Source organism: Pleurodeles waltl, unplaced genomic scaffold, assembly GCF_031143425.1.
Source record: "Pleurodeles waltl isolate 20211129_DDA unplaced genomic scaffold, aPleWal1.hap1.20221129 scaffold_73, whole genome shotgun sequence".
In the NCBI taxonomy this organism is placed as follows: Eukaryota; Metazoa; Chordata; class Amphibia; order Caudata; family Salamandridae; genus Pleurodeles; species Pleurodeles waltl.
The window spans coordinates 598,374-742,552 of NW_027150394.1; the positions used below are offsets into that span (position 1 = coordinate 598,374).

Sequence of the window (144,179 nt, forward strand, 5' to 3'; positions counted from 1 at the left end):
TAAACAGTTAGAAAAATAGTGCAAACTCTATAGAACACAATAGGATGCAATAGGCCTTTGGGGCAACACAAACCATATACTCTGAAAGTGGAATGCGAACCACAAAGAGACCCCAGGCCTAGTGTAGTGTGTAGTGTGTAGATGGTCACTGGGAGTGTAAGAAAACACTAAGGGTGTCCAAGATACCCCACCCCAAGACCCTGAAAAGTAGGAGTAAAGTTACCCTAATACCCCAGAAAGACAGTAAAGTCGAGATAGGGGATTCTGCAAAGACAACAACTGACTGCAAAGCACTGAAGACGGATTCCTGGACCTGAGGACCTGCAAAGGAAGGGGACCAAGTTCAAGAGTCACGCAAGTGTCCAGGGGGGGCAGGAGCCCAATAAACCCCGGATGAAGGTGCAAAAGGGCTGCCTTTGGGTGGAAGAAGCTGAAGATTCTGCAACAACAGAAGGTGCCAGGAACGTCTCCTTTGGTCAGAAGATGACACACAGTGCGCTGGAGGATGCAGAGTTGTTTCCATGCAGAAAGACCGCAAACAAGCCTTGCTAGCTGCAAGAGTCGGGGTTGAAGATAAAGGGTCCTGCCCGGGCCCAGGAAGGATTAGGAGGTCGCCACTTGGATGAGGAGACAGCGGGGGTGCCCAGCAACACAGGGAGCCCAAGCAGAAGCAGGCAGCACCCGCAGAAGCACTTGAACAGGCGTTCAAGAAAACTGAGCATGGCGGTCGACTCAGCAACACAAAAGGGGGTCCCACGAAGCCAGAGGTCAACTCAGCGAGTTGGGCAATGCAGGACGGAGTGCTGGGGACCTGGGCTGTGCTGTGCACAAAGGAATCCTTGCATGAGTGCACAGAAGCCCTAGCAGCTGCAGTTCACACAGTACACAGGATTACTGTCTAGTGTGGGGAGGCAAGGACTTACCTCCACCAAATATGGATAGAAGGACCACTGAACTTGGATCCAGCTCCTGTGTTCCAGGGACCACGTTCGTCGAGATGAGATGGGACCCAGAGGACCGGTGAAGCTGAAATTTGGTGCCTGCGGTAGCAGGGGGAAGACTCCGTCAAGCCACGGGAGATTTCTTCTTGGCTTCCAGTGCAGGGTGAAGGCAGACGGCCCTCAGAGCATGCACCACCAGGAAACAGTCAAGAAAATCGGCAGGAGTAGGCGCTACAATGTCGCTGGTAGTCTTCTGGCTACTTTGTTGCAGTTTTGCAGGCGTCCTGGAGCAGTCAGCGGTCGATCCTTGGCAGAAGTCGAAGAGGGAGATGCAGAGGAACTCTGGTGAGCTCTTGCACTCGTTATCTGAAGAGAAACCCACAGGAGAGACCCTAAATAGCCCTCAGAGGAGGGTTGGCTACAGAGAGAGGTAAGCACCTATCAGGAGCGGCCTCTGACGTCACCTGCTGGCACTGGCCACTCAGAGGGCTCCAGAGTGCCCTCACACCTCTGCATTCAAGATGGCAGAGGTCTGGGACACACTGGAGGAGCTCTGGGCACCACCCCTGGGGTGGTGCTGGACAGGGGAGTGGTCACTCCCCTTTCCTTTGTCCAGTTTCACACCAGAGCAGGGCTGGGGGATCCCTGAACCGGTGTAGACTGGCTTATGCAAAGAGGGCACCATCTGTGCCCTTCAAAGCATTTCCAGAGGCCAGGAGAGGCTACTCCTCTCAGGCCCTTAACACCTATTTCCAAAGGGATAGGGTGTAACACCCTCTCTCAGAGGAAATCCTTTGTTCTGCCTTCCTGGGACTGGGATGCCCAGGCCCCAGGGGGGCAGAAACCTGTTTGAGGGTTGGCAGCAGCTGTAGCTGCAGAGAAAAGCCCAGAGAGCTGGTTTGGCAGTACCCGGGGTCCAGGCTGGAGCTCCAGGGATGCATGGGATTCCCCAATACCAGAATGGTATTGGGGGGACAATTCCATGATCCTAGACATGTTACATGGCCAGGTTCGGAGTTACCACTGTGACGCTACACATAGGTATTGACCTATATGTAGTTCACATGTGTAATGGTGTCCCCGCACTCACAAAGTCCGGGGAAATTGCCCTGAACGATGTGGGGGCATTTGGCTAGTGCCAGGGTGACCTCAGACTTAGTAACTTTGTACCTAACCTTCAATAAGTGAGGGTTAGACATATAGGTGACTTATAAGTTACTTTAGTGCAGTGTAAAATGGCTGTGAAATAACGTGGACGTTATTTCACTCAGGCTGCAGTGGCAGTCCTGTGTAAGAATTGTCTGAGCTCCCTATGGGTGGCAAAAGAAATGCTGCAGCCCATAGGGATCTCCTGGAACCCCAATACCCTGGGTACCTAGGTACCATATACTAGGGAATTATAAGGGTGTTCCAGTGTGCCAATCAGAATTGGTTAAAATGGTCACTAGCCTGCAGGGACAATTTTAAAAGAAGCGAGAGCATAAACACTGAGGTTCTGGTTAGCAGAGCCTCAGTGACACAGTTAGTCACTACACAGGGAACACATTCAGGCCACAAACTATGAGCACTGGGGTCCTGGCTAGCAGGATCCCAGTGAGACTGGCAAAAACAAACTGACATACATGAAAAATGGGGGTAACATGCCAGGCAAGATGGTACTTTCCTAGAGTGACTGTTTGGTGGTGGAGGAAAAATACTCAGTGAGTAACTACTGGGAGGAGGAAGGGAGAATGCGGATAATGAAGAGTAACTGTGAGTAATCTAGACGTTACAATTAAGGTTACAGTCTCACGAGAATCACTTTGTGGTCCCAACAGGCGAGATCTTGGGAAAGGATGTCCTTTGCTAACTCGGCATGAAAACAAACCTTGAGAGTAAAACATCGAGTTGTAGATGAAAAAATATGCTAAGCTCTAGAAGTGATGGATTGAATACTTGAAGTAATCTCAGTCACTGGTAATCACTCCGGGCGCATCTCAGTTCATTATTTTGCCCCGACATGCCACCTCAGGTTGGATCCAGCCATATGCAACCCAGCCTTGGCCCTGCTCCAATGGGAATGGTCCAGCATGTACTGGTGCCAGGTACTCCCTGTACTGGAATAGAAGTACCCAGGACACCTTTCACCCTAGTTATGGGCTCATCAGCCGGGTATAGCTTGCTTCCAGTGACAGTGTGCAGGGGACCCGTCTTTAGTGTACATGAGATAACGACATTGTGCTCAAACCACTGCCCTCAAAATATCTTTCATACCCTGGATGCACAGTGTGGAGAGGCAGATAAATGAATTACTATGTGGAGGAATAATGGTGACAGAGCTTCAGGCAGGTCACTCCCCTGCACCGCTTGCCGGTGTTGCCGCTGCTCCAGGTTCCCTATTTTTTCTCTGCCCTGGTCTCCCCGCCGCTGCGTCCCTGCGGTCCCGCCCCTCTCCCTCCACTTCAATTTCCTTTTTCCCCGCTGCTGCGTCCCTGCGGCCCCGCCCCTCTCCCTCCACTTCAAATTCCTTTTTCCCCACCGCTGTGTCCCTGCGGCCCCGTCCCCCTCCCTCCACTTCAATTTCCTTTTTTCCCACTGCTGTGTCCTCGCGGCCCGCCCCCTGCTCGCCCATTCGCTGCCACCTCCCTCCTCCCTGCTGCCCCTCCCTTACACCTCCCCTTATATGGCAGCGGCTGCGCCGCTGGCACGCTGAGGGTGTGGCTAAGGCAAACCCATCCGCGTCCAGACCGCGCCCAGTGCTGGGACCCCTGGACCCCAAGATCACCACGGCCAGCCAAGCCATTACACCGCCAGCACTCTCCGTGCACTCAACACCGGACGAGCACACGCCTGCTTCCTGGCCTCCCCTAAGCACACCCATGGACCATTCACCTGCCGGAACTGCAGCCTCACCAGCCTCCAAATCGCCAAACCTCCTGCCGAGCCTGACCACAACTACCTCCGATGCAGCCTCCTTAACACCCGCTCCGCACGCAAACACGCCGTCGAACTCTGGGACCTGCTCGACACCTCCACCCCGGACGTTGCCTTCCTGACGGAGACCTGGATGAACGCCTCCTCGGCCTCAGACATCGCCATAGTCCTTCCAGATGGCTACAAGATTGTCAGCATCAGGGCAGTGCGCGCTCTACAGGCGACAAAAATGCAAAAACCTAGCAATTTCAAGCTGACATAATTTATGCATTGTGCTGATATGATGTTGTTTAACCTTTTGCATTGCAGAGTTTAATCTTGAAGACTTATGTTCAGCATGCATATAAATACTGTTCACATGTGATGTACTGCTGCAGTCTTTCAGACTGTGTCAGGGTGTGGTCCCCTTCCAGAGCCTTCTAGAAGTTTTCCCTGCAGCATGCCTGGGTGTGGTTTGTGGGCTGGGCCAAGACTCTATATAAGGGAGCCAGCCCAGCTCCACATGCTCACTATTCAGAGGTCCCGGGCAGAGCAGCAGCATCTTCCTGAGCTCCTTTTCCGGCGGCCTACTTTGATTCCTCCAGGCCTCGCCCTTTTTTCACTTCATTTGGTGATCCTAGATCAGGGCGGTAAGACGGAGGTCGGGCTGGGCCCCCGATTCTGTAATCAAAGACGATTGAGTTCTTGGGCCTAATCTTTGCATGATAAGCGATTTGACTCTTGTGCATGTGAATGTGCGCTTGGTCGTTTCATGGCATTTACATGTGGATACTCAAATCGGCAAGACGCGCAATTCTTTTCTCGTGCTTTAACTCTTGATATTCATTATGCGCTACCATTCCTTGGCAGTTACATGGTGGCCTTCGAATCAGCAAGACGCGCGATTCGTTTTCTTGTACTTTAACCCTTGATATTCATTGCGCGCTACCATTCCTTGGCAGTTACATGATGGCCTTCGAATCGGCAAGACGCGCGATTCGTTTTCTTGTACTTTAACCCTTGATATTCATTGTGCGCTACCATTCCATGGCAGTTACATGGTGGCTTTCGAATCGGCAAGACACGCGATTTGTTTTCTTGTGCTTTAACCTTTGATATTCCTTATGCGTTACCATTCCTAGGCATTTATATGGTGGTTCTCGAATCGGCAAGACGCACGATTCTTTCCCTGTGTGTAATTCATGTTATTCATTGTACGCTACCATTTCCTGACATTCGTTTTGGTGACCTTCGAATCGGCAAGCCGCGCTATTCCTTTTCTGTGTTCAAAAATCACGGTGTTCATTATGCGCTACCATTTTCAGGCATTTACTTGGTGGTTTTCGAGTTGGTAAGTCGCGTGATTTATTTCCCGAGTTTAATTTGTGTTATTCATTGTGCACAAATCATTCAATGATATTTTCTACCTATGTGAAAATCTGCAATGTGCGCAATTCATGTTCCGGCAATTTGAGGGAACAAAAAGACAGAGTTCAAGATGTAATGTTGAGTGTTCCTAATATGTTTTCTCAAAACCTGATTCATATGATGGTTTAGAAATCATTCAGATTGTTTCCTGATCCTCAGGCAAAGGATGGTACTTGAATTTGAAAGTTGCATTTAACTTTTCTTGATTCCCTCACAGGTACCCAGACATCTTGAAGCCTAGTCATTTTAAGTCTATGCTTAGGTTGTCCATGCTTTCAGAATGACAATGTTTAGAGGCATAGTCTATATTGATTCATATGATAAATTTGTGATATTGTTTTAACCTTTTTGCTTCCTACAGGTCTCCTTCTAAGCTGTTCCCTTCCTAATCCCCTTTTCCCCACTTGGACTCTCTTAGACTCTGTGACAATTTTAATCAGAGTATTGGAGCTGTCTTGTGGTGGAAGTGTTGGGAACGTGCACAGACCCCGGGGATCTGGTGACTCTGACAAAGATCACCTGCAGGGATCGCACCAACAGAGTCGGAGTCGGAGGCGGAATCACCATCGTCCACAAGAACACCATCAGGGTCACGACCTGTACCGACGACACCCTCAGCACCGCCGACCACCTGCACTTCCAGATCCACACCAACCCCAACACCACCCTCAGAGGAACCCTCATCTACAGACCCCACGGCCTCAGTTCTGCGACTCCATCGCCGACCTCGTCAGCAGGCAGCACTAGCCTCCGCCGACTACGTCCTCCTCAGCGACCTGAACTTTCACCTGGAGAATAACAACGACCCCAACTCCACCACTAATCGACAACCTTGCCACCCTCGGACTCAGACAACTCGTCACTACCCCAACACACTCCGCTGGCCACACGCCGGACCCCCTCTTCTCCGTTAGCCCTCACGTCACCTTCAGCCACACCACCGAACTCCCATGGACCGAACACCGCTGCATCCACTTCACCTTCCAGAAACCCACCACGCACCACTGCACCCAACAGATCCCCCGCCGCAACTGCAGCAAAATCAGCCAAGACAAGATGAACACCAGCCTCGCCCGAAAACCGCCCACTGAACCCACCAATTCTGAGCTCGCAGCCTGCAACCTCTGGTGCTGGATCGATGACTGCGCCAACACTCTTGCCCCGCTCAATAAACCTTCCAACAAAGGTGCCAACAAGAGAGCCAGCTGGTTCACCTCTGACCTTTGAGCCTCCAAGCAAACCTGGAGGGAAAGTGGCTCCTTGAACAGACACCAGACAACCATGCCGCCTTCAAGAACGCCATCTGCAATCACCATCACCTCATCAGACCTGCCAAGAAAACCTCCTTCAAAGACCGCCTGGACAACAACACACACAACAGCAAAGAGCTCTTCAACATCATGAATGAACTCTCCAACCCCAGCACAAACAACATCCCACCTTCACAAGACCTGTGCAACTCCCTCGCCGCCTTCTTCCACCACAAGATCACAGACATCCATGACAGCTTCAACAGCCAGACCACCCCGCAATCACCGACTCCTCAGACTCTCCACCCACCTTCAACTACGACCCCCTGCTCGTCTGGGCCAACGTGAACGAAGACGACACAATCAAAACCATGGGCACCATCCACTCTGGATCTCCGCCAGACCCAGGCCCGCACCACATCTTTAACAAAGCAAGCGCCACCATCGCACCCTACCTCCGAAAAGTCATCAACATCTCCTTCGAGACTGCGACCTACCCCGAGAGCTGAAAGCATGCTGAGATCAACCCGTGCTCAAGAAACCCATGGCGGACCCGAGAGACCTCAAGAACTTCCGTCCCATCTCCCTGCTCCCATTTCCGGCCCTTGTCATCAAGAAGATCGTCAACAGACAACTGACCCACTACCTCAAAGAAAAGAACATCCTGGACCCAGCCAAGTCAGGGTTCCGCAGCAACCACAGTACCGAAACCGCCCTCATCGCCGCCACCGACGACATCAGGGCCATGCTTGACCGCGGTGAAACCGCGGCCCTCATCCTCCTGGACCTCTTGGCCGCCTTCGACACCGTCTGCCACCGCTTCCTACGCACACGCCTCCACAATGCAGGGATCCAGGACAAAGCTCTGGAGTGGACGACCTCCTTCCTCTCCAGCAGAACCCAGAGCGTCCGCCTCCCCCCTTTCTGCTCCGAAGCCTCCAAGATCATCTGCGGCGTTCCCCAAGGTTCATCTCTCAGCCCTACACTTTTCAACGTCTACATGGCCCCGCTCGCCTGCGTCGCCCGGCTACACAATCTTAATATCATCTCCTACGCCACCCAACTGATCCTCTCCCTCACCAAGGACCCCCTCACCGCCAAATCCAGCCTCCACGAAGGAATGAAGGCCGTCGCCGAATGGATGAGGAACAGCAAACTGAAGTTGAACTCAGATAAGACCGAGGTCCTCATGCTCAGCGCCAACCCCTCAGCCTGGGACGACTCCTGGTGGCCGACCGCTCTGGGAGCAGCCCCAACACCCACCAACCACGCACGCAACCTGGGCATCATCCTCGACTCAACACTCTCCATGACCAAGCAAGTCAGCGCCGTCTCCTCATCCTGCTTCAACACCCTCCGCATGCTCCGCAAGATCTACAGATGGATCCCCACAGAAACAAGAACAGCCACCCAAGCCCTCGTCAGCAGCAAACTTGATTACAGAAATGCCCTCTACGCAGGAGCCCCGGCCAAACTCCTCAAACGACTGCAACGCATACAAAACGCCTCCGCACGCCTGATCCTTGATGCCCACCCCCACAGCCACATCACTCCCCTTCTGAGAGACCTACACTGGCTCCCCGTCAAGAAAAGGATAACCTTCAAGCTCCTCACCCACGCACACAAGGCGCTCCACAACACCGGCCCAGCCTACCTCAACAGACGACTCAACTTCTACACCCCGTCCCGCCACCTCCGCTCAGCCGACCTCGCCACCGTCCCCCACATCCAAAGAGCAACAACCGGAGGAAGATGCTTCTCCCACCTGGCCGCCAAGACCTGGAACACCCTTCCCTTTCCCCTACGACAAAAGACCTGCTGACTTTCAGGAAGTGGCTCAAAACCTGGCTATTTGAGCAGTAGCAGCACCCCTCCCCCCCCTCAGCGCCTTGAGACCCTCACGCGTGGTAGTGCGCTCTACAAATACACTGATTGATTGATTGATTGACAGAGCATGAACCGTGGCGCTCTGTATCACTCATGTTAGAATAAACAGAATGTCTCAGATTCATTGTGCATTAATTACAACCTGGTAAGACAGTTATATGTTTTTATTAAAATCAGCTATATCAAACGGCACGGAGAAGCCTAGAGAGTAAGAAGAGAGAGTTAAAGGGAAAACACAGCAAACTGTCGGTGTAAAAATGTGATGTAAAACATTGATACTAGGCAACAATGGTGTTTGCATAACCAGAAATGTTACCCCCAGGTCACGGGGAGGGCCCCGAGTGAGAGTCTGGTAGCAGTGCAACAGCGCCTTGATGTGAAGTTATTGTTTGTGGTCAGCAAGCGCCGTCGTGAAGTAGCGCTTCGGGTCGAGGGGCTTTCCATCCGAGAAGATGGTGCAATCTTGCCCGGGGAGGGTTCGACTGTGCACGGCTTTAAAGGGCACACTGTCCATCCTCGTGTTAGTGACGTCAGAGCAGCGCTGCTTTCACTTTGAGCCCTGCAGTAGGCGCTACAAACGCAGGGGGCGCTGCTGCCCCACCTCCAGCTCACAGCAGAGGAAGGTGGAAGCTCTGAACCAGGAGTCGGGGCTGCAGGGGGTGGTCTCCAGGCAGCATGGTGACGTCCAGGCTCCCCCCAGCAGCGCTCACCCTCAAACAGGTACTCTGTCTGTCTGGCGGGGGGGGGGGCACGGAAGCCACAGAAGTAGCAGCTGCCACCCTGGCACTGACAGCCCCGGGGCTCCCAGTTTGTAGGGGTCACGGTGGCACCGACAGGAGTAACAAAGGGCCCCAGGCTCCAGTAAACAGACCTCCATGTTGGAGTGATGAGACCTCCGTGTTACTACAGGTTAATGTTAAGTGCCTGTGCATGTTGTAATATATGAACAACACACGAAGGACATCCGTCTCATATGGTACTGTGTCTGTCTGAGCGCTCAGTTCGTAGGGGTCACGATGGCATCAACAGGAGTAACAAAGGGCCCCAGGCTCCAGTAAACAGACCTCCATGTTAAGTGCCTGTTGTAATATTTGAACAACACACGAGGAACATCAGAGCCATGTAAGCTGCGCCTGCGCGGCCCCAGTCCCGTTTTTTTCTGTGAATTCTGGGACTTGTAGTCCTGGTGATGGAACAAAAATTACAAATCCCAGAATTCAAAGGAAAAGGCTGGACTGGAGCCAGAGGGACCAGGCGGTCAGGAAGCAGAGACCACAGCCAGGGCGTTAAGTGCGATGGGGGCTTGGGGGCTTTAAAAGGGGCGTGTCCTGTGTAATTAAGGGCGTGGCTTAAACATGTAAACTAAAGGTCTGTGCTTCCCACAGTGAGCCACCCTATCGTCATTGTATGCTTTATGACATTGCATCCAGATATATAACACAACAACTGATGTACACCTAACTCAACCAGGACAATAATCACACCACACACGGAGCTTGGAAACTTGGCAGGGCTGCTCCCCTGAATGCAGCCAGAGGGGGGACACAGTTGGGAAGCAGAGTGCCACAGCCAGGGCTTTAAAACTGCGATCAAGAACTGGGTGGGAGTGGGCTAGGAGGGTGTGGCCTATGGAATTAAGGGCGTGGCTTAAACAAGTAAACTAAAGGTCTGTGCTTCCCACAGAGTGCCACCCTATCGTCATTGTATGCTTTATGACATTGCATCCAGATATATAACACAACAACTGATGTACACCTAACTCAACCAGGACAATCATCACACCACACACGGAGCTTGGAAACTTGGCAGGGCTGCTCCCCTGAATGCAGCCAGAGGGGGGACACAGTTGGGAAGCAGAGTGCCACAGCCAGGGCTTTAAAACTGCGATCAAGAACTGGGTGGGAGTGGGCTAGGAGGGTGTGGCCTATGGAATTAAGGGCGTGGCTTAAACATGTAAACTAAAGGTCTGTGCTTCCCATAGTTTGCTCTGTGAGTGCATTGTTATGACATCCAGATATATAACACAATAAGTGACGTATACTCAAAACAAACTAGGACTGTTGTCTGTGTCAGTGTTTATTAGCTGTATAAGATAAATGAGTAATAATGTTTTGTAAATAATATTAATTCTGAAACTATGAGAGAATTCAACATTACTGAGGTCTGTGGAAGGGGCAGTGGTCTTCAGAGCGTCTCAATCTCTCCCACAATTCCCTTCACACCACATTCCTCAATAGCTGCCAAGTTTCTCAAGTCCATGCATGATGTGCTGCTACAGGCCATTTTTTTTCTTTGAATTCTGGGACTTGTTGTTCTGTTTTACAATGAAATAAATAGGCCTACAATTCCCAGAATTCAAATACAAAAACTGGACTGGAGCAGCACATCACACAAGCACCTGGGATTTTTGGCAGGACTGTTCCTCTGCATTCTATGGTAGACACTTGTGCCCCTCTTATGTCGAGCATGCACGTGGTTTGACCTGTTGTAAATACTGTGGGGTTTTAACCACACCCATCACTTTGCCTCGTTCATGGGCTTGCCTTTCAAAAATTCCTTGATGTCATTGGTAAATACTTTTACATTTGTTCCGCCTTGGGGTGGTTTTGTCACGCCTTGCAGACTGACTCTGGTACATGAATAATTTTACGATTGGCGATAAACTTAAGCATGGGTGAACTATTTTTTTCTTTTGTATCTCCCCTTCGTGATTTATGGCGGCCATGGCACTCACAGCGCAAACTCCATTGGCGGAATTGGAGCGCTGGTCACATTGTTCACACTGTTACCTAATTAGAGTAATTTCTTTTGGCTCTCCCCTTCACGCTCCATAGCTTTCCCAAAAACACTTATAACTCTTTACTAAAAACCACTGAAATCCACAACAGGTCTCTCCCATCACAGTGGGAAAGCCTATACTTCAATATTCACAGCACTCGGGGAAAAGACCCCCATAATGCTTTGCAAGCATTCTTTTTCAAAAATTTTCGCCCATAACTCAGTCTGTGATGGTCGTAGGACAATGGAACAAACACCAAAACCTTCAGCATGACACACTCTTTCTGTTTAGGTCATCTCTGAATCCCCACACTAGGTTAATGGGGACTCCAAAATAATAACTCCTCCCACCATTCAGTCACTTTCCAAGGTCCCTAATGGCTGGAGCTTCTGTTTTTACAGCTTGGAGTACTTTGTATTCTGAGGGCCTTAGTATTGCAGTAGGCCTGAAAATGTATAAGGCAGTACAATCTCTAGGGGCTAAATATATGGTTGTACCACATTACTTTGTGCTATTTTGTTATCGTGTGGCTATGCCCTATAGGGGCCAACTATATGGTTACCTGACCATGTTTCTTACAAATGATAATTTTATTGTGGTGTCCTCTAGGGGCTGATCTGAGCATTAAAGTCAACACATCACAATATTTGCTGCACTCGGTCGTCCCATAATGCTCTCGTGGCTGGAACTTTTGTTTTACAGCTGAAAGCAGTTTGTGTTTTAGGGGTCTTGTTTGTAGTATCATTGCTGTAGGCCTGCTAGTCCTTAAAATGTGTAATGCACTACGCCCTCTAGGGGCTAAATATATGGTTACACTGTAAGACTTTCAATCATTATCTTTTCATGTGGTTCTTCCTTTTAGGTGCTAACTACATGGTAACATGACCATGTTTCTAACAAATGCTATTTTTATTGTGGTGTTCTGTAGGGGTTGTTCTGAGCTTTACAGTGTAATGCCAAACGTGTATTTCTGCTAAAGGTTGTTATTGGGTTTATGATAATTGTGTGCTTTATTAATCTCTCCTTATTGAAATTATGACCATGATTCGGGCCAATTTAACATCCTTATTACACTCTGGCTGTTTGGACACTCTTGATATGTCTGGGTGACCCCTCTAGTTTATTTCTCTTGTTACTCCTCGATGGCTGTCTTGTTTTAGGAATTGTTAGCCAGATAGTAATTCTGGTGGTGGGTGATGAAAATGGTATTCTATTGGAATTAGCAAGGCAGATTTTAGTTGGGATGCTAAATGGCAACATTTTCATTTTTGGCTGCACATAGAGGAAGAAGGTAAATGGAAGTGCTTTGGTTATATGCAGGGCCACTGGAATTATGTGGCAGGGAAAGACCAAATTATGCGGCAGGGTTGACCAATTTATGTGGCAAGAAAAGTCCAGTTATAAATTTACAATGCAAATAGCTCTAACTCAAGCAAATGTTAGACCCATTACATTGCAAATGCTTGTTCTCTTCACATCTTTCTAAATCCTCCATCTCATATCTCACACCTCAGCTCCCTCCCCTTCGGAACTGTCTTTTCACTCTCCTCTGTATGTCCCTCCTCACTTCTCCTCTGCTTCACCAACCCTCACACTCAATGCACCCACTCGCCTCTAAGCACTGCCTCTTCTATGCCTCCCTCCTTGTCAGAATTTTTCCACTGTTTGTCCTTTTCACACACACAAGATCACAGTTGAAACTTTCAGACATGGCCATTGCTCTGTGCACACGGCAGAGATGGCAAGGATTGGGTGAACATGTGTTCTGTTCTTTTATTTCAAAACTTCTTAGAGAGATTTTGTATGAACAGAAGAAATAAACCACAGTAAATACACCGAGTGGGGATATTGTGACCCAAAGCTAATAATATTGTTAGAATAGTACTACATGGACGCAAACGACTGAAAGGCTATGATTAGTTGGACTAATAGTATGCAATGAGACGTAAATGACAGTAATATATCTTCCGCCAGCAGCATACTTAAAGACGAGGAAGACGGGAAGCCGACTCCCGTAAGCACCTGGCTACGCTCCTAAAGCAAACTGGACCAAGAACGGGAGACACAGGATAGCAAGAGGCGGGAGAAGTGCAAGGAAGAGGGTAAATCGCCGACGTACGAGTAGTCTAGGTCCATGGTTCCCAACCTTTTGACTTCTGTGGACCCCCACTTTATCATTACTGTAATCCGAGGACCCCCACTGAATCATCATTGGAATCTTGGGATCCCCCAGTGAGTCATTACTGGAAGTCAGGGACTCCGGCCTAAACATTGTCGATGATTAGAAATGCAAACCAATACACAAAAAATACAGCAACAAGCAATCATCTAACACATACACAAATGACAACATATTTTAGTTAATTTGAAAACAAATTAAAAAATAATAATTTTAATAGGAAGGGTGGAGCTTTTTTCAAATTCAATTGAAGCCACACATTGTCCGCACTATATTATGTTTGATGCCCCTGCACTGCTCCCATGAATTAATCTGAGGCTACTAATTTAATTTTTAGCCTCCAATTCAAATTTCTCTACATTTACCGTACATATTAAAATTTTCAATTGTACGTTTAATCACTGTACTATATACACTTTATTAGTCTGTTAATATTATACAATTTCCTAAGCACCTGCAGACCCCCTGAGGAGGCTTCACCTGCCCCTAAGGGTCTCCGGACCACCGGAGGGGAGCCCTGGTATAGGTGAGAGAAAATATTTGTGCTGTCGGGTGGTTCAAGGGTAATTGTTTCTCCAGCAGATGTGTTCAGTGGATACTATATGTTGGGGGTCATGACAGTACCAGAATGATGTGGGTTGTGAGAGGCGTGAATACTGCGGATTTATGCCACCCAAGGCCACCATAAATGGAATGGAAGGTGGATAAGCGGTTTCTAAACTAAAAGAATTTGTTTACCCGCAATGGTCAAAGGTACGTCTAAGTGAGCATATTCTGGGAGATTCAGGGAAGGGTCCATAAAGAAGCTCGTGAACCGAGGATCACCGTGGGGAAATATAGGGAAATTTGTTGCATAAAATACTTGAGGGTTGATCCGTCACCGGAATCCAAAAAATTCCTCGATAGCTTACAGTTGTAAAACGTGCTCCAGATCCCCTGATTCTTTGCAATTCCAGCATGTGTTTGATTCACTTAGTTTAAGCTAGACTCCAGCGAGACAGATGCACCAAGAGAAATTTTGTTTGTGCCAAGGAGGGTAGAAATTTGTATGGCAGAATTTTGGATCACATATTGGTCCAAATCCAGTCATGTGGGGTGATCTACGCAGGATTTTTAAGTGTTTTTCCCACTTGGATGGTATGGGAGAACGGCGTTTATTCACAGGGAAATTTCATATATTTTAGAAGCGGTATGCCCGGCAGCCACTTATTTCTGAAGAAGGGGGCTTACGTCCGGACCATGAAGTCGCCAATTTTACCAATCTTTGTCTTTATCTTTAAGAAGGTATAAGAGCCTCAGTTAGATAGCTTTTTGGGGTTTGTATTTCAGCAAATAAAAGGGGTCTAGACTCAGAGTACAGGTCTCTAACCAGTGAAATACCATTTATTTACCATTCAGCCCCATGCACTGGAGGTAGATCGGCTGAGGTCCGTTTGCTGTTCAAGTGAAAAAACGGTAGATTTTGAAAATATGTTAAATCATTTTTTTTAACAATACTTTTTACCATTTTTTATCCACTTGGAGAATGGCCCTGTTGGTGTCCTTTAAGAGGTGGTTTGAGTTAGCTGCATTAAATAGGACATGGATATAAGCTGTTATTTGTAGGGGGAGGCAGGATGCTTTCTGTGGGACACCAGTACGGCTGAGAAGTAGAGCAGTCCAGAAACCCTTGTGCTCCTTGGGAGCCTAGGAATGCGGTTTGGTAATTTATGTGAATAGGGGGTTTACATCCCCCTTCAGAGTAGTGTGATCTGAGGGTCTCATTTAGAGCTTGGCGGGGGGGTTACTCCATCACAAATGTCCCGTCTGCTGCGTTACGAACCCATTGCCTCTCGCCTGCCTCGTGGTCTCGTGCAGCCTTCCTTCATTGTCTATATTGTGATTTTCTGTCATAGTTGCCGGCAGTAGTTCCGTAGCATCAGCAGCGGGTCCGTGTCTTAGTTAGCGTACCACATCAAAGGTTGGGGTCCAGCTGAAACCTTCAGACCAGAATTCTGTTGAAAATGACCTAATAAGTGTGACATATTGATTCTGTCTCACCATCACCCTGGACCTCTATCAATCTGTGCACCATCTCCACTCTCTGACTCATCCCAACCCCATTCTACCACCATCATCTCCAAAATCACCCTTCCTAGACCCTCCCTCCTCTACTCCTCCTGGCTCACCCTAACCTCAGTTTACTACTATGAGCTCCCAAACAGCCCTACTAAATTCTCCCTCATGTATCGCTCCTTCGACCCATCCCTAACTCCATTTTACTACTATGATCTTCCTAATCCCTTTCTACAGACTCTTCCCTCCTCCATCTCTCCTTTACTCATCCCAAACCTCATCTTACTACTATGATCTCCCAACGTACACTTTTGGATTCTTCCCTCTTCTATCCCACCGTTATTCTATTCAATCCAACCTAAAAACTCACATGTCCTCCACTCAACCAACTCATACCTCCCTACACCAATACTATACTCACATTTCCCTAATCCAGCACTAATACATTTAGATTCCAGAGTAGCGTGCTACTCGCTGAAAAGTGCTTTGATGCCTTGTCGGGGGTAGTAAGCTCCATATAAATACAATTACAAAATTATAACAAATGAAGATCGTAATGCGGAGGATGTGCTATCTGGCACGTTTGTGATGGAGTAACCCGTCCGCCGAGGTTCTACAATCAGGCTCTAAGTTTCTTAAGAGAGGTTCTGGCGTCTTTGTTCTACAAAACCGTAGAAATATTTTTATGTAATGAGGAGGAGAAGAAATTATCTGAAAGGCAAATTGGGAGCATGCTCACAATGAAGCCCACAGGGGTGCGATCATCATTGTTATGGACTCTAACCCACCACGAAATGTGTTTGGGTGACCATGAATCTAACAGGTCTTTGATTTTGCCTATAGTTTTATTTTCATGATATCTTACAGAGGATACGAGATTGTTTGAGACCCACACGCCAAGATACTTGAGAAACTTAGGTTGCCAGCGAAGGCCAGAGCCCCCTGGCAGACATTCGTCATTTAGCGGAAGGGCTTCCGTTTTGTCTCTGTTTAAACTGTAACTCGCGATTTTAGAAAAAGACTGTGTGATATTTAAAATTGCCGGGATTACAACCTCAGTGTTTTCTGAGAAAATCAGTATGTTTTCGGCATAGGCAGTAGATTTTCGGGTGGCTGAGCTAAAGTCAATACCTTTTTATGTCTGCAGAATTGTTGACAAGTCTCAATCAAGGATCATTGGCCAACAGGAACAGTAAAGATGAAAGTGGACAACCCTAGCGGGTTTCCTGGTGGAGTGGGAAGGGATCCAAGAGGGAGCCATTGATCCTAACTCTGGCTAGCGGGCGTCATGCAGTGCCATAATCATGTTAATGAAAAGGGAATCAAGATTGTGTTATTGAAGAACCGCTTCTATATAGTGCCAAGATACCTTATCAAAGGCCTTCTCGGCGTCCAGGGTGATAGCGGTCGTGGATGTGGTGATGGACTGGGCCTTTTCAGTAACGTGGCAGGTGTGTGTATTATCTCTAGCAAGTCTGCCTTTTAGAAAGCCTGCTTGGGATTTATGAACCAGTCTAGGGGTAATCGGGTCTGCTGGGATTTTTGCACATTTGTAGCTTTAATTTTAATAAAAGAAATTAGGCGACAGCTCTTTGGCTCTGCGGGATCCATGCCTTTTTTCTGGATCACTACTGTGGTAGACTCTTCGGCCGAACCAGAGCCTTTACCATTTTTTGCAAAATAGCTCAGAGCAGCTTCAGGTGGCTATAAAAGTGTGTTGAGCATAGTTCTGTAGAAGACAGTAGGTAAACCCTCTGGGCCAGGGGCCTTACCAGTCAGGATGGATCTAGTTGCCGTGTAAATCTCCTCTCGTGTAATGGGTCTATTGAGAGTTTCTCTGTCAGATAAGGAAACCGTGTTAGGCGGCGTGTTATCTTTTAAGAAGGATGAGCACTTGTCTTTAGAAGTAGAATCCAAACCCCTGGATTAGGAGGCATAAAAGCTTCTGAAATCATTTAGAGCAGGGGTGGGCGGAACTCCCTGAGTTTTAATCCACAGAGTTCCGCAGAGTTACATAAATCTTCGCGAGATTTCGCAGAGTTCCACCCTCCTAAGACGGCACACTTAATAAGACACAAACTGTTTTGCTGTGTGCCTGCACAGCAGTGGGAATAACTTCTGATCCTATTGCTGTTACAATCTCCTTTGGCTGCTCAAATATAAAGTGTCTCAGGATTATTGAATTCGGCTCTGTGAAAGCAAAGGTCTTCTAGTCGAAACAACCCTCCCTTAGCCAAGCCGCGCATGCAGAAGGGAGCCAAAGGCCGACCACTGACGCGCGCTTTGTCTCAACAGATGCCAGTGGTACTTTGGAACCACCAGCGTGACATCCTTCACCTGTCAATCTCCGCCCACCAGTGGTCAGACATCCCTGATGAATGTCTGCTCCCCAGCGAGCGTGGGTTGCGAGAAGTGGTAAACATTTACTCTTAATGACCGTGTATTTTGAATTGCAATGCTGGATTCACAGTTCTCAAGTTTTATTCTGCAGAGAAAAGAATCCTTTGTGTTGCAACATTCTGCTGGCAAGGGTGAGAACATGAACTCCGTGCCACACCTCCTTTGCAAAGCTGTCTGATGTTGGGCACCTGGCAGGCTCGAGCCACCCACTCTCCTCTGTGGGCAGCACCCTGTGCCCTTTGTTTAACCCCAGCAGCCACAGCGTGTGAGAGTGCCCGGGAGGGACAATGCCAGCCATGTGCGGTCCTGGCACTGTGCCCTGTCACTCCTGTGCCAGTCTGATTCATCAGTGTAGAAATATGCGTACACTCATACACCACACATTCAAACACAGTTAGTACCCACACACAGCACTAACACACATTAACACATACATGGACATAAAACAGCACGTTGTCGGTTCCAGGCACGTTTGTTGGGCCCTGGAAACATCCCACCCCCTCCCCCGCCCAAGTCACGATAGAGCCCCCTGTTGTGTTGTAGCTGTTATAAGAGCTACAACACGACAGGGAGTTAAATGCGCCTGGAGCGGCTCAATGAACTCACGCGACTCCGTTTGACTCTTTGGGTCGGCGTGGTCAGGGGAGGCCGCAGTCCGTGGTGCCGCCGGTAACACGTTGTTCGTGCTGATCTCCGTGCCGCGACTGCCCCCGACCACGCCTCTTTTTATTTTTATAACTCCGGGCCGGAGGCCACGGAGCAAACCACACAACACTAACTCAGAGGGGAAATCCCTCGGAACATCCGGGGACTCCAACACTAACCGTTATGTAACTGTAACACACCCCTCAGGCATTATCGAGTGTCGGCTGGCCGGTTACGTCACCGGCCACAGACACTACATTCCTCCCCAAAATATAAAACGAAAACAAACAGAGAACTTTACATTCAGTCACAGAGATGATCTCGTAGACGGATTGATGGACGAGGGTTATTCCGCAAACCATATCTGGCAGACCCTGCACGTTGAGACAATAACTCAGTGGTGGGTCCCTCTCTCGGTGGCTCATTATGGATCAAACCAGGGACGTCTCGTTGAACCTGACCCGCATCGCACGTGGAACTATCCACAGAGAGGCCTGGGGAGGACGGCATGACATCAACCATACTATCATCCACTTCATCATCATTACTCCTTGAACCGTGAAACTTCTTAAACAGCGATATATTGTGAGTCACAGTGTCAGTGCCACGCTGGGCAACAACAGCAGACCCATTCCTTTGAATGATTTTCCACGGGACAGAATCAAAAGGCATGCGAAATTTGCTGCCAGGTAGGGTTTGTTTAAGCAATACCTGATCACCCACCTTGAGATCGGACACAGTCGCTCGTCGGAAATGGCTCATTCGCTGATTAGACAGCCGTCTCTTTTCCTGCACTAGATCGGGAGCCAGGACAGGGGGACTCCACGAAGAGTGATGAGGAATGGCATCCACAGACGCTCTCCCAAAGGCCAGGTGACTGGGGGCCCGATTAGTGGTAGAATGAGGAGTGTGTCGATAGTTTCCATAGAAATGAGAAAATGGCGTAGTCCACAGCCTGACCCACAGCGATTGCAATTCTAATCACTTTGTTTAAAGTCCGCATAAACCGTTCCACCTCTCCGTTAGCTTGGGGCCAGCGTGGGGTGATTCTGCGATGACGGGTGCCTGTAATCTTGAGATATTCAGCCAGTTCCTTACTTTGAAAAGGGGGTCCGTTGTCTGTTTTTATCTCGGTGATCAGACCATGAGTGGCCATGGTTTTCTCGAGACCTGAAATTACCACTTCCGCAGTGAGGGCAGGGATGATCTCCACTTCTGGATACTTAGAGAAATCATCAATGATGACCATAGTATGGCGCCCATCAGGCAAACTGCCAAAATCCAAACTAGCGGAAACCCAAGGACCTGTAGGAGAAGGCTCAGTTTCAATAGGAACAGGCTTACTTGACTCCCCAGTTGCCTGACACCAACGGCACGACCTCACTAGGGTCTCCACTTGCTCATCCATCAGAGGAAACCACACTTTGGACCTGAAACGGCTCTTGGTCTTGACCATTCCTTGATGGCCATTATGGGCTAACTCCACTGCTTTGGCGGTGAGGGAGGAAGGAATCACTAACCGACTTCCTTTCAAAAGGCATCCCCTATCATCAGTGGTAAGTTCGTCTCGGACATTGTACAGACTTCCAATGACCCTTTGAGAATCATTGTTCAGCAAAGGCAACTGTCCTCTAAGACGGTGCCATTGATTGTTCTGCATTGCCACGAGAACCTTTTGCAAACATTCATCGTTCGAGGTTGCTTGAACAATCTCGTCCATGGTCATTGGCATCAGCCGGGACCGGTCAGTGATATATCGGACATACTCCTCTGTTTCCTGCGCTTCTTCAACTTCTATAGCAGAAGCAACTCTTGGATGCCTTGACAAATAATCTGCCGGATTCTCCGACCCTGGGCGATATTCCATCTGGCACCGATAGTCCTGCAACTGCAACATCCACTTCTCAATTCTCGGAGGCGGCTTGGATGCAGTTCCATTGAACAGAGGAAGTAATGGTTTATGGTCAGTAGTTACCACAAACGGGCGGCCATATACGTAGAGATGAAAGTGCTTGCAGCCCCAGTGCACAGCAATCGCTTCTTTTTCAATCTGGGAATAACGTTGTTCCGTTTCAGTGAGTGACCGACTGGCATATGCAACAGGAGACCACTTGTCTCCGCCCTGATCTTGCAACAACACAGCACCTAGCCCCTTTGGACCAGCGTCCACGGCGATCTTTGTGTTTTTCTTGGGATCGAAATATTTCAGAACCGTTTCACTGGATAAAGCCTCCTTGATACTGTCAAAAGCGGCCTGTTCTGTCGTACCCCACCTCTAAGGCTCAGTAGATTTAGTGAGGCTTCGTAAAGGCTGAGTAAGGTTAGACAAATCCTTCATAAATCATCCACAATAGTTCACCATTCCCAGAAAACTTCTCACCTCTGTGACACTTGTAGGAGGGAGAGCCTTCTTGATGTCATTCACCTTTGCAGGATCAGGGGCTACTCCATTGGCGGAAAGAGTATACCCAAAAAATTGGATTCTATCCTTTAGAAACTCACATTTTTGGCGGTGCAGGGTGAGTCCAGAATCCTGAATTCGCTGGAGGACTTTCTGTAATCTGGAGTGATGCTCAGCAACAGTCGGAGCATGGACAAGAATGTCATCACTCACATTCAGAGTTCCAGGCAAACCAACTAACAGCTCTTGAATAACGTTCTGGAACACTTCCGCAGCACTGGACACCCCAAAACTTAAACGTTTATATCTTCTGAGCCCCACATGTGTGGAGAAGGTTGTGATATAACGGGATTCTTTGGCTAGCACTAACTGGTGGTACCCCGATCGGAGATCCAGCTTCGAAAACCATTTAGAGTCACTGAGCTCCCCCAGTATGTCATCAATCGTAGGGGTCAGATGCCTTTCTCTCTTGATGGCAGCATTCGGGAGGCGCATGTCCACACATATTCGTACCTCACCAGGCTGTTTGGGTTTCCTGGCCACCACAATCGGGGATACCCAGGGAGTAGGCCCTGAGACTTTCTCAATAATTCTCGCTTTCTCCAAACTGTCCAACTCTCTTTCCACTTGGGGTCGAAGGTGAAATGCCACTCGCCGATGGCGTAATGCTACCGGTTGCACAGTTTGGTCAATGTGTAATTTGATCTCTTGGCCTTTTAGACACCCTATTCCTTTGAATACCCCATCATATTGGGCGATCAACTCAGACACCGATTCCTTGTGGATACTCAACGCAAATGTCACAATCTCTCTCTTCCGCAGCCTAACAGCATACCAGTTCCTCCCTCCGTCACATAGACTTTCGCAGGCGTGGACTGTGACCCATGGGTGATGACGGTCTCAAACACGCCTCTCAGAGCTAAAGGTGTGCTTTGCCCATCCATACACCTTGACATTCGCTTTGGTCAGTGCGGGTGTTGGGGACATTCGGCAGTGTTCGTCAGCCGCCAGTAGATTTATGGATGCTCCCGTGTCCACCACTGCGACAATCTCATGCTGACCCATGAGGATCTGGCATTTTGCAAGCTGTGTCTGACGATGGCTGGTAGGCTTGACCGCAAAGAGAGAGTGTACAACATGAATTACTGCTTCGTCATCATCCATATCACTTCCCCGCTCCGACTTCTCTGGAGGGGCTTCTTCTCGGGCCACGTTGATGGATGCACTTCTCATGTTTCTTGACCGACAAACCTTTGCGAAGTGGTTCATCTTTCCGCAGTTAGAACATACTTTTCCTCTCGCTGGGCACTCGGATGCTCTATGTGGTATCCCACCACAGTATCCACATTGCTTTGTTCTTGTCTTCTTACCCATTTGTCGGGGTCAACTAGTAGGTGCTGCGACCGTATTGGCCACCTCTTCCTTGATGGGACGCTGTAGGGCGGCTTCCATGTGTGAGGCTCTAGCTCTCGACAGCTCTTTGGTACGGCCCAACTGTAAAATATCCGGTAAGGACTTTCCAGATTCCTCGAGGATACGTTCCCTAAGCCTAAGGGACGTACACCCTTGGATTATCTGTCCTCGAACCTCTTCAGTCTCATCCGTGAATCTGCATGTACTTGCTAATTCTCTTAGTCTTATGTGAAAAGCATATAGCGATTCTTCAATTTGTTGCCTCGCTTGTCTAAATATGAACCTTTCATAGTCCGTGTTGACCATGGGTTCGAAGTGTCTGCTGAGCGCTGCTATCAGCGTAGCATGTGTTTTGGGTTCATTCTCCACTAGGTTTTTGGATATTTTGCATATGTCTTTGCCTCCTATGTGGATCAGTAATGCACGCTTCTGGTCATCTTCTACTTTGGTAGCCTCAAAAAACAGGAGTACTCTTTCTACCCACTCTTTCCACTTTGGAGCCTGGGCAGACGGTGCCCCTTCTACCACAAACGGTTCAACTGGAGGTATAGCGGACATTGTGACTTGTTGGGCTCAAACCTGCCAGGTAATTACCAGCTGTAAGTGTGCTATGTCTGTGGTGAGCACAATTGTGTCCTTCTGTGGTTCTTATTTTTTGTTTTGAACACAAACAAAAAAAAAATGTCTCTTTTTTTTTTTTTTTTTTTTTTTTTAGAGGAGAGCCCTCCGGTTCTTAGTTATTGTGCCTGTTGACGTAGAGATCCACATCAAATGCTTGGATCTCACCAGTAATCCAAATTAGAGCCGGCACGAGCACCGTGTCATGCACGGCCGCCGCTCTGTATTCTGTTTTTTCTTTAGAACAAATAGAGCAGGCACAGCACCGCGTGTTCAGCGGCCGCCGCTCTATTTGTTTTTTTTTTTTTTTTTAAAGAGAAAGAGCCGCGCCTCCGTCGCACGCGCACCGCGTGTTAGGCGGCCGCAACGGAGCACTGCCCGGGGCGAGGGTTCGCTCACCCTCGTCGCCAATTTGTTGTGTTGTAGCTCTTATAAGAGCTACAACACGACAGGGAGTTAAATGCGCCTGGAGCGGATCAATGAACTCACGCGACTCCGTTTGACTCTTTGGGTCGGCGTGGTCTGGGGAGGCCGCAGTCTGTGGTGCCGCCGGCAACACGTTGTTCGTGCTGATCTCCGTGCCGCGACTGCCCCCGACCACGCCTCTTTTTATTTTTATAACTCCGGGCCGGAGGCCACGGAGCAAACCACACAACACTAACTCAGAGGGGAAATCCCTCGGAACATCCGGGGACTCCAACACTAACCGTTATGTAACCGTAACACACCCCTCAGGCATTATCGAGTGTCGACTGGCCGGTTACGTCACCGGCCACAGACACTACACCCCCCATGCAGGCGACAGAGCTGCGACTTACCCTCAAGCAGAGCTCTTCCTCTGTCTCTGGATGGTTCCTTCAGCACCAGCGCGTCTCCAGCAATGATGCTCCCCCAGATTCTGCGTCCAGCCCGCCAGCAGTTGCCCCAGCAACTGCATCCGAGAAGACATGTTGTCGATACCAGATCGTTCAAAGCAAGAGCTTGGAGCGACACAACTACAAGTCCCACAATGCTTCACTACCCTGCGTTCTCTAATTGGTGCTGCTCTTTCTCGCTTTTTGTTCCCCTGGGATCACAAAACGAGTCTGGAGTGGTCCAAACACCCCCACTTTCTTCGCTCAGGGTCGGATGGATAACTTCACTGCTCGGTCCCTCCTCTTCATGCCATCACCACCCCAGCTGCATCTTTGGCTGACCGAGCCCCCTTGTCCCGCCACCCAGTCCTATGCCTGGGTTACAAGCTTCGTCCTGTCGAGCCTTTCACCAAATAACAGAGCGAGGTTTGAAACGCATGGATGTGTGGGTGCGTGCACCGCCTTTTAGTGATAAAATGCTCTAGTGTCGCGCGAGTGTCATTTATAGAAGGGGCGGGCGCCGGTAAACTCCGCCACGCGGCGGTTGGCAGAGTTTTTGCTGAACTTGAATCGCAAAACTCCGCGAACACCACCTGCGGAGCAGTTTACAGCCCATCCATAATTTAGAATACCTGTATTTTTAGTTTTAATAAAGTCGTTCTTGTCTTTAATATTGGTGATTAGAAATGTGTCGCTTTCTGAGACTGGACCCTTAGATGACCCCGTTTATTGTGATCGTACTTCAAGGGTTTCAGCCTATCCAGGAGCTTGGAATTGTTGGTGTGTCTGTGTTGTGCTTCCAGTGTTTTGGTTTCAGTGCTTAAGGTTGCCTGGGATAGTTTAATGTCTCCATTTCTCTTGGTCATTCTGCTGATAGCTAGGGCTCGAGAGTAGCATTTTAGGGGAGCCCATAGTGTGATTGGGGAAGAGACCAGGGTGTTCTCCACAATAAATAATGTAAACTCTTTGGATAAGAATGCAATCTCTTCAGCATCTTCAAGCACTGTTTAAACACTAAAAAATTTATTTGATCGGGCCTTGAGAATACATGAGTCATTATCACTGCAGCGCGGTCAGAGACGCGTATAGGTGCAGTCGAGGCCTCAGGTACAGACTGTAAGAGAGTAGAGCCTACAAGTAAATAATATATATGCGCAAATAGCTTGAGTGTGGCAGGGACAAGAAAAAGAAATCTACTCTCGGGTTAAGTAATCTCCATATATCATTAAGCTTATGGACATTGCAAAAGCTCTGCGAGGCTTCATGGGCTTTGGGTGGTTTAAATTTAGCCGAAGCGTGTCGGCCATGTATCTGCCCCATAGGGAAGTTAAAATCACCCCACAAATAATGGATGCATTTTGAGGAGTAAGCTCTAGTTTTGAGTTAGAGATGCTCAGAATGTGTGGGGTGTCTTCATTGGGAGCATAGATATTTAAAACAGAGATCTTTTTTGCCATGCTCTTGTCTAGTTAAGAACCTTTGTTGCTTGTTCAAATGAGATGATTGATAAAGCAGGCTTTTTAGAACTGAGATTGACCCTGTTTTTCTTACCCACGGTGCCTTAAGAGGCAATGTCTCCTGCCCAGCCATACCTCACAGAGAGTACATTTTTATTAGCAATTTTAATTTTCTGCAACATAATTATATCACCTTTAAGCTTGTTACAATATTCACAACTTTTCCACCACTTGACCGGTGAATCAGGCCTCTTGCGTTAAATGATATAAACTTAATGGTCATCGTACCTCTTCATTGGTGGATGGTGAATACAATGTCATTTTTAACGGTGTAATGTGAAGAAACGAGCATCCCTTATCAGACTTTGGACTGTTTGCAAGTCAATCAATCAATCATTCAATTAATCAGGATTCTTATAGAGCGCGGGTAATCACCCGTTTGGGTCTCATGGGGGAGGTGGGCTTTCTGCAGCTCAATCAAAGTGCTGAACGGCCGGTACAGTCGAAGAGTCCGGTCTTGAGGTCCTTCCTAAATTGAGCCAGTGAGGGAGGTTGCCTGAGATGAGGGGGAAGAGAGTTCCAGGTCTTAGCTGCGAGGTACGAGAAGGATCTTCCTCCGGCTGTGGTCTTGTGGATCCGTGGGATCATGGCCAGGTGAGTGGAATGGAGTTGGCTGGTGGGCGTGTGGAAATCGGGGCGGTGGTTGAGGTATGCAGGTCTGATGTTGTGGAGGACCTTGTAGTCATTCGTGAGGAGCTTGAAGGTGATTGGTTTGTTCATTGGAGCCAGTGGAGGTCTCTAAGGTGCCCGGACATTAGGCTGCGGTGAGGGATGTCCAGGATAAGTCTAGCCGCGGCGTTCTGGATTCTTTTCCATTTCTTTTGGTGAGGGGCTCCATACAAAGTCCACCCAGTAAAAAACTGAGCAGAATAGAGACAGAGAATAGAAAACCACAGAGGAGAGAGGAAAATAGCAGCCCCAAGACACAACCCACGAAATCCACCGCACCACCAATCCACAGCAGGCCATCTCAAGGAGATGAGGTACTACGAATGGGATAGTGCAGGAGACCCAAACAATGATAAGATAAGGATGCAAGAGGTGTCTAGCTAGTGCATGTGCTAATGAAGACCAGCCGTATGAGGAGACCCAGAAAGTGGATGCAGAAGACGATATGACCTGAGGGTTTGCGAAAGAGAAGGGTCCCTTATGTGAATAAGTGGACTTGTAAATGGGAGCCAAAACACATGTAGTAGTTATTTAAGTGACCATGCCTGATTACGGTGTATGGTTTAGAAATGTTTCCAGATCTGATGGTTAAAAAAAGACCAGAATCTGAAATTTGAAAATAATTCTGAATTTTGAGGGGCCCACAAATGAGTGTGAGATGGACTTTTCAGATAGTCTTTTGCAGAGACCCAGGAAATCCTTTCTTTTAGCTATGGTGTCCCCAACGAAGTCCTGGGAAATGGTGATTCTGGTGTGGTTCCTTATGTGTGTGCAAATGGGTTCTGCACGCTGTTGTGTTAGGAGTTTGAAAATCATAAGTCTGGGAGATGAGGGATTTCTGGGTTTGAAATTTAAGACGCGATGGGCAGGATCAATCTCAAAGTCCCTGGAAAAAGTTATGTTTACTGTTGTGGGTATCCATGATTTGAGGAAGGCAATTGCAGAGAGCGCCTTATCCTCATCACCCTCCGGGAGGCCAAAGGTGCAAAGGTTGCTTAACCTGTTGCAATCTTCCGGTCCGTTATTTCATGCTTAAAAGTATATTTGCTTTGTCCGAACTTTGGCTTGCCTTGGCATGGAGGTTACTCTTGTCTTCCAAGGTGATGATTCTGGATTTTGTGTTAGGAATTATGAAATGTAGGTCTTTTTCAAGTCTTTCCGAATACCGGCAACCTCCACTTGGAGTTGGTCGAAATTTGTTTTGGTCATTTGTTCGATGTCATCCAGTGTATTAGAGTTATCAGGTTTGTGACTCTGCAGATGATCATGCACCTCTGTACCACCCAAATGCCAGTAGCCTTTTGATCACTGTTTATAGAGCCAGGCTGATGAGGCTGTAGGAGAGACCTGAGAGAGAGCGTGCTGAGGGTGTGAGACACCTGCGAAGATAAATGTGGCAGAGTGAACTCATGGCATTCACGGACAGCCGCAGCCAATTTGAGATTAATGAAGATTCCAGGAGTTTGAAGGGGTAGAGCTAAAGATGTCCCAAAATGGCATCCAGTTGGATAAACTTGTCGTGGTCTGTAGATTGCACGTCCTGGCACTGGTGATTAGGGAGCATCATTGCTGCGATTAATAATAAGGAATAGAGCGGAGGGCTCAGCGGGGCTGACACAGAGGCCGCCATCTTGTTCGGGTCCATACCAAGCGCACCCGGTGAACATGGATTCTAAACACCTTTTTAACCCAGTGACAGCCACTCTGAGAAATCACACCTACTTTAGCCTCAATTTCAGAACTCTTAATCGTGGCCTGTTATAAACACGATAGCAACTTATTTCCAAGTATTCACCGTGCAAGAGTGATGTGCTTCACAAAAAAATATAGAAACATAACAACCAATAAATAACAAGCAGTCTTAGGAAATGGAAGATAAAGTTTAAAATGTGAAGTGTAAACAGCTGACTTGGATTACCTTAACATGTTTCACATTCATTATTCTGTGATGTTATTCAGGGTTGAAATGCGTGCAGTGTCACTTCCCCTGCCCATGGCATTTTGAGGCATTGAGGCAGGTGCCGGCCTGGCGGGCAGACGTCCGCACTACAGGAATACACAGGTCTCAGACACAGCCATGCACACGTTTTACAGGCAGACACAGGTCTCACAGCCACAGATTTAGGCAGGCAGACCGAGGCATACATAGGGCCGACATGCACAAAGGTATATTTAGGTCTCACAGGCAAACAGGCATACACTGGTCGCACAGGTGCACACAGGTTTCCCAGACATAGGTATATTTAGGCCTCACAGGAATAGACAGGCAGACACAGGCATTCACGATTCTCCCAGGCACAGGTATATTTAAGTCTCAAAGGCGCAGGATAGACAGGCAGATACAGCCATGCGCAGGTTTCTCAGACACAGGTATATTTAGGTCTCACAGGCATACACAGGTCTCACAGGTATACACAAGCAGTCACAGGCATACACAAGTCTCACAGGATCATGCAGATCTCCCAGACACAGGTGTATATATAGGTCTCACAGGCATACACAGGTCTCACAGGTATACACAAGTAGTCACAGGCATACACAAGTCTCACAGGATCATGCAGATCTCCCAGACACAGGTATATATAGGTCTCACAGGCAGACACAGGCGCACACACTTACACCTCACGGATAGGCACAGGCCTCGCAGATAGACATAGCTGACAAGTGCCCAGGTTTATGTGTGACACTTTGAGCCATCCCAGGTTTTTAGTCAACAGCACCTGCTTTCAATGGATTGTAGCTTCCCTTAACACACTGGATGTTCAGCGTGAGAGCAATTTGATTTGAAGCTGCCCTATATGTAAAGCTCGCAGGAATGAAATAGACTAGGACTGTAGTCATCAATTCTTGGTGACATAATAATAAACCAGTCTCCCTATATTGAGTACTTGCTCTGTGGGACCCGTGGCACAGGGTGCAGGCATACCGTACCTGAGAATCTGGAGCTCCACTGGAACACTGCCTATCGATGGTGTGGGAGCTGAGATGAGCGGTGGGTACATTGTGTTACTACTTGAGCCCAAGAACGGATTTGATTGGGTACATTTGGATCATCTGAAAGAGTTCATGATGTTTACAATGAGTTTCCATCGTTACTTGTCAGGTGTTAGTTAATGCACTTTATTATCCATATTTTCTTTCAGAATTAAATTTATATTTGTCCTTAGTCCGTCTGTTATTCCTTTTGAGTTTCTAACTCTGAGTCCTGATAAACCACATGATTGAGTATTTTGTGCATTTTCCTGCACCGAGAAGTCTATCCGCTGCTTGAAGGTGGTTGATGTGGATGGGGTCCTGGTCTCTGATACTGTGATAAATAATTTTGTTGGATTTTGACTTATGTTTTCTGATTGAGATCACAAAATGTGAGCATTTCTCGGTGAATAACTGGGTAGTAGCCACACAACACTTTACCCTACCATTGCACATTGTACACTGCAGAAAGTGAATGACTCATTGGCTCATCGTGGTCGCCTACCCTAAGCCTGTTATGAAACTTATACTGGAACCTTAAACCAGATTCAATGCTCAGAGCAGCCGGTGCGAGAATCCAGTTATCTAGTTAGCAATGCTGCCAGTTTTAGGTTGAGCCTACACAGTGCTTTCACTGTTTCTTCGAGACATGCTTTATATATTTTGTGGGCTTACATCCCGTCCATTGCCATTTTATTTGTCCTTTCCATTATTTCTTTAAAATGCTTACTTGTTACTGGTGAGTTCTCCTCCTTCTTTGTCCTCCTTTTTGTGTTTTGTTTCTTCCCATAGAACACTGCTGAACTACTAGTATCCTTAGACGTTGGGGTTTAAGTGTTCATTTTTTGGGGACTACTTTTTTCTTTATTTCCTGCTCATGTTTGTGCAAGCTTCGCTTTGATGCTTGCTCCATCCACTAAACACTCCCTCCCCCGTCACTGTTTTAAACCTCTATTGGCCTTTGATGTTCCACAAATCGTTGTGTTTTAAACTGTCCAGCCCACAGGATCCGTTCCAAGTCTCTATGCTGACACGTTCACATAGTCGGAGCAGTTTGATGTTTTTTGCCCTAAAAGACATCATGCTTCTCCCATCTTTAGCTTGCTGTTTGCATTTTATTGCAGCATTCGTCCCTTCCACCTCCTCCATTGTCTCTGCGGTAACCCTTTGAGAGACTTGTGGCGCTTTCACAACAGGATTGTCTCTTATGATATTGAGAACTAAATGTAGCCATGCCTTTCTCGGACCTGAGTGCAGCACTTAGGAAGGACTTTTTAAGCATTCAGTCATGCTTGACTCACCCACTGATAATTAAAACAGGCGCTGGCCATAATTTTGTTTCAACTTGCTGCACATTCGGAGTTTAAAAGAGATTAAAATGAAAAAATACTATGACTTAACATAGCTCTTATGTAAGTTAGTTTCTCTCGATCTATTCCAAAGACCTTATCATAATCTAGGTTTCAAGTGTAGCCAGATCTTCAAAAATGTAACTGTAAACAATTTCAACTTTTAATTATAATAATAGACTACAGTGTTTTGGGCAAGAGACATTTAAAATAGTAGTCACTTGGACAGTAATTTGGGAAGGAGACAGTCACATTTCTATTGAATGTTGCACACAGAGAGATACAACTGTTTGTTGAAAATCACACAGTGCATCATTGGGTGCGCAGTGGCCTGAATCACCAGTGTCTCCATACCCACTCTCCTTTGCTCTCACACGGAGACACGGCCTGCTTCCTAAAAGAGGAAGTAACGCCTGCCTTGAGCGGCCACGCTAAATTTAAACAGCCAGAGCGGCCAACTTTGGAGCTCTGGAACCAGTTTTGAGTCTTGGCGTCTGCTCAACATCCTGTGATTCTGGGCAAATCACTAAATGTCACAGTCCCTACCATACACAAATGTGCCCTTGTGTCATGTAACTAGTACTCATGTAAAGCGCTCTAATACATTTGAGTTGAGTTGGCGCTATATTAAACTGCAAAAACGAAACTGCTTTTCAGTCTCGTCTGCTTCACAAATATGAAAGTAATTAATCCCTCTTTTTCGTTTGTCTGTATCCCTCCCTGCTGAATATTTACTTGTTACAATTACAGCCTAACGATATTTTCCCGAAAAATCCCTGGTTTGTAATTTCTCGACCACACAGTATATTTATACAAAGATATTTGTTTGGAGTAGGTGTACTGGTTTTCAATGGTCTCACCATTTTTCCAACTTAATCCTACATGTTTCTGTTGTTTCTTGAAAAACAAGGTTGATCTGTGCATGTAAATGTTGTTTGTGCAGTTGTGAGTTTGCGGATTGTAGTCGCACAGTGTTGTGTTAACACAATTCATTGAATCAGACTGCATGACCAGTTGTGTAGTAATTGTATAACTATTCAATCCCTGGTGGCACAGCACCCAGGATAATGTGCTGCATATAATGGGCCTGATTCTAACCGCGGCGGGCGGCGGTCGCCGCCCGCCATGCGGTTCCCGCAAAATGACCGCACCGCGGTCACAAGACCGCAGCGGCCATTCTGGCTTTCCCGCTGTGCTGGCGGGCGACCGCCAAAAGGCCGCCCGCCAGCACAGCGGGAAAGACCCAGCAACGATGAAGCCGGCTCCGAATGGAGCCGGCGGAGTTGCTGGAGTGCGACGGGTGCAGTAGCACCCGTCGCGAATTTCAGTGTCTGCTAGGCAGACACTGAAATTCTTTTTGGGGCCCTCTTATGGGGGCCCCTGCAGTGCCCATGCCATTGGCATGGGCACTGCAGGGGCCCCGTGGCACCCCCTACCGCCATCCTGTTCCTGGCGGGAGACCCGCCAGGAACAGGATGGCGGTAGGGGGTGTCAGAATCCCCATGGCGGCGGAGCGTGCTCCGCCGCCATGGAGGATTCTGCAGGGCAGCGGAAAGTCGGCGGTACACCGCCGACTTTCCGTTTCTGGCCGCGGCTGAACCGCCGCGGTCAGAATGCCCAGCGGTGCACCGCCAGCCTGTTAAACGGTGCTACCGCGGTCATTCGCCCTGGCGGTTTTTACCGCCAGGGTTAGAATGACCCCCAATGTCCCCAACATGTGACCTATTGGCTGTGCCAATGCTTGTTTACTTCTGAATCTCTGTTTAAGGCAGGGTCTTTTTCTAAGTCTAAGCTACAATCAGCAAGGATACGCCATATCTCAAAGTATATCCAGCCATGGATGACAGTGGCCATGGCCTACAGTGAAAACGTATGATATAAACTTTTGTGGAGTCTTAACAGCTAAATGTAGTTTTAACTCCTTTTACCCTTTAGATGTTTCCTCAGAAGTATGAATGTGTTGGTGTTGGACAGTATTTGTGATAAGTGGAATTCAGAACTGATTTCTGCTTAAACACAAGAGTACATCCTCCTAAATTGGGAGAAATAAACAATAAGTTATCTAAATAATAATAGGGTAAGGAAGTGGGAAATCAGGGATTTTGTTAACCGCGATGCTGCTCTGTGTTTACATGCTCCTGTGTGAGTGTGGAGTGAATGTAGCTTTAGCCAGCCACAAATTCAAAGAGCAACTTCTGGAACTTATATAAAGGCAAACAATGGCCCCCGATTGTGGGAAACTTCTTCTCCTTGCAGGATAACAATGGTAGTGTCTGACATTCCTGATTTTAGAGACTGAAGAAGGACAAAGTAGGAGGCGTTAATGAAAAACTCTGGGCCAATGAAGAACAGAAAGATGTTTTATAACCATGAAGTCCCTCTTGTAAAGATCGTGTTAGTGTCGAAAACCGCACGTCTTGATTTTAAATAAAGGATTGATAATATTTTAGCACTGTTCTGTAATTTGTCTGCTGGTGGACTGTAATATTGAAGAACATTTAAAAATAGTTGGTGGTCACCGTCCCCACAAGCCTGAGATGTTAAATAAATAGTTGGTATTCACCGTGTCCATAAGACTGAGGTATTAAATAGTTGGTGGTCACTGTGCCCAAAAGCCTGAGATATTAAATAAATAAATAGTTGGTAGTCCCCATGCCCAGAAGACTGAGGAGGTAATTCCAACCCTGGCGGAGCCTGTCAGTCACACCTCTTCCTAGGCGTGCGCTGAACTCAAAATATCGTTTTATACAAGATACCTCAATATTTGGATAGATTTGAAAAGCTTCAAGAATACGGTTTATCTTTGAGAATACTGCCGTCCTTTCACTGGTACCCATAGTATCTCTAACATACTCCCAACAATTGTTCTTTTGAATACCCCTCACCGTGCACAACCACCTAGACCATATTGTATGGTAGTGGACACTGCAGGAGATTTCCAGTAATCTCATTCCCCCGTCCCGTTACCCCGGATCTCAGTCACTCGCACCACGAGCCCACAAACAGTGGAAGTGTGCTTCATTAATCATAAGAGAAGCACGGATTACTCGCTCAGACGTTTCTGGAAGCGTTCAGTTACTTTCTGCAGTAACTATTTCATTGAAAGTGAGAGTGACTCAGGGAACATGTTAACCACCCGTGTGTCATGTTTGTTTGGGGAAACTCGTGACAAAGACCGTGTGGTGTTAACTTTACACCTGCAGCGTATTTTCTCATGTTCTTTCTTTCCAAAACATGTAAGTTCTCGATCACCCGTTGTAAGAAGTTGTCCATCAAACAACACCTTTAAATCTAAAACAGTGACGAGGTTTAGTTTAAAAGGATGAGTGATTGATATGAAATGTCAGTGGAGTGAGATACAGTGATCGGACATGGAGTTTATATCCAATCACCGGGTATCTCTGGTGTGCACAGGCTTTGTACAGAGAAGCAGAAAGCGGCGAGAAGAGGGAGTTTGATATGCCCGGTGCATGTAGCGCCGAGAAACCTTTGAGCGCTTGACAGCCATTGTGCGGGATGGTACCGAAGGAGACTTACACCTCTGGGAGGGGGCGTGAAACAGCGCAGAGAAGCATGTCTGCAGATCACTGAACATGGTTCTCAGGACACCCCGAGAGAAGCCAGCCGCAGAGACTACTGACACTCATGGACCTTCACTAAGGTCTTGGATGCGAGATGTGAGTTTGAGAACTTTACCGAACCCCTTGGTCATCTAGGCCTTCGGGAGCCATCAAGGCGTAATCCATATGGTCCAGACAGGAAGTTCCAACCGCGATTAAAGGACTATGAGATCATCTAATAAACTTCTGACTTCTGTGGACCCCACTCTTAATCATTACTGGGCCCCAGACACCCCCACTGAATGATTATTGGAATCTGGGGGCTCCCAAGGTATTGGTACTGGAAGCCGGGGGGCCCTGGCTAAGCAATTTCGTTGATTTGGCCTGCAAAACAATACATAAAAAAATAGAAAAAAGTATCATTCATCAAACAAACGCACAATTAATAAAACATTTTATTTAATTCACAAACAAATTGAACAAGCATTTGCAATGCATCGGGTCTCGCGTTTGCTCGTGTTAGAGCTGATAGCGTTGTAAACTCATCACCCGACTTTTCACCTATCAGCAAAAGTGCATTTATGCACGTAACCCGAAAAAGTGCAATTAACTATGTAAAGCGCTCGACTTGTGCCAAGCGAGATCGCGCTAGTAAATTAGAGAAAAAGTAGTCCACGATCCGACAGAAAACAGCGGGCCTCGCATGTTTACAGTACTTGGTCCCTGCGCTGGAGGAGGGCTAGCCACCGGTAAAGGCATGACGTGTGCATTCCTTCGACTAATGAAAGCAAGCAGATTTTAATAGGCAAGCCCACGAACCAATGAAAAACACGGACGTGACGTCGACAGGGCTCGAGCCCTTTTCTAAACACTAAAGCGTCTCGCTACAATACGCATGCGCGAACGCATGCAGCGCAGGCTCGACCCTAAAAAGGATTACAATTTTACCTTTAATACGAAGGTTGGAAGTTTTCTCAATTCAATTGAAGCCACATATCTCCCGGAGTTTATCCTGTTTAATGCACATCATTGCTCTGCCTCCCAGTCTCAGGGTACTAGCTTCATTTGTAGCCTCCAAATTTCAAATTCCTTCACATTTAGGGAACGTTTTAAAGTTTCAATTTTACATTTTTCTTCTTTGTTTATGTACACTTTATTAATTAGCTAATATTATTTAATTTTCTAAGCAGTCGCGGCCCTCCTGAGAAGGCTCCAGGGACCCCAGGTTTAGAACCACTGGTGGTGTATTCAGCTCTTAGGCGCCTGCTATGGGATGTTTGTAGTTTATTGTATAAGGTCCTGTGTTTTATGTTAAAGGGAGGTGTGTGATGCCCTCTTGCAGATGCCCTCCTGCTGTTGCTGCCAGTGGATTCTGGGATCGGGGGGGGGGGAACCCGTGAGGTCCCCCGGGGGGTGGGGGGGGGGACAGAAGGCCTCAGTGGTTGGCAGGTGGCTAAGGTGGAGGTGTCATTGTAACTATAGTTATTTCCAATAAACTCCAATTATCCTTCCATTGCCAGAGCGGCTCCTTGTGAAGGGAGTTTCCAGCAGACCCAGTGTTGCAATCTCAGTCACAAAACCGGGCAGGCTGCGCGTCTCATGAACATGACTGCCAAAGAACACGTTATGTGTTTCAAACGGAAACCCCAGGATGCTACGCCCACCGTGCACCAGAGTACACATGGAACCACAGGCCTCAGAGAATGCAAAGGGCTGTTCTATTAAAAGCTGGGACTGGCTGAAACTGTCATGGGTGACATTAATAATACTCCATCAGGATAAGGTACCCACATGCAAAGGGAATGTTAGGACGTATTGTAGGAGGCTGGACTGGCTTGTAGTGAGTACCAAGGGGTACTTGCACCTTGCACCAGGCCCAGTTATCCCTTATTAGTGTATAGGGTGTCTAGCAGCTTAGGCTGATAGATAATGGTAGCTTAGCAGAGCAGCTTAGGCTGAACTAGGAGACGTGTGAAGCTACTACAGTACCACTTAGTGTCATATGCACAATATCATAAGAAAACACAATACACAGTTATACTAAAAATAAAGGTACTTTATTTTTATGACAATATGCCAAAGTATCTTAGAGTGTACCCTCAGTGAGAGGATAGGAAATATACACAAGATATATATACACAATAGCAAAAATATGCAGTATAGTCTTAGAAAACAGTGCAAACAATGTATAGTTACAATAGGATGCAATGGGGAAACATAGGGATAGGGGCAACACAAACCATATACTCCAGAAGTGGAATGCGAACCACGAATGGACCCCAAACCTATGTGACCTTGTAGAGGGTCGCTGGGACTATTAGAAAATAGTGAGAGTTAGAAAAATAACCCTCCCCAAGACCCTGAAAAGTGAGTGCAAAGTGCACTAAAGTTCCCCTAAGGACAAAGAAGTCGTGTTAGAGGAATAATGCAGGAAAGACACAAACCAACAATGCAACAACTGTGGATTTCCAATATAGGGTACCTGTGGAACAAGGGGACCAAGTCCAAAAGTCACAAGCAAGTCGGAGATGGGCAGATGCCCAGGAAATGCCAGCTGCGGGTGCAAAGAAGCTTCTACTGGACAGAAGAAGCTGAGGTTTCTGCAGGAACGAAAAGGGCTAGAGACTTCCCCTTTGGTGGACGGATCCCTCTCGCCGTGGAGAGTCGTGCAGAAGTGTTTTCCCGCCGAAAGAACGCCAACAAGCCTTGCTAGCTGCAAATCGTGCGGTTAGCGTGTTTGGACGCTGCTGAGGCCCAGGAGGGACCAGGAGGTCGCAAATTGGACCAGCAGAGAGAGGGGACGTCGAGCAAGACAAGGAGCCCTCTCTGAAGCCGGTAGCACCCAGAGAAGTGCCAGAAACAGGCACTACGAGGATGCGTGAAACGGTGCTCGCCGAAGTTGCACAAAGGAGTCCCACGTCGCCGGAGACCAACTTAGAAAGTCGTGCAATGCAGGTTAGAGTGCCGTGGACCCAGGCTTGGCTGTGCACAAAGGATTTCCGCCGGAAGTGCACAGGGGCCGGAGTAGCTGCAAAAGTCGCGGTTCCCAGCAATGCAGCCCAGCGAGGTGAGGCAAGAACTTACCTCCACCAAACTTGGACTGAAGAGTCACTGGACTGTGGGGGTCACTTTGACAGAGTCGCTGGATTCGAGGGACCTCGCTCGTTGTGCTGAGAGGAGACCCAAGGGACCGGTAATGCAGCTTTTTGGTGCCTGCGGTTGCAGGGGGAAGATTCAGTCGACCCACGGGAGATTTCTTCGGAGCTTCTGGTGCAGAGAGGAGGCAGACTACCCCCACAGCATGCACAAGCTGGAAAACAGTCGAGAAGGCGGCAGGATCAGCGTTACAGAGTTGCAGTAGTCATCTTTGCTACTATGTTGCAGGTTTGCAGGCTTCCAGCGCGGTCAGCAGTCGATTCCTTATCAGAAGGTGAAGAGAGAGATGCAGAGGAACTCGGCTGAGCTCATGCATTCGTTATCTAAAGTTTCCCCAGAGACAGAGACCCTAAATAGCCAGAAAAGAGGGTTTGGCTACCTAGGAGAGAGGATAGGCTAGCAACACCTGAAGGAGCCTATCACAAGGAGTCTCTGACGTCACCTGGTGGCACTGGCCACTCAGAGCAGTCCAGTGTGCCAGCAGCACCTCTGTTTCCAAGATGGCAGAGGTCTGGAGCACACTGGAGGAGCTCTGGACACCTCCCAGGGGAGGTGCAGGTCAGGGGAGTGGTCACTCCCCTTTCCTTTGTCCAGTTTCGCGCCAGAGCAGGGGCTAAGGGGTCCCTGAACCGGTGTAGACTGGCTTATGCAGAATTGGGCACATCTGTGCCCAACAAAGCATTTCCAGAGGCTGGGGGAGGCTACTCCTCCCCTGCCTTCACACCATTTTCCAAAGGGAGAGGGTGTCACACCCTCTCTCAGAGGAAGTTCTTTGTTCTGCCATCCTGGGCCAGGCCTGGCTGGACCCCAGGAGGGCAGATGCCTGTCTGAGGGGTTGGCAGCAGCAGCAGCAGCTGGAGTGAAACCCCAGGAAGGGCAGTTTGGCAGTACCAGGGTCTGTGCTACAGACCACTGGGATCATGGGATTGTGCCAACCATGCCAGGATGGCATAGAGGGGGCAATTCCATGATCATAGACATGTTACATGGCCATATTCGGAGTTACCATTGTGAAGCTACATATAGGTAGTGACCTATATGTAGTGCACGCGTGTAATGGTGTCCCCGCACTCACAAAGTTCAGGGAATTGGCTCTGAACAATGTGGGGGCACCTTGGCTAGTGCCAGGGTGCCCTCACACTAAGTAACTTTGCACCTAACCTTTACCAGGTAAAGGTTAGACATATAGGTGACTTATAAGTTACTTAAGTGCAGTGTAACGTGGACGTTATTTCACTCAGGCTGCAGTGGCAGGCCTGTGTAAGAATTGTCAGAGCTCCCTATGGGTGGCAAAAGAAATGCTGCAGCCCATAGGGATCTCCTGGAACCCCAATACCCTGGGTACCTCAGTACCATATACTAGGGAATTATAAGGGTGTTCCAGTAAGCCAATGTAAATTGGTAAAATTGGTCACTAGCCTGTTAGTGACAATTTAGAAAGAAATGAGAGAGCATAACCACTGAGGTTCTGGTTAGCAGATCCTCAGTGAGACAGTTAGGCACTACACAGGGAACACACACATATAGGCCACAAACTTATGAGCACTGGGGTCCTGACTAGCAGGGTCCCAGTGACACATAACAAACATACTGAAGACATAGGGTTTTCACTATGAGCACTGGGCCCTGGCTGGCAGGATCCCAGTGAGACAGTGAAAACACCCTGACATACACTCACAAACAGGCCAAAAGTGGGGGTAACAAGGCTAGAAAGAGGCTACTTTCTCACACGTATCCCATACAGTTCCATCACCCTGCAAAAATGGGAAGCTTGAAAGGTTCAATGAGGGACCTTCACCCATGACTTCTTCGTGGCATGCTTCATCATTGCGGCCCTCACTCAGAATGATGGTATATCTGAGTGGGCTCAGTCCGGGTTAGGGAGCCCTTGACATTGCAGGGATCGGACTGTCGAAAAATTATCTAGGCATAACCCAAAGTTAGAATTTATTGTAGGTTAACGATACGATCAAAAGCAGTGGTACGGGTGTAGAACCTGGGTTGACGCTTGGAGTGGATTATAGCCCTTGTGTCATTGGTCTACACATTTCAGCCAGCCACTGTAGGTCTGTGGGCCTTCGTCAGGACCGGAGTATATCCCTAAACAATATTTTCTGGAAGCCTATATTGATTCCTGGTTTGTGCACCATTTAGAAGACCACGCAACATGCCACACTCGTGCACACTTACATGCGTTTACATGGAGACACCTTGGTCATCTGGAAAACAGGGTTAAAAAAGAGATTATTGTAACGTGACATTAAGACATTGCATCTGAGTGAGGCACACTCGTGTGAGGCAGACATTGTGAACACTCTGCACTCTTACACACGTGATTGTGTTGAATGTGACACACTGCACACAGGGCAAGACTTGCTTCTGGTGACATTCTTATTTATTTGGTTACTACACGCTTTAGCACTCACCACAGCAGAGGGCATATAGTCCCCCAAAGGCTGTGCTGTGGCACTGGCATCTGTGGTCCCTGCAGGGCACAAGTCGGGGGTACACGTGGGTGGACGCCTTCCACCCACTACTTTCACAAGGTGGACGCGATCCACCCTGCAAATAAGAAGAAGCAGGGCTCTCTTGTAAAAGGCTGAATGTCCCGCGGTGTAATTTTCAGACACCGTGACACATTCAGCAGCGCCTGCGCCTTGTCTGCTTTCAAACCGAGCAGCAACGTGCAGGCGGGAGGGGGTTGTCCTAATGCAAGCTCCAGCCAATCACAAAGGCCAAATTTAAAGAGCCTTCAGGCCTTTTTTTGTTGGAATATTCTGTCTCGCACTTATCTGGAGCCTAACATCTAGATGTAAATGCAGTGGAGGGGAAACACAGGCTTACAGATTGTTAGCACTTCGCAAGCACTTAAGAGAGGAACACTTTGACTTTCTGCAGTCCCTGTATACGAGTAATATGCATTCACTGCTGAAAGAGGTCAGATGTGTTGGTCTGTCCCAGTATTTACACACAAATCAATTTAAATACCACTTTTTTTTATTTGTTATAGCGCTACTCATCAAACTGCAGGGTGTCAGAGTGCTTTAAATCAAACACACTTATTACATTGACATTTATTCACACTAGTTAGTACATCAATGTTCAGCATATGTTACATGAGACAGTGAGGGTTAGAGGGTGTGGGAGTCACATATCGTCCTTCATAGCTCACTGTGCTATATTAGAAGGAATACCATTTCTGAACTGCCAGTAACAAAGTATCTCTGTGTTAAGGACAGTAACCCACCCACCTATCTACATAATATAAACACCTGTCCTCTGCATCTTACAAGATGCGCTTTGCAAGAGACACATTAACCACCTATGTTACTTTGAGTTGTATAGGGCTCTAGACAAAACACTGAATTTTCCAGCAAATGTGTTAACCACCAAAGTTAGTTTTTCTCTCAGATTTACTAGGAACCCAAAGGTCTCTGCAGCAGGTGCCTTAACCCCAAAAGATATTTTAAAGTTCAGACTTTGCAACAATTAAGCAAAACAGATTTACTCTCCCGTTTTTTTCTTGTTGCCAGTTTCTTTGTGGCAGAGTTTTTAAAAACAAATGTGTAAGTTGAGGCACAGATGTTGCATTAGGGCTGCATCACTTTTCTGGTGCAACTCTGAGGCAAAAACTAGTTTGGGATTTATAGTGCCATACAAATCCTGGTTTAGTTGATTTGTTAAAAATCCCACCACAAACGCAAGGCAGCACATCGCCCTGCATTCTGTTACCATGCATCATGTAGGCATTACATGCGAGGAGTGTTTGTATGTATACTCATAATGCGCTCAAATGTACTCATGATAGACCTACCAAACATACGTGTGAGGTCTTTAGATCTAATGTCACTTATGAGGTCACTTCCTGCAAAATCATGGGTTATGATACCACTTTCTGTGATGTCACTTCCTGTAATGCCACATGCAGTGTCACGCACCGTGATGCCACTTGCATACTACCTAACTTGGTAGTCCCCCACTTATTTTGTTTTAGGACGTGTGCCCTGAGTCCCTGTAAGGAATTACAAGGTAACTCCTGTGATAATTAGCTTCAAAAAGTCCACTCAGCTGAAAAAAACTGGGGTGAATTTCTTTAGGAACTTATGCCTGTCTCCTCACCTGTTCTGTTTCCAGCCGCCACCCCTGTGTCTTGTCTGTATTTGCTCTGTGTGGTGTGTTCCTACCCTATTCCCCATGCTGTGTGGCCGAGGAGCAGTCACATGATCAGTGTAATTGCTTGAGATACATATGATGCGTAAGACGTCACACGCACGTCAGTGTCGTCCTTTCAACCGTCATTGTCATTACCCTCCTGGGAACATTTGGATCACTCTCCTGACTTCGAAAGTGTCTCCTCTATTTGTTTATTTTCTGTTTTATTTAATAACAATGGGAAATATTTACATGGACAAAGTCTAGCATAAATTCAACGAGTGATGAAGGCTGTTAAAGCATTGTAGTAGCGTTGGGACGTGACTGATGGATACAGGGAGGTTCATGGGTGCGCGGATGGAAAAGGCCTACTGCCTTATTTTTTTATTTATTTTTTTACCCTTCTAAGTCTTCGGTCTGACGGTGTCCAGACTGCGGGTGTACTGAGCACCACCGGCGGTGGTCAGCTTGTCTGCAAGACGAGCGTGGGTGCTGGTCATGATGGCTTTGTAAATGATATCATACACATTAAAGTAGCTGAGCCGCCAAACTTATAGTCACAAAAGAGAGAGGATCCAAATCTTTTTATCCATTGTACATCAACAAACTACCATACAATCTGCCCATGGATTCATCCAAGAATTGGAATAGACGCCTCACCCACTGATCGTGGTATGCGTCAATAGAGGCGGTCTGTCCACACCCTGGTAAGATAATACTACCAGTGCGGACTCAACCAAAAGTCTTGGGAGAACTTGTATAAAATATCAGCTGGGTAAATGCAGGGATCCAGATCCTTTATATAAAAATACCTGTTGGTATACTCAAAGGATATCCTTTATGAAAGGGTTCCAAGGGTATGAATAAAAACCAAATACTTTGGGTCAGATATGGGCACAAAGTAACAAAGGGCCCTAATCATAAGCCACAGTGAGACAGAGGACTGGAAAAGCTAATTTGCAGTATACACTATATGATATTATAAATATGGATACACATGGCAGGCAGGAGAAGAAAACAACATCCTTATAACAGTTGCCCACATAAATTGTACAAAATCCATAGGACTAGTAGGTAATTCTGAATACAAACCATAACACATACCAGTTCCTCGTGGCCTACTTGGAATTATGTGGTATTGAACAGAATGGGCTGATGATCCCACAGCCCAGCCAGCCACAAAAGCAGCTAACATCTATTGTCTGTACCAACACGGCGCAGCATAGTGCACGACATACTGGTACTAGGATGACATCCTAGCTTTGGTTAAAAAAATTAAAAAAAGGCTGCAGAGTGAGCATTCCTGTAAAACAGGCCTCTCTACATAGGCCATTTACTACCAGTTTCCTTCAAGACATCAAACTGTTGTACCCCCACCTGCCTCTGCTTGAGGTTCAACCCATATAAATGATGGATGTCTCAAAAGTCATACCCACCTTCAGGAAGTCTTCACTTTGAACAGACATCTACAAATATCCCCCAGAGCTGTTTCCACTCATCACTAGTCCATCAAGGCCTCCCTGTGATTGGTTGTTAAGAATCTTAATAATGTTGTGTCAACACTAAAATCTTGCCTACCTACAAGTAGTGTCATGCCCACATGTGCTCATAAAACCCAGGAAACCATGGTCGCCTCCCAGATCTCCTGAACTTTAAAGAAGGATGGCCTGATAAGTATATATCTCTTAAGCTATATACCACACCTTTGGTCTACAATCCCCCTCTTAAACCTAGAAGGAATCCTGAGCACTTGTGACGAAAGCAGTGCTTGTGCACTCATGCTGTTGGACCTTTTTGCGACCTTCGATACCACGGAGTGCGGTGTACTATTAGACATACTGTCAGAGTCCAACCGGTATCCCTTCACATGGATAAATTCTTTCTTGGAGCACCGAATGGGGCGTTTCCTCTCTCTCTGCCTGCATCACTTGAGACCGACCCCAGGGATGTGCCAGTCCTTTTTTAATGTTTACGTGAACCCCCTGCCTTGCAGCTCCGCACACTATAAGAGCACTTCCACATGTATGCGGATGATATCCAGATACTTTACACCGTAGGTGGGACCTTGGTGATGGCACCAGATCGTCGGTGGTCTGCAGCAAATACAGTACTGAATGCATCACAGCCTGCCCTGCCTAAATGGGGAGAAAGGAGAAACCAGTTTTCTAGGTTTAGTGAATCCAACTGCCCTCCCTTTCGAATGGTCAGACGCACTTGCAGCTCCTGGTCAGAAGGTCCACACTTTAGGGGTCCAGTTTAAGAGCAAGCTCTCCTTGAACCTCAAACTTTTAGTCCCATTCATAAATGGTGGGTCCCCCTCATTCGTCAACTACCTCAAATATCGCCCTGCTCCTCGGACTAGCAGCATCTGAACGGTACTGCAGCAATGCCTTACTCACGGCCTACCAACTAAAGCCTGGCTTATATTTCAGCGGACGGGTTACTCCGTCACAACGGTGACTGATCTCCGGTCTGCCAAAATAGAAATCCCATAGGATATAGTGGAATTTATATTTCGACGCTCGGAATATCTGTCCCCGGTGTGACGGAGTCACCTGTCCGCGGAAGTTTAAATCAGGCCCCAAGTCACCTATTATGCTCCACAGACCACACAACTCGTTTTATTCAGATATCAGTGCGATCACGGCACAGCCGGACTGAAGGCCACTTTCCTCAGCCATTCCTTGAATGTAGCTGTGGTTCACGACACATGAAGTGTCTCAGTTCCCACAGTCCAGTGGGATGGGTGAGTGGTGAGTTTGTTTTGTTGCTTCTTCCATGTTGTGCAGCTGTTCACTGAGTTCAGAACCCACTCACCTTTCGATGCTTGAAAACCCGAGTGAGTCCCCTTCTGTGCTGTGAGGAAAGCGAGCACTGATCCTTTACAGTTTATTTCAACTATGAGTGAGAGAATCCTCGAAGGGATGTCCATGTTTATTCCAATCACCTACCCGCAGCTAGTAAATCAGTAACCTGCCTGACTCTATCATGGCACCAGCACACGTCTCAGCCCAGGGCCTGATGCATAAATAAATCCACGTGTTTCCTCACTACAGATGGCGGCGCAGCCGCCGTGAACTGGCCCCTCGGCGGCGTGTCACTCTGAGAAGGTTCCTGAAGAGAACCTCAGGATTTCAGCCAATGTAATCTGCACATAGGGGCAAAAGGTCAGACCGCCCTTCGCCATTGGTTGGGTGTAGCTGTCATTCATGGAGTTTCATCCTTGCATTAGGGCACATCAGCATGTTGTTGGTGCAGGAGTGTGGCAGCACTGGAGGCAGCACTGGTGGCGGCAGCACTGGTGGCGGCAGCACTGGTGGAGGCAGCACTGGAGGAGGCAGCACTGGAGGAGGCAGCACTGGAGGAGGCAGCACTGGAGGAGGCAGCACTGGTGGCAGCACCGGAGGGAGCTGTACAATTTTAACATATTTGGATGTGAGTCAGCATCTCACTCTGCAGCACTCGGCGTGAGATTTGGTTGACCTTGTTCTAATGTGCCTCGTCTTCCTGCCTGCTCTTCCCCTTCCACAGCATCTTGTCTAGGTCTTGTCTGCAAGACATCTCATGTACTATCAGTGGTGAGGCATATTGTCAGTTCACAGTGGGCTTGGATCCTGCCCCTTGCTTACCATTGGTTGGCTTTATTGTCACTCTCATTTGCTTGCTTTGTGTTCCTCGGTGTATGTGGGCTTTCATTCCTCTTCTAGACCCTCCCCTGGACTATGGATGCACAATTTGTCTCCTTTCACTGCATGCTTCCCAAGGATTACTTTTTATTGTTTGTTTAAGCACCCCACAAGAGTGCATGTGTTTTCCAGGTATCCCCCTTGTGTACTTTTCTCTATCCTCCACGTTCCAATCTCTCACCCACATTCTTCTCACCACTATCTCCACGTTGCTCTCGGTCACCTGTTTTCTTTTCTCCCACCCGTGTCCTCTGTGTTGCTGCTATCCCCATTCACCCCCTAGTGTTGCTTTCCCCACCAAATCCCCCAGTTTTGCTTTCCCCACCCACAGCCTAAGTGTTGCATTCAAGTGTTGCATTCAAGTGTTGCATTCAAGTGTTGCATTCAAGTGTTGCATTCAAGTGTTGCATTCAAGTGCTGCATTCAAGTGCTGCATTCAAGTGTTGCATTCAAGTGTTGCATTCAAGTGTTGCATTCAAGTGTTGCATTCAAGTGTTGCATTCAAGGGTTGCATTCACAGTGTTGCATTCACAGTGTTGCATTCACAGTGTTGCATTCACAGTGTTGCTTTCAATATGTTTCTTTCAGTGTGCCACCCCCCATTGTTGCTTTCCCCTACAGTGTTTCTTCCCCCAGAGTTTCTTTCCCTACACACCCCACCCTATGTTATTTCTGAGTGTTGCTTTCGACCCCCATCTTCCCACTGTTGCGTTCCTCCACCCAGTCCCTCAGTGTTGCTTCCCCCAGTGTTGTTTTCCCCACCTATCAGACCCGGTGTGCTTTTCCCAACCTACCACTCCAGTATTGCTTTTCTCAACCTACCACACCAGTTTTGTCCCCCCCCCCCAAGTGTTGCTTTCTCCTCCTCCCCCCAGTGTTGCTTTCCCCCACTCCCCAGCATTGCTTTTGCCCAATAACCCCACCTACCCCCTGGTGTTGCTTTCCATATGTTGCTTTTTCCCACCCACCCCTCCAGTATTGCCTTCCCACCCCGCAAGGATTGCTTTCCCCCACCTTCCACAGTGGTTCTTTCTTCACCCTCACACTCCATGTTGCTTCTGCCCCCACCGACACCCCCGTGTTCCCCACCTGTTTTAACAAAAAACATTTTCACATAGTATTTATTTTTTTATCTTTTCAGTTACTGATCAGGGTTTGTGAGAAAGTAGCCTCTTTTTTAACATGGTTACCCACATTTTTGGCCTGTTTGTCAGTGTGTTTGACTGTGTCACTGGGATCCTGCTAGCCAGGACCCCAGTGCTTATGGTTTGTGGTCTACTTGTCAGTATGTTTCACTGTTTTTGTCAGTATGCTTGACTGTGTCACTGGGATCCTGCTAACCAGGACCCCAGTGCTTATGTTCTCTCTGTCCCAAATTTGTAACTACATACTGGTAACCCAGTATTTCATCGCGAATTGGCATACTGGTGCCTCCTTATAAGTCCCTAGTATATGGTACTTAGGTACCCAGGGGATCCCTATGGGCTGCAGCATTAGTTTTGCCTCCATAGAGACCCAATGCAAAGGCTTCTTCGCGACTGCCATTGCAGCCTGTGTGTAATGGTACATGCACAATTTCACAGCCATTTACACTGCACCAGGTTACTTATAAGTCACCTATATGTCAGGCCTTCAGACCCTGAAGGCTGGGTGCAAAGTACCTGTGTGTGAGGGCACCCCTGTACTAGCAGACGTGCCCCATGTCTCCAGGCCCATTTTCCCAGACTTTGTGAGTGCGGAGACGCCATTTTACACGTACACTGGACATAGGTATTGACCTATGTTCAGTTTCAAAATGGTAACTCCGAATATGGCCAAGTAAGGTGTCTAACAACTGGGAATTGTACCCCAATACTGATTCTAGTATTGGTTGTACAATCCCATGCACTCTGGGGGCTCCACAGTGGACCTCCAGTACTGCCATACCAGCCTTCTAAGATTTTCCAGGCAGCCCCAGCTGCTGCCACCAAACAGACAGGTTTCTGCCCTCCTGTTTCTTGAGCGAGCAGCTCAAGCCCAGGAAGGCAGAACAAAGGATTTCCTTTGGGAGAGCGGTGTCACACCCTCTCTCTTTGGAAATATGTGTCCCAGAGCCTCTGGAAATGATTTGAAGGGCACAGATGGAGCCCTCCTTGCATAATCCAGTCTACATTGGTTCAGGGACCCCCAGTCCCTGCTCTGGCGCGAAACTGGACAGAGGAAAGGGGACTGACCACTCCCCTCTCTATCACCATCCCAGGGCTGGTGCTCAGAGCTCCTCCAGAATGTCCCAGTGTTTTGCCATCTTGGATTCCAAGGTAGTGGGGCACTCTGGGAGCATCTGAGTGGCCAGTGCCAGCAGGTGACGTCAGAGCCCTACCCTGTTTACCCTATCCGAGCTTACCTGTTTAGGTGACCAATCCCCCTTTCAGGGCTATTTAGGGTCTCTCCTCTGGGTGTTTCTTCCGATCTGGATTGCAAGGCACCAGCAGGAATCCTCTGCATCCTTTACTTCATCTTCTACTGACGAAACAACCGCTGACCGCTCCAGGAACTCTACAAAACTGCAACAAAGATGCAAAGATGACTTCTGCAACATTGTAACTTCAGCTCCTGCCAGCAACTGCAACAGTTTCCAGGTCATGCATCCTCCAAGGACTGCCTGTCTTCGGCCTGCACCAGAAGAACCGAAGGAATCTCCGGTGGACTGATGGAGTCACTTCCCTCCTTCAGCAGGCACCTCTCTGCAGCGATGACCGGTGGCGTGAGTCCCCTCTCCAGATGACAAGTGTGGATCCAGCAACACGGGTGGTGGACTAAAGTCAACCCAACAGTCCCAAGGTCCAGCTGTCTCACTTTGGTGGAGGTAAGAGCTTGCCTCCCCAAGCAAGACAGTACCCCTGTGACTTGCAGTTGCCAAGGCTTGTGTGCTACCTTCCAAGAAGTTCGAAATGCACAGCACATCTTAGGCCCCCAGCGCTCCTTCCTTCGATGCACAGCTTCCTGAGTGGTTCTCCAGTGGTGTGGGATCCCTTTGAGTCGTGCTGCGTGGGCCTCCATTTGCTCCTTCTTTGTCCCCGTGCTGTGGGACTCTTGTGCATGCTGCCTGGTCTTCTGAGGGCTCTCTGAGTTGCTGAGAACCCCCTCTGTCTCCCCCTCCTGGGTAGAGGCCATCAGGTCCATCCTGGTCCCGAGCAGCGCCATTTTCTGCTAACCGCATGCTTTGCATGTTCCAAGGCTTGTTGGCGGAATCCAGCGACACAAACCAGACTGCAAGAATCCATCCGACGTGGGACATCTCCTGCACCAACCAGAAACCTGCATCTGTCTTCTTGGGTGCATAACTGACTTTGTCTTCTCACTAGTGGTTCTTCTTTTGCACCTTCATCCGGGTTAGCAGGGGCTCCTGTTCTCCCTGGACTCTTCAGTGCTTCTTGGACTTGGTTCCCTTCTTCCACAGGTCTTCAGGTCCAGGAATCCATTGTTGGTGTCTTGCAGTCTCTTCTAGTTCTTGCATAATATTCTATCACAACTTCTTGTGTGTTTCATGAAACTTGCTGTGTTTTACTCATGTTTCCTGGGCTCTGGGGTGGGTTCCATTACTTACCTTTGGTGTTTGCTTACACTCCCAGCGCCCCTCTACACACTATACTTGCCTAGGTGGGAAACTGACTTTCGCATTCTTTCATGTGTGTGAGTACTGTGTAACTACAGTGGTATTGCAAGAGCTTTGCATGTCTTCTAGTTTAGCCTTGGCTGCTCAGCTACAGCTCCCTCTAGACAACTTGGCTGCTAGACACTGACTACATTTCATTAATAAGGGATAACTGGACCTGGTTTAAGGTGTAAGTACCTCTGGTACCCACTACAAACCAGGCCAGCCTCCTACAGGTTTAGACTGAAACCTCAGCAGGTTTTATGTGTAATTGTGGTTAACATATTATGATCGTAAACTTTCAAAACTAGAAAGGGGAGTGGAAGTGACTTTGTCTCAGATAGTGAAACAGAACTAACGTCTGAAAAAGAAACAGGAAGACGTTCAAGTTGTTTTGGGTTTTGGTACAAGGCCATACGAGGCACAAACATTACAACTTGTAAGGTATTGTTAATTATCTCTCCATCAAAGTTAAACGGAGCACTGGAGGACAACAGTATGCACTCATCCATCCACTTATTCATTCATCCACACTTTCACTCGCCTTTTCATTCATATGTGCGCTGACTCATCCACTCATCACCCGTCTGTCCATGTACTCACTCAGTTACTCACTCACCATCACTGACAGTCACCCATCCATAGCTGCCCAGTGAATTACTTGCCGATCAGGCACTCATCCATCCGTCTATGCCTTGTCATTCACTAATTCATCCACATGTCCACGCATGAACGTACACACACGCCAACCATTGTTTATGCGCTTTTACTAAGAAAACACGCTCAGAGATGTATTGGTTTTGTCAGTGCTTATTTTTCTAATCTTGCGTATTACGATTCCCATAGGATATAATGGGTTTGTAATGAGGCGAGCGCACGTTTGTGAAGGGTGAAGCAGAGACAAAGGGGGAGCAGTGCATATAAAGGTAATAAGACCAGGGGCGGCCCCTCCACTATGGTGGAGGAACGCTGCCCCGCTGCTGAAAGGCAGCAAAAAAATAAAATGATAATACAGCTATTGTATTATTGTTTTATTTTTCGCTTCCTCGTTGTAGGGCGCAGGGGCTATCTTCGTCATCAGGGAGAGCAGTAGTGTGCAGTCTAAGTGTGTATGTCAGCTTGGCTAGCCGTCCAAGGCCGGCCAAACTGACATGCGCACTTAGAACTCTCCACCCGGTCTGTGTTGCACAGCTCGGGTAAAGAACCAGTGCAGGCTCCCAGTCCCCAGCTGAGCGGCATTTCAGGCAGCTCCGACCAATCCAGGAGCTTCTCTTGTGCTGGGTAAAAGCATGAGAGAAGCATCTGGATTGGATGGGGAGAGAAGACATAGAAGCACAGAGGCGGCGAAGAACACAGAGGGGCAGGTAAGTGGGGTTTAAAAAATATATATTGCATGCATACATAATCACACTCTCACCTGCTAACATGCACCAACACACATTTAAAAACGTTTTTAGTTATCTCAGTTGCCAGAGAAAGTCTTATTTCAGCTAATTGTACTCTACTTTTATCACAATAATAGTTAAAAACATAATTTTCTTCACTATTAGTGTAATTAAAAACTTGATAGAAAACAAGAACAAGTGCACCCCAACAGAACCCCAGGACGAGATGCAGCTCTATTCCAGGCATAGATCTCCCCTGCCCCCGAGGTCAGGAGTTACCCCTAAATGACACCCATAGGGTACAGCTCACAAAGTAGTCCACAAATTCGATCTGCGTGCACAAATTTAGTTAACACCGGTCGGTGTGAGGTGGGGGAGGGATAGGGTGGGAGCAGCCCAAGAAAGCATGTGAGTAAACTGTACCAGGGGCAGCTTAGGAAAGCAGAGCCCCCTCCAGTTATCGTGTACCCCAAAGGATGAGGCCTTGAGTACTGAGAGAGGGGCACGGCTGGGGTGTAATTTCACATGAGCCCAGTGCCGTGTAAAACAGCTGATGAGTGTGTGCCTCAGTGCAAAGAATCTATGGAGCATGGGTTAGAAAACTGGTCTGTTGGGCGCCCCATGGAAGCTGATCATGTGGAGCGAGTTATAAGCACCATTGCAGGCCGCTGGCATGAAGATTACAGCGCCCTGACGCAATGCCTCTCCTCTGATTTATCAGGGGCATGAGAGAAGCAGAGAGTCACGGGCAGCCATGACAGGACGCTTCCTTCCCCCACTCCCGTCCTACAAGCTGCACCCAGTTAGATGGGTTCTTCATAGCCTTGGAATGTCCCTTGGACTTGCCAAAGTGTGAGGTGGTTGAGCTTGCAGAAGCTGCTTCTCAAAGGAAAGAGGAGAGTCTGCCTGTAGCACTGGGTAGGGTGGATCACTCCTGACCATGAGATGGACAGAGGGGTCTGTGTGGGTCACATATGATGGGGAACTCACTGTTGACCAGCATCAATGACTTTATTTTGCAGTTTCTAAGGAGGCAGCAGGTCCTTGGCTTGTACAGGAAGATCTTACAGACCACTCGTCAGATACCCAATGAAGCCGACCGTCGGTATGTGAAGGAGTGGGCGCGGGAGGAGTTCAAACGCAACAAGGACGCCACCGATGAGGTAAGGGCAGGAATGAGCTAAATGTGAGAGGACTGTAGGTAGAACGAAGAAGAGGGAGTCAGTGGTGGGTCAGACACCAGAGGGGGGGGGCAGTGATGGGCTAAAGCTATGATGGAGTCAGTGGTAGGTCAGACACCAGAGGGTGTTAGTGATGGTTTAAAGCTATGATGGTGTCAGTGGTGGGTCAGAAGTGAGAGGAGGAATCAGTGATGGCCAAAAGCTATGATGGAGTGAGTTGTGGGTCAGACACCAGTTGGAGTCAGTGATGAGTTGAAGCTGTGATGCAGACAGTGGTGGGTCACACATCAGAGGGAGTCATTGATTCCATAAAGCTATGAGTGAGTCAGTGGTGGGTCGGACACCAGAGGGAATCGGGGATGGCTTAAAGCTATGATGGAGTCAGTGGTGGGTCAGTGACAGCCTAAAGCTATGGTGGAGTCTGTGCTGGGTCGGACACTAGAGGGAATCAGTGATGGGTTAAAACTATGATTGAGTCTGTGGTGAGTCAGACACCAGAGGGAGACAGCGATGTATTAAACCTATGATGGAGTCAGTGGTGGGTCAGTGATGGCCTAAAGCTATGATGTAGTTAGTGGTGGGTCAGACACTAGAGGGAGTCAGTGATGCGTTAAAGCTATGATGGAGTCAATGGTGGGTCAAACACCAGAGGAAGTCAGTCATGGGTTAAAGCTATGATGGAGTCTGTGGTGGGTCAGATGCCAGAGGGAGTCAGTGATGTGTTAAAGCTATGATGGAGTCTCAGTGGTGGGTCAGAAGTGTGAGAGCGTCTGTGATGTGTTAAAGCTATGAAGGAGTCAGTCATGGGGTAAGAGTGTGTCAATACTGTGTCAGATGAAAGAGACAGTCACTGCTGGGAGGAAGGTGAGAACAAATAAAAGCTGGGTGGAAGATGAGAGTCAGTGCTGAGAAGAAGCTGCAAGAGAGTCCGTGTTAGGTAGATGGTGAAAGTCTGTCAGTGCAAGGAAGTGGAGTGCAAGTCCAAGCTGGGAAGAAGTTAAGATTGAGTTAATACTGTGAAGATGGTAAGAATGAGTTAATGTGGAAAAAGGTGAGCGCAAATGGATGCTTTCCAGGTGAGATCATTGTAATGGGGAGTGCTGCATAGGACTAGTGATGGGCAGGCGGGCACAGGTGAGTTAACGATAGAAGATGTTGGTAAACCTCAGTGATGGCCAGTGTGGGCAGAAGGCCAATGAGGGTAGGGAGTGTTGGGTGGGTTTAGTGAAAGAAGACATCAGTGGACATTAATGGTGTCCCTAGTGGAGGATGGTCTCTGAGGCCCAGATGGTGTTGGAGATGGAAGACAGAGAGCACTGTCAAATGTCATGTTGGGCAGCGTTGTGGTGTCATCAATGGGCAGATGGTGTTGGGTTAATGATAGATGGCGCCAATGAACGTAGAGATAGGCAGTGTTATGGGGTAATTGATGGAGAGATGGTGTTGGGTTGGTGATAGACGGCCCCAATGAACGTGGAGATGGGCAGTGTTGTTGTGTCATTGATGGAGAGGTGGTGTTGGGGGAATGATGGACGGCACTCATGAACGTGCAGATGGGCAGTATTAGTGTCATTGATGGACAGATGGTGTTGCGTAAATGATGGAAGGTGCTGATGAACGTGGAGATGGGCAGTGTTGTAGTGTCATTGATAGATGGTATTTGGTTAATGATGGATGGTGCTGATGAACATGGAGATGGGCAGTGTTGTGTTGTCATTGATAGACAGATGGTACTGGGTTAATGATAGACGGCGCTGATGAACGTGGAGATGGGCAGTGTTGTGGTGTCATTGATGGAGAGATGGTTTTGGGTTAATGATAGATGGCACTGATGAACGTGGAGATGGGCAGTGTTGTGGTGTCATTGATGGAGAGATGGTTTGGGGTTAATGATAGATGGGGCCGATGAACGTGGAGATGGGCAGTGTTGTGGTGTCAATGATGGAGAGGTGGTGTTGGGTTAATGATAGACGGCGCTGATGAACGTGGAGATGGGCAGTGTTGTGGTGTCAATGATGGAGAGGTGGTGTTGGGTTAATGATAGATGGTGCTGATGAACGTGGAGATGGGCAGTGTTGTGGTGTCATTGATGGAGCGATGGTTTGGGGTTAATGATAGATGGGGCCGATGAACGTGGAGATGGGCAGTGTTGTGGTGTCATTGATGTGGAGATGGTGTTGGGTTTATCATAAGACGGTACTGATAAATGTGGTGATGGGAAATGTTATTGGGGGTCAGCGAGGAACAGATGGTGTTGAGGAAGCATTAGGAAGAGGTTGAGTTAATGAAGAAGCCACTGCAGGATGAAATATTTGCGTTATTCAGATTCAGCAGCTCAAGCCCAGGAATGCAGAACAAAGGATTTCCTCTGGGAGAGGGGTGTTACACCCTCTCCCTTTGGAAATAGGTGTTACAGGCATGGGAGGGGTAGCCTCCCAGAGCCTCTGGAAATGCTTTGAGGGGCACAGTCTACACCAGTTCAGGGACCCCTTAGTCCCTGCTCTGGTGCGAAAATGGACAAAGGAAAAGGGAGTGACCACTCCCCTGTCTATCACCACCCCAGGGGTGGTGCCCAGAGCTCCTCCAGAGTGTCCCTGGGTTTTGCCATCTTGGATACCAAGGTGGTGGGGCACTCTGGGAGCATCCGAGTGGCCAGTGCCAGCAGGTGACGTCAGAGCCCTCCCCTGATAGGTGCTTACCTGGTTAGGTGACCAATCCCCCTTTCAGGGCTATTTAGGGTCTCTCCTCTGGGTGTTTCCTCAGATTCGGATTGCAAGACTCCAGCAGGGATCCTCTGCATCCTTTACTTCATCTTCTACCAACGGAACCGCAGCTGAACCCTCCAGGAACTCTACAAACTGCAACAAAGAAGCAAAGACGATTTCTGCAACCTTGTAACTTAAGCTCCTGCCAGCAACTGCAACAGTTTCCAGACCGTGCATCCTCCGAGGGCTGCCTGTCTTCAGGCTGCACCAGAAGAACCGAAGGAATCTCCAGTGGAGTGACAGTCACTTCCCTGCTTCAGCAGGCACCTCTCTGCAGCGACAACCAGTGGTGTGGGTCCCCTCTCCAGATGACAGATGTGGATTCATCAACACGGGTGGTGGATTAAAGTCACCCCGACAGTCCCAAGGTCCAGCTCAACTTTAGTGGAGGTAAGAGCTTGCCTCCCCACGCAAGACAGTACCCCTATGCACCACGTGACTTGCAGTACCCAAGGCTGTGTGCGACTTTCCAAGACGTTCTTTGTGCACAGCACATCTTAGGCCCCCAGCACTCCTTCCTGCGTTGCACAGCTTCCTGAGTGGTTCTCCGGTGCCGTGGGAATCCTTTGTGTGGTGCTGGGTGGGCCTCCATTTGTACCTTCTTTGTCCTGGGACTCCTGTGTGTGCTGCCTGGTCTTCTGAGGGCTCTCTGAGTTACTGAGAGCCCCCTCTGTCTCCCTCTCCTTGGTAGAGGCCACCAGGTCCCTCCTGGTCCCGGACAGTGCGAAGGGTGGAATCCAGCAACGCAAACCAGACTGCAATCATCCATCTGGCATGGGACGTCTTCTGCACCAACCAGGAACCCACATCTGTCTTCTTGGGTGCATAACTGACTTTATCTTTTCACTGGTGGTTCTTCTTTTGCAACTCCATCCGGGTTAGCAGGAGCTCCTGTTCTCCCTGGACTCTTCAGTGCTTCTTGGACTTCTTCCTCTTCTTCCACAGGTCTTCAGGTCCAAGAATGCACTGTTGGTGTCTTGCAGTCTCTTACGGTTCTTGCATAATCTTTTATCACAACTTCTTGTGTGTTTCAGGAAACGTACTGTGACTTACTCCTGTTTTCCTGGGCTCTGGGGTGGGTTCTATTACTTACTTTTGGTGTTTTGATACACTCCCAGCGCCCCTCTACACACTACACTTGCCTAGGTAGGAATCTGATGTTCGCATTCCACTATTTTAGGATATGGTTTGTGTTCCCCCTAGGCCCATTGGAACCCATTGTGATTTTCAATATTTGCACTGTTTTCTGACTGCGTACTTACCTGTTTTTTGTTACTAGTGTATATATTGTGTATATTACTTACCTCCTAAGGGAGTATAGTCTCTAATGTATTTTTGGCATTTGTGTCACCAAAATAAAGTACCTTTATTTTTGTAAGACTGAGTATTTTCTTTCATGTGTGTAAGTACTGTGTGACGACAGTGTTATTGCATGAGCTTTGCATGTCTCCAAGATAGGTCTTGGCTGCTCTGCTACAGCTACCTCTAGACAGCCTAAGCTGCTAGACACTGACTACACTTCGCTAATAAGGGATAACTGGACCTGGTATAAGGTGTACGTACCTTTGGTGCCCACTACAAACCAGGCCAGCCTCCTACAGGTCCCAGTTCCACTCACCTTCTCACAGGCCACGGTAAGTGCGGAGGTGTCGACAGTATGATTTAATTCTGAGTGTGTGACAAAGCCCTTGGTAAAGCAGCTGCATGGTTAACCACTGCCACACTTCCTGTTTCAGATTGTAAGAAGCTTTGCAATCAGGAAGAGCTCCCTGCTAACAAATCGTCCTGCTGCCCTGTAGGGTGTAGTCATTTACAGATCAGTATTTCATTTAGTTGTGTCATATCATTTTCAGGAAAGCATTTTTGTACTATTTTCACTACTCAGTGTTCTAAAGACCTGATATCTTTAACATCCTGTGGCATACATTAAGAGAAAGCATATTGTACTATCGTAAAACAGCATTTCTATTTCTATACTTTCAATTTACACCAACAGTCCAATTCCAGTATAAAGTTATTTTTAGAATAGAGTGGTGCATGATGACCCAATGGTCGTTTTTCTAGTAATGGACGAGTAAAGACCAACAAAACATACTAGTCATGATAGTAATGTATTAATATATGCTTGTCAGTTCATAACAGTAAATCATACAGTGTATCCTGTGTTCAGGGTACAAACACATTCGAAGCTCAGACACTTGACGGGCGACCTACACTTTGGGGCTAATTACGACTTCGGCGGACGGAAAAGGCCATCCGACGAAGTCCTGCGTTCAGGTTGCCACAAGCACAGATGCCTTACCGTGGGCCCCATTACGAGTTTCCCACTGGCCCAGGGGAAAACAGCCCGTAACATTGACGCCGGCTCATAATTGAGCCGGTGGCAATGCGCAGTGCGTAGGGTGCACCAGCACCCGTCGTGCTTTTCACTTTCTGCTTTGCAACGCGACGGGGCTGGCCAAGTGCATGGGCAGTCCAGGGGCCCCCATGGGGCTCTCTGCACCCCGTCTACGCCAGCCTTTACATGGCGGTGCTACCGCCATGTAATCGCAGGCGGAGAAGGGACTCGTAATCCCCAGGGCAGCGCTGCTTCCTTGCTTGCTGATTAGGACCACCAGCCCCTCCAGCGGAGGAGAAGTGGCTGTGCTGGCGGCCCGGCCGTGGTGCAACTGCCATGGTCCTAATGTGGCTGTTGGACCGCCACATTGCCGGTGGTCCGACTGCCACCGCGGCCCTGGCAGTCTTATGGCCGCCAGGGTTGTAGTGAGGCCCTTTAAGCATGGAAGAGCGCTGTAGATATAGACTCCAGACAGCAGAGTAGCGCCTCAGAGATCTTTCAGACATAAGTAGCTGCTAACCCTCAGGTTGCACATATCTGACAGGCAAAACACACACACACACACACATACAGGCCAGATGGCAAGCTGTAAACACAGGAGTCTGCTTAATATACATACAGGCCAGATGGCAAGCTGGAAACACATGAGTCGGCAAAATATATATACAGGCCGGATGGCAAGCTGGAAACACAGGAGTCGGCAAAATATATATACAGGCCGGATGGCAAGCTGGAAACACAGGAGTCTGCTTAATATACCTACAGGCCAGATTGCAGGCTGTAAACACAGGGGTCTGCTTAATATACATACCTGCTTAATATACTTAAAGACCAGATGGCAGGCTGTAAACACAGGGGTCTGCTTAATATACATACCTGCTTAATATACTTACAGGCCAGATGGCAAGCTGGAAACACAGGAGTCTGCTTAATATACATACCTGCTTAATATACTTACAGGCGAGATGGCAAGCTGTAAACACAGGGGTCTGCTTGATATACATACCTGCTTAATATGCCTGCAGGCCAGATGGCACGCTGGAAACACAGGAGTCTGCTTAATATAATTTAGACCATGCTATTTAGATTGTGACCCTTTTTCATCCTCTCAAGGCACTGCCCAGGTCCCGCTACAAAGTTGGAACACTGGACCAGAGCCATATTGGTCAATGCCTCACAAAGTTGCTAGGTGCATGCAGAGTGTCCCTTCAAATTATTACTTGGCATAATAGTCACAACATAAGCGGGCAAGCCCTATGGTGTTTTTCCCCAGTCTATCATGAATGCACGTCCCTGAATGTCACTTCATAGGAGTGCTCAAAAAGACCAGGCAAAAAACATAAACTGCCCTGCTGAAGACCAAAGGAGCTGACCTGCTGCATCTAGCTGAAACACGTGTGTTGGCAAACTTCTCAATTGTGTAGACTGATCACTTTGTTGTCAGATGGTTGAGCCTATAAGAGCTCCATAACCTGTAGAATAGCTTGAGCCTGTAAGAGCTGGATAACCTGAGTGACTGCACTTTTGCCAGATGACTGAGCCTTCAAGAGCAGTTGTCCTTCTGTCAGGTGCCTGGAGCCCATATTTCTATATACAGCACACCTGGACGCTAACAGTGCTGCTACAGGCCTTCAGTCACAATCAGTGACTTGGTGTATGTACTGCTACTGAACGGAGTTGGAGCGTGGGGCATACAGTCCATCTCCCTTCTGAATCTACACCCAAGTCTTTTTGGGAGCATCCTGGTGTCCTGATTGGATCAGTTGTTGCCTCTCCAAATCACTCTGACCAGTCAGATTTCTTTTAATTTCTCTGGGATCTAGGGGGTACATTACCCAGGATAATATGTGGTGCAGACGCTTCCATGTGCAATTCTTAGATCTCTTCATGCGGCAGTCTAGGGGTTAATCTGAGAAAGGAAGCCCTAAGGATTTCATGAAGGCAGACATGGGGTGTTGGATGCCCCAGATGTTTGTCCTGTCCTCTTCTATGGTGCACGGTGGAACGTTGTGGTAAGGAGATCATGAAACAATGGTGCTCTAAGATCACACATTCACCAGTAGTCTCCTATCGATCAGGAAACAGGACAGACTAGTGGACACATCTACAGGAACTCAAAGAATTTTAACACTGGGAGAAAATATTGTGGTGGCCCGGTCACTCATAACTTTAACCTTCTGCATACCTCAAGTTGCCGCCAATCTGGAATCCATGCCAACCATGCTGGACAAGGAATTTACTCTCAGGAAAGACAATCATTTAGAGATTAGTTATGCAGTGCTAAATTCTATTAGAAGGGCACTAATTATTAGAACAAGCATTGGCAAAACCAATATGTCTCATGTTTAGAAAACAGTTGCTAACATGCTGGCTTTGCTAACACTTGTTTGTAAACCATTTTCTTTCAAAGAAAAGTAACATTTCAATAATAAATATCAAAATACTTGACAAAGAGCAACAACCTACCTTAAGGTATCTCAGAACAGTACATTGAATTCAATATTTTTAATGTTGATCAATGGCATGCTTCTTTTATTGTTACGTACATGTTTACAGATACATTGTGGGCACAATTAAAGGGAACTGAAAGTAGCAAAGCGTGGAGTGGGGATATAGTTATCAGGAGGTGTTGGAAAGAGGGAGTATCACAGAGAGGAGTGTGCTCAAACGTTATGTTGAAAAGAAACACACCAAGGGGATACAAAACTAAGAGTGAAAAGTTGCATGATAGAGGCATGGAAAAGCTTCAAATTATTGTGCGGAAATGTGGGGCCCACGACATGCCCCCGAAGATCAAAGAAGCCCCCACAGGTCTTACATGTCCACCTGTCATTAGCCAAGTAAACTCTGCCTTTCTCTCTATAGCCTCTCCGTGCTTGCATCCCACTGTGCAGCAGCCTCTTGTGGGCATTGCTTCCCTCCCCCCATCAGATCTTCATATGCTAGCGCCCAATGCATCATGGAGACAATCTTCACCTATCTATGGTCTGCTCTACTCCTATCAACACTCTCACTTGGACCCCTTAATGCCCCCATTGCCCCACCACTCCTCTCCCCCAGTTTTGTACCAAGTTCCTCTCCTTGCCAGACTCTTTGGAATTCCTTGATATCGCAAATACCTGTGCCCGGTCTATGAACGCTTTTGAATGTGAAGGAAGAATGGAAAAAGCACTGTGAAAATAAGAAAAGAAATGTCCGCATGTGAAGCAAAAGGGGAACATACCAAGCTGATTACCATTCATGTAATCAAAAGAGGAAAGGTAGTAAATGGCAGAAAATCGCACTTCTGAGTGGTGTCCGCACTAGTAAGTATACAAAATAATACTGTATTTTTAGGTGCACGTGGCCAAGTGCCCTACTACCTGAAGGCACAGGATAGTGTATAAGAGAATACACCGCATATAATGAACGCAAAAGACCACAGCACTCCACAACATCCAAATTCAATGAGTACAAGTGAAAGCTATCATGCAGTAGTTATATTATTAAATCATTCGATATTCATCTTGGTGTTCTAGGAAGTCGTTTATTCAGATTAGTTTTCGTAAATCCAAAAGGTACAGTCAAACAGGCACAGCCAACACGTGTTTCGTCACATCCGTGACTTCATCACCAATGCTTGCTGTCTCTTTATGCTAATTTTCTAATACTTACTGTGTATATATATGGTGTGTACTTACTTCCAGTTGGGATACTGGTTTTAAGTAATCTAGTTCAGTACTACTGTAATGAAGTACCTTTATTTTTGTAACACTGTACGGTTCCTTTCTCCTGTGAGATAAGCTGCTTTGTGACTGTTGTGGTATTGCAAGTGCTTTACAATCCTCCTAGATAAGAATTGGCTGCTCATCACAGCTATGACTAGAGAGCTCTGGCTTCCTAGACTCTGTTTCTCTAATGTATAGGGGTGCCTGGACCTGGTGTAAGGTGCAAACATTATAGGTGTCCACCACACACCAGGCCAGATTCCTACAGGTGCCACCTGTGACTGTCATGTTCCAGCGCAGGCAAGAAGCCCCTCACCACTGCTCACACAAAACTAAGGCTGATACGGTTGTCTCCTGCAGCCCAGTACTGAATCAGGAATGCTAAAAGTACTCTAAGATGTCATGGGGGAGCCTGGCCTGCCCCTCCGCTAGCTATCCTTACCGCCCGCAGTGATGCGGGTGGAGGGAGATTAGCACCCGCGCATTCCTTCTCCGTATATGGTCATGGCAGAGGCATTCTTTGGATGCCATGGCTCTGACGTGGGGGCAGGAGGGGGCGACCAGCTCAGCAGCTTTCTTAACAAACATATTTAAAAAACGGAGCAAAACAAAACAATATAAAGAAACAATACATAAAACGGTAAGGGCCGGAATATACAAAAGAGAAATACCAACAAATATAATATTTAAAAGAAAACAGACACAAACAAGATAGTGTGTACAACCATAACGCACGGAACATACAGAAGAGTAATTCTGTCAAATCGTATCATTTAAAAAAAACACGCACAAAGCAACCTTACATTAAGCAAAAGAGAATACAGGTTCTCTCACTTTGACAGTAAAGACCCGCACTCAAAGAAGCAGCCTCTGACATTTGGTCTCAGTCGAAAGATGAAAGCTCGTAGGTACTGAGATATTCAGGATTTTAAAAAATAGTTCCTGAGCAGTAAGTAAAATAGAAAGAAGCAACATAATACATATAACATGGCCAGTCGCCATGGGCAGGAACAACACACCGAAAGGAGGGACAAATGTGAACAATTCACCACAGAAATTAATGGAATATCAAAAGGCACACAAACAAACTAATCAAAAGTGGTGGGGCTGCTGTACGCCCAAAGAGAAGATACAGCATGTCTCGTAGAGGCAGCACATGCGCTACCTTGGCGAGACTTAAACAGTGCATGTGCTGCCCATGCGAGGTCTTTTTTGTATGATTTTATTATTGATCTCTTTACTATGCTGCTCTCTTGGGTTATGAACTTTGTACCTTCAATTTTAGCTAGAAATTGTATTTATTTATTACTTTTACGGCATTTTTGCTGAATAAAGATTTGGAATTGGATTGGAGAGAGAACTTGTCCAAGATGCATGGGCAGAACACAGCTTGAGTAGGTTGGCTGAGGGGGGAGAATAATTTCACAGGATGATGCTTTGTAGTTCTCCCATCTTAAAGCACATACATTAGGACAAATGAAAATACAAAAACTGTGGGCGTGGTTTGGGGGGCACTCTGTTCCACCATTGTGCAGCTGCGTGGAGTTGATGTTACCCTCGGAGGAGGTGCATTTCTGCACAGATGTGAGATTCCATATTACTTTCCTTGGAAACCCAGAGTATAGATTTTAGTTTTGGCAAGAAAAAAACAAAGGGCCTAAGTGCATCCAGAGGCAAAGTAGGTAGTTGTGACTCACAAGTTAAGGAAACTCTTCCTACAAATACAGATTGGGTGCTGAGGGAACTGCAGGGGATGGAGAAATTAACTTTTTTCATTGAAAGAGGGGTCTCAACCTTCTTATCAGAATGGGATGGCTGGTAGAGATTTGGCCAAGGACTAAAAGGGAGCTAATGTGTTCCAAGGTCTCAAGATGCTGAGGTAGTGTCCCATGAACATTCTCATTGGTGGGACCCTGGAGCAGCCTTGAGGACCAGTCATCTGTTGGGTCTCTGGATAGGGTACCAGGATGAGTCCAATTCCTCATCTTAGGTGTGTGATCCATCTGTGTGAAAAAAGCACTTAATCTACCAGTGTCAAAAATGTGTATAATGTAATCTGGCACTTATTTAAAGTGCTCTATTGCCCTTGGGATAAGTTGTTGCTATGTAAAACTTTATTTAAAAAAAAAAAAAAAAGAGCAGATGCCTCAGGGACCATTTCTCTATCTTATCCCCTCAGCACGTGTTGTGTTTTTTCCACATCATTTCATTGGCTTGTCTTAGCTGAGGGAACCCACCTTGCTGCCTGTTATCACTGTGTACTGTTTGCAATTGAACCTTTCTACCCTGGCTCATTTGTGTAACAGATTAGTTTTCTTTACACCCCTGTCACAATGCAACATTCTCATCCGATGCTCCTGTTTTCCAGGCGGTGATACGTATGATGGTCACGCAAGGGACCATGCAGCTACAGGAGCTGGAGAGATCCCTGCAGTTGGCCAAATCTTAGCCATGTGAGGCTGAAGGAGAGATCTCTACCCCTCTGTTCCAGTTGTTGATGGGAAGAGAGACCAGTGGGTCTTCGTCTGCAGCTCCAGGATCTGTCGAAGATGGAGAGAGACAATACTATACCCCTTGTGGTGTGTCCAAAAAAGTGCCTGTGGCCTTGCATACTGAATGAGGATACACTGTGTAAAGTTTAAAGTTGATGATATACTTCTGTTCAGCATCTCTAAGAGGGGCCCCAGTGGCATCTCAAGTCCCACCCACTCCAGGTACTGGCACTGTGGACTCAAAGTCTTGGAATCTTCCACCCAAACTGTGTTTGAGCCTCCATCCATGAACAATATTATTATCATAAAATCTATTAAAAATGCTCCAGCAAGGACATGATGCCGTTCTAGTTATTTTTGTAGTTTACGGGAGCCTGAAGGTGCTCAAAAAGGATTTGGAACGCTGTACAGGTGGCGAAGCTAAAACTGAGACTAACATGTACTAATCATTATCATGGATAACGTAAGAATGTCAGTCTGAGATGACAACACAACCAAATTGAAATATACATTATTGAAATAAATGTTACAGGATTTCTGCAGAAACCTCTGGTGACGCTGATGCAATTTCCACTTAAATGGGCGCATCCAGAGTACGACCACTGTAAGTTTGCCCCATGCAGAATGAGGGACCTGGCCTTACCTGCGTCCTCAGTATGCAGATAGGTCTTAGACAGGCCAGGCCGTACTATACTCTATGATGTCTAGCCGTACCATACCATATCATACTGCACCATACAATACTGTACAATGACAGGGCATACCATACCATACTGTACAATGACAGGCCATACCATACCATATCATACCGCACCATACAATACCATACTGTACAATGACAGGGCATACCATACTGTACAATGGCAGGGCATACCATACCATACCGTACCATACTGTACAATGACAGAGCATACCATACTATACTATACAATGACAGGCCATATCATACCGTACCATGCTATACTGTACAATGACAGGCCATACCATACTGTACAATGACAGAGCATACCATAGTATACTGTACAATGAGAGGCCAACTCATTCCGTAACATACTGTACTATACAATGACAGGACAGATCATACCATACTGTACAATGACAGGCCATATCATACCGTACCATACTATACTGTACAATGACAGGCTATACCATAGTATACTGTACAATGACAGGCCATATCATACTGTACCATACTATACTGTACAATGACAGAGCATACCATAGTATACTGTACAATGAGAGGCCACCCCATTCCGTAACATACTGTACTATACAACGACAGGCCAGATCATACTATGCTGTACAATGACAGGCCGTACCATACCATACTATACTGTGCAATGACAGGCCATACCATAATATACTGTACAATGACAGGCCATATCATACCATACTATACTGTACAATGACAGGCCATACCATACTATACTATACAATGACAGGCCAGATCATACGATACTGTACAATGACAGGCCATATCATACCGTACTATACTGTACAATGACAGGCCATACCATACCATACCATACTGTACAATGACAGGCCATACCATACTATACTGTACAATGACAGGCCAGATCATACCATACTATATTGTACAATGACAGGCCATACCATAGTATACTGTACAATGACAGGCCATATCATACTTTACCATACTATACTGTACAATGACAGGCCATACCATACTGTTGTGTACAATGACAGGCCATATCATACCGTACCATACTATACTGTACAATGACAGGCCATACCATACTGTTGTGTACAATGACAGGCCATATCATACCGTACCATACTATACTGTACAATGACAGGCCATACCATAGTATACTGTACAATGACAGGTTGTACCATACCATACTATACTGTACAATGACAGGCCATACCATACTACACTGTACAATGACAGGCCATACCATACTGTAGTGTACAATGACAGGCCATAACATACCGTACCATACTATACTGTACAATGACAGGCCATACCATACTGTTGTGTACAATGACAGGCCATATCATACCGTACCATACTATACTGTACAATGACAGGCCATACCATACCATACTATACTGTACAATGACAGGCCATACCATACTGTAGTGTACAATGACAGGCCATATCATACCGTACCATACTATACTGTACAATGACAGGCCATACCATACTGTTGTGTACAATGACAGGCCATATCATACCGTACCATACTATACTGTACAATGACAGACCATACCATACTATACTGTACAATGACAGGCCATACCATACTGTGGTGTACAATGACAGGCCATACCATACTGTAGTGTACAATGACAGGCCATATCATACCATACCATACTATACTGTACAATGACAGGCCATACCATACTGTAGTGTACAATTACAGGCCATATCATACTGTACCATACTATACTGTACAATGACAGGCCATATCATACTGTACCATACTATACAATGACAGGCCATACCATACTATACTGTACAATGACAGAGCATACCATACTGTAGTGTACAATGACAGGCCATATCATACCGTACCATACTGTACTGTACAATGACCGGCTGTACCGTACCATACTATACTGTACAGTGACAGACTGTAGCATACCATACTATACTGTACAATGACAGGCCATATCGTACCGTACCATACTATACTGTACAATGACAGGCTATATCGTAGCATTCCATACTATACTGTACAATGACAGGCCATATCATACCGTACCATACTATACTGTACAATGACAGGCTATACCATACTATACTATACAATGACAGGTTACCATACTATACTGTACAATGACAGGCCATACCATACTGTACAATGACAGAGCATACCATAGTATACTGTACAGTGAGAGGCCACCCCATTCCATAACATACTATACAATGGCAGGCCAGATCATACACTACTGTACAGTGACAGGCCATATCATACCGTACCATACTATACTGTACAATGACAAGCCATACTATACTATATTGTATAATAACAGGCCATATATCATACGTGTTGGACTTTTTTGCTTATGCAGGGTCATCCCCAAACTTTTTGCCTCCTGCCTCCTATTTTTTTTTACCTGTTGCTGTTGGCTTTTGAACTGTGAGCACTTTACCACTGCTAACCAGTGCTAAAGTGCATATGCTCTTTATGTAAAATTGTATGTAATTGGTTTATCCATGATTGGCATATTTGATTTACTAGTAAGTCCCTAGTAAAGTGCACTAGAGGTGCCAGGGCCTGTTAATCAAATGCTACTAGTGGGCCTGTGTGAGAAAGTAGCCTCTTTCTAGCCTTGTTACCCCCACTTTTGGCCTGTTTGTGAGTGTATGTCAGGGTGTTTTCACTGTCTCACTGGTATCCTGCTAGCCATGGCCCAGTGCTCATAGTGAAAACCCTATGTTTTCAGTATGTTTGTTATGTGTCACTGGGACCCTGCTAGTCAGGACCCCAGTGCTCATAAGTTTGTGACCTATAGGTATGTGTTCCCTGTGTGATGCCTAACTGTCTCACTGAGGCTCTGCTAACCAGAACCTCAGTGGTTATGCTCTCTCTTTACAAATTGTCACTAACAGGCTAGTGACCAATTTTACCAATTTACATTGGCATACTGGAACACCCTTATAATTCCCTAGTATATGGTACTGAGGTACCCAGGGTATTGGGGTTCCAGGAGATCCCTATGGGCTGCAGCATTTCTTTTGCCACCCATAGGGAGCTCTGACAATTCTTACACAGGCCTGCCACTGCAGCCTGAGTGAAATAACGTCCACGTTATTTCACAGCCATTTTACACTACACTTAAGTAACTTATAAGTCACCTATATGTCTAACCTTTACCTGGTAAAGGTTGGGTGCTAAGTTACTTAGTGTGTGGGCACCCTGGCACTAGCCAAGGTGCCCCCACATTGTTCAGGGCCAATTCCCCGGACTTTGTGAGTGCGGGGACACCATTACACGCGTGCACTACATATAGGTCACTACCTATATGTAGCTTCACAATGGTAACTCCGAATATGGCCATGTAACATGTCTATGATCATGGAATTGCCCCCTCTATGCCATCCTGGCATAGTTGGCACAATCCCATGATCCCACAGGTCTGTAGCTCAGACCTGGGTACTGCCAAACTGCCTTTCCCGGGGTTTCACTACAGCTGCTGCTGCTGCCAACCCCTCAGACAGGTTTCTGCCCTCCTGGGGTCCAGCCAGGCTTGGCCCAGGATGGCAGAACAAAGGACTTCCTCTGAGAGAGGGTGTTACACCCGCTCCCTTTGGAAAATGGTGTGAAGGCAGGGGAGGAGTAGCCTCCCCCAGCCTCTGGAAATGCTTTCATGGGCACAGATGGTGCCCATTTCTGCATAAGCCAGTCTACACCGGTTCAGGGACCCCTCAGCCCTGCTCTGGCACGAAACTGGACAAAGGAAAGGGGAGTGACCACTCCCCTGACCTGCACCTCCCCTGGGAGGTGCCCAGAGCTCCTCCAGTGTGCTCCAGACCTCTGCCATCTTGGAAACAGAGGTGCTGCTGGCACACTGGACTGCTCTGAGTGGCCAGTGCCAGCAGGTGACGTCAGAGACTCCTTCTGATAGACTCCTTCAGGTGTTGCTAGCCTATCTCCTCTCCTAAGTAGCCAAACCCTCTTTTCTGGCTATTTAGGGTCTCTGCTTTGGGGAATTCTTTAGATAACGAATGCAAGAGCTCATCAGAGTTCCTCTGCATCTCTCTCTTCACCTTCTGCCAAGGAATCGACTGCTGACTGCTCTGGAAGCCTGCAAAACTGCAACAAAGTAGCAAAGACGACTACTGCGACCTTGTAACGCTGATCCGGCCGCCTTCTCGACTGTTTTCCTGGTGGTGCATGCTGTGGGGGTAGTCTGCCTAGAATGGCGTACAGTGCAGTGGCATAAAGTCGATTGTTCCAGAGCTAGTGAAGTGCATAGAGTTGAGTGTCATAATGTGCAGTGGTGTAAGGTCCCTAGATTGACGTAGAGTGGATTGACGTAGAGTGGATTGGCATAGAGTGATGTGGTGTAGAGTAGAGAGGCATAGAGTGAAGTGGCGTATAATTGTGTGGAGTAAAGTGGATTATGCATGCTGTGGTAATTTACTGCCATTACAGACAACACGTGTTCATTTGAAATGACCATTACATTTGCATAGACATACAGTTTTACAATAAAAGTATACAGCGCACAACCTATAATGTGTTGAAATGTAATCAAGTAGCATAATAATTGGTTTGATCGGATTAAAATATTTGTTCCCACCACACTTCACAGCCTTCGTCCTGCACACACTCAGTAGCCAGCATGATTGTCATAAAAATCCTCTTGCTTTAAAGATAGAGAAAGAAAAGTAAACACCAAACTCCCTGGAAGACAGAGCTTGACATTTGATCTCTGTTTTTTAATGCACAGCAAATATGACTGGATAAGAACAAGATTTAAAGGCCTGTCTTCAGTAATCGAACACTAGTGGAAAGATACAGTAAATAAGGTATGGGCCACGTAACGGTCAAACTCAAGCTGGAGAACCTAAAACATATAAAACCAGCAAACAGAAAGCCAGAAAATGCGAGTTACAAACCACAAAGCCAGTGGTAAGCAGTGGGCTGAATGCTTCCAAGGGAAGCTTTCTGAATGTGCTGGCTGTGTCCTAGCGCCTTTTTATTTTTTTGTTAATTATAATTATTAGTTTTAGCCATGCTGCACAGCAGTTGTGTTGCTGTACATCATCACTATGAAACATTGGCAAAGCCAATAGCTTCCTGTAGGTGAGACCTGTTGGCTTTGCCAGTGCTTGTTCTCTGAGCTTTGTATTTGTCACCTGCAGGATGTGCACACACAAACCTCTAAATATAGTGCATCAATACTCTCAGCAACCTTCCTGTTACTTCTTCACTGCATTGCTTTAGACGTTCTGGCTCCTGATGCCGCAGCCAAGTTTTTAGTTTTCTTGAACAGCTGCTAACCTCCCCCGATCCCTCAGTGAGCGTCGAGGAATCTGACTTAGTTTTTCTTGTGAGGGTTTGTGAGAAAGTAGCCTCTTTTTAGAATGGTTACCCCCATTTTTGGCCTGTTTGTCAGTGTGTTTGACTGTATCAATGGGGTCCTGCTAGTCAGGACCCCAGTGCTTGCTGTGTTTGGCCTGCCTTGTCAGTATGTTTCACTGTTTTTGTCAGTATGCTTGACTGTGCCACTGGAATCCTGCTAACCAGGACCCCAGTGCTTATGTTCTCTCTGTTCCCAAATTTGTCACTACATACTGGTAACCCAGTATTTCATCCCGAATTGGCATATTGGTGCCCCCTTATAAGTCCCTAGTATATGGTACTTAGGTACCCAGGGGATCCCTATGGGCTGCAGCATTAGTTTTGCCACCCATAGAGACCCCATGCAAAGGCTTCTTCGCGACTGCCATTGCAGCCTGTGTGTAATGGTGCATGCACAATTTCACAGCCATTTACACTGCACCAGGTCACTTATAAGTCACCTATATGTCAGGCCTTCAGACCCTGAAGGCTGGGTGCAAAGTACCTGTGTGTGAGGGCACCCCTGTACTAGCAGACATGCCCCATGTGGTCCAGGCCCATTTTCCCAGACTTTGTGAGTGCGGAGACGCCATTTTACACGTACATTGGACATAGGTATTGACCAATGTCCAGCTTCAAAATGGTAACTCCGAATATGGCAAAGTAAGGTGTCTAACAACTGGGAGTTGTACCCCAATACTGATTCCAGTATTGGTTGCACAATCCCATGCACTCTGGCGGCTCCACAGTGGACCCCCATTACTGCCATACCTGCCTTCTAAGGTTTTCCAGGCAGCCCCAGCGGCTGCAGCCTCACAGACCGGTTTTTGCCCTCCTGTTGCTTGAGCAGCTCAAGCCCAGGAAGGCAGAACAGAGGATTTCCTTTGGGAGAGGGGTGTCACACCCTCTCTCTTTGGAAATAGGTGTCCCAGAGCCTCTGGAAATGCTTTGAAGGGCACAGATGGTGCCCTCCTTGCATAATCCAGTCTACACTGGTTCAGGGACCCCCAGTCCCTGTTCTGGCGTGAAACTGGACAGAGGAAAGGGGACTGACCACTCCCCTGTCTATCACCACCCCAGGGCTGGTGCTCAGAGCTCCTCCAGAATGTCCCAGTGTTTTGCCATCTTGGATTCCAAGATAGTGGGGCACTCTGGGAGCATCTGAGTGGCCAGTGCCAGCAGGTGACGTCAGAGCCCTACCCGGTTTACCCTGTCAGAGCTTACCTGTTTAGGTGACCAATCCCCCTTTCAGGGCTATTTAGGGTCTCTCCTCTGGGTGTTTCTTCAGATCCGGATTGCAAGACTCCAGCAGGAATCCTCTGCATCCTTTACTTCATCTTCTACTGATGGAACCGCAGCTGAACCCTTCAGGAACACTACAAACTGTAACAAAGAAGCAAAGACGACTTCTGCAGCATTGTAACTTCAGCTCCTGCCAACAACTGCAACAGTTTCCAGGTCCTGCATCCTCCAAGGACTGCCTGTCTTCAGCCTGCACCAGAAGGACCGAAGGAATCTCCAGTGGACTGATGAAGTCACTTCCCTCCTTCAGCAGGCACCTCTCTGCAGCTATGACCGGTGGCGTGGGTCCCCTCTGCAGATGACGAGTGTGGATCCAGCAACACGGGCGGTGGACTAAAGTCAACCCATCAGTCCTAAGGTCCAGCTGTCTCACTTTGGTGAAGGTAAGAGCTTGCCTCCCCACGCGAGACAGTACCCCTGTGACTTGCAGTTGCCAAGGCTTGTATGCTACCTTCCCAGAAGTTCTTCATGCACAGCACATCTTAGGCCCCCAGCACTCCTTCCTGCGATGCACAGCTTCCTGAGTGGTTCTCCAGTGGCGTGGGATCCCTTTGAGTCGTGCTGCGTGGGCCTCCATTTGCACCTTCTTTCTCCCTGTGCTGTGGGACTCCTGTGCATGCTGCCTGGTCTTCTGAGGGCTCTCTGAGTTGCTGAGAACCCCCTCTGTCTCCCCCTCCTGGGTAGAGGCCATCAGGTCCCTCCTGGTCCCGAGCAGCACCATTTTCTGCTAACCGCATGCTTTGCATGTTCCAAGGCTTGTTGGCGGAATCCAGTGACACAAACCAGACTGCAAGCTTCCATCCGGCGTGGGACATCTCCTGCCCCAACCAGAAACCCGCATCTGTCTTCTTGGGTGCATAACTGACTTTGTCTTCTCACTGGTGGTTCGTCTTTTGCACCTTCATCCGGGTTAGCAGGGGCTCCTGTTCTCCCTGGACTCTTCAGTGCTTCTTGGACTTGGTTCCCTTCTTCCACAGGTCTTCAGTTCCAGGAATCCATTGTTGGTGTCTTGCAGTCTCTTCTAGTTCTTGCATAATCTTCTATCATGACTTCTTGTGTGTTTCAGGAAACTTGCTGTGTTTTACTCCTGTTTCCTGGGCTCTGGGGTGGGTTCCATTACTTACCTTTGGTGTTTTCTTACACTCCCAGCGCCCCTCTACGAACTACACTTGCCTAGGTGGAAAACTGACTTCCGCATTCTTTCATGTGTGTGAGTATTGTGTAACTACAGTGGTATTGCAAGAGCTTTGCATGTCTCCTAGTTTAGCCTTGGCTGCTCAACTCCAGCTACCCCTAGACAGCTTGGCTGCTAGACACTACATTTCACTAATAAGGGATAACTGGACCTGGTATAAGGTGTAAGTACCTTTGGTACCCACTACAAACCAGGCCAGCCTCCTACAAGTTTAGACTGAAACCTCAGCAGGTTTTATGTGTAATTGTGGTTAACATATTATGATCGTAAACTTTCAAAACTAGAAAGGAGTGGAAGTGACTTTGTCTCAGATAGTGAAACAGAACTAACGTCTGAAAAAGAAACAGGAAGACGTTTAAGTTGTTTTGGGTTTTGGTACAAGGCCATACGAGGCACAAACATTACAACTTGTAAGGTATTGTTAATTATCTCTCCATCAAAGTTAAACGGAGCACTGGAGGACAACAGTATGCACTCATCCATCCACTTATTCATTCATCCACACTTTCACTCGCCTTTTCATTCATATGTGCGCTGACTCATCCACTCATCACCCGTCTGTCCATGTACTCACTCAGTTACTCACTCACCATCACTGACAGTCACCCATCCATAGCTGCCCAGTGAATTACTTGCCGATCAGGCACTCATCCATTCGTCTATGCCTTGTCATTCACTAATTCATCAAAATGTCCACGCATAAACGTACACACACGCCAACCATTGAGGATGCGCTTTCACTAAGAAAACACGGTCAGAGATGTATTGGTTTTGTCAGTGCTTATTCTTCTAATCTTGCGTATTACGATTCCCATAGGATATAATGGGTTTGTAATGAGACGAGCTCACGTTTGTGAAGGGTGAAGCAGAGACAAAGGGGGAGCAGTGCATTTAAAGGTAATAAGACCAGGGGCGGCCCCTCCACTATGGTGGGGAGCGCTGCCCCGATGCTGAAAGGCAGTAGAAAAATAAAATGATAATACAGCTATTGTATTATTGTTTTATTTTTCGCTTCCTCCTTGTAGGGCGCAGGGGCTATCCTCGTCAGCAGGGAGAGCAGTAGTGTCCAGTCTAAGTGTGCATGTCAGCTTGGCTAGCTGTCCAAGGCCGGCCAAACTGACATGCGCACTTAGAACTCTCCACCTGGTCTGTGTTGCACAGCTCGGGTAGAGAACCAGTGCAGGCTCCCAGTCCCCAGCTGAGCGGCATTTCAGGCAGCTCCGACTAATCCAGGAGCTTCTCTTGTGCTGGGTAACAGCATGAGAGAAGCACCTGGATTGGATGGGGAGAGAAGACATAGAAGCACAGAGGCGGCGAAGAACACAGAGGGGCAGGTAAGTGGGGTTTAAAAAATATATATTGCATGCATACATAATCACACTTTCACCTGCTAACATGCACCAACACACATTTAAAAACGTTTTTAGTTATCTCAGTTGCCAGAGAAATTCTTATTTCAGCTAATTGTACTCTACATTTATCACAATAGTAGTTAAAAACATAATTTTCTTCACTATTAGTGTAATTAAAAACTTGATAGAAAACAAGAACAAGTGCACCCCAACAGAACCCCAGGACGAGATGCAGCTCTATTCCAGGCACAGATCTCCCCTAACCCCCCGAGGTCAGGAGTCACCCCTAAATGACACCCATAGGGTACAGCTCACAAAGTAGTCCACAAGTTAGATCTGCATGCACAACTTTAGTTAACACTGGTCGGTGTGAGGTGGGGGAGGGATAGGGTGGGAGCTGCCCAAGGAAGCATGTGAGTAAACTGTACCAGGGGCAGCTTTGGAAAGCAGAGCCCCCTCCAGTTATCGTGTACCCCAAAGGATGAGGCCTTGAGTGCCGAGAGAGGGGCACAGCTGGGGTGTGTTGTGACCCCACACAGACATCATTTCACAGGAGCCCAGTGCCGTGTAAAACAGCTGATGAGTTTGTGCATCAGTGCGAAGAATCTCTGGAGCATGGGTTAGAAAACTGGTCTGTTGGGCGCCCCATGGAAGCCGATCATGTGGAGCGAGTTATAAGCACCAGTGCAGGCTGCTGCATGAAGATTACAGCGCCTTGACGCAATGCCTGTCCTCTGATTTTATCAGGGGCATGAGAGAAGCAGAGAGTCACTGGAAGCCATGACAGGACGCTTCCTCCCCCCCCCCCCCCAGTCCTACAAGCTGCACCCAGGTAGATGGGTTCTTCATAGCCTTGGACTGTCCCTTGGACTTGCCAAAGTGTGAGGTGGTTGAGCCAAGGGAGAGCAGTGGCTGCAGAGGGGTCGCCTTCTCTTCTTCTGCTGACTACGAACAGACAGCAATAGCTGACGCAGCTGCACGGTGGCATGCACAGAAGAAGGTGCACGCCAGCATTCACAGCTGCAGCCGCACGCCGGTATCCTCAGTAGCAGCCACACGTGGCCATGCAGAGCTGCAGTCACACGTGGCCATGCAGAGCTGCAGTCACACGTGGCCATGCACAGCTGCAGTCACACGTGGCCATGCACAGCTGCAGCCGCACACACGGCCATGCACAGCTGCAGCCGCACGCTGGTATCCACAGTAGCAGCCACACATAAACATGCGCAGCTGCAGCCGCACGCGGCCATGCACAGCTGCAGCCGCACACGCGGCCATGCGCAGCCGCACACATGGCCATGCACAGCTGCAGCTGCACGCCAGCATTCACAGCTGAAACTGCACACAAGTATTCACATCTGCAGCCGCACAGTAGCATGCACAGCTGCACTCCGGCATTCACAGGTGCAACTGCACGCAAGTATTCACACCTGCAGTCGCACAGTAGCATGCACAGCTGCTGCCACACACGGGTATGCACAGCAGCAGCCACACGTTGCCATGTGCAGCTGCAGCCGTACGCGGCCATGCGCAGCTGCAGCAGAAGCTGTCACAAGGTGACAGCTGTTTCCACACGAGGAAGTAGCGGGAAACTGCACATAGTCTCAGTACTTTCTAAACCAGTTGCCTCTCCTGAGCGGCTTTTAGTCCCACGTGGACAATGCATCACCCTGGGGTAGCGTCATGTAATAGCCGTGGAGCCCATCGCAGGGGTCATTTCTATTGTCCTTCGCCTTTGGTTGGGCCGGTAACACTTTACCAGGTCTTTTCTGACCAGAGTGCTGGGTTATAAGGCTGTAGCCTGGAGCTGTGACGTTTACAGAGAGCGGACGCTTGTTATTGCATTAATCTTATATAGGCTCAAGTACAAACTGCCATCCAAGGAACAACTTTTTATGCACATTCCTTGTAAAAAGACACCAGTAGTTTTTGCTCATTGCTACTCATCACTTTGGAATAACCTTACAAGAGTGATAAACATGGATTTTATTACTATGATTTGTGTTACAGTGATGCAGGCGGACCTGCTGTGGACATATCTTTTCTGCTCATAAAATGTTCTAATCTATCATTTTGATTTTAAAGTTATTAACTATTCTACATTGAAACGAAATGATGATGAAGTGTTTTTCTGTAGTACCTCTGCTCAGGTTTAAATACACTTTGCAAACTTCCTCGAACTTGCAGAAGCTGCTTTTCAAAGGAAAGAGGAGAGTCTCCCTGTAGCACTGGGTAGGGTGGATAATTCCTGACCATGAGATGGACAGGAGGGACAGTGTGGGTCACATATGATGGGGAACTCACTGTTGACCAGCATCAATGACTTTATTTTGCAGTTTCTAAGGAGGCAGCGGTCCTTGGCTTGTACAGGAAGATCTTACAGACCGCCTGCCGGATACCCAATGAAGCCGACCGCCGGTATGTGAAGGAGAAGGCACGGGAGGAGTTCAAACGCAACAAGGACTCCACCGATGAGGTAAGGGCAGGAATGAGCTAAATGTGAGAGGACTGTAGGTAGAACGAAGAAGAGGGAGTCAGTGGTGGGTCAGACACCAGAGGGGGGGGCAGTGATGGGCTAAAGCTATGATGGTGTCAGTGGTGGGTCAGAAGTGAGAGGAGGAGTCAGTGATGGCCAAAAGCTATGATGGAGTGAGTTGTGGGTCAGACACCAGTTGGAGTCAGTGATGAGTTGAAGCTGTGATGCAGACAGTGGTGGGTCACACATCAGAGGGAGTCATTGATTGCATAAAGCTATGAGTGAGTCAGTGGTGGGTCGGACACCAGAGGGAATCGGGGATGGCTTAAAGCTATGATGGAGTCAGTGGTGGGTCAGTGACAGCCTAAAGCTATGGTGGAGTCTGTGCTGGGTCGGACACTAGAGGGAATCAGTGATGGGTTAAAACTATGATGGAGTCTGTGGTGAGTCAGACACCAGAGGGAGACAGTGATGTATTAAACCTATGATGGAGTCAGTGGTGGGTCAGTGATGGCCTAAAGCTATGATGTAGTTAGTGGTGGGTCAGACACTAGAGGGAGTCGGTGATGCGTTAAAGCTATGATGGAGTCAATGGTGGGTCAAACACCAGAGGAAGTCAGTCATGGGTTAAAGCTATGATGGAGTCTGTGGTGGGTCAGATGCCAGAGGCAGTCAGTGACGTGTTAAAGCTATGATTTCGTCTCAGTGGTGGGTCAGAAGTGTGAGAGCGTCTGTGATGTGTTAAAGCTACGAAGGAGTCAGTCATGGGGTAAGAGAGTGTCAATACTGTGTCAGATGGAAGAGACAGTCACTGCTGGGAGGAAGGTGAGAACAAATAAAAGCTGGGTGGAAGATGAGAGTCAGTGCTGAGAAGAAGCTGCAAGAGAGTCCCTGTTAGGTAGATGGTGAAAGTCTGTCAGTGCAAGGAAGTGGAGTGCAAGTCCAAGCTGGGAAGAAGTTAAGATTGAGTTAATACTGTGAAGATGGTAAGAATGAGTTAATGTGGAAAAAGGTGAGCGCAAATGGATGCTTTCCAGGTGAGATCATTGTAATGGGGAGTGCTGCATAGGACTAGTGATGGGCAGGCGGGCACAGGTGAGTTAACGATAGAAGATGTTGGTAAACCTCAGTGATGGCCAGTGTGGGCAGAAGGCCAATGAGGGTAGGGAGTGTTGGGTGGGTTTAGTGAAAGAAGACATCAGTGGACATTAATGGTGTCACTAGTGGAGGATGGTCTCTGAGGCCCAGATGGTGTTGGAGATGGAAGACAGAGAGCACTGTCAAATGTCATGTTGGGCAGCGTTGTGGTGTCATCAATGGGCAGATGGTGTTGGGTTAATGATAGATGGCGCCAATGAACGTAGAGATGGGCAGTGTTATGGGGTAACTGATGGAGAGATGGTGTTGGGTTAGTGATAGACGGCCCCAATGAACGTGGAGATGGGCAGTGTTGTTGTGTCATTGATGGAGAGGTGGTGTTGGGGGAATGATGGACGGCACTCATGAACGTGCAGATGGGCAGTATTGGTGTCATTGATGGACAGATGGTGTTGGGTAAATGATGGAAGGTGCTGATGAACGTGGAGATGGGCAGTGTTGTAGTGTCATTGATAGATGGTATTTGGTTAATGATGGATGGTGCTGATGAACATGGAGATGGGCAGTGTTGTGTTGTCATTGATAGACAGATGGAACTGGGTTAATGATAGACGGCGCTGATGAACGTGGAGATGGGCAGTGTTGTGGTGTCATTGATGGAGAGATGGTTTTGGGTTAATGATAGATGGCACTGATGAACGTGGAGATGGGCAGTGTTGTGGTGTCATTGCTGGAGAGATGGTTTGGGGTTAATGATAGATGGGGCCGATGAACTTGGAGATGGGCAGTGTTGTGGTGTCAATGATGGAGAGGTGGTGTTGGGTTAATGATAGACGGCGCTGATGAACGTGGAGATGGGCAGTGTTGTGTTGTCATTGATAGACAGATGGTACTGGGTTAATGATAGACGGCGCTGATGAACGTGGAGATGGGCAGTGTTGTGGTGTCATTGATGGAGAGATGGTTTTGGGTTAATGATAGATGGCACTGATGAACGTGGAGATGGGCAGTGTTGTGGTGTCATTGATGGAGAGATGGTTTGGGGTTAATGATAGATGGGGCCGATGAACGTGGAGATGGGCAGTGTTGTGGTGTCCATGATGGAGAGGTGGTGTTGGGTTAATGATAGACGGCGCTGATGAACGTGGAGATGGGCAGTGTTGTGGTGTCATTGATGGAGAGGTGGCGTTGGGTTAATGATAGATGGTGCTGATGAACGTGGAGATGGGCAGTGTTGTGGTGTCATTGATGGAGCGATGGTTTGGGGTTAATGATAGATGGGGCCGATGAACGTGGAGATGGGCAGTGTTGTGGTGTCATTGATGTGGAGATGGTGTTGGGTTAATCATAAGACGGTACTGATAAATGTGGTGATGGGAAATGTTATTGGGGGTCAGCGAGGAACAGATGGTGTTGAGGAAGCATTAGGAAGAGGTTGAGTTAATGAAGAAGCCACTGCAGGATGAAATATTTGCGTTATTCAGATTCTCCCTGCATCTCTGACACCAACACGCTAAACTTCGGAACTCACCCACCATTCCCAAGAGGTACTGTGAAAAAGTAGCCTCTTTCTAACATGGTTACCTCCATTTCTGGCCTGTGTGTCAGTGTGCTTGACTGTGTCTCTGGGATCCTGCTTGTCAGGACCCCAGTGCTTGTGGTGTTTGGCCTGTCTTGTCAGTAGGTTTCACTGTTTTTGTCAGTATGCTTGACTGTGCCACTGGACTCCTGCTAACCAGGACCCCAGTGCTTATGCTCACTCTGTTCCCAAATTTGTCACTACATACTGGTAACCCAGAATTTCATCCCAAATTGGCATACTGGTACCCCCTTATAAGTCCGTAGTAGATGGTACTTGGGTACCCAGGGCATTGGGGTTCCAGGGGATCCCTATGGGCTATTTTGCCACCCATAGAGAGCCCATGCAAAGGCTTCTACAGGTCTGCCATTGCAGCCTGTGTGAAATAGTGCATGCACTATTTCACAGCCATTTATACTGCACCAAGTCACTTATAAGTTACCTATATGTCAGGCCTTCCAACCCTGAAGGCTGGGTGCAAAGTGCCTGTGTGTGAGGGCACCCCTGCACTAGCAGACGTGCCCCGACGTCGTCCAGGACCATTTTCCCAGACTTAGTGAGTGCAGGGACGCCATTTTAAGCGTGCACTGGACATAGGTCAATCAATACCTATGTCCAGCTTCACAATGGTAACTCCGAATATGCCAAGTAAGGTGTCTAACAACTGGGAATTGTACCCCAATACTGATTCTAGTATTGGTTGCACAATCCCAGGCACTCTGGGGGCTCCACAGTGGACCCCCAGTACTGCCATACCTGCTTTCTGAGGTTTTCCAGGCAGCCCCTGCTGCTGCCACCACACAGACAGGTTTCTGCCCTCCTGTTGCTTGAGCAGCTCAAGCCCAGGAAGCCAGAACAAAGGATTTCCTCTGGGAGAGGGTGTTACACCCTCTCCCTTTGGAAATAGGTGTTACAGGCATGGGAGGGGTAGCCTCCCAGAGCCTCTGGAAATGCTTTGAAGGGCACAGTCTACACAAGTTCAGGGACCCCCTAGTCCCTGCTCTGGTGCGAAAATGGACAAAGGAAAGGGGAGTGACCACTCCCCTGTCCATCACCACCCCAGGGGTGGTTGCCAGAGCTTCTCCAGAGTGTCCCTGTGTTTTGCCATCTTGGAATCCAAGGTGGTGGGGCACTCCTGGAGCATCCGAGTGGCCAGTGCCAGCAGGTGACGTCAGAGATCTCCCTGATAGGCGCTTACCTGGTTAGGTGGCCAATCCCAGTTTCAGGGCTATTTAGGGTCTCTCTTCTGGGTGTTTCCTCAGATTCGGATTGCAAACTCCAGCAGGAATCCTCTGCATCCTTTACTTTATCTTCTACCAACAGAACCGCAGCTGAACTCTCCAGGAACTCTACAAACTGCAACAAAGAAGCAAAGACGATTTCTGCAACCTTGTAACTTAAGCTCCTGCCAGCAATTGCAACAGTTTCCAGACTGTGCATCCTCCGAGGGCTGCCTGTCTTCAGCCTGCACCAGAAGAACCGAAGGAATCTCCAGTGGAGTGACAGTCACTTCCCTGCTTCAGCAGGCACCTCTCTGCAGTGACAACCAGTGGTGTGGGTCCCCTCTCCAGATGGCAGATGTGGATTCAGCGACACGGGTGGTGGATTAAAGTCACCCCGACAGTCCCAAGGTCCAGCTCAACTTTAGTGGAGGTAAGAGCTTGCCTCCCCACACAAGACAGTACCCCCATGCACCATGTGACTTGCAGTACCCAAGGCTGTGTGCGACTTTCCAAGAAGTTCTTTGTGCACAGCACATCTTAGGCCCCCAGCACTCCTTCCTGTGATGCACAGCTTCCTGAGTGGTTCTCCGGTGGCATGGGAATCCTTTGTGTCGTGCTGGGTGGGCCTCCATTTGTACCTTCTTTGTCCCCATGCTGTGGGACTCCTGTGTGTGCTGCCTGGTCTTCTGAGGGCTCTCCGAGTTATTGAGAGCCCCCTCTGTCTCTCCCTCCTTGGTAGAGGCCACCAGGTCCCTCCTGGTCTCGGGCAGTGCCAAGGGTGGAATCAAGCAACGCAACCCAGACTGCAATCATCCATCTGGCATGGGACGTCTTCTGCACCAACCAGGAACCCACATCTGTCTTCTTGGTGAATAACTGACTTTATCTTTTCACTGGTGGTTCTTCTTTTGCAACTCCATCCGGGTTAGCAGGAGCTCCTGTTCTCCCTGGAGTCTTCAGTGCTTCTTGGACTTCGTCCTCTTCTTCCACAGGTCTTCAGGTCCCGGTGTCCACTGTTGGTGTCTTGCAGTCTCTTACGGTTCTTGCATAATCTTTTATCACAACTTCTTGTGTGTTTCAGGAAACGTACTGTGATTTACTCCTGTTTTCCTGGGCTCTGGGGTGGGTTCTATTACTTACTTTTGGTGTTTTGTTACACTCCCAGCGCCCCTCTACACACTACACTTGCCTAGGTAGGAATCCGAGATTCGCATTCCACTATTTTAGTATATGGGTTGTGTCCCCCCTAGGCCCATTGCAACCCATTGTGATTTTCACTATTTGCACTGTTTTCTGACTGCGTACTTACCTGTTTTTTGTTACTAGTGTATATATTGTGTATATTACTTACCTCCTAAGGGAGTATAGTCTCTAATGTATTTTTGGCATTTGTGTCACCAAAATAAAGTACCTTTATTTTTGTAAGACTGAGTATTTTCTTTCATGTGTGTAAGTACTGTGTGACGACAGTGTTATTGCATGAGCTTTGCATGTCTCCAAGATAGGTCTTGGCTGCTCTGCTACAGCTACCTCTAGACAGCCTAAGCTGCTAGACACTGACTACACTTCGCTAATAAGGGATAACTGGACCTGGTATAAGGTGTACGTACCTTTGGTGCCCACTACAAACCAGGCCAGCCTCCTACAGGTCCCAGTTCCACTCACCTTCTCACAGGCCACGGTAAGTGCGGAGGTGTCGACAGTATGATTTAATTCTGAGTGTGTGACAAAGCCCTTGGTAAAGCAGCTGCATGGTTAACCACTGCCACACTTCCTGTTTCAGATTGTAAGAAGCTTTGCAATCAGGAAGAGCTCCCTGCTAACAAATCGTCCTGCTGCCCTGTAGGGTGTAGTCATTTACAAATCAGTATTTCATTTAGTTGTGTCATATCATTTTCAGGAAAGCATTTTTGTACTATTTTCACTACTCAGTGTTCTAAAGACCTGATATCTTTAACATCCTGTGGCATACATTAAGAGAAAGCATATTGTACTATCGTAAAACAGCATTTCTATTTCTATACTTTCAATTTACACCAACAGTCCAATTCCAGTATAAAGTTATTTTTAGAATAGAGTGGTGCATGATGACCCAATGGTCGTTTTTCTAGTAATGGACGAGTAAAGACCAACAAAACATACTAGTCATGATAGTAATGTATTAATATATGCTTGTCAGTTCATAACAGTAAATCATACAGTGTATCCTGTGTTCAGGGTACAAACACATTCGAAGCTCAGACACTTGACGGGCGACCTACACTTTGGGGCTAATTACGACTTCGGCGGACGGAAAAGGCCATCCGACGAAGTCCTGCGTTCAGGTTGCCACAAGCACAGATGCCTTACCGTGGGCCCCATTACGAGTTTCCCACTGGCCCAGGGGAAAACAGCCCGTAACATTGACGCCGGCTCATAATTGAGCCGGTGGCAATGCGCAGTGCGTAGGGTGCACCAGCACCCGTCGTGCTTTTCACTTTCTGCTTTGCAACGCGACGGGGCTGGCCAAGTGCATGGGCAGTCCAGGGGCCCCCATGGGGCTCTCTGCACCCCGTCTACGCCAGCCTTTACATGGCGGTGCTACCGCCATGTAATCGCAGGCGGAGAAGGGACTCGTAATCCCCAGGGCAGCGCTGCTTCCTTGCTTGCTGATTAGGACCACCAGCCCCTCCAGCGGAGGAGAAGTGGCTGTGCTGGCGGCCCGGCCGTGGCGCAACTGCCATTGTCCTAATGTGGCTGTTGGACCGCCACATTACCGGTGGTCCGACTGCCACCGCGGCCCTGGCGGTCTTATGGCCGCCAGGGTCGTAGTGAGGCCCTTTAAGCATGGAAGAGCGCTGTAGATATAGACTCCAGACAGCAGAGTAGCGCCTCAGAGATCTTTCAGACATAAGTAGCTGCTAACCCTCAGGTTGCACATATCTGACAGGCAAAACACACACACACACACATACAGGCCAGATGGCAAGCTGTAAACACAGGAGTCTGCTTAATATACATACAGGCCAGATGGCAAGCTGGAAACACAGGAGTCGGCAAAATATATATACAGGCCGGATGGCAAGCTGGAAACACAGGAGTCGGCAAAATATATATACAGGCCGGATGGCAAGCTGGAAACACAGGAGTCTGCTTAATATACCTACAGGCCAGATTGCAGGCTGTAAACACAGGGGTCTGCTTAATATACATACCTGCTTAATATACTTAAAGACCAGATGGCAGGCTGTAAACACAGGGGTCTGCTTAATATACATACCTGCTTAATATACTTACAGGCCAGATGGCAAGCTGGAAACACAGGAGTCTGCTTAATATACATACCTGCTTAATATACTTACAGGCGAGATGGCAAGCTGTAAACACAGGGGTCTGCTTGATATACATACCTGCTTAATATGCCTGCAGGCCAGATGGCACGCTGGAAACACAGGAGTCTGCTTAATATAATTTAGACCATGCTATTTAGATTGTGACCCTTTTTCATCCTCTCAAGGCACTGCCCAGGTCCCGCTACAAAGTTGGAACACTGGACCAGAGCCATATTGGTCAATGCCTCACAAAGTTGCTAGGTGCATGCAGAGTGTCCCTTCAAATTATTACTTGGCATAATAGTCACAACATAAGCGGGCAAGCCCTATGGTGTTTTTCCCCAGTCTATCATGAATGCACGTCTCTGAATGTCACTTCATAGGAGTGCTCAAAAAGACCAGGCAAAAAACATAAACTGCCCTGCTGAAGACCAAAGGAGCTGACCTGCTGCATCTAGCTGAAACATGTGTGTTGGCAAACTTCTCAATTGTGTAGACTGATCACTTTGTTGTCAGATGGTTGAGCCTATAAGAGCTCCATAACCTGTAGAATAGCTTGAGCCTGTAAGAGCTGGATAACCTGAGTGACTGCACTTTTGCCAGATGACTGAGCCTTCAAGAGCAGTTGTCCTTCTGTCGGGTGCCTGGAGCCCATATTTCTATATACAGCACACCTGGACGCTAACAGTGCTGCTACAGGCCTTCAGTCACAATCAGTGACTTGGTGTATGTACTGCTACTGAACGGAGTTGGAGCGTGGGGCATACAGTCCATCTCCCTTCTGAATCTACACCCAAGTCTTTTTGGGAGCATCCTGGTGTCCCGATTGGATCAGTTGTTGCCTCTCCAAATCACTCTGACCAGTCAGATTTCTTTTAATTTCTCTGGGATCTAGGGGGTACATTACCCAGGATAATATGTGGTGCAGACGCTTCCATGTGCAATTCTTAGATCTCTTCATGCGGCAGTCTAGGGGTTAATCTGAGAAAGGAAGCCCTAAGGATTTCATGAAGGCAGACATGGGGTGTTGGATGCCCCAGATGTTTGTCCTGTCCTTTTCTATGGTGCACGGTGGAACGTTGTGGTAAGGAGATCATGAAACAATGGTGCTCTAAGATCACACATTCACCAGTAGTCTCCTATCGATCAGGAAACAGGACAGACTAGTGGACACATCTACAGGAACTCAAAGAATTTTAACACTGGGAAAAAATATTGTGGTGGCCCGGTCATTCATAACTTTAACCTTCTGCATACCTCAAGTTGCCGCCAATCTGGAATCCATGCCAACCATGCTGGACAAGGAATTTACTCTCAGGAAAGACAATCATTTAGAGATTAGTTATGCAGTGCTAAATTATATTAGAAGGGCACTAATTATTAGAACAAGCATTGGCAAAACCAATATGTCTCATGTTTAGAAAACAGTTGCTAACATGATGGCTTTGCTAACACTTGTTTGTAAACCATTTTATTTCAAAGAAAAGTAACATTTCAATAATAAATATCAAAATACTTGACAAAGAGCAAGAACCTACCTTAAGGTATCTCAGAACAGTACATTGAATTCAATATTTTTAATGTTGATCAATGGCATGCTTCTTTTATTGTTACGTACATGTTTACAGATACATTGTGGGCACAATTAAAGGGAACTGAAAGTAGCAAAGCGTGGAGTGGGGATATAGTTATCAGGAGGTGTTGGAAAGAGGGAGTATCACAGAGAGGAGTGTGCTCAAACGTTATGTTGAAAAGAAACACACCAAGGGGATACAAAACTAAGAGTGAAAAGTTGCATGATAGAGGCATGGAAAAGCTTCAAATTATTGTGCGGAAATGTGGGGCCCACGACATGCCCCCGAAGATCAAAGAAGCCCCCACAGGTCTTACATGTCCACCTGTCATTAGCCAAGTAAACTCTGCCTTTCTCTCTATAGCCTCTCCGTGCTTGCATCCCACTGTGCAGCAGCCTCTTGTGGGCATTGCTTCCCTCCCCCCATCAGATCTTCATATGCTAGCGCCCAATGCATCATGGAGACAATCTTCACCTATCTATGGTCTGCTCTACTCCTATCAACACTCTCACTTGGACCCCTTAATGCCCCCATTGCCCCACCACTCCTCTCCCCCAGTTTTGTACCAAGTTCCTCTCCTTGCCAGACTCTTTGGAATTCCTTGATATCGCAAATACCTGTGCCCGGTCTATGAACGCTTTTGAATGTGAAGGAAGAGTGGAAAAAGCACTGTGAAAATAAGTAAAGAAATGTCCGCATGTGAAGCAAAAGGGGAACATACCAAGCTGATTACCATTCATGTAATCAAAAGAGGAAAGGTAGTAAATGGCAGAAAATCGCACTTCTGAGTGGTGTCCGCACTAGTAAGTATACAAAATAATACTGTATTTTTAGGTGCACGTGGCCAAGTGCCCTACTACCTGAAGGCACAGGATAGTGTATAAGAGAATACACCGCATATAATGAACGCAAAAGACCACAGCACTCCACAACATCCAAATTCAATGAGTACAAGTGAAAGCTATCATGCAGTAGTTATATTATTAAATCATTCGATATTCATCTTGGTGTTCTAGGAAGTCGTTTATTCAGATTAGTTTTCGTAAATCCAAAAGGTACAGTCAAACAGGCACAGCCAACACGTGTTTCGTCACATCCGTGACTTCATCACCAATGCTTGTTGTCTCTTTATGCTAATTTTCTAATACTTACTGTGTATATATATGGTGTGTACTTACTTCCAGTTGGGATACTGGTTTTAAGTAATCTAGTTCAGTACTACTGTAATGAAGGACCTTTATTTTTGTAACACTGTACGGTTCCTTTCTCCTGTGAGATAAGCTGCTTTGTGACTGTTGTGGTATTGCAAGTGCTTTACAATCCTCCTAGATAAGAATTGGCTGCTCATCACAGCTATGACTAGAGAGCTCTGGCTTCCTAGACTCTGTTTCTCTAATGTATAGGGGTGCCTGGACCTGGTGTAAGGTGCAAACATTATAGGTGTCCACCACACACCAGGCCAGATTCCTACAGGTGCCACCTGTGACTGTCATGTTCCAGCGCAGGCAAGAAGCCCCTCACCACTGCTCACACAAAACTAAGGCTGATACGGTTGTCTCCTGCAGCCCAGTACTGAATCAGGAATGCTAAAAGTACTCTAAGATGTCATGGGGGAGCCTGGCCTGCCCCTCCGCTAGCTATCCTTACCGCCCGCAGTGATGCGGGTGGAGGGAGATTAGCACCCGCGCATTCCTTCTCCGTATATGGTCATGGCAGAGGCATTCTTTGGATGCCATGGCTCTGACGTGGGGGCAGGAGGGGGCGACCAGCTCAGCAGCTTTCTTAACAAACATATTTAAAAAACGGAGCAAAACAAAACAATATAAAGAAACAATACATAAAACGGTAAGGGCCGGAATATACAAAAGAGAAATACCAACAAATATAATATTTAAAAGAAAACAGACACAAACAAGATAGTGTGTACAACCATAACGCACGGAACATACAGAAGAGTAATTCTGTCAAATCGTATCATTTAAAAAAAACACGCACAAAGCAACCTTACATTAAGCAAAAGAGAATACAGGTTCTCTCACTTTGACAGTAAAGACCCGCACTCAAAGAAGCAGCCTCTGACATTTGGTCTCAGTCGAAAGATGAAAGCTCGTAGGTACTGAGATATTCAGGATTTTAAAAAATAGTTCCTGAGCAGTAAGTAAAATAGAAAGAAGCAACATAATACATATAACATGGCCAGTCGCCATGGGCAGGAACAACACACCGAAAGGAGGGACAAATGTGAACAATTCACCACAGAAATTAATGGAATATCAAAAGGCACACAAACAAACTAATCAAAAGTGGTGGGGCTGCTGTACGCCCAAAGAGAAGATACAGCATGTCTCGTAGAGGCAGCACATGCGCTACCTTGGCGAGACTTAAACAGTGCATGTGCTGCCCATGCGAGGTCTTTTTTGTATGATTTTATTATTGATCTCTTTACTATGCTGCTCTCTTGGGTTATGAACTTTGTACCTTCAATTTTAGCTAGAAATTGTATTTATTTATTACTTTTACGGCATTTTTGCTGAATAAAGATTTGGAATTGGATTGGAGAGAGAACTTGTCCAAGATGCATGGGCAGAACACAGCTTGAGTAGGTTGGCTGAGGGGGGAGAATAATTTCACAGGATGATGCTTTGTAGTTCTCCCATCTTAAAGCACATACATTAGGACAAATGAAAATACAAAAACTGTGGGCGTGGTTTGGGGGGCACTCTGTTCCACCATTGTGCAGCTGCGTGGAGTTGATGTTACCCTCGGAGGAGGTGCATTTCTGCACAGATGTGAGATTCCATATTACTTTCCTTGGAAACCCAGAGTATAGATTTTAGTTTTGGCAAGAAAAAAACAAAGGGCCTAAGTGCATCCAGAGGCGAAGTAGGTAGTTGTGACTCACAAGTTAAGGAAACTCTTCCTACAAATACAGATTGGGTGCTGAGGGAACTGCAGGGGATGGAGAAATTAACTTTTTTCATTGAAAGAGGGGTCTCAACCTTCTTATCAGAATGGGATGGCTGGTAGAGATTTGGCCAAGGACTAAAAGGGAGCTAATGTGTTCCAAGGTCTCAAGATGCTGAGGTAGTGTCCCATGAACATTCTCATTGGTGGGACCCTGGAGCAGCCTTGAGGACCAGTCATCTGTTGGGTCTCTGGATAGGGTACCAGGATGAGTCCAATTCCTCATCTTAGGTGTGTGATCCATCTGTGTGAAAAAAGCACTTAATCTACCAGTGTCAAAAATGTGTATAATGTAATCTGGCACTTATTTAAAGTGCTCTATTGCCCTTGGGATAAGTTGTTGCCATGTAAAACTTTATTAAAAAAAAAAAAAAAAAGAGCAGATGCCTCAGGGACCATTTCTCTATCTTATCCCCTCAGCACGTGTTGTGTTTTTTCCACATAATTTCATTGGCTTGTCTTAGCTGAGGGAACCCACCTTGCTGCCTGTTATCACTGTGTACTGTTTGCAATTGAACCTTTCTACCCTGGCTCATTTGTTTAACAGATTAGTTTTCTTTACACCCCTGTCACAATGCAACATTCTCATCCGATGCTCCTGTTTTCCAGGCGGTGATACGTATGATGGTCACGCAAGGGACCATGCAGCTACAGGAGCTGGAGAGATCCCTGCAGTTGGCCAAATCTTAGCCATGTGAGGCTGAAGGAGAGATCTCTACCCCTCTGTGCCAGTTGTTGATGGGAAGAGAGACCAGTGGGTCTTCGTCTGCAGCTCCAGGATCTGTTGAAGATGGAGAGAGACAATACTATACCCCTTGTGGTGTGTCCAAAAAAGTGCCTGTGGCCTTGCATACTGAATGAGGATACACTGTGTAAAGTTTAAAGTTGATGATATACTTCTGTTCAGCATCTCTAAGAGGGGCCCCAGTGGCATCTCAAGTCCACCCACTCCAGGTACTGGCACTGTGGACTCAAAGTCTTGGAATCTTCCACCCAAACTGTGTTTGAGCCTCCATCCATGAACATTATTATTATCATAAAATCTATTAAAAATGCTCCAGCAAGGACATGATGCCGTTCTAGTTATTTTTGTAGTTTACGGGAGCCTGAAGGTGCTCAAAAAGGATTTGGAACGCTGTACAGGTGGCGAAGCTAAAACTGAGACTAACATGTACTAATCATTATCATGGATAACGTAAGAATGTCAGTCTGAGATGACAACACAACCAAATTGAAATATACATTATTGAAATAAATGTTACAGGATTTCTGCAGAAACCTCTGGTGACGCTGATGCAATTTCCACTTAAATGGGCGCATCCAGAGTACGACCACTGTAAGTTTGCCCCATGCAGAATGAGGGACCTGGCCTTACCTGCATCCTCAGTATGCAGATAGGTCTTAGACAGGCCAGGCCGTACTATACTCTATGATGTCTAGCCGTACCATACCATATCATACTGCACCATACAATACTGTACAATGACAGGGCATACCATACCATACTGTACAATGACAGGCCATACCATACCATATCATACCGCACCATACAATACCATACTGTACAATGACAGGGCATACCATACTGTACAATGGCAGGGCATACCATACCGTACCATACTGTACAATGACCGAGCATACCATACTATACTATACAATGACTGACAGGCCATATCATACCGTACCATGCTATACTGTACAATGACAGGCCATACCATACTGTACAATGACAGAGCATACCATAGTATACTGTACAATGAGAGGCCAACTCATTCCGTAACATACTGTACTATACAATGACAGGACAGATCATACCATACTGTACAATGACAGGCCATATCATACCGTACCATACTATACTGTACAATGACAGGCTATACCATAGTATACTGTACAATGACAGGCCATATCATACTGTACCATACTATACTGTACAATGACAGAGCATACCATAGTATACTGTACAATGAGAGGCCACCCCATTCCGTAACATACTGTACTATACAACGACAGGCCAGATCATACTATACTGTACAATGACAGGCCGTACCATACCATACTATACTGTGCAATGACAGGCCATACCATAATATACTGTACAATGACAGGCCATATCATACCATACTATACTGTACAATGACAGGCCATACCATACTATACTATACAATGACAGGCCAGATCATACTGTACTGTACAATGACAGGCCATATCATACCGTACTATACTGTACAATGACAGGCCATACCATACCATACTGTACAATGACAGGCCATACCATACTATACTGTACAATGACAGGCCAGATCATACCATACTATATTGTACAATGACAGGCCATACCATAGTATACTGTACAATGACAGGCCATATCATACTTTACCATACTATACTGTACAATGACAGGCCATACCATACTGTTGTGTACAATGACAGGCCATATCATATCGTACCATACTATACTGTACAATGACAGGCCATACCATACTGTTGTGTACAATGACAGGCCATATCATACTGTACCATACTATACTGTACAATGACAGGCCATTCCATAGTATACTGTACAATGACAGGCTGTACCATACCATACTATACTGTACAATGACAGGCCATACCATACTACACTGTACAATGACAGGCCATACCATACTGTAGTGTACAATGACAGGCCATAACATACCGTACCATACTATACTGTACAATGACAGGCCATACCATACTGTTGTGTACAATGACAGGCCATATCATACCGTACCATACTATACTGTACAATGACAGGCCATACCATACCATACTATACTGTACAATGACAGGCCATACCATACTGTAGTGTACAATGACAGGCCATATCATACCGTACCATACTATACTGTACAATGACAGGCCATACCATACTGTTGTGTACAATGACAGGCCATATCATACCGTACCATACTATACTGTACAATGACAGACCATACCATACTATACTGTACAATGACAGGCCATACCATACTGTGGTGTACAATGACAGGCCATACCATACTGTAGTGTACAATGACAGGCCATATCATACCATACTATACTGTACAATGACAGGCCATACCATACTGTAGTGTACAATTACAGGCCATATCATACTGTACCATACTATACTGTACAATGACAGGCCATATCATACTGTACCATACTATACAATGACAGGCCATACCATACTATACTGTACAATGACAGAGCATACCATACTGTAGTGTACAATGACAGGCCATATCATACCGTACCATACTGTACTGTACAATGACAGGCTGTACCGTACCATACTATACTGTACAGTGACAGACTGTAGCATACCATACTATACTGTACAATGACAGGCCATATCGTACCGTACCATACTATACTGTACAATGACAGGCTATACCATACTATACTATACAATGACAGGCCATACCATACTATACTGTACAATGACAGGCCGTACCATACTGTACAATGACAGAGCATACCATAGTATACTGTACAGTGAGAGGCCACCCCATTCCATAACATACTATACAATGGCAGGCCAGATCATACACTACTGTACAGTGACAGGCCATATCATACCGTACCATACTATACTGTACAATGACAAGCCATACTATACTATATTGTATAATAACAGGCCATATATCATACGTGTTGGACTTTTTTGCTTATGCAGGGTCATCCCCAATCTTTTTGCCTCCTGCCTCCTATTTTTTTTTACCTGTTGCTGTTGGCTTTTGAACTGTGAGCACTTTACCACTGCTAACCAGTGCTAAAGTGCATATGCTCTTTATGTAAAATTGTATGTAATTGGTTTATCCATGATTGGCATATTTGATTTATTAGTAAGTCCCTAGTAAAGTGCACTAGAGGTGCCAGGGCCTGTTAATCAAATGCTACTAGTGGGCCTGTGTGAGAAAGTAGCCTCTTTCTAGCCTTGTTACCCCCACTTTTGGCCTGTTTGAGAGTGTATGTCAGGGTGTTTTCACTGTCTCACTGGTATCCTGCTAGCCAGGGCCCAGTGATCATAGTGAAAACCCTATGTTTTCAGTATGTTTGTTATGTGTCACTGGGACCCTGCTAGTCAGGACCCCAGTGCTCATAAGTTTGTGACCTATAGGTATGTGTTCCCTGTGTGATGCCTAACTGTCTCACTGAGGCTCTGCTAACCAGAACCTCAGTGGTTATGCTCTCTCTTTACAAATTGTCACTAACAGGCTAGTGACCAATTTTACCAATTTACATTGGCATACTGGAACACCCTTATAATTCCCTAGTATATGGTACTGAGGTACCCAGGGTATTGGGGTTCCAGGAGATCCCTATGGGCTGCAGCATTTCTTTTGCCACCCATAGGGAGCTCTGACAATTCTTACACAACGTCCACGTTATTTCACAGCCATTTTACACTACACTTAAGTAACTTATAAGTCACCTATATGTCTAACCTTTACCTGGTAAAGGTTGGGTGCTAAGTTACTTAGTGTGTGGGCACCCTGGCACTAGCCAAGGTGCCCCCACATTGTTCAGGGCCAATTCCCCCGACTTTGTGAGTGCGGGGACACCATTACACGCGTGCACTACATATAGGTCACTACCTATATGTAGCTTCACAATGGTAACTCCGAATATGGCCATGTAACATGTCTATGATCATGGAATTGCCCTCTCTATGCCATCCTGGCATAATTGGCACAATCCCATGATCCCACAGGTCTGTAGCTCAGACCTGGGTACTGCCAAACTGCCTTTCCCGGGGTTTCACTACAGCTGCTGCTGCTGCCAACCCCTCAGACAGGTTTCTGCCCTCCTGGGGTCCAGCCAGGCTTGGCCCAGGATGGCAGAACAAAGGACTTCCTCTGAGAGAGGGTGTTACACCCGCTCCCTTTAGAAAATGGTGTGAAGGCAGGGGAGGAGTAGCCTCCCCCAGCCTCTGGAAATGCTTTCATGGGCACAGATGGTGCCCATTTCTGCATAAGCCAGTCTACACCGGTTCAGGGACCCCTCAGCCCTGCTCTGGCACAAAACTGGACAAAGGAAAGGGGAGTGACCACTCCCCTGACCTGCACCTCCCCTGGGAGGTGCCCAGAGCTCCTCCAGTGTGCTCCAGACCTCTGCCATCTTGGAAACAGAGGTGCTGCTGGCACACTGAACTGCTCTGAGTGGCCAGTGCCAGCAGGTGACGTCAGAGACTCCTTCTGATAGACTCCTTCAGGTGTTGCTAGCCTATCTCCTCTCCTAAGTAGCCAAACCCTCTTTTCTGGCTATTTAGGGTCTCTGCTTTGGGGAATTCTTTAGATAACGAATGCAAGAGCTCATCAGAGTTCCTCTGCATCTCTCTCTTCACCTTCTGCCAAGGAATCGACTGCTGACTGCTCTGGAAGCCTGCAAAACTGCAACAAAGTAGCAAAGACGACTACTGCAACCTTGTAACGCTGATCCGGCTGCCTTCTCGACTGTTTTCCTGGTGGTGCATGCTGTGGGGGTAGTCTGCCTAGAATGGCGTACAGTGCAGTGGCATAAAGTCGATTGTTCCAGAGCTAGTGAAGTGCATAGAGTTGAGTGTCATAATGTGCAGTGGTGTAAGGTCCCTAGATTGACGTAGAGTGGATTGACGTAGAGTGGATTGGCATAGAGTGATGTGGTGTAGAGTAGAGAGGCATAGAGTGAAGTAGCGTATAATTGTGTGGAGTAAAGTGGATTATGCATGCTGTGGTAATTTACTGCCATTACAGACAACACGTGTTCATTTGAAATGACCATTACATTTGCATAGACATACAGTTTTACAATAAAAGTATACAGCGCACAACCTATAATGTGTTGAAATGTAATCACGTAGCATAATAATTGGTTTGATCGGATTAAAATATTTGTTCCCACCACACTTCACAGCCTTCGTCCTGCACACACTCAGTAGCCAGCATGATTGTCATAAAAATCCTCTTGCTTTAAAGATAGAGAAAGAAAAGTAAACACCAAACTCCCTGGAAGACAGAGCTTGACATTTGATCTCTGTTTTTTAATGCACAGCAAATATGACTGGATAAGAACAAGATTTAAAGGCCTGTCTTCAGTAATCGAACACTAGTGGAAAGATACAGTAAATAAGGTATGGGCCACGTAACGGTCAAACTCAAGCTGGAGAACCTAAAACATATAAAACCAGCAAACAGAAAGCCAGAAAATGCGAGTTACAAACCACAAAGCCAGTGGTAAGCAGTGGGCTGAATGCTTCCAAGGGAAGCTTTCTGAATGTGCTGGCTGTGTCCTAGCGCCTTTTTATTTTTTTGTTAATTATAATTATTAGTTTTAGCCATGCTGCACAGCAGTTGTGTTGCTGTACATCATCACTATGAAACATTGGCAAAGCCAATAGCTTCCTGTAGGTGAGACCTGTTGGCTTTGCCAGTGCTTGTTCTCTGAGCTTTGTATTTGTCACCTGCAGGATGTGCACACACAAACCTCTAAATATAGTGCATCAATACTCTCAGCAACCTTCCTGTTACTTCTTCACTGCATTGCTTTAGACATTCTGGCTCCTGATGCCGCAGCCAAGTTTTTAGTTTTCTTGAACAGCTGCTAACCTCCCCCGATCCCTCAGTGAGCGTCGAGGAATCTGACTTAGTTTTTCTTGTGAGGGTTTGTGAGAAAGTAGCCTCTTTTTAGAATGGTTACCCCCATTTTTGGCCTGTTTGTCAGTGTGTTTGACTGTATCAATGGGGTACTGCTAGTCAGGACCCCAGTGCTTGCTGTGTTTGGCCTGCCTTGTCAGTATGTTTCACTGTTTTTGTCAGTATGCTTGACTGTGCCACTGGAATCCTGCTAACCAGGACCCCAGTGCTTATGTTCTCTCTGTTCCCAAATTTGTCACTACATACTGGTAACCCAGTATTTCATCCCGAATTGGCATATTGGTGCCCCCTTATAAGTCCCTAGTATATGGTACTTAGGTACCCAGGGGATCCCTATGGGCTGCAGCATTAGTTTTGCCACCCATAGAGACCCCATGCAAAGGCTTCTTCGCGACTGCCATTGCAGCCTGTGTGTAATGGTGCATGCACAATTTCACAGCCATTTACACTGCACCAGGTCACTTATAAGTCACCTATATGTCAGGCCTTCAGACCCTGAAGGCTGGGTGCAAAGTACCTGTGTGTGAGGGCACCCCTGTACTAGCAGACATGCCCCATGTGGTCCAGGCCCATTTTCCCAGACTTTGTGAGTGCGGAGACTCCATTTTACACGTACACTGGACATAGGTATTGACCTATGTCCAGCTTCAAAATGGTAACTCCAAATATGGCAAAGTAAGGTGTCTAACAACTGAGAGTTGTACCCCAATACTGATTCCAGTATTGGTTGCACAATCCCATGCACTCTGGCGGCTCCACAGTGGACCCCCATTACTGCCATACCAGCCTTCTAAGGTTTTCCAGGCAGCCCCAGCGGCTGCAGCCTCACAGACCGGTTTTTGCCCTCCTGTTGCTTGAGCAGCTCAAGCCCAGGAAGGCAGAACAGAGGATTTCCTTTGGGAGAGGGGTGTCACACCCTCTCTCTTTGGAAATAGGTGTCCCAGAGCCTCTGGAAATGCTTTGAAGGGCACAGATGGTGCCCTCCTTGCATAATCCAGTCTACACTGGTTCAGGGACACCCAGTCCCTGTTCTGGCGTGAAACTGGACAGAGGAAAGGGGACTGACCACTCCCCTGTCTATCACCACCCCAGGGCTGGTGCTCAGAGCTCCTCCAGAATGTCCCAGTGTTTTGCCATCTTGGATTCCAAGATAGTGGGGCACTCTGGGAGCATCTGAGTGGCCAGTGCCAGCAGGTGACGTCAGAGCCCTACCCGGTTTACCCTGTCAGAGCTTACCTGTTTAGGTGACCAATCCCCCTTTCAGGGCTATTTAGGGTCTCTCCTCTGGGTGTTTCTTCAGATCCGGATAGCAAGACTCCAGCAGGAATCCTCTGCATCCTTTACTTCATCTTCTACTGATGGAACCGCAGCTGAACCCTTCAGGAACACTACAAACTGTAACAAAGAAGCAAAGACGACTTCTGCAGCATTGTAACTTCAGCTCCTGCCAACAACTGCAACAGTTTCCAGGTCCTGCATCCTCCAAGGACTGCCTGTCTTCAGCCTGCACCAGAAGGACCGAAGGAATCTCCAGTGGACTGATGAAGTCACTTCCCTCCTTCAGCAGGCACCTCTCTGCAGCTATGACCGGTGGCGTGGGTCCCCTCTGCAGATGACGAGTGTGGATCCAGCAACACGGGCGGTGGACTAAAGTCAACCCAACAGTCCTAGGGTCCAGCTGTCTCACTTTGGTGAAGGTAAGAGCTTGCCTCCCCACGCGAGACAGTACCCCTGTGACTTGCAGTTGCCAAGGCTTGTATGCTACCTTCCCAGAAGTTCTTCATGCACAGCACATCTTAGGCCCCCAGCACTCCTTCCTGCGATGCACAGCTTCCTGAGTGGTTCTCCAGTGGCGTGGGATCCCTTTGAGTCGTGCTGCGTGGGCCTCCATTTGCACCTTCTTTGTCCCTGTGCTGTGGGACTCCTGTGCATGCTGCCTGGTCTTCTGAGGGCTCTCCGAGTTGCTGAGAACCCCCTCTGTCTCCCCCTCCTGGGTAGAGGCCATCAGGTCCCTCCTGGTCCCGAGCAGCACCATTTTCTGCTAACCGCATGCTTTGCATGTTCCAAGGCTTGTTGGCGGAATCCAGTGACACAAACCAGACTGCAAGCTTCCATCCGGCGTGGGACATCTCCTGCCCCAACCAGAAACCCGCATCTGTCTTCTTGGGTGCATAACTGACTTTGTCTTCTCACTGGTGGTTCGTCTTTTGCACCTTCATCCGGGTTAGCAGGGGCTCCTGTTCTCCCTGGACTCTTCAGTGCTTCTTGGACTTGGTTCCCTTCTTCCACAGGTCTTCAGTTCCAGGAATCCATTGTTGGTGTCTTGCAGTCTCTTCTAGTTCTTGCATAATCTTCTATCACGACTTCTTGTGTGTTTCAGGAAACTTGCTGTGTTTTACTCCTGTTTCCTGGGCTCTGGGGTGGGTTCCATTACTTACCTTTGGTGTTTTCTTACACTCCCAGCGCCCCTCTACGAACTACACTTGCCTAGGTGGGAAACTGACTTTCGCATTCTTTCATGTGTGTGAGTATTGTGTAACTACAGTGGTATTGCAAGAGCTTTGCATGTCTCCTAGTTTAGCCTTGGCTGCTCAACTCCAGCTACCCCTAGACAGCTTGGCTGCTAGACACTACATTTCACTAATAAGGGATAACTGGACCTGGTATAAGGTGTAAGTACCTTTGGTACCCACTACAAACCAGGCCAGCCTCCTACAAGTTTAGACTGAAACCTCAGCAGGTTTTATGTGTAATTGTGGTTAACATATTATGATCGTAAACTTTCAAAACTAGAAAGGAGTGGAAGTGACTTTGTCTCAGATAGTGAAACAGAACTAACGTCTGAAAAAGAAACAGGAAGACGTTCAAGTTGTTTTGGGTTTTGGTACAAGGCCATACGAGGCACAAACATTACAACTTGTAAGGTATTGTTAATTATCTCTCCATCAAAGTTAAACGGAGCACTGGAGGACAACAGTATGCACTCATCCATCCACTTATTCATTCATCCACACTTTCACTCGCCTTTTCATTCATATGTGCGCTGACTCATCCACTCATCACCCGTCTGTCCATGTACTCACTCAGTTACTCACTCACCATCACTGACAGTCACCCATCCATAGCTGCCCAGTGAATTACTTGCCGATCAGGCACTCATCCATCCGTCTATGCCTTGTCATTCACTAATTCATCCAAATGTCCACGCATAAACGTACACACACGCCAACCATTGAGGATGCGCTTTCACTAAGAAAACACGGTCAGAGATGTATTGGTTTTGTCAGTGCTTATTCTTCTAATCTTGCGTATTACGATTCCCATAGGATATAATGGGTTTGTAATGAGACGAGCGCACGTTTGTGAAGGGTGAAGCAGAGACAAAGGGGGAGCAGTGCATTTAAAGGTAATAAGACCAGGGGCGGCCCCTCCACTATGGTGGGGGAGCGCTGCCCCGATGCTGAAAGGCAGTAGAAAAATAAAATGATAATACAGCTATTGTATTATTGTTTTATTTTTCGCTTCCTCCTTGTAGGGCGCAGGGGCTATCCTCGTCAGCAGGGAGAGCAGTAGTGTCCAGTCTAAGTGTGCATGTCAGCTTGGCTAGCTGTCCAAGGCCGGCCAAACTGACATGCGCACTTAGAACTCTCCACCTGGTCTGTGTTGCACAGCTCGGGTAGAGAACCAGTGCAGGCTTCCAGTCCCCAGCTGAGCGGCATTTCAGGCAGCTCCGACTAATCCAGGAGCTTCTCTTGTGCTGGGTAACAGCATGAGAGAAGCACCTGGATTGGATGGGGAGAGAAGACATAGAAGCACAGAGGCGGTGAAGAACACAGAGGGGCAGGTAAGTGGGGTTTAAAAAATATATATTGCATGCATACATAATCACACTTTCACCTGCTAACATGCACCAACACACATTTAAAAACGTTTTTAGTTATCTCAGTTGCCAGAGAAATTCTTATTTCAGCTAATTGTACTCTACTTTTATCACAATAGTAGTTAAAAACATAATTTTCTTCACTATTAGTGTAATTAAAAACTTGATAGAAAACAAGAACAAGTGCACCCCAACAGAACCCCAGGACGAGATGCAGCTCTATTCCAGGCACAGATCTCCCCTAACCCCCCGAGGTCAGGAGTCACCCCTAAATGACACCCATAGGGTACAGCTCACAAAGTAGTCCACAAGTTAGATCTGCATGCACAACTTTAGTTAACACCGGTCGGTGTGAGGTGGGGGAGGGATAGGGTGGGAGCTGCCCCAGGAAGCATGTGAGTAAACTGTACCAGGGGCAGCTTTGGAAAGCAGAGCCCCCTCCAGTTATCGTGTACCCCAAAGGATGAGGCCTTGAGTGCCGAGAGAGGGGCACAGCTGGGGTGTGTTGTGACCCCACACAGACATCATTTCACAGGAGCCCAGTGCCGTGTAAAACAGCTGATGAGTTTGTGCATCAGTGCGAAGAATCTCTGGAGCATGGGTTAGAAAACTGGTCTGTTGGGCGCCCCATGGAAGCCGATCATGTGGAGCGAGTTATAAGCACCAGTGCAGGCTGCTGCATGAAGATTACAGCGCCTTGACGCAATGCCTGTCCTCTGATTTTATCAGGGGCATGAGAGAAGCAGAGAGTCACTGGCAGCCATGACAGGACGCTTCCTCCCCCCCCCCCAGTCCTACAAGCTGCACCCAGGTAGATGGGTTCTTCATAGCCTTGGACTGTCCTTTGGACTTGCCAAAGTGTGAGGTGGTTGAGCCAAGGGAGAGCAGTGGCTGCAGAGGGGTCGCCTTCTCTTCTTCTGCTGACTACGAACAGACAGCAATAGCTGACGCAGCTGCACGGTGGCATGCACAGAAGAAGCTGCACGCCAGCATTCACAGCTGCAGCCGCACGCCGGTATCCTCAGTAGCAGCCACACGTGGCCATGCAGAGCTGCAGTCACACGTGGCCATGCAGAGCTGCAGTCACACGTGGCCATGCACAGCTGCAGCCGCACACACGGCCATGCACAGCTGCAGCCGCACGCTGGTATCCACAGTAGCAGCCACACATAAACATGCGCAGCTGCAGCCGCACGCGGCCATGCACAGCTGCAGCCGCACACGCGGCCATGCGCAGCCGCACACACGGCCATGCACAGCTGCAGCTGCACGCCAGCATTCACAGCTGAAACTGCACACAAGTATTCACATCTGCAGCCGCACAGTAGCATGCACAGCTGCACTCCGGCATTCACAGGTGCAACTGCACGCAAGTATTCACACCTGCAGTCGCACAGTAGCATGCACAGCTGCTGCCACACACGGGTATGCACAGCAGCAGCCACACGTTGCCATGTGCAGCTGCAGCCGTACGCGGCCATGCGCAGCTGCAGCAGAAGCTGTCACAAGGTGACAGCGGTTTCCACACGAGGAAGTAGCGGGAAACTGCACATAGTCTCAGTACTTTCTAAACCAGTTGCCTCTCCTGAGCGGCTTTTAGTCCCACGTGGACAATGCATCACCCTGGGGTAGCGTCATGTAATAGCCGTGGAGCCCATCGCAGGGGTCATTTCTATTGTCCTTCGCCTTTGGTTGGGCCGGTAACACTTTACCAGGTCTTTTCTGACCAGAGTGCTGGGTTATAAGGCTGTAGCCTGGAGCTGTGACGTTTACAGAGAGCGGACGCTTGTTATTGCATTAATCTTATATAGGCTCAAGTACAAACTGCCATCCAACGAACAACTTTTTATGCACATTCCTTGTAAAAAGACACCAGTAGTTTTTGCTCATTGCTACTCATCACTTTGGAATAACCTTACAAGAGTGATAAACATGGATTTTATTACTATGATTTGTGTTACAGTGATGCAGGCGGACCTGCTGTGGACATATCTTTTCTGCTCATAAAATGTTCTAATCTATCATTTTGATTTTAAAGTTATTAACTATTATACATTGAAACGAAATGATGATGAAGTGTTTTTCTGTAGTACCTCTGCTCAGGTTTAAATACACTTTGCAAACTTCCTCGAACTTGCAGAAGCTGCTTTTCAAAGGAAAGAGGAGAGTCTCCCTGTAGCACTGGGTAGGGTGGATAATTCCTGACCATGAGGTGGACAGGAGGGACAGTGTGGGTCACATATGATGGGGAACTCACTGTTGACCAGCATCAATGACTTTATTTTGCAGTTTCTAAGGAGGCAGCAGGTCCTTGGCTTGTACAGGAAGATCTTACAGACCGCCCGCCGGATACCCAATGAAGCCGACCGCCGGTATGTGAAGGAGAAGGCACGGGAGGAGTTCAAACGCAACAAGGACTCCACCGATGAGGTAAGGGCAGGAATGAGCTAAATGTGAGAGGACTGTAGGTAGAACGAAGAAGAGGGAGTCAGTGGTGGGTCAGACACCAGAGGGGATGGCAGTGATGGGCTAAAGCTATGATGGTGTCAGTGGTGGGTCAGAAGTGAGAGGAGGAGTCAGTGATGGCCAAAAGCTATGATGGAGTGAGTTTTGGGTCAGACACCAGTTGGAGTCAGTGATGAGTTGAAGCTGTGATGCAGACAGTGGTGGGTCACACATCAGAGGGAGTCATTGATTGCATAAAGCTATGAGTGAGTCAGTGGTGGGTCGGACACCAGAGGGAATCGGGGATGGCTTAAAGCTATGATGGAGTCAGTGGTGGGTCAGTGACAGCCTAAAGCTATGGTGGAGTCTGTGCTGGGTCGGACACTAGAGGGAATCAGTGATGGGTTAAAACTATGATGGAGTCTGTGGTGAGTCAGACACCACAGGGAGACAGTGATGTATTAAACCTATGATGGAGTCAGTGGTGGGTCAGTGATGGCCTAAAGCTATGATGTAGTTAGTGGTGGGTCAGACACTAGAGGGAGTCGGTGATGCGTTAAAGCTATGATGGAGTCAATGGTGGGTCAAACACCAGAGGAAGTCAGTCATGGGTTAAAGCTATGATGGAGTCTGTGGTGGGTCAGATGCCAGAGGCAGTCAGTGACGTGTTAAAGCTATGATTTCGTCTCAGTGGTGGGTCAGAAGTGTGAGAGCGTCTGTGATGTGTTAAAGCTATGAAGGAGTCAGTCATGGGGTAAGAGAGTGTCAATACTGTGTCAGATGGAAGAGACAGTCACTGCTGGGAGGAAGGTGAGAACAAATAAAAGCTGGGTGGAAGATGAGAGTCAGTGCTGAGAAGAAGCTGCAAGAGAGTCCCTGTTAGGTAGATGGTGAAAGTCTGTCAGTGCAAGGAAGTGGAGTGCAAGTCCAAGCTGGGAAGAAGTTAAGATTGAGTTAATACTGTGAAGATGGTAAGAATGAGTTAATGTGGAAAAAGGTGAGCGCAAATGGATGCTTTCCAGGTGAGATCATTGTAATGGGGAGTGCTGCATAGGACTAGTGATGGGCAGGCGGGCACAGGTGAGTTAACGATAGAAGATGTTGGTAAACCTCAGTGATGGCCAGTGTGGGCAGAAGGCCAATGAGGGTAGGGAGTGTTGGGTGGGTTTAGTGAAAGAAGACATCAGTGGACATTAATGGTGTCACTAGTGGAGGATGGTCTCTGAGGCCCAGATGGTGTTGGAGATGGAAGACAGAGAGCACTGTCAAATGTCATGTTGGGCAGCGTTGTGGTGTCATTAATGGGCAGATGGTGTTGGGTTAATGATAGATGGCGCCAATGAACGTAGAGATGGGCAGTGTTATGGGGTAACTGATGGAGAGATGGTGTTGGGTTAGTGATAGACGGCCCCAATGAACGTGGAGATGGGCAGTGTTGTTGTGTCATTGATGGAGAGGTGGTGTTGGGGGAATGATGGACGGCACTCATGAACGTGCAGATGGGCAGTATTGGTGTCATTGATGGACAGATGGTGTTGGGTAAATGATGGAAGGTGCTGATGAACGTGGAGATGGGCAGTGTTGTAGTGTCATTGATAGATGGTATTTGGTTAATGATGGATGGTGCTGATGAACATGGAGATGGGCAGTGTTGTGTTGTCATTGATAGACAGATGGTACTGGGTTAATGATAGACGGCGCTGATGAACGTGGAGATGGGCAGTGTTGTGGTGTCATTGATGGAGAGATGGTTTTGGGTTAATGATAGATGGCACTGATGAACGTGGAGATGGGCAGTGTTGTGGTGTCATTGATGGAGAGATGGTTTGGGGTTAATGATAGATGGGGCCGATGAACGTGGAGATGGGCAGTGTTGTGTTGTCAATGATGGAGAGGTGGTGTTGGGTTAATGATAGACGGCGCTGATGAACGTGGAGATGGGCAGTGTTGTGTTGTCATTGATAGACAGATGGTACTGGGTTAATGATAGACGGCGCTGATGAACGTGGAGATGGGCAGTGTTGTGGTGTCATTGATGGAGAGATGGTTTTGGGTTAATGATAGATGGCACTGATGAACGTGGAGATGGGCAGTGTTGTGGTGTCATTGATGGAGAGATGGTTTGGGGTTAATGATAGATGGGGCCGATGAACGTGGAGATGGGCAGTGTTGTGGTGTCCATGATGGAGAGGTGGTGTTGGGTTAATGATAGACGGCGCTGATGAACGTGGAGATGGGCAGTGTTGTGGTGTCATTGATGGAGAGGTGGCGTTGGGTTAATGATAGATGGTGCTGATGAACGTGGAGATGGGCAGTGTTGTGGTGTCATTGATGGAGCGATGGTTTGGGGTTAATGATAGATGGGGCCGATGAACGTGGAGATGGGCAGTGTTGTGGTGTCATTGATGTGGAGATGGTGTTGGGTTAATCATAAGACGGTACTGATAAATGTGGTGATGGGAAATGTTATTGGGGGTCAGCGAGGAACAGATGGTGTTGAGGAAGCATTAGGAAGAGGTTGAGTTAATGAAGAAGCCACGGCAGGATGAAATATTTGCGTTATTCAGATTCTCCCTGCATCCCTGACACCAACACGCTAAACTTCGGAACTCACCCACCATTCCCAAGAGGTACTGTGAAAAAGTAGCCTCTTTCTAACATGGTTACCTCCATTTCTGGCCTGTGTGTCAGTGTGCTTGACTGAGTCTCTGGGATCCTGCTTGTCAGGACCCCAGTGCTTGTGGTGTTTGGCCTGTCTTGTCAGTAGGTTTCACTGTTTTTGTCAGTATGCTTGACTGTGCCACTGGACTCCTGCTAACCAGGACCCCAGTGCTTATGCTCACTCTGTTCCCAAATTTGTCACTACATACTGGTAACCCAGAATTTCATCCCAAATTGGCATACTGGTACCCCCTTATAAGTCCGTAGTAGATGGTACTTGGGTACCCAGGGCATTGGGGTTCCAGGGGATCCCTATGGGCTATTTTGCCACCCATAGAGAGCCCATGCAAAGGCTTCTACAGGTCTGCCATTGCAGCCTGTGTGTAATAGTGCATGCACTATTTCACAGCCATTTATACTGCACCAAGTCACTTATAAGTCACCTATATGTCAGGCCTTCCCACCCTGAAGGCTGGGTGCAAAGTGCCTGTGTGTGAGGGCACCCCTGCACTAGCAGACGTGCCCCGACGTCGTCCAGGACTATTTTCCCAGACTTAGTGAGTGCAGGGACGCCATTTTAAGCGTGCACTGGACATAGGTCAATCAATACCTATGTCCAGCTTCACAATGGTAACTCCGAATATGCCAAGTAAGGTGTCTAACAACTGGGAATTGTACCCCAATACTGATTCTAGTATTGGTTGCACAATCCCAGGCACTCTGGGGGCTCCACAGTGGACCCCCAGTACTGCCATACCTGCTTTCTGAGGTTTTCCAGGCAGCCCCTGCTGCTGCCACCACACAGACAGGTTTCTGCCCTCCTGTTGCTTGAGCAGCTCAAGCCCAGGAAGCCAGAACAAAGGATTTCCTCTGGGAGAGGGTGTTACACCCTCTCCCTTTGGAAATAGGTGTTACAGGCATGGGAGGGGTAGCCTCCCAGAGCCTCTGGAAATGCTTTGAAGGGCACAGTCTACACAAGTTCAGGGACCCCCTAGTCCCTGCTCTGGTGCGAAAATGGACAAAGGAAAGGGGAGTGACCACTCCCCTGTCCATCACCACCCCAGGGGTGGTTGCCAGAGCTTCTCCAGAGTGTCCCTGTGTTTTGCCATCTTGGAATCCAAGGTGGTGGGGCACTCCTGGAGCATCCGAGTGGCCAGTGCCAGCAGGTGACGTCAGAGATCTCCCTGATAGGCGCTTACCTGGTTAGGTGACCAATCCCAGTTTCAGGGCTATTTAGGGTCTCTCTTCTGGGTGTTTCCTCAGATTCGGATTGCAAACTCCAGCAGGAATCCTCTGCATCCTTTACTTTATCTTCTACCAACAGAACCGCAGCTGAACTCTCCAGGAACTCTACAAACTGCAACAAAGAAGCAAAGACGATATCTGCAACCTTGTAACTTAAGCTCCTGCCAGCAATTGCAACAGTTTCCAGACTGTGCATCCTCCGAGGGCTGCCTGTCTTCAGCCTGCACCAGAAGAACCGAAGGAATCTCCAGTGGAGTGACAGTCACTTCCCTGCTTCAGCAGGCACCTCTCTGCAGTGACAACCAGTGGTGTGGGTCCCCTCTCCAGATGGCAGATGTGGATTCAGCGACACGGGTGGTGGATTAAAGTCACCCCGACAGTCCCAAGGTCCAGCTCAACTTTAGTGGAGGTAAGAGCTTGCCTCCCCACGCAAGACAGTACCCCCATGCACCATGTGACTTGCAGTACCCAAGGCTGTGTGCGACTTTCCAAGAAGTTCTTTGTGCACAGCACATCTTAGGCCCCCAGCACTCCTTCCTGTGATGCACAGCTTCCTGAGTGGTTCTCCGGTGGCATGGGAATCCTTTGTGTCGTGCTGGGTGGGCCTCCATTTGTACCTTCTTTGTCCCCATGCTGTGGGACTCCTGTGTGTGCTGCCTGGTCTTCTGAGGGCTCTCCGAGTTATTGAGAGCCCCCTCTGTCTCTCCCTCCTTGGTAGAGGCCACCAGGTCCCTCCTGGTCTCGGGCAGTGCCAAGGGTGGAATCCAGCAACGCAACCCAGACTGCAATCATCCATCTGGCATGGGACGTCTTCTGCACCAACCAGGAACCCACATCTGTCTTCTTGGTGAATAACTGACTTTATCTTTTCACTGGTGGTTCTTCTTTTGCAACTCCATCCGGGTTAGCAGGAGCTCCTGTTCTCCCTGGAGTCTTCAGTGCTTCTTGGACTTCGTCCTCTTCTTCCACAGGTCTTCAGGTCCCGGTGTCCACTGTTGGTGTCTTGCAGTCTCTTACGGTTCTTGCATAATCTTTTATCACAACTTCTTGTGTGTTTCAGGAAACGTACTGTGATTTACTCCTGTTTTCCTGGGCTCTGGGGTGGGTTCTATTACTTACTTTTGGTGTTTTGTTACACTCCCAGCTCCCCTCTACACACTACACTTGCCTAGGTAGGAATCCGAGATTCGCATTCCACTATTTTAGTATATGGTTTGTGTCCCCCCTAGGCCCATTGCAACCCATTGTGATTTTCACTATTTGCACTGTTTTCTGACTGCGTACTTACCTGTTTTTTGTTACTAGTGTATATATTGTGTATATTACTTACCTCCTAAGGGAGTATAGTCTCTAATGTATTTTTGGCATTTGTGTCACCAAAATAAAGTACCTTTATTTTTGTAACACTGAGTATTTTCTTTCATGTGTATAAGTGCTGTGTGACTCCAGTGGTATTGCATGAGCTTTGCATGTCTCCAAGATAAGCCTTGGCTGCTCTGCTACAGCTACCTCTAGACAGCCTAAGCTGCTAGACACTGACTATGTTTCGCTCATAAGGGATAACTGGACCTGGTATAAGGTGTACGTACCTTTGGTGCCCACTACAAACCAGGCCAGCCTCCTACAGGTCCCAGTTCCACTCATCTTCTCACAGGCCACGGTAAGTGCGGAGGTGTCGACAGTATGATTTAATTCTGAGTGTGTGACAAAGCCCTTGGTAAAGCAGCTGCATGGTTAACCACTGCCACACTTCCTGTTTCAGATTAAGAGAAGCTTTGTAATCCGGAAGAGCTCCCTGCTAACAAATCGTCCTGCTGCCCTGTTGGGTGTAGTCATTTACAGATCAGTATTTCATTTAGTTGTGTCATATCATTTTCAGGAAAGCATTTTTGTACTATTTTCACTACTCAGTGTTCTAAAGACCTGATATCTTTAACATCCTGTGACATACATTAAGAGAAAGCATATTGTACTATCGTAAAACAGCATTTCTATTTCTATACTGTGGTGGGGTCTTTTTCCCGAGTCGAGGGGATATTGGAAGAAGGTGACAGACGCGGCACTTAAGGGTGTAGTATGTTTATTTTCTTGCTCGTTTGGGATTATAGCACTAACTTTTCCGCCAAACTGTTATATTCCAAGTCCAAAACTAACATAAAATCCGTTTTCTTTTCAGGGTTCCTTGGTGTCCCCGGGACGGCCTGGTCCGGTTCGGAGGGAGAGGTCTTGTTCACCCGGTTCTCATGGCCCAGGATTTCCCAAAAATAAAGCAGGAGAAAGGAACAGGTAAGTGGGGAAAATTATTTATACACGGTTAATTGGGGTTAGTAAGGAGTGGGAGGAGGGGGGGGGGTGGTTCTGTGGAGGTGGAGGAATGTGGGGTTCACTTTTCTCTTGTGACTTCCCTTCGTTGTGCCCTTTCTGTGACCCCCTTACACGTTTGTTCACTGGTCTGGGTACGGAGGGTGTGGTTATTCTTTATTTAACGGTGTTCCTGTTCAAATGGGCTCCCCTTCTTTGCACGACCTCAGCCCTCCCTTCTTAGCCCCCTTAAACCCAGCCAACCATCCAGAACCCCAGCCCCAGCCCCGGTACGCTCGTACCTGACTTGGCCACGCCCCTTCAGGGACGTGGCCGGCTTGTAGGGGATCTCCTGACTTCGCCTCGGCAGGGGCGGGAGGCGCCCAAGGGTTTTCGCTCTCCGTCCGTTGTTCCTCGTCTACGGCGGGGTTTCCCTTCTCTCTGGGTGGTCCGTGGCGTTCGTCTCTCCGGCTCTCCTTGACGTCGGCGTCTCCCTCTGGGTCGCGCGGCGCTTTTCTTTTGTCGGCTGTCCTTGTCTGACGGATGACGTTGGACGTCATCACGTCAGGAATCCCTCGGGTGCCCCCGGGGTATCCGCCGGCGGTCGTTCGCTCCGACGGGGAACCGGCGTCCGGAGGCGCCCGGTTACATATACTTTCAATTTACACCAACAGTCCAATTCCAGTATAAAGTTATTTTTAAAATAGAGTGGTGCATGATGACCCAATGGTCGTTTTTCGAGTAATGAACGAGTAAAGACCAACAAAACATACTAGTCATGATAGTAATGTATTAATATATGCTCGTCGGTTCATAACAGTAAATCATACAGTGTATCCTGTGTTCAGGGTACAAACACATTCGAAGCTCAGACACTTGACGGGCGACCTACACCTTGGGGCTAATTACGACTTCGGCAGATGGAAAAGGCCATCCAACGAAGTCCTGCAGTCAGGTTGCCGCCAGTGTTGATGCCTTCCCGTGGGCCCAATAACGAGTTTCCCGCTGCCCCAGGGGAAAACAGCCTGCAACATTGACGCCGGCTCATAATTGAGCCGGCGGCAATGCGCAGTGTGTAGGGTGCACCAGCACCCATCGTGCTTTTCACTGCCTGCTTTGCAGCGCGACGGGGCTGGCCAAGTGCATGGGCAGTGCAGGGGCCCCCATGGGTCCCCCTGCACCACGTCTCCGCCAGCCTTTACATGGCGGTGCTACCGCCATGTAATCACAGGCGGAGAAGGGACTCGTAATCCCCAGGGCAGCGCTGCTTCCTTGCTTGCTGATTAGGACCAACAGCCCCTCCAGTGGAGGAGAAGTGGCTGTGCTAGCGGCCCGGCCGTGGCGCAACTGCCACGGTCTTAATGTGGCTGTTGGACTGCCACATTGGCGGTGGTCCGACTGCCACCGCGGCCCTGGCGGTCTTAAGGCCGCCAGGGTCGTAGTGAGGCCCTTTATATCTACAGGGCTCTTCCATGCTTAGACTCCAGACAGCAGAGTAGCGCCTCAGAGATCTTTTAGACATAAGTAGCTGCTAACCCTCAGGTTGCACATATCTTACAGGCAAAACACACACACATACAGGCCAGATGGCAAGCTGTAAACACAGGAGTCTGCTTAATATACATACAGGCCAGATGGCAAGCTGGAAACACAGGAGTCGGCAAAATATATATACAGGCTGGATGGCAAGCTGGAAACACAGGAGTCTGCTTAATATACCTACAGGCCAGATGGCAAGGTGGAAACACAGGAGTCTGCTTAATATACATACCTGCTTAATATACTTACGGGCGAGATGGCAAGCTGTAAACACAGGGGTCTGCTTGATATACATACCTGCTTAATATGCCTGCAGGCCAGATGGCAATCTGGAAACACAGGAATCTGCTTAATATAATTTAGACCATGCCCTTAACTATTTAGATCATGACCCTTTCTCATCCTCTCAAGGCACTGCCCAGGTGCCGCTACAAAGCTGGAACACTGAACCAGAGCCATATTGGTCAATGCCTCAAAACGTTGGTAGGTGCATTCAGAGTGTCCCTTCAAATTATTACTTTTGCATAATAGTCACAACATAAGCGGGCAAGCCCTATGGTGTTTTTCCCCAGTCTATCATGAATGCGCGTCCCTGAATGTCACTTCATAGGAGTGCTCAAAAAGACCAGGCAAAAAACATAAACTTCCCTGCTGAAGACCAAAGGAGCTGACCTGCTGCATCTAGCTGAAACACGTGTGTTGGCAAACTTCTCAATTGTGTAGACTGATCACTTTGTTGTCAGATGGTTGAGCCTATAAGAGCTCCATAACCTGTAGAATAGGTTGAGCCTGTAAGAGCTGGATAACCTGAGTGACTGCACTTTTGCCAGATGACTGAGCCTTCAAGAGCAGTTGTCCTTCTGTCAGGTGCCTGGAGCCCATATTTCTATATACAGCACACCTGAATGCTAACAGTGCTGCTACAGGCCTTCAGTCACAATCAGTGACTTGGTGTATGTACTGCTACTGAACGGAGTTGGAGCGTGGGGCATACAGTCCATCTCCCTTCTGAATCTACACCCAAGTCTTTTTGGGAGCATCCTGGTGTCCTGATTGGATCAGTTGTTGCCTCTCCAAATCACTCTGACCAGTCAGATTTCTTTTAATTTCTCTGGAGTGTAGGGGGTACATTACCCAGGATAATATGTGGTGCAGACGCTTCCATGTGCAATCCTTAGATCCCTTCATGCGGCAGTCAAGGGGTTTATCTGAGAAAGGAAGCACTAAGGATTTCATGATGGCAGACATGGGGTGTTGGATGCCCCAGATGTTTGTGCTGTCCTCTTCTATGGTGCATGGTTAAAAGTTGTCGTAAGGAGATCATGAAACAATGGTGCTCTAAGATCACACATTCACCAGTAGTCTCCTATCGATCAGGAAACAGGACAGACTAGTGGACACATCTACAGGAACTCAAAGAATTTTAACACTGGGAGAAAATATTGTGGTGGCCCGGCCAATCGGGAATCCATGCCAACCATGCTGGACAAGGAATTTACTCTCAGGAAAGACAATCATTTGTATTAGTAAATTTGTTGACTTTTTGAGAAATGTAAGGTAAGAATCTAACAACCTGTTTGGTACCACATCTCTACATCTGACTGGTGCAGGACGGAAGGGAGAAGCTGGCAGCCCAAACACCATGAGGAGGCACATTGGAGAGAGAAATCTGGAGGCCGGCGTGGTCACATCCTGCATTTCTGATTGCTTATCTTTGGATGGGGGGCCTGGATCCCTTGGATCTTATTCCTGAAAAATTCCTTTGAGATAATAGGCCTGAAGGAACTGTTTGATAATACGCAAGCATTGTATGGATCAAAGGCTAGAAAGGGTCCAGTCGTTGGTGTCAGTTGTTAGAGATGTACGGGTATGGACTACAAACAGTTTATAACTTTACTTATTTTCATTTTCGAACCCCATGCTTCGTTGCTACTTTAATCTTTTGAGGCTTAGGGCCTGATTACAACTTTGGCGGAGGGGGTTAATCTGTCCCAAATGTGACGGATATCCCACCCCCCGTATTACGAGTCCATTATATCCTATGTAACTCATAATACAGAGGGCGGGATATCTGTCACATTAGGGACGGATTAACCCCCTCTGCCAAAGTTGTAATCAGGCCCTTAATATGATACATTTTAAGGTTTCCTCCCATCTACAATGTGTACGGTCACACGATCCACCCACATTGTTGCAATTGTTGCTTTATATTGTTGTCTTGTATCTGCAGAACCCAGGCACTCATTTGCAATTCCTGCTTTACATAGATTAAAATTGAGAGGACATCAGGAAGGCCTGATGTTTTTACAGAGTATTTACAATATAGAGACTAGTTATGCAGTGCTAAATTCTATTAGAAGGGCACTAACTATTAGAACAAACATTGGCAAAACCAATAGGTCTCATGTTTAGAAAACAATAGCTAACATGCTGGCTTTGCTAATACTTGTTTGTAAACCATTTTCTTTTAAAGAAAGGTAACATTTAAATAAATATCAAAATACTTGACAAAGAGCAACAACCTACCTTAAGGTATCTCAGAACAGTACATGGAATTCAATATTTTTAATGTTGATCAATGGCATGGTTCTTTTATTGTTACGTACATGTTTACAGATACATTGTGGGCACAATTAAAGGGAACTGAAAGTAGCAAAGAAGCCTTAAGTGGGGATATAGTTATCAGGAGGTGTCGGAAAGAGGGAGCATCACAGAGAGGAGTGTGCTCAAAAGTTATGTTGAAAATAAACACAGCAAGGGGATACAAAACTAAGAGTGAAAAGTTGCAGGATAGAGGCATGGAAAAGCTTCAAATTATTGTGAGGAAATGTGGGGCCCACGACATGCCCCCGAAGATCAAAGAAGCCCCCACAGGTCTTACATGTCCACCTGTCATTAACCAAGTAAACTCTGCCTTTCTCTCTATAGCCTCTCCGTGCTTGCATCCCACTGTGCAGCAACCTCCTGTGGGTATTGCTTCCCCCCCCCCTCAGATCTCCATATGCTAGCGCCCAATGCATCATGGAGACAATCTTCACCTATCTATGGTCTGCTCTACTCCTATCAACACTCTCACTTCGACCCCTTTACGGCACCAATGCCCCACCACTCCTCTCCCCCAGTTTTGTACCAAGATCCTCTCCTCGCCAGACTCTTTGGAATTCCTTGATATCGCAAATACCTGTGCCCGGTCTATGAACGCTTTTGAATGTGAAGGAGGAGTGGAAAAAGCACTGTAAAAATAAGAAAAGAAATGTCCGCATGTGAAGCAAAAGGAGAACATACAAGCTGATTACCATTCATATTTACATCCAAGCCAAATTGATTGAAAGAAGATTTTCGGGCCTCCCTTGCTTTAGGCTTGATTATAATTTTTGTAAGGGACGGCAGGGTTGCAGCTCCAGAGGGGAGGAAGATGAGGCTCAAAGGGAAGGTGGCTCTTGGGGCCAGCTGCACAATTGCATCATTCCAGTGGCCCTGCAGTATCAGCCCTTTCATGCAAGTCACAGTCTCTCTGTCCCACCGGCCTCTCCTGCCTTGGTGTTAGGAGTTGTGTCTCCTCTTGTGCCAGAAGACCGGTGCTTCTTAGAGGGTGACACCCGGGGACAGGCTGCTAGTGACACGCTCATCTTCGTCAGGGTGTGGTTTAACGTTGCTTGTGTGAGATCTGGTCCCCCACTCTCCGCAAGTGATTGATGGGACAGGAGCTGGGAGTGGGATGGCAGACAGGAGTTTGGGGTTGGTGTTGTAGGAAAGTCCCTCTTTTTGGCATGGTTACTCCCTATTTTTGCCTGTTTATCAGTGTGTTTTCCCTGGGATCCTGCTAACCAGGATCCTAGTGAATGTGCTCTTTCCTCTAAATTTGTTTTTTTTGGTACCCTTTACACCCCACAATTGGTATACTGGTGTACCCTTGTAAGTCCCTAGTATATGGTAGTTAGGCACCGGACATTGGTACACCAGGGGTCCCCCATGGGCTGCAGCATGTATTGTGCCGCCCGTGGGAACCCATGCAAACTGTGTCTGCAGGCCTGCCATTGCAGCCTGTGTGAAAAGGTGCATGCACCCTTTCACTAGTGGTCACTGCACCAGGTCACTGTAACTCAACCCGGAGGGCAGGGTGAAGGTTCCTGTGTGTGAGGGCACCCTTGCAAGAGCAAAGGTTCCCCTGCGAACTCCAGTTCCAATGCACTAGACGTCGTAAGATCAGGGAAACCATTTTACCTGCGGACTGGCTACAGCAAGTACACGGGTCCAGCTACATAAGGGTAACTCTGAACCTAGGAATGTTTGGTACCAAACAGGTCGGATTCATACCCCAATACTAATGCCAGTATTGGTGGCATGATTCCTTGCACTCTGGGGGCTCCTTAGAGGATCTCCCAGTATTGCTCCTACCAGTCTTCCAGAGTTTGCGGGCAGCCCACGCTGCTGCAGCCCCTCAGACAGGTTTCTGCCCTCCTGCTGCTTAACCAGCTCCAGGGGAAGGCAGAACAAAGGATTTCCTGTGGGAGAGGGAGGCAACACCCTCTCACTTGGGAACAGGTGTTACAACGCCGGGGAGGGGTAGCCTCCCCACTCCACCAGCCTGCTTTGAAGGGCACATTTGGTGCCCTCCTTGCATAATCTGGTTTCCACCAGTCCAGGGACCCCTGGTCCCTGCTCAAGTGCAAAAGCACACAAAGGAAAGGGGAATGGCCACTCCCCTGTCCAACACCACCCCAGGGGTGGTGCCCAGAGCTCCTCCAGGTGGCCGCTTTATTCTGCCATCAAGATGTGCAGACGCCCCTGGGAGCATCTGGTTGGTCGGAACAAGTGACTGATGTCCGTCACCCCCTCTAATACATGGTCACCCTGAAGAGTGACCAAGCACACTGTTAAAGGCTAATTAGGGACTCCCTAGCAGGTGGGTCCCCAGATTCGCCTGCAAGACTCCACCAGGACTCCTCTGCATCGACATCTTCTGCTCCTGGCCATCGGAATACCTGCTGCACGACCTCACAGCAACCAAACAAGCCTGCAACACCCGAGACGACCTCGCCTTGAGACGACCTCACCTTGCAACATTGTTTCTCTGGCTCCTTCCAGCAATTCCAACATTTCCACACCTGTGCATCCTCTGGGGTTGGCAAGACTTCAGCTGCACCAAAGAAGCAAGATGGAATCTTTCTTGGAGTGAAGGAGTCACTCCCTTGCAACTGCAGGCACCAAACACAACGCTGTCTGGCTGCTGAGATATTCTGCTGTCTGGCTCCAGGAGGAATCTCCTGCGAGGACTGGACTCTGTCCCCTTCTTTTGCAGGTCATCTTCGTCTGGAATCCACCATTAGGTTCCCCTGGACTGGTCCTGGACTTGCAATCTTCCTTTCCCAAGCCCCCTTGTTAGCCTTTGGGAAGGCTAGGTAACTTACCTCTGCTCTCCTGGTCACTGGGGGTCATCTAAGTACTCACCTTTGGGGATCCTGAGGTCTCCCAGCTCCCTTCTAACTATTCCACATCCTTGGGTGAGGGCATTCCACTATTTTAATATTTGTTACACCCCCCTCCCCTCCAACAGTGCCCTAGCTGCTTTCTGCTATTTCTTACCAATGCTTGTTGTCTCTTTATGCTAATTTTCTAATACTTACTGTGTATATATAGTGTGTACTTGGGGACTGTTGTGGTATGGCAAGTGCTTTACACTCTTCCTAGATAAGTATTGGCTGCTCATCACAGCTATCACTAGAGAGCGCTGGCTTCCTAGACTCTGTTTCTCTAATGTATAGGGGTTGCCTGGACCTGGTGTAGGTGTCCACCACACACAAGGCCAGAATCCTACAGGTGTCACCTGTGACTGGCATGTTCCCGCGCAGGCAAGAAGCCCCTCACCACTGCTCACACAAAGCAGGGGCTGATACGTTGTCTCCTGCAGCCCAGTACTGAATCAGGAATGCTAAAAGTACTCTAAGATGTCATGGGGGAGCCTGGCCTGCCCCTCCGCTAGCTATCCTTAGCGCCCGCAGTGATGCGGGTGGAGGGAGATTAGCACCCGCGCATTCCTTCTCCGTATATGGTCATGGCAGAGGCATTCTTCGGATGCCATGGCTCTGACATGGGGGCGGGAGGGGGCGACCTGCTCAGCAGCTTTCTTAACAAACATATTTAAAAAACGGAGCAAAACAAAACAATATAAAGAAACAATACATAAAACGGTAAGGGCCGAAATATACAAAAGAGTAATTCCAACAAATATTATATTTAAAAGAAAACAGACACAAACAAGGTAGTGTGTACAACCATAACGCACGGAACATACAGAAGAGTAATTCTGTCAAATCGTATAGTTTAAAAAAAAAAACATGCACAAAGCAACCTTACATTAAGCAAAAGAAAATACAGGTTCTCTCACTTTCACAGTAAAGACCCACACTCAAAGAAGCAGCCTCTAACATTTGATCTCAGTCGACAAGATGAAAGCTCGTAGGTACTGAGGTGTTCAGGATTTAAAAAAATAGTTCCTGAGCAGTAAGTAAAATAGAAAGAAGCGAAATAATACATATAACATGGCCAGTCGCCATGGGCAGGAACAACACACCGAAAGGAGGGACAAATGAGAACAATTCACCACAGAAATTAATGGAATATCAAAAGGCACACAAACAAACTTATCAAAATTAGTGGGGGTGCTGAATGCCCACAGAGAAGACACAGCATGTCTCGTAGAGGCAGCGCATGCGTTACCTTGGCGAGACTTAAACAGTGCATGTGCTGCCTAAGCGAGGTCTTTTTTGTATGATTTTATTATTGATCCCTTTACTATGCTGCTCTTTTGTGTTATGAACTTTGTACCTTCAATTTTAGCTTGAGATTTTATTTTTTTATTCATATGTGTTTTATTACTTTCGCAGCGTTTTTGCTGAATAAAGATGTGGAATTGGATTGGAGAGAGAACTTGTCCAAGATGCTAGGGAAGACACTTGGGGCAGAACACAGCTTGAGTAGGTTGGCTGAGGGGGGAGAATAATTTCACAGGATGATGCTTTGTAGTTCTCCCTTCTTAAAGCACATATATTAGGACAAATGAAAATACAAAAGCTGTGTGCGTGGTTTGGGGGGCACACTGTTCCACCATTGTGCAGCTGCGTGAAGTTGGTGGTACCCTCGGAGGTGGTGCATTTCTGCACAGATGTGAGATTCCATATTTCTTTCCTTGGAAACCCAGAGTATAGATTTGAGTTTTGGCAAGAACAAAACAAAGGGCCTAAGTGCATCCAGTGGCGAAGTAGGTAGTTGTGACTCACAAGTTAAGGAAACTCTTCCTACAAATACAGATTGGGTGCTGAGGGAACTGCAGGGAATGGAGAAATTAACTGCTGGCATTGAAAGAGGGGTCTCAACCTTCTTATCAGAATGGGATGGCTCGATGAGATTTGGCCATGGACTAAAACAGAGATCATATGTTCCAAGGTCTCAAGATGCTGAGGTAGTATCTCATGAACATTCTCATTGGTGGGACCCTGGAGCAGCCTTGAGGACCAGCCATCTGTTGGGTCTCTGGATAGGGTACCAGGATGAGTCCAATTCCTCATCTTAGGTGTGTGATCAATCCGTGTGAAAAAGTTAATAATAAAAAAAAGATTTAAACCTAAAGAGACAAAGAGGATGAGCTTTTGCTATTTATGGTTGTTGTGAGGACACATAAACTATGGAGTTGGGGAAGTAGGTTTTAAATCCTGGCTTGGTTCAAAATCCTGTGATTGTGGGCAAATCACTTAATCTACCAGTGTCAAAAATGTGTATAATGTAATCTGGCACTTATTTAAAGTGCTCTATTGCCCTTGGGATAAGTTGTTGCTGTGTAAAACTTTATTTAAAAGAAAAAAACAAACAGATGCCTCATGGACCGTTTCTGTTTCTCTTCCCCTCAGCAAGTGTTGTGTTTTTTCCACATCATTACATTGGCTTTTCTTAGCTGAGGGAACCCACCTTGCTGCCTGCTATCACTGTGTGCTGTTTGCAATTGAACCTTTCTACCCTGAATCAATAATTAAAATGATTACAGTTTTCTTTATAACCCTGTTACTTTGCAACATTCTCATCCGATGCTCCTGTTTTCCAGGCGGTGATTCGTATGATGGTCACGCAAGGGACCATGCAGCTACAGGAGCTGGAGAGATCCCTGCAGTTGGCCAAATCTTAGCCATGTGAGGCTGAAGGAGAGATCTCTACCCTTCTGTGCCAATTGTTGATGGGAAGAGAGACCAGTGGTTCTTCGTCCGCAGCACTAGGATCTGTGGAAGATGGAGAGCGAGAATACCAGATCCCTTGTGGTGTGTCCAAGACACTGCATACTGACTGAGGATAATGTGTAAAGTTTAAAGTTGATGATATACTTCTGTTCAGCATCTCCAAGAGGGGCCCCAGTGGCATCTCAAGTCCACCCACTCCAGGTACTGTGACACTGTGGAGTCTTGGAACCTTCCACCCAAAATGTGTTTGAGCCTCCATCCATGAACATTGTTATTATTACCATAAAATCTATTAAAAATGCTCCAGCAAGGACATGATTCTGTTCTAGTTATTGTTGTAGTTTACTGGAGCCTGAAGGTGATCAAATAGGATTTGGAACGCTGTACAGGTGGCGAAGCTAAAAACTGAGACTAACATGTACTAATCATTATCATGGATAACGTAAGAATGTCAGTCTGAGATGACAACACAACCAAATTGAAATATACATTATTGAAATAAATGTTACAGGATTCCTGCAGAAACCTCTGGTGACGCTGATGCAATTTCCACTGAAATGGGCGCACCCAGAGTACGGCCACTGTAAGTTTGCCCCATGTAGAATGAGGGACCTGGCCTTACCTGCGTCCTCAGTAAGCAGATAGGTCTTAGACAGGCCAGGCCGTACTATACTGTATGATGTCTAGCCGTGCCGTACCATATCATATCATATCATACCATACCATACTGTACAATGACAGAGCATACTGTACAATAACAGGCCATACCGTACAATGACAGGCGTACCATACCATATCATATCGCGCCATACCATACCATACTGTACAATGAAAGGGCATACCATACTATACTATACAATGACAGGCCAGATCATACAATACTGTACAATGACAAGCCATACCATACCATACTATACTGTACTGTACAATGACGAGCCATACTATACTATATTGTATAATAACAGGCCATATATCATATGTGTTGGACTTTTTTGCTTATGCAGGGTCATCCCCAATCTTTTTGCCTCCTGCCTCCTATTTTTTTTTTTGACCTGTTGCTGTTGGCTTTTGAACTCTGAGCACTTTACCACTGCTAACCAGTGCTAAAGTGCATATGCTCTCTGTGTAAAATTGTATGTAATTGGTTTATCCATGATTGGCATATTTGATTTACTAGTAAGTCCCTAGTAAAGTGCACTAGGGGTGCCAGGGCCTGTTAATCAAATGCTACTAGTGGGCCTGCAGCACTGGTTGTGCTGCCCACATGAGTAGCTCTGTAATCATGTCTCAAACCTGCCACTGCAATGTCTGTGTGCAGTTTTAACTGTAAATTCGACTTGGCAAGTGTACCCATCTTGCCAGGCCTAAACCTTCCCTTTTCTTACATGTCAGACACCCCTAAGGTAGGCCCTAGGCAGAGTGCAGTGTATGGTTAAGGTGGGACATATAGTAATGTGTTTTGTATGTCCTGACAGTGAAATATTGCTAAATTCGTTTTTCACTGTTGCAAGGCCTGTCCCTCTCATAGGTTAACATGGGGGCTACCTTTAAATCTGATTAAAGTGTAGATTCCCTTTGGGAGCGGATGGACATGTGGAGTTTGGGGTCTCTGAGCTCACAATTTAAAAATACATCTTTTAGTAAAGTTGATTTTAAGATTGTGTGTTTGAAAATGCCACTTTTAGAAAGTGAGCATGTTCTTGCTTAAACCATTTCTGTGACTCTGCCTGTTAGTGGATTCCCTGTCTGGGTCAGTTTGACAATTGGGCTGGTTGCACCTCACACTAGACAGTGACACAAAGGGAGCTGGGGTGTAGTCTACATTTCCTGATGAGCCACCTGTGCTACGAGGGAGGGGAGGAGTGGTCACTCACACCTGAAAGGGCTGTGCCTGCCCTCACACAATGCAGTCTCCAACCCCCTGGCGAGTGTCTGGGGCCTGGCCTGGGCAAGGCAGGATTACACATTCAAAAGAGACTTTACTTTGAAGTAGGCCTACTTCAAAGGATAAATTGGATATAAGAAGGGCACCCAAAACCACAGACTTTAGAAACACTTCTGGAACCAAGAGGAACCTCTGCCTGGAGAAGAGCTGAATAGCTGAGGAAGAAGAGCTGCCCTGCCTGTGACTGTGCTTTGTGGAGCTACCCTGCAGTTGCTGCTTCTGCCAGAGTAAGAGGGCAAAGACTGAACTTTGTGTGCCTTCCATCTTGAGAAGAAATCTTCAAGGGCTTGATCTAGAGCTTGCCTCCTGTTGTTTGAAGTCTCAGGGACAGCAAAGACTTCTCTCTGCCAGCACCTGGAGTCTCTGGAGAGACTCCTACTCTGCCCTGTGGTGCCCATCCAGTTCCTGGGACCCTTAAAAGAGAAGCTGGCAGCCTAAAGACAAGGAAATCCACGCACAGAGCGCTGTGTGGGGAAAAGATTGACGCAACTCCGATCTGCGGCTGAAAAAACGACGCGCCGCCGGCTCCGCAGCTAGAAAAAAGACGCTCGCAGGAAATGCGAACGAAGAATCGACGCACAGAGCAGGAGAAACGACGCGCAGCATTGCTGACGGAGGCTGGGAGATCACAAACTGCGCTGCGGGGTTTTCGGAACATCGTGCTGCTGGATTTCCGACTCACGTACCGCCGTGCGGGGTTATTTTTGACGCACGCTTGCCCGTGCGGGGTTATTTTTGACGCGCACCACGTACATTTTCACGCTAGCAGCGCTAGTGTGTGTTTAAAATTACTTAAAGATTCTTTTTGCATTTTTATTGATAACTTGACTTGTGTATTGTGGATTTTTGTCGTTTTGGTCTTGTTTTGTTTAGATAAATATTTCCTATTTTTCTAAACTGGTGTTGTCATTTTGTAGTGGTTTCATTAAGTTACTGTGTGTGTTGGTACAAATACTTTACACCTAGCACTCTGAAGGTAAGCCTACTGCTCTGCCAAGCTACCAAGGGGGTAAGTAGGGGTTAGCTGAGGGTGATTCTCTTTTACCCTGACTAGAGTGAGGGTCCTTGCTTGAACAGAGGGTAACCTGACTGTCAACCAAAGACCCCATTTCTAACAATACCATACAATGACAGGCCATACCATACTATACTGAACAATGACAGGCCATATCATACCGTACCATACTATACTGTACAATGACAGGCTGTACCTTACCATACTATACTGTACAATGACAGACTGTACCATATGATACTACCCAACCAGGTTGCCCTCACTTCCCTTTACCTCTACCCACCCAAAAGCCCTCAGGTCATCTTCACCACCCTTTACTCCAAACTACGCCTGAGCTCTTTTCACCCTCACCTCCCTTTACCTCTACCCACCACTCAATCCACCCACACCTCCCTTTACCTCTCCCCACCCCTGAGCCCTCAAGTCACCCTCATCTCCCTTTACCTCTACCCACCCCTGAGCCCTTAAGTCACCATCACCTCCCTTTACCTCTACCCACCCCTGAACCCTCAAGTCACTGTCACCTCCCTTTACCTTTAACCACCCCTGAACCCTCAAGTCACCCTCACCTCCCTTTACCTCTAACCACCGCTGAGCCCTCAAGTCACCCTCATTTCCCTTTACCCACCCCTGAACCCTCAAGTCACTGTCGCCTCCCTTTACCTCTACCCACCCTGAGTCCTCAAGTCACTGTCACCTCCCTTTACCTTTACCCACCCCTGAACCCTCAAGTACCCCTCACCTCCCTTTACCTCTCCTCACCGCTGAGCCCTCAAGTCACCCTCATTTCCCTTTACCCACCCCTGAACCCTCAAGTCACTGTCACCTCCCTTTACCTCTACCCACCCTGAGCCCTCAAGTCACACTCACCTCCCTTTACCTCTAACCACCCCTGAACCCTCAAATCTCCCTCACCTCCGTTGACCTCTACCCACCCCTGAGCCCTCAAGTCACCCTCACCTCCCTTTACCTCTACCCACCCTGAGCCCTCACGTCACCCTCACCTCCCTTTACCTCCACCCACCCAGGAACCATCAAGTCACCCTCTCCTCCCTTTACCTCTACCCACCCCTGAACCCTCAAGTCGCCCTCACCTCCCTTTACCTCTACCCACCCCTGAGCCCTCAAGTCACACTCACCTCCCTTTACCTCTAACCACCCAGGAAATCTCAAGTCACTGTCACCTCCCTTTACCTCTACCCACCCTCAAACCTCAAGTCACCAGTACAGCACTCTGGTACCTCCATGATGTTCCCGTCACTCCATATCTCTACAACCGAGTGCCCCCACAACTCCACATGTGCCCTCACACTCTCCCGGTCCTTTGCAACCAAACCATCTGAGTCGGTGGAGACATAGCCTGGAGATCTGAACTCAGGGGGTCAAGACCAGCCCCAGTGAGAATCTTGACGGGACAGGGAAGCTGACCAACGAGATGGTCAACTGAGGGATTAGAAAAGAAATGCTCATTCCTTTTGGAAAGGGGAGGAAATCTGAATTTTCCATCACGTTAGAGAGCTAGACTGGGTTAAGGCCTAATCAGGTGAGCAGGTGGGAGATGGGGAGAGGCTCCGGTGAGGACATGTCTTAAGGCCCAAGGTGAGGTACTGATGGTACCCCGTTGTCCCCCCCCCCTTCTTGTCTCTATACCGCCTGACTTTTCCTCATTTTCTCTTTCTATTCCCTCCTCTTCTACCCCCTTCCAAAGGCCCAAGACTATAGTTTGCTGGGAATGGCTGACCCTGATATCTTCCCTTCCACATGGCCCCTCTCTGTGGGTGCTCTTGGAGTCCTGAGCTGTGAGGGAATGCCTCCGAGGGGGTGTGGGGTGTGTGTGTGTGTGTGTGTGTGTGAGAGAGAGAGAGTTTGTGTGTGTGGTAACGGTGTGTGGGGGCGGGGCGTGGGTGTATCTGTGTCTCTCAGAGGGGCGAAGGAAACAATTCTTTGTGAAAGGAATGAATTATTTCTCATAATATGTGATTATCCACTCATTCAAGCATGAGGATGGTCTTGGGGTCGGTGCTTGGATGACGAAATCTTGATTAAGTTCCCCGAAGCCTTGGCCAGGCGCCTCCCTTTGGTGCCTTTGGGCACCCGGCCACACACTGCTTCCTTTGGTGGCCCGAGGCTATGAGATGAGTCATCGTTGCATAAGCAGAATCCATTTAGCAGTAACAACGTCATCTACCTTTAGGGTGAGCAGGGACGGTCCCGGCGGATTTCGTGGAATTTAGCTCATGTCGCGGTTGTTAGAGAGGGTCGCCTGAAAACTGGGGGAGGTGATTTTTTTGTGTTTTAGAAAAGAGACAGCAGGTGTTAACAGGAAGCAATTTAATTAACAGGTATTACACCGGCTTTAAAAATTGCATTTTATTTATGTTCTTAGTGCCTCTCCTGTAATTCTGCGCTGATGAGACCCTATCTACCTTTCGATTAGGATTCTTCTGCTGATAAACGCTTTGAACAAGGTTTGCGGTTGTAGCTTAGCTTTACACTGACCGAGAGAACCGGTGAGCTCTCATTTTATATATATTTATTAACAACAGAAGTGGAACCGTGAATGATTATAAGGAACGGTAAAACTCAGACAGAGCTGGATATTAAAGGCTGTGTAAATGATAGTGTTAAATGATAGCCCCCTGGCTTCTAAGAGCTATGTCTCATTCTGTTTTTATACAAGGGCTCAGGTTTATTAAGGAGGTGCGTTGTCCGTGCATTATGCAAGTCAAAGCGAGAGCTTCAGTGATATTTGCTAAGCCACGCAAGGGACGATGCGTGTCGCGTTGTGTGGCGACGTAAAGAAATGTAACGCAATGCAGCATCTTGCACTGTGTTGCGTTACATTTTGGAGTGGTTGGTGTTACGTGTGTGTGGAGCGTGGACGTTCCCATGCACCCACCCAGGGAATTTGGCAGTCCTAGATATACTAAAACCAGTAAGCCTGGGATTGCACCAAAGTGACGTGCTATACGAGGATGGCATAGCGACAAATATGTTTATTTATCCTCATTATTTCCTCTTTCTATGAGCGATACTTTCCACATCGCATCTAGGAAGTGGAAACGGCCTCTGGGGAGTTTTTGTGTGCAGGAAGGTGTCCATTCTTAGTAGATAGGGTGCATTTCTTCTCTCCCCATTTCACACAGTGCACCAGTGCTGGGAGAGCAGGAGGGAGTCATGTCTTAGTAGATATGGTGCATTTCTCCTCTCTCTGTTTCGCGCAGTGCACCACAGAGAGCAGAAGGGAGTCATGTCGTAGTAGATATGGTGCATTTCTTCTCTCTCTGTTTCACGCAGCGCACCACAGAGAGCAGAAGGGAGTCATGTCTAGTAGATATGGTGCATTTCTTCTCTCTCTGTTTCACGCAGTGCACCACAGAGAGCAGAAGGGAGTCATGTCTTAGTAGATGTGGTGCATTTCTCCTCTCTCTGTTTCACGCAGCGCACCACAGAGAGCAGGAGGGAGTCATGTCTAGTAGATATGGTGCATTTCTTCTCTCTCCGTTTCACGCAGCGCACCACAGAGAGCAGAAGGGAGTCATGTCGTAGTAGATATGGTGCATTTCTTCTCTCTCTGTTTCACGCAGCGCACCACAGAGAGCAGAAGGGAGTCATGTCGTAGTAGATATGGTGCATTTCTTCTCTCTCCGTTTCACGCAGCGCACCACAGAGAGCAGAAGGGGGTCATGTCTTAGTAGATATGGTACATTTCTTCTCTTTCTGTTTCACGCAGTGCACCACAGAGAGCAGAAGGGAGTCATGTCTTAGTAGATATGGTGCATTTCTCCTCTCTCTGTTTCACACAGTGCACCAGCGCTGAGAGAGCAGAAGGGAGTCATGTCGTAGTAGATATGGTGCATTTCTTCTCTCTCTGTTTCACGCAGTGCACCACAGAGACCAGAAGAGTGTCATGTCTTAGTAGATATGGTGCATTTCTTCTCTCTCTGTTTCACGCAGTGCACCACAGAGACCAGAAGGGAGTCATATCGTAGTAGATATGGTGCATTTCTTCTCTCTCCATTTCACACAGTGTACCAGTGCTGGCAGAGAGCAGAAGGGAGTCATGTCTTAGTAGATATGGTAGGACGGATCTGCCCCCTACCCAAAAAATGTATATGGAATTTTTGGGTGGGGGGCAGATCTGTCCTTTAATTCACTAAGGGTCTGTTTCCTGTTATCATTTTCTTACTGAGATGACGTTGTTAAACTTTTTAAGGGAGATTGGGCATGAGTTGGATGTATATTAGCGGGTTTCTGGCTTCCCGTGGATGTGCACCGGCCTCATTAGGTGGAAGCGATCGGCTAGCAGGACTTTGTGATTTTTATATATATATATATATATATATATATATATATATAACCTACTGGTGGTTGCCTGTAGGTAGTTATAGCTTGGGCCATGTTTCCATAGAAAAAAGCGTTTTTTGATTTGCCTATATTTTTGGCACCGTTTGACGAATCTTCACAAAGTTTTTTAACAAAAAGTGGCCCGATGATTCTTGGGCCCATATTTATACTTTGCGCCACATTTGCGTCATTTTTTGAAGCAAAAACTTCGGTAACTTATAAAATAATATTATTTATATTGCAAATGGAAGGTTTCAGGGTGATCCATCAAGAGAGCCACAGGTCAGGGAAAAGTGCAAAAAAAAAAAAGGAAAAGGACCCCCGTCCAGCCTGCTTAATTCCAATGAAAACTTAATCATATAATTATACGAGGCTCAATGATAAACAAAAACTATTCATTCATATTTTATTGCACATAATAATTACAATCCACAAAACATTATCATGGAAAAAAATATATACATATCATGTCACAGTACAACTAACCATTCATACCTCTCATTCAGTCCTTACATTCACTTCTCAAAACAGCTCTGATTGGCTGCCAACACTTCAAACCAGGAAGTGTTGGCACCATCTTGGTTTGAGCCAAATCCCAGCAAAGAAGTAAAAAAGAAAAATCATAAACGAGGCCAGGGTAAAGACACCCTGACCTCTTAGCAGTGGTGGGGGGGTTCCAAAGGGAACCCCCCCGCAACAAAACATGTTTTGCAAAATCGTGATATTTGTGATTTCGCGGCAGAAAAAAAAAAGTGCCAGATGTAGTGTGTAGAGGGTTACTGGGAGTGTAAGAAAACACTAAGGTGTCCAAGATACCCCACCCCAAGACCCTGAAAAGTAGGGGTAAAGTTACCCTACTACCCCAGAAAGACAGTAAAGTCGAGCTAGGGGATTCTGCAAAGACAACAACTGACTGCAAAGCACTGAAGATGGATTCCTGGACCTGAGGACCTGCAAAGGAAGGGGACCAAGTCCAAGAGTCACGCAAGTGTCCGGGGGGGGGTGGGGGCAGGAGCCCACTGAACCTCAGATGAAGGTGCAAAAGGGCTGCCTCCGGGTGGAAGAAGCCAAAGATTCTGCAATAATGGAAGGTGGCAGGAACTTCTCCTTTGGTCAGAAAATGTCCCATGGTGTGCTGGAGGATGCAGAGTTGTTTACACGCAGGAGGACCACAAACAAGCCTTGCTAGCTGCAAGAGTCGCGATTGAGGATTTTGGGTGCTGCCAGGGCCCAGGAAGGACCAGGAGGCTGCCCCTTGGAGGAGGAGACAGAGGAGCACTCAGCAACAGAGAGAGCCCACGCAGAAGCAGGCAGCACCCGCAGAAGCACCTGAACAGGCGTTCAGAAGATTTGAGCACAGCGGTCGTCTCAGCACAACAAAAGAGGGTCCCACAAAGTCGGAGGCCAACTCAGCGAGTTGGGCAATGTAGGACAGAGTGCTGGGGACCTGGGCTAGGCTGTGCACAAAGGAAGTGTTGCAGAAGTGCGCAGAAGTGCACAGAAGCCCTAGCAGCTGCAGTTCACGCAGTACACAGGATTACTGTCTGGCATGGGGATGCAACGACTTATCTCCACAAAATTGGGACAGAAGGGCCACTTGACTGTCGGGGACACTTGGATCCAGTTCCTGTGTTCCAGGACGCTCGTCAAGATGAGAGGGGACCCAGAGGACCGGTGATGCAGAAGTTTGGTGCCTGCATTGGCAGGGGGAAGATTCCGTCGACCCATGGGAGATTTCTTCTTGGCTTCCAGTGAAGGGTGAAGGCAGACAGTCCTCAGAGCATGCACCACCCGGAAACAGTCGAGAAAGCCAGCAGTATGAGACGCTACAATGTTGCTGGTAGTCTTTTTGCTACTTTGTTGCAGTTTTGCAGGCATCCTGGAGCAGTCAGCAGTCGATCCTTGGCAGAAGTCGAAGAGAGAAGTGCAGAGGAACTCTGGTGAGCTCTTGTATTCGTTATTTGATGAGAAACCCACAGGAGAGACCCTAAATAGCCCCCATAGGAGGATAGGCTACAGAGAGAGGTAAGCACCTATCAGGAGGGGTCTCTGATGTCACCTGCTGGCACTGGCCACTCAGACCTCTCCATTATGCCCTCAAACCTCTGCATCCAAGATTGCAGAGGTCTGGGACACACTGGAGGAGCTCTGGGCACCTCCCCTGGGGAGGTGCTGGTCAGGTGAGTGGTCACTCCCCTTTCCTTTGTCCAGTTTCGCAGCGGACCATGGCTGGGGGGGATCCCTGAACTGGTGTAGACTGGCTTATGCAAGGAGAGCACCATCTGTGCCCTTCAAAGCATTTCCAGAGGCCAGGAGAGGTTACTCCTCTCAGGTCCTTAACACATATTTCCAAAGGGAGAGGGTGTAACACCCTCTATCAGAGGAAATCCTTTGTTCTGCCTTCCTGGGACTGGGCTGTCCAGGCCCCAGGGGGGGGCAGAAACCTGTCTGAGGGTTGGCAGCAGCGGTAGCTGCAGAGAAAACCCCGGAGAGTTAGTTTGGCAGTACCCGGGCTCTATGCTGGAGCCCCGGGGATGCATGGAATTGTCTCCCCAATACCAGAATGGTATTGGGGTGACAATTCCATGATCCTAGACATGTTACATAACCATTTTCGGAGTTACCATTGTGACGCTACATATAGGTATTGACCTATATGTAGTTCACACGTGTAATGGTGTCCCCGCACTCACAAAGTCCGTGGAAATTGCCCTGAACAATGTGGGGGCATCTTGGCTAGTGCCAGGGTGCCCTCACACTAAGGGACTTTGCACCTAACCTTCATTAAGTGAGGGTTAGACATATAGGTGACTTATAAGTTACTTAAGTGCAGTGTAAAATGGCTGTGAAATAACGTGGACGTTATTTCACTCAGGCTGCAGTGGCAGTCCTGTGTAAGAATTGCCTGAGCTCCCTATGGGTGGCAAAAGAAATGCTGCAGCCCAAAGGGATCTTCTGGAACCCTAATACCCTGGGTACCTAGGTACCATATACTAGGGAATTATAAGGGTGTTCCAGTGTGCCAATCAGAATTGGTAAAATTAGTCACTAGCCTGCAGTGACAATTTTAAAAGCAGAGAGAGCATAAACACGGAGGTTCTGCTTAGCAGAGCCTCAGTGATATAGTTAGGCACCACAAAGGGAACACATACAGGGCACACTTTATGAGCACTGGTGTCCTGGCTAGCAGGATCCCAGTGACACAGGCAAAAACAAACACACATACATTTAAAAATGGGGACAACATGCCAGGCAAGATGGTACTTTCCTACACAACCCCTACCCCCCCCCCAAACGAGGGACAATAAGGCTAACCTTGCCCAGATGAGTCTTCATTGTCTAAGTGGAAATGTCTGGAGAGTCCATCTGCATTGGAGTGGGTACTCCCAGCTCTATGTTCCACTGTATAGTCCATTCTCTGTAGGGATATGGACCACCTCAACAATTTAGGGTTTTCACCTTTCATTTGTTTTAGCCAAAGTAGAGGTTTGTGGTCTGTCTAAACAATAAAGTGAGTACCAAACAGGTATGGTCTCAACTTTTTCAGTGCCCAGACCACAGCAAAGGCCTCCCTCTCTATGGCAGACCAACGCTTTTCTCTAGGGGTCAACCTGCTGATAAAAGCCCTCAGTATTAAGCTGTGATAGCACTGCCCCAACCCCCAATTCAGAAGCATCAGTCAGGACTATGAACTTTTTGGAGTAGCAAGGGCTTTTTAGGAGAGGTGCAGAGCACATGGCCTGTTTGAGCTCATCAAAAGCTTTTTGACAGCTAGCTGTCCACAATACCTTTTTAGGCATCTTCTTACTAGTGAGGTCATTAAGAGGAGCTGCAATGGAGCCATAATTCTTAATAAACCCCCTATAGTACCCTGTGAGACCTAAAAAGGCTCTCACCTGGGTTTGAGTTGTAGGGGGAGCCCATTCCATAATGGTCTGGATCTTCCCCTGCAGTGGTGCAATCTGTTCCCCACCTACCAGGTGGCGCAGATAAACCACTTTCCCCTGCCCTATCTGGCACTTTGAGGCCTTAATAGTGAGGCCTGCCTTTTGCAAGGCCTCCAAAACTTTCCACAGGTGGACCAGGTGATCATCCCAGGTAGAGCTAAAGCCAGCAATATCATCTAGATATGCGGCACTAAAAGCTTCCAACCCTTGCAGGACTGTGTTCACCAACCTCTAAAAAGTGGCAGGTGCATTCTTCAGACCAAAGGGCATCACAGTGAATTGGCAGTGCCCTCCAATGGTTGAAAATTCAGTTTTGGGTTTAGTATCTTCTGATAATTTAATCTGCCAATACCCTGCAGTTAGATCAAAAGTGCTTAGATACTTTGCAGAAGCCAGTGTATCTATCAGCTCAGCTGACCTGGGTATAGGGTTAGCATCTGTCTTGGTTAATTGGTTGAGCCCTCTATAGTCAACACAAAACTCATCTCTCTTTTACCACCCTTACTGTGAGGTTTTGGAACCAGCACCACTGGGCTAGCCCATGGGACTTCTGAAGGCTCAATCACTCCTAAGTCTAACATTTTCTGAACCTCTTGTTTAATGCAGTCCCTGACATGGTCAGGCTGCCTATAGACCTTACTTTCAACAGGTAAACGGTCTCCAGTATTGATTGTATGCTCACACCAAGTAGTGGTACCTGGTATCAGTGAGAAGAGTTCAGAAAACTGACTTAAAAGATTTACACAGTTATCTTTCTGCTCAGCAGTAAGACAATCTGCCAGTACTACTCCCTCCACTAAGTCATCAGCTTCAGTGGTGGAGAAGAGATCAGGGAGGGGGTCACTCTCTTCTTCCTGTCCTGCATCAGTTGCCATGAGCAGGGTGAGATCAGCCCTCTCATAGCAGGGTTTTAGGCTTTTGACATGGAGCACCCTAAGGGGACTCCTTGCAGTGCCCAGTTCTACCAAGTAGGTAACCTCGCCCTTTTTCTCTACAATTAGATGGGGTCCACTCCATTTGTCTTGGAGTGTTTTTGGGGCACTCACACCTTCTGTATTCATGAGGTAGGTCTCGCTTTGCGAGCCATTGGGAATCCCAAAATATCACAGGGATGGTGGCCTGCTGGGGTCAGCAGAGCACCATGTCTGTGATTATAGAACAAGTAATAAAGTAATCTTTTCTTTTTTAAAAATAGGCTGTTTCCCGTAAAGGAAAGCTGGATGTGTTATAAAAAAAAAAATGAAGGTAAAAAAAACCTTTATATTTTAAGAGAAGGCAGTGATCCGTGGGACCACTGCCGGCTCTTAAATAAAAAAAGAAATGCTTTCACCATCATTCACAAAGGGGAAGGTGTCCTTCCGATCCCTTCCCACTTGCGAATGGGATGCCAACAAGTCAGCATTGGTAGTAAAATGCAAACATTTTGTGACATTTCGGTCACAAAACATTCTCTTATAGCAATGTGAGTTGATATTAAGAAGGGATGCCCTAAACACGCTGTTGTGTGTTGCTTGGGATATGTATTATAACATGTACAGGCTCCACATTCTTCTATGACACATCGGACTTTACTGGATGAGATCTGAGCCTGGGTGTCTGAGGAGCGTGGACCCGCCTCCTGTACCACCGTACTTCAAATAAAGAAGATTTCTACACCTCCACGTCCTGTACATTATTTGAGGAATAACACAACCACTTCAATTTGGCAACAAGCGCTGGGCAACCCTGAATATTTATTAAGTATTCATATTTTTTTTACTGGATCTTTGCTGGATTTTAAGGCGAAAGTCTTTTTTGTGAAGTCCTACTTTCCGTCTGCATATTATTCTTCGATCGTCATATTCTTCAGTAATTGTACTGTAATCTGTAAGTGAAGGAGGTAGCGTGGACGGTTAAATGCATTTTTCTTTATTTATTTTTTACTTCTTACCGTTCTACGGCACGAGTCATTGAGTCAGTGCTGCGTGACGACCATTGTGAGTGTGACAGTCTGGTTGACGTTATGGACACTTACGCTGTCTATGTTGCATAATCCTGAGAAGTGTTACCATGACAACACAAACACTTGCGCGTGGTTACATGTTCAGCGCTTACATATACATTTTGTGTGGCAGACATATTTATTTTGGGCCTGGTGTTATCTTCTGGAGCGTCTTCAGGAGAACAAAGACACTTTGTGGAACGTATTAAAGGAAATTGTGTACAGGGCAAAATAGATGCCGAGTGGAACACTTGAGAAGGATTCGTGTACAGGAAGCAGGTATTCATCTAGTGTTACAGAATAAGGTGGGATAAGGAGTATTTCGTGTATACTCCTATTTAAGACATTGCAGTATGGCTCAGCAAAATTTGACAATTAATTCACCACAGGCATTTTGGTCTGCAAATAGTGAATCTATTTTAAAGTGAGTGGAATGGAAAGACTACGTTTTAAATTATATAAGTGCTATAGACGAAGAGAACAAAATGACAACTGAACAAAAGAAAATAATTCTTCTGCACTTGTTGGGTCCTATAGGATTAAAAACAATACAATAAAATACAAAAAAAGTCTGGAAGTGGGGATTTATGTGTTTTTCAAGCCGCTCTACAGGACCTTGACAGATACTTTGCACCAAAGGTATGCATGGGTATTATCAGATATAACTTTTTTCAGCTGAAACAATAAAAAGGGGCGTCTGTGGATAATTATGTTGCAGATTTGAAAAAAACTAGCAATTGACTGTATATTTGGTGCAATACATGGTGATCTGATAAGAGACCAACTCGTTATGCATACTAACAATCTGACAATTCAAGAAAGGTTGTGGATTAATGGGGATTCTCCGCTTGAAGATGTTTTAGCAATAGTACAAAAGGCAGAGATATCTGGGAGGTGTGCTTCAGAACTAAAGCAATCTGATAAAGGTACTGAGGGTGTTTGCAAGGTAACAAACTGGAAGCAAGTGAAAGAACAGAGAACAAGTCAGAAGGAAAAATATGGTAGTAATGAGAGGAGATGTTATACATGTGACAGCAAGGAACAGTTAGCTTTTGCTTTAATGCAAGACACATTTTAGCATAAGTGTAGTAGTTGTGGCATCATTGGCCATTTTGCAAGAGTGTGTAAAAGGAAAAGGAAAACTGTGAAATGCATATATGATGATAAAGGTCAAAGTGAAAGTGATGAGGATGAAAAGAACATAGAGTCAGGAAGTGCTGTGTCTCCTCCAAAGAAGTTTGTGCTAAATGTTACTTACCTTCTGTAACAAAATATCTGGTAGAAACGTATTCCCGCGGAGTAGACCGACGCCACCTGCCAACGCGCAAGGGTATTGCTCGAAGAAAAATCTCTGGGTCCAGTCTGACGCCTGGGGGAAAATTCTAAGGTAAGGAATCTGCAACTAGAAGTCTCTATCAGATATAAATGATAATAGGGCTAAAGGGAAACCTGTATGTCAAGTGGAAATTGGAGGAGTTCCTACTATTATGATATATGCAGATTCTGGTTCACCTTTTACCATTATCAGTGAGGATGTATGGAAGAAGAAATTTATATAAAAAATTGGTACACTTTTGTTGTATACATTGAAAGTTATACTGGCGAGAAGATTGATTTGTTGGGATTTATTTTCATTTAAGAATAGGAATGCCAGGGGGAAACTTTGTGGCAAAAAGAGGACCATCTGTTCTTGGATGGAAGGATCAAGGAAATTTATACATTGTTCTGGATCCAAACAGTGAAGAGATAGTATTGGTGATGAATGAAGGAAATTCACTGGGCATGGAAATGGAGAGGAAATTCCGTATGGTGTTCAATAAACAGTTGGGGAAATTGAATGAATTTGAACATTTATTTTCGGGTTGAAAGGAAATGCTGTGCCAGAAATACACAAGCTAAGGGATGAGGTATCAAATTAACTTGACAAACCGGTACAAATGGATGTTGTTGAACCAATAGAAAGTTCCACATGGATTTCACTTGTGGTAATAGCACGACGCAGCATTGGAAAAATTTGTTTATGCAGAGACTTACAATATTTGAACAATAATATCGCTACTGATTGTTTTCCGTTGCCAAAGATTACGGAAATGGTTTCAAGTCTAAAGGGGGCAAAATGGTTTTCAACAATAGAATTATCTGCAGCCTATCACCAAATTTCACTTTCTACAAGGTCTAGGAAACTCGCAGCCTTCATTACACCTCTTGGGTGCTTTCAATTTAAAAGGATGCCGTTTGGACTGGCATCAGCTGTGGCTGTATTTCAGCATTTAATGCATAAGCTATTTGGAAGGTGAAGGGTATGATGTTCTTCCAGGATGATATATTTGTGTTTGGGTAGAACAGGGAAGAACATGATTAGAGATTACAGAATGTGTTAAGAGTGTTGGAGGACAAGGATCTGTAATGTTATTTGAGTATGGACCACTGATGTTGTGTCACACCGCTTTGCACCTGGCTTAGCTGCCTGTTGTCACTTTAGTGGTCACTGGTTACAGACTCCATTTTGTATTCAGTCTAGACTCTATTTTGTGTTCCGCTTAGCTTTGCCTCCATGTTAAATTATTTTTCTGTGTATACATGTTATGCAATGTTTTTCTACTTCTACGTGTTTTTCTTCTTATTGAAGAGCTAGGGCTCGTACACAACATGTAGGAGGTGAGCAGTTAGTACGATAAGGCCGTAACAAGCTAGTGTTTATCATAGGCAAGAGAACAGTTTGACTTTGGGGAGGCATGCCTTGGGACGATGGCCAGCTCCTGATGCATTCCTGTGAAGGTTTACCTAAACTAGCCAGCATTTTTTAATATTTCCATCTGAGAAGGGAGGCTTTCTAGAAGGTTCTTTTGTGGTTGTTTAAGATATAAAAAGATGGCCCTGCTCAGTAACGATGAATTCCGAGACCTCGGTCAGGACTGGACGGCAAATGCCCGACATTTTCCAGTGAGGGTGAGGATCTCTTTCTCGCAGTTGAACAGGGGTGGTCTTCTTGCTGGCATGAGAAAGATGAAGCATCTGGCAGGCCCTATGGTGATGAATTTTTATTAATTATTTGCTTTGCATTGCATATGAATATATATCTATATATCAATATATAAGTGTTTGTATCCTTGCCTGTATATATTTGCTGTTTATAGATTGAAGACTTTTTTATTCATGGTCTCATGTTGTTGTTGCACATTTTGAAAGTACACTTTTTACTATTCAAACCTTCCTTCACGAACCTTGCAAAAAGCTAAAATAAATGCCTCTTCAGATTAAGAAGTGCATTCCAGAGAATCTTTTCGACTCCTTTCAGTATGTATATCTTGGCTCAGTCAAAAGTAAAGCAAAACACTTTGGCATGAGTCGGCAAGGGAAGGGTTTGAAGGTCAGAAGTGTACATTTAAAAGTGAAAATATGTTTGGCAGGAAAACTAAAGCATCTCCTTCTAAAAACGTGTGTGAAAAGAATGTCTCTCAAATTCCTGGATGGTGCCGTGCACCTTATGATGAGTTAGCTAGTGAATTTTCACATTCAGATGGTTTGTCAGAAAGCTGGGACAAATTTTTGAATGAAGCAGAACCAGTTGATGTTCTGACCTGCTTAAGGAAAGTACTGATTGAAGGGAATGATCTTTCAGTTCTTGGCAGACGAGGGTGGATACTTTTATCTGCCTACAGAAAAATGCATGATAAATATAAACAGTTAGAAAAAGTAAATGAGCAGCAGGAAAAGCAGCTCATGGATTCAAAGAATAGTGTTACTATGTTGTCTTGCCAAAATAAATTATTACAAGATAAGGCAGACATGTATCAAACCATTGCAGAACGAGCTGCGATCAAAATAGCTCAACACAGATATAGTAAATGTAGAGGAAGTATAAATCCGAAAAAAGTTAATTTAGTCCTTGCTAATGCTGGTTTAGATTGTTGCCCAGATTCATCTTGGACGGATATCGTTTGGACAGGCAGTGACTCGTCAAATTCTAGTGGAGAGGAGAGTGAGAAAGGTGGGGGACAGGGGAACCTACATGAACACTATGTGGTGCGTGCGCAACCTATTTTTAGACGAAAACTACAAAACTCACCGCAAGATCCAGCAGGAGTTGCATTATATGCTTTAGAAGATTACACTCAGCAAGACGTAAATGACATAATGGGTTGTTTTAAACAGAGAACAGGGGAGTCCCTACTTCCTTGGGTTGTGAGGCTGTTTGAAACTGGTGCTTCCGGTGTTATGTTAGATATTGGGGACTCTCACAAGTTCTGTACTTTAAGTTCTGATCCAGTAATACAGGAACAGTTCAGGGTTTTTCAAGGAAACTACCAGACTACTTTTTTACAAATAGTGGTTGAGGGATGTAATTTGAGATACCCCACTGATGCAGAGTGGCCTCCTAATTACGTGATGCAATGCAGAGAATTAAGGAAATGGCAATGAAGTCTGCTATATTCCTGGGCACTACACACCATTTGTTAGATGGACAGCTTACTGTGCCAATAAGAAATAAAATAATTAGCCTTGCTCCACCTGCCTATAAGCAAGTAATTATGTCCTTATCAATCAACCAGCAAACATATGTCGAATCACATGGTTTGTCGTCATTCCAGCTAACATAACAGGCGGGCCGTGTACTTTTACATGCCTGGAACTCATGATGTTCCCATCTAACTCAATACATACTGGCTATCCCAGAGATGTTATGCAATTAGATGAACAGTGTGACTCAGATATCCAACTATTATCCCAATCGGAATATCTAAGCTTAAGTCTTTCCATAGTAGGCTTGCCTGGTTTAACTGTATACAACACCAGGCTGATCAATAAATTAGCGTGTCTAATAGTTAAAAATATTAATCATACTTCTATTGCTTTATCTGAATTTTTACTAGATGTACGTGGTACCAGGAAAGCTGCATAACAAAAACAGAGCGGCTATTGACTATCTTTTGCTAAACACAATCATGGCTGTAATGAGTTTGAAGGCATGTGTTGTTTCAATCTTTCTGACCACTCTAAATCAATCCAAGCCCACAGTGATACACTACATACACTAGTGAAAGGGGTAAAGCAGGATATAGATCAGGGATTGTGGGACTGGTTAGTTCAATGTTTACCTGATTTTGTACAATTATGCAAAGTTTTTGGTGGAATTATTGTAGCATTAGTTCTTATTATATCATTATGCTGCTGTGTACAATATATTCCTAATTTGCGTGCAATGTTTAGACCGAACAAAGTTGATTTTAAACATGTAGGCTACACGACACATTGGTCAAAGGGTGGAATGTAATGTTATTTGAGTATTGACCACTGATGTGTCACACCGCTCTGCATCTGGCTTAGCTGCCTATTGTCACTTTAGTGGTCACTGGTTACAGACTCCATGTTGTATTCAGTCTGGACTCCATTTTGTGTTCCGCTTAGCTTTGCTTCCACGTTAAAGTATTTTTCTGTGCAAACATGTGATGCAATGTGTTATTCTACTTCTACGTGTTTTTCTTCTCACTGAAGAGCTAGGGCTGGTACACGACATGTAGGAGATGAGCAGTTAGTACGATAAGGCAGTAACAAGCTAGTGTTTATCATGGGCAAGAGAACAGTTTGACTTTGGGGAGGCATGCCTTGGGATGATGGCCAGCTCCTGACGCATTCCTGTCAAGGTTTAGCTAAACTAGCAAGCATTTTTGAATATTTCCATCAGAGAGGGAAGGCTTTCTAGAAGGTTCTTTCGTGGTTGTTTAAGATATAAAAAGATGGCCCTGCTCAGTAGCAATAAATTCGGAGACCTCGATCAGGACTGGACGTCAAGGGCCTGACATTTTCCCGTGATGGTGAGGATCTCTTTCTCGCAGTTGAACAGGGGTCGTCTTCTTGCTGGCATGAGAAAGATGAAGCATCTGGCAGGCCCCACGGTGACGAATTTTTACTAATTATTTGCTTCGCATTGCATATGAATATATATCTATATATCAATATATAAGTGTTTGTATCCTTGCCTGTATATATTTGCTGTTTATAGATTGAAGAATTTTTTATTCATGGTCTCACGTTGTTGTTGCACATTTGAAAGTACACTTTTTACTATTCAAAACTTCCTTCACGAACCTTGCAAAAAGCTATAATAAATGTCTTCTTCAGATTAAGTGCATTCCAGAGAATCTTTTCGACTCCTTTCAGTGTGTATACCTTGGCTCAGGCAAAAGTAAAGCAAAACAGGGTCTAACAGTAGAAATGAGTAAATGTAAATTTGGAGAAAGGAGTGTGAATTATTTGGGACATGAGATCAGTGATGCAGGGGTAAAACCTAAATCATTACTGATTGATGCCATTGTTAAGGCGGCAGCCCCTACAAGCAAAGATGATGTCAGGTCATTTCTGGGGATGGCAGAATATTGTGCAAAATTTATTTTCAGTTTTGCAGAAAAGGTTTACAACATACGACTTTTGCTCAAGAAGAATGTGAAGTTTGTGTGGCATTCACAGTGTGAGGAGGAGTTCATTAGGATTAAGGATGAATTAAGTAAGGTAGCTAAATTAGGAAGTTCTGATCCTGAATTGGACAGTTTTGTGACAACAGATGCTAGTAACAAGGGTCTAGGGGCTGTTTTGTCACAAAAAGATAAGAAAGGTCAAGAAACTATCATTTTGTTTGCTTCCAGATCCTTATCACCAGCTGAGGAGGAATATCCTGTTATAGAAAGGGAGGCATTAGCTTGTGCATGGGCCTTGGAGCATTTCCGTGCATTTGTGTGGGGAAAGACTGCTACTATCCAATGTGATCATAAACCTCTAATCAAATCACTTACCTGTGAGGGTAGTGTGTCTAATTCTGCAAAAATTGCAAGGTTGTCTATGAGAATGAAAGATTAGTTGTACCGCATGGTATATGTACTTGGTAAAAATAATTTTGTAGCTGACAGTTTATCTACGTTGCCTAGGCCTTTAGAAAAGTGTGAGGATGACCCATGGAATGATTTTAGTGTTACTTTGATACATGATTCTGGCAAAGCTGCTATGAAGAAAGAGTAATGGATAAAAGAGATGGAAGAAGATACAGTATTGCAGTCTGTTTTGAAGTATGTTTTGGAAGGTTGGCCTAAGAAAGATCAATTATCAGAGTTGTGTACACACTTTTGGGTATTTAGATCAGAAGTTTCTGCAGAGGGGGATATTATGGTTAGAGGGAACTAGATTACTCCTCCTTGTGGATTGCAGGAAGAAATTTTGGAAGTCTGTCATGAAGGACAATATGGCATTGTCAGGACCAAATCTACTGTCAAGGATTTATTTTGGTGGCCAGGGATCGATAAGCCAGCAGAGAGATTTGTTAAGTCTTGTGAAGTGTGTTCTACGGCTGATAAGAGTTTGCATACTTTAAGACCGCCTAAGAATCAAACAATTTTGCCTAAGCTGCCGTGTAAATGTGTAGCAGTGGATTTGTTGGGCCCTGTGGGGGACTCCAAGAGTATGTGATTGTATTAAAGGACTTGTATTCTAAGTGGCCGATGGTTGTGAGAGAGCATAGCTTATAAAATCTATATTAACATGAAATGTTTATGAACTAATGTGTGATAATGCCGCAGAGAAATTGTACTAGTATGTTTTGCTAAAAACGTGCACTTGAAATGTGACCACAGGGAGTAGCCGCCAATGTATACGGGGACTAATGAAAATGACTAATGTTCATGAAATATTACATTCGAATAGCTTTATACTAATTATGAATGATTAGGTTATTAAAGTTATGCTAAATAAATCTTGTAGGCCTTAAGTTAGCACGAGCCGAAGCTTAGCTGCCTGGCTCTCATATTAAATGTTTTCTAAACGTGCAGTGTGCTGACTCACAAAAGGACATGACCTCTTGTTTTCTTCAAACTAGAAGATGAATGTAACTATAGTGGATCCGTTCTCATGAAATTCATATTGCTTGTAGAAATGTTTAGCCAAAATGCAACAGTGTAGATTAGTATAATGTACAAGGTCGCTCAAACCGGTGAAGACAATGGAGCTACTGACCAAAAGATGTGTAAAGAATTACAGAAGGATGGAATCATACTGGACGTGCTACCTCTGAAGACGTCAATCATATGGACCAATAAAAAGTCTGAGAACTAATGTGGGGTGAAAGATTAATGACATAATCCATTTCTTAATTGGGTAGAGATAGTGGGGTGCAACCCCTTAGCCAATTAGATTTTAGGGGAATGTACAAAGAAAAAGGGATAAAAACCCATGACATGGGGAACCGTTGACATTGGGTAGGGAAATGCTATTGATTTGATCCAGAAACTTTGTCACTTTGTTTGGTGACTTATTGGTTTACTTAAATCATCCTCTTCCTTAGATTGCCCATTTTTACACTTTACCTCCTTATGAGGGAAGTGCCCCTTTTACCCGGAGCTGAGATACTGATGGGGAATCAACTGATGTCCTGAAGACGAAGACTGAACCTGAGTGCTGACCCAAACCTTGGAGGGTAACTATGACAATGAAATTGTGATTTGTCTGTTTGCTTTTCCTTTCTAGGTACCAACTGCTTACTTTTGACAGAGACCATAGCTAGATGTTTTCTTAATTGGTGTTCTAAATTGTTTTGCATGAAGCCCAACATGCCAATGCTAATTAGTGGTTAGGACAGGTGTTCAATAAACTGATGCAAATAGACAAACGACTGAATCTATGCTTTGTTGATCCGACGCGTTAATGACACTCTGCTAAAATTGATCTATGTTCACACCGTGTTATGTTTTGATGTTTGTGATTTTTGCCTTAATGAAATCTTATCAGAGTTGCCAAATTGTGACTATGCTATTTTGTTTCTTGGTTTTGAGACTAACACACTTGCTCTTAGAATTGTAATTAATAGGGAATAAAACTCATAAAATTCTACTAAACTGTTGTGGTTATTCATGACCGCCAGGTCATGGTGGTGCCTTGAGTTGATTGATGTCTTTGACTAAAGTGAAATGCATTGTTACGATAAATATTGATGACATTATTGACGTATTGATTGACATATTGATTAGCTATCTCGTCCTAAGGTGTCTCTCAACTGGGTCAAACGATTCATTGGCCTAAAACGAGTCCTGATGTGTAATAAATTATCATAAAGGGACGCGTTAACAGTTCATAAAGTGGAGAAGGCAGACACCACTACAGTTTGGGAATTTCTGGACAGGACGTTCTGGCCAGAAGGAATTCCTGCATTTCTATTGAGTGACAATGGTGTTCAGTTTGTTTCTAATGCAGCTAAGACATATTTTGAGAGGGTGGGTGTGAAACATAAAACCACGTCCCTGTATACTCCAAGTGGTAATGGTCCTGTAGAAAGATTTAACAGTTATTAAGGGGGTTACTCAGTGTGCTATGAGGGAACAGAGTGACTGGCACACTGCCGTACAGAAGGCGGTCAAGATTACAGAGAATGATACCGCAGGGTTAAGTCCTTTTGTGATAATGAAAGGACAGAAACCAAGAAGTAAATTTAGTTCAGCATGGCTGGTGAAGGCTGGAAATGAACATTGGTCTCCTGACTTGGTAAGGAATAGTATAGACAAAGCAGAAAAAAACGAAATCTTATTATGATAGAACACATGGTGTTAAACGTGTCAGTATTGAAGCGGGTGATTGGGTTCGGGTAAAAAAAAAAACTTAGAGTCAAGGAAGGGGAGAGTCAATATTTTGAATCAGAACAAGTAGTAGAAATTTTCCATAATGCTGTTAGATTGGGAAATGGCAAAGTGTGGAATCTTAAACATACTGCTGTATATTCTAATGGACAGGAGAAAGAAGGAAAAGAGGTGGATTTGAGAAATGTTGTGGAAGTGGGGAAGGCCTCTGACTGGTTAGAGGATGAAGTTGAACCAGTGAATAGACATTAGGGCCCTCATTATGACGCCTCATTGCTGGTGGTCTTCAACTGCCATATTACGAGTACTGAAGAACTTCCACCACAATTCGGGGGAAAATCCTCCAGTAGTCGTGCCGGAGGTCGGCAGCACTTAGTCACTCCCACCGCCAGCACCGCCACGCCAGGAAAAGACCACCCAAGGAATTACTGTAGGAGGCTGGCCTGGCTTGTAGTGGGTACCAGAGGTACTTACACCTTGTGCTAGGTCCAGTTATCCCTTATTAGTGTAGAAGAGGTGTTTCTAGCAGCTTAGACTGATACAAGGTAGCTATGGCAAAGCAGCTTAGGCTGAACTAGGAGACATGTAAAGCTCCTACTATACCACTTGTATCATATGCACAGTATCATAAGAAAACACAATACACAGAGCTACTAAAAATAAAGGTACTTTATTTTGATGACAATATGCCAAAAGTATCTCAGTGAGTACCCTCAGTATGAGGGTAAGATATATACCCAAGATATATGTACACAAACCAAAATTAAGTAAGTAATAGCAAGAAAAGTAATGCAAACAGTATAGAATTACAATAGATTGCAATAGGAGCACATAGGTATAGGGGCAACACAAACCATACACTCCAAAAGTGGAATGCGAACCACGAATAGACCCCAAACCTATCTGAGCTTGTAGAGGGTCGCTGGTACTGTAAGAAAACAGTGAGGGTTAGAAAAATAGCCCACCCCAAGACCCTGAAAGGTAGGTGTAAAGTGCACCTACCACCCCCAGAGAGCACAGAAGTCGTGATAGGGGGATACTACAGGAAGAACAACCACCAGCAATGCAACAACAGTGGATTTCTGGACCTGAGTACCTGTAAGACAAGGGGACCAAGTCCAATAGTCGCAACAGTGTGGAGAGTGGGCAGGAGCCCAGGAAATGCCAGCTGAGGGTGCAAGGAAGCTGCCACCGGGTGGAAGAAGCTTGGAGTTCTGCAAGAAAGAAGAGCACTAGGGACTTCTTTGGAAGACGGATGTCCCACGTCGCGATGAAGCTTGCAGAGGTGTTCCCACGCAGAAAGACCGCAAACAAGCCTTGCTAGCTGCAGCTAGAGGGACCGGGATGTCGCCACTTGCAGGAGGAGACAGAGGGGGCACCCAGCAACTCAGGGAGCCCCCACAGAAGCAGGCAGCACCCGCCAAAGTACCTGAACAGGCACTTAGAAGAAACGTGAACTGGAGTCCACGCAAAGTCACAAAAGGCAGTCCCACGACGCCAGAGGACAACTCAGAAGGTTGTGCACTGCAGGAAGGAGTATCGGGGACCCAGGCTTGGCTGTGCACGAAGGAAATCCTGGAAGAGTGCACAGGAGCCGGAGCAGCTGCAAATCACACGGTACCCAGCAATGCAGTCTAGCGTGGGGAGGCAAGTACTTACCTCCACCAAACTTGGACTGAAGAGTCACTGGACTGTGCGAGTCACTTGGACAGAGTTGCTGAGTTCCAGGGACCATGCTCGTCAGGATGAGAGGGGACCAGAGGACCAGTGTTGCAGTCTTTTGGTGCCTGCGTTAGCAGGGGGAAGATTCCGTCGACCCACTGGAGATTTCTTCGGAGCTTCTGGTGCTGGGTGAAGGCAGGCTACCCCCAGAGCATGCACCACCTGGAAACAGTCAAGAAAGCCGGCAGGATGAGGCGCTACAATGTTGCTGGTAGTCGTCTTGCTACTTTGTTGCGGTTTTGCAGGTGTCCTGAGCAGTCAGCGGTTGATCCTTTGGTAGAAAGTGAAGAGGGAGATGCAGACGAACTCTGATGAGCTCTTGCATTCGTTATCTAAAGAATTCCCCAAAGCAGAGATCCTAAATAGCCAGAATAGGAGATTTGGCTACCAAGGAAGGAGGATTGGCTACCAAGAGAGGTAAGAGCCTATCAGAAGGAGCCTCTGATGTCACCTGCTGGCACTGGCCACTCAGAGCAGTCCAGTGTGCCCCCAACACCTCTGTTTCCAAGACGGCAGAGGTCTGGGACACACCGGAGGAGCTCTGGGCACCTCCCCTGGGAGATACTGGTCAGGGAAGTGGTCACTCCCCTTTCCTTTGTCCAGTTTCGTGCCAGAGCAGGGCTGAGGGATCCCTGAACTGGTGTAGACTGGCTTATGCAAAGATGGGCACCATCTGTGCCCATGAAAGCATTTCCAGAGGCTGGGAGAGGCTACTCCTCCCCAGCCCTTCACACCTATTTCCAAAGGGAGAGGGTGTAACACCCTCTCTCAGAGGAAATCCTTTGTTCTGCCTTCCTGGGCCAGGGCTGCCTGGACCCCAGGAGGGCAGAAACCTGTCTGAGGGGTTGGCAGCAGCAGCAGCTGCAGTGGAGACCCCGGAAAGGCAGTTTGGCAGTACCCGGGTTCTGTGCTAGAGACCAGGGGGATCATGGAATTGTCCCCCCAATACCAGAATGGTATTGGGGTGACAATTCCATGATCTTAGACATGTTACATGGCCATGTTCGGAGTTACCATTGTGATGCTATACATAGGTAGTGACCTATGTATAGTGCACACGTGTAATGGTGTCCCCGCACTCACAAAGTCTGGGGAATTTGCCCTGAACGATGTGGGGGCACCTTGGCTACTGCCAGGGTGCACACACACTAAGTAACTTTGCACCCAACCTTCACCAGGTGAAAGTTAGACATATAGGTGACTCATAAGTTACTTAAGTGCAGTGGTAAAGGGCTGTGAAATAACGTGGACGTTATTTCACGCAGGCTGCACTGGCAGGCCTGTGTAAGAATTGTCAGAGCTCCCCATGGCTGGCAAAAGAAATGCTGCAGCCCATAGGGATCTCCTGGAACCCCAATACCCTGGGTACCTCAGTACTACATACTAGGGATTTATATGGGTGTACCAGTATGCCAATGTGAGTTGGTAAATTTAGTCACTAGCCTGTTAGTGACGAATTTGGAAGTAAAGAGAGCATAACCACTGAGGTTCTGGTTAGCAGAGCCTCAGTGAGACAGTTAGGCATCACACAGGGAACACATACCTATAGGTCACAAACTTATGAGCACTGGGGTCCTGACTAGCAGGGTCCCAGTGACACATAACAAACATACTGACAACATAGGGTCTTCACTATGAGCACTGGGCCCTGGCTAGCAGGATCCCAGTGAGACAGTGAAAACACCCTGACATATACTCACAAACAGGCCAAAAGTGGGGGTAACAAGGCTAGAAAGAGGCTACTTTCTCACAATTACGACCTGTAATTTTGTGTGGCGGTCTTCTGATGGCGGGGTGTTGCCAGCGGTGGCAGTGGCCGTTCCCGTTCCCTGCCGGACATCCTCCTCGCCGGACAAGGTAAGTCAATCGTCCAACAGGGGAGGGGGTGCTGATGTCGTTGGGGTGGGGGGTGCTGATGTCGGGGGTGGTGATGTCGTGGGTCGGGGGTGCGGATGTGGGGGGCGTGGGTGCTGATGTCGTGGGGGGGTAGTGGGTGGGGGGGGTGCTGTGCCTGGATGGGGGGTGGGGGGGTTCAGTGCTTGCTGGGGAGTTGGGGGAGGGTCGTCTACCGGTGACAGGAAAGAGATTAACTGTAACTGGTAGGCATTCTGCCATGGTTTTCATGGAAGTGCTACAGCTGCGGAAATCATGGTGGAAAGCCAACTCCAAATACCGCTGGCAGTCTTCCTTGGAACGCCGGGTCCGTGATGCATTTCTCCAGCCCGGCTGTCCAACTGCCCTGCCGGTACAGGCAGGGATGTGGCGGGTTGGCAGATGCTTACCCGCCATACTCATAATACGACGGTCATCACCGCCGTGGCCCTTGCTGTTAGTAGACTGCCAGGGTCATAATGGGGGCCTAGATGTCTACAGGAAATAGTACAAATGGTACTGATTACGACAGTAGCATTGGTGAGAGTGATGATAGTTCAAAAGAAAAAGATCTTGGAAGTTCTATTGAAGGAGCACATTAAATTATTAATGCAGGAAAATAAGTGAATGGTAGGAGAAGGTGTAGGAGGCTGGCCTGGCTTATAGTGGGTACCTGATGGTACTTACACCTTGTGCCAAGTCCAGTTATCCCGTATTAATAGATTAGAGGTGTTCTAGCAGCTTAGGCTGATAGAGGTAGCTATAGCAGAGCAGCTCAGGCTGAACTAGGAGACCTGCAAAGCTCCTACTATACCACTTATATCTTATAGCACTATATCATAAGAATCACAATACTCAGAGTTAGTAAAAATAAAGGTATTTTATTTTAGTGACAATGTGCCAAAAACTATCACAAAGGATATACTCCCTTAGGAGGTAAGTAAAATACACAAAATATACACACAAACCAAAATCAGGTAAGTAAACAGTTAGAAAAATAGTGCAAACACTGTAGAATACAATAGGATGCAATAGGCCTAGGGGCAACACAAACCGTATACTCTGAAAGTGGAATGCGAACCACGAAGGGACCCTATGCCTAGTATAGTGTGTAGAATGTCGCTGGGAGTGTAAGAAAACACTAAGGGTGTCCAAGATACCCCACCCCAAGACCCTGAAAAGTAGGAGTAAAGTGACCCTACTTCCCCAGAAACACACTAAAGTCGTGATAGGAGATTCTGCAAAGACCACAACTGACTGCAAAGCACTGAAGACGGATTCCTGGACCTGAGGACCTGTAAAGGAAGGGGACCAAGTCCAAGAGTCACGAAAGCATCCAGGAGGGCAGGAGCCCACTAAACCCTGGATGAAGGTGCAAAATGGCTGCCTCCGGGTGGAAGAAGCTGAAGATTCTGCAACAACAGAAGGTGCCAGGAACTTTTCCTTTGCACAAAAGATGTCCCATGGCATGCTGGAGGATGCATAGTTGTTTCCACGCAGAAAGACCGCAAAAAAGTCTTGCTAGCTGCAAAGGTCGCGGTTGAAGAAAAGGGGTGCTGCCCGGGCCCAGGAAGGACCAGGAGGTCGCTCCTTGGATTAGGAGACAGAGGGGGCGCTCAGCAACACAGAGAGCCCACGCAGAAGCAGGCAGCACCCACAGAAGCACTTGAACACGGGTTCAAGAAATCTGAGCACGGCGGTCGCCTCAACACTACAAAGGAGGGTCCCACAATGCCAGAGATCAACACAGCGAGTTGAGCAATGCAGGGCGGAGTGCTGGGGACCTGGGCTGTGCTGTGCACAAAGGAATCCTTGCAAGAGTGCACAGAAGCCCTAGCAGCTGCAGTTCACACAGTACACAGGATTACTATCTGGCATGGGGAGGCAAGGACTTACCTCCACCAAATTTGGACAGAAGGACCACTGGACTGTCGGGGTCACTTGGGATCCAGCTCCTGTGTTCCAAGGACCACGTCGTCACGATGAGAGGGGACCCAGAGGACCGGTGAAGCAGACGTTTGGTGCCGGCGGTAGCAGGGGGAAGACTCCGTCAACCCACAGGAGATTTCTTCTTGGCTTCCAGTGCAGGGTGAAGGCAGACAGCCCTCAGAGCATGCACCACCAGGAAACAGTCGAGAAAGCCGGCAGGATTAAGCGCTACAATGTCGCTGGTACTCTTCTTGCTACTTTGTTGTAGTTTTGCAGGTGTCCTGGAGCAGTCAGCAGTCGATCCTTGGCAGAAGACGAAGAGGGAGATGCAGAGGAACTCTGGTGAGCTCTTACATTTGTTATCTGAAGAGAAGCCCACAGGAGAGACCCTAAATAGCCCTCAGAGGAGGATTGGCCACCTAGAGAGGTAAGCACCTATCAGGAGGGGT

At 47.0% G+C, this 144,179-nt stretch overlaps 1 protein-coding gene across 3 annotated transcripts; it reads left to right on the forward strand.

Moving 5' to 3' along the window:
* Nucleotides 1–8,954: 8,954 nt before the first annotated feature.
* Nucleotides 8,955–115,662, forward strand: LOC138281243 (LYR motif-containing protein 2-like). 3 transcript variants are annotated; one of them, XM_069219565.1, is made up of 4 exons: nucleotides 8,955–9,118; nucleotides 99,229–99,369; nucleotides 105,467–105,576; nucleotides 115,229–115,662. In XM_069219565.1, the coding sequence occupies exons 1-4, from the start codon at nucleotides 9,074–9,076 to the stop codon at nucleotides 115,233–115,235; spliced, it is 303 nt and encodes a 100-aa protein (XP_069075666.1). In that variant the 5' UTR covers nucleotides 8,955–9,073; the 3' UTR covers nucleotides 115,236–115,662. The 3 variants fall into 3 exon arrangements, 2 of the variants coding, with proteins under 2 accessions (XP_069075666.1, XP_069075667.1); XM_069219566.1 differs by lacking the exons at nucleotides 99,229–99,369; nucleotides 105,467–105,576; nucleotides 115,229–115,662 and adding exons at nucleotides 50,846–50,986; nucleotides 62,183–62,643 and having other exon boundaries at nucleotides 8,961–9,118; XR_011200886.1 differs by lacking the exons at nucleotides 99,229–99,369; nucleotides 105,467–105,576; nucleotides 115,229–115,662 and adding an exon at nucleotides 62,183–62,643 and having other exon boundaries at nucleotides 8,965–9,118.
* The last annotated feature ends 28,517 nt before the right edge of the window (nucleotides 115,663–144,179 follow it).

What these genes read in the sequence shown, in the direction of transcription:
- LOC138281243 (XM_069219565.1), top strand. Translation starts at nt 9,074, where the DNA reads ATGGTGACGTCCAGGCTCCCCCCAGCAGCGCTCACCCTCAAACAG. An exon ending in CAGCGCTCACCCTCAAACAG is followed by an intron (nt 9,119 to 99,228) that starts GTACTCTGTCTG and finishes TTTATTTTGCAG; the next exon opens with TTTCTAAGGAGGCAGCAGGT. An exon ending in ACAAGGACTCCACCGATGAG is followed by an intron (nt 99,370 to 105,466) that starts GTAAGGGCAGGA and finishes TTTTCTTTTCAG; the next exon opens with GGTTCCTTGGTGTCCCCGGG.